Source organism: Procambarus clarkii, chromosome 45 (genome assembly GCF_040958095.1).
Source record: "Procambarus clarkii isolate CNS0578487 chromosome 45, FALCON_Pclarkii_2.0, whole genome shotgun sequence".
NCBI classification, from domain to species: domain Eukaryota; kingdom Metazoa; phylum Arthropoda; class Malacostraca; order Decapoda; family Cambaridae; genus Procambarus; species Procambarus clarkii.
The window spans coordinates 21,874,949-22,019,127 of record NC_091194.1 but is presented as its reverse complement, the minus strand read 5'-3'; the positions used below and the strand labels follow the sequence as shown (position 1 = coordinate 22,019,127).

The window sequence follows — 144,179 nt, the reverse complement described above, 5'->3', positions numbered from 1 at the left end:
TTGCAGAACAGGTGAATCTCGTCTTCCATCATTGCATCAGTCTTGATTACGCAAGCAGGTGGGTAGTGGTGATCTCGAGACAGCTACCCCGGCGTTGTATGGCACCTCCGGTGACTGCTATAATGTGGACAGCTCGCTGGCCCTGACAACCTCGTTGTCAAGGTCAAGGTACAGTTAATTTTGAGATTGATGGGGAATTGCAGCCTCACACATGTACGATCGTAGAGAACCTTGATTTTCCTGGTCACATCTTAATAAGAACTGATTTTCTGTCGCGAGTTGATTATTCCTTGTCTGCTCAAAAAGGGGCTAGGAACTGCAGGTTGCAGTTGGGACAGACTTCCTACCCAGTGGAGATGATCGACCATCCCCCAGTTGTAGCTTCAATTAAGAGGAAGCTGAAATATAATGCGCACTATCCAAAATTGATTTTTAAGTCTCTTCCAGACACAGTTAAGAGGTCATGCGCATTGCATGCATTGACCAAACAGAGTTGCCCACCACATTCTGTTAAATTTATTAAAGTAGCCGTGGGACGTTACATACAACCAGGTACCACCCTTCAGGTGGCTGGGAGATGTGATAGTTTATTAATTCCTCATCACTTAGTTGTAGTGCTCGATAAAGGTGCACTCATTCCAGTTGTCAATCTTTCACATAAGACTTTTCGCTTCAGGGCAGGTGATAGGGTATCTCAGGGAACCATGGTGGAGGACACAGAAATCTTTCACCATGAGTCAGCTGAGACGCCAGCCGTCACTGCACAATGTAGTGCACTGAACATGTTGAACACTAAAACACCATCCAAAGTACAATACGAGACGAGAAATGTTGCACAGAATGTAGAGGAAGTAGAAAAATTAATTTCAGCACTTGATTTGCAACATGTTGCACAGGCGGATAGGAAGGCACTGAGAGGAGTTTTACGAAAATTCCCGAAATTGTTTGCGACAGAGGATGACCAGATTGGTCTCCTTGATAAGATCGAGCACACCATTCCAACTGGTGACCATTTGCCTGTGTACACAAGACAGTGGAGGTTGCCAGAACAGGCAAAGAACATTATCAGGGAGGAGTGCCAGAAAATGTTGAGACAGGGCGTGATAGAGCCTAGTACGTCACCGTGGCTCTCTCCTGTTGTGCTAGTTCGGAAACCGGACGGTAGTTATCGTTTCTGTGTAGACTACCGGAAGGTGAACGAACTAACTAAGGGTGATGTGTATCCGTTGCCCCGAATACAGGAGATAATAGATCAATTTGGTGCTGCTAAGTATTTCTCAACTCTTGACGCAAAATCGGCGTATTGGGCGATTCCGGTGGCAGAACAGGATAGGGAAAAAACAGCATTCTCGGATGGTAGGCACACTTATCAATTCCGTAGGATGCCGTTTGGTTTAAAGACAGCGCCTTCGTCGTTTCAGAGGGCCATCAACTTTATCCTTAGTCCGGTACTGGGTAGGCATTCTTTAGCGTACCTGGATGATGTTGTGATATATTCCAGGACGTTTGAGGAACACCTACAGGACTTGACTGAGACTTTGAAGTTGTTAGATCAGGCAGGTTTCAGGCTGAATGTTCAGAAGTGCACCCTGGCGGCTCAGAAATTCAAATTTCTGGGGTTCCAGGTGTGCCCAGACGGTATCCGACCTGACCCAGACTCTTGCCGCGCCATTGCTGACATGCCTACTCCAAGGACAGCAAAGGACGTGCGTAGGTTTTTGGGGGCGGCCGGATATTTTCGTCGTCACATTGAAGGTTTCGCTGGCATTTCAGCACCCCTGACTGATCTGACAAAGAAAAATGCGAAGTTTGTGTGGAAATCAGAACATGACGAGGCCTATCGCAAACTGAAAGACCAACTAATCACGACACCGGTATTGGCTATTCCTGATTTTGAGAAAGAGTGGGAAGTGCACACTGACGCCAGCGGTATTGCTATTGGCGGGTGCTTAATTCAGCGAGACGCAGATAATTTACCCCATCCAGTAGCCTATTTCAGTAGGAAGGTCAAAGGACCTGAAGTTCGTTATTCAGCTACGGATCGGGAGGCACTGGCAGTAGTAGAATCAGTTAGGTATTTCGAGCCTTACCTATTTCAGCGGCATTTTGTAATCTACACAGACCATCGAGCATTAACACACATATTTAAAAAGCGAACGAAATGCCCACGAATGTCACGCTGGTCTCACGAACTTTCGGCCCACTCATTCCAGATCTTGTACAAGCCTGGTCCAGCACATGTTGTGCCAGACACGCTAAGTAGAAATATAGCGACAGTTCAGATTAATGAAAATATTGAAACCATTCCATCGGATAAAATGAGAGAATACCAGATGAACGAGCCGAGATGGAAAGTGATTATTGAGTATTTAGAGGGAGGAAAATACCCGAAAAAGAAAAAGAATTTACCTATTCATGATTTTGAAATGAAACAGGGCGTCCTGTATTATGTTAATAGCCAGAATGATAGGGCAGTATTTCAGCTAGTTATTCCGGACGCGTTGCGGTCATCAGCGTTAAAGCTTGCGCATGCTTCAAAAATTGCAGGGCATCCGGGGATCTTTAAAACGCACTTAAAAGCAGTCTCTATTTTATTTTCCAGGATTACTTTCTGAGGTAATCAATTTCGTGAAGTCGTGCCCTCGTTGCCAGAGGAGGAAAGGCACCCTTAAGGTACAAGCCCCACTTCAGGAATTTCCTGAAATTCGTGAACCGTTAGATCGTGTGGGGGCCGATCTGATTGATTTACACCACAGTCATTCAGGTAACAGTTATGTGTTGGTGCTAGTTGACCATCTGTCTAGATACACTACACTAGTTGCATTACCTCAGAAGGATTCTCGTACGGTTGCAGATGCGTTCTTGCGTAGGTTCGTTACTGTATTCGGACCTCCTAAAGTTTTAGTCTCTGACCGGGGTCAAGAATTCAATGGGAATATATTTAGAGAAGTTTGTAAGATTTTAGAGACAACTTCGGCTTTTACAACGGCCTACCACCCACAAGCAAACGGAATGACGGAACGGACTAATCGTTCAGTCAAGGATATGCTTGCAATCCTTGCTGAACATGATGCAAACACCTGGGATGAACACCTACCCTATGTTCAGTTCGCCTTGAATACTGCCATCCACCAATCAATTAACACCCAACCACTTCATTTGTTTACTGGTAATTCATGCAATTTCCCCTCAGGTCTGCTTAACAGACATAATGTTGCATACGGGGAGGACTATCCTTCAGAGGTCCTTGGTAAAATGAGAAATGCATGGAATATTGCAGCTGAAGCGTCCAAGAAGGCACGGACTCGGTATGCTCATTTTTATGACAAGAAAGTGCGCCCTCTTGAGTTGACGGAAGAAAGCCTCGTATTGAGAGTGAATGAGGCTGCGCCCGCCAATCAGAGCAGGAAACTAGCTCCGAGGTGGCGAGGACCATATAGAGTAATTAAAAGGGCGGGCCCGGTTAATCTTGTTATAAAAGGAGTGTTCGAAGACCAGGTGGAAAGGACAATTCATGTGAATAAATTGAAACATTATCATGCTAGAGAGGAATTAGAACTGCCTTCAGCGGGTCTAGTTCCTGACTCAGCAGTGCTGACTCATGGCTTCACCGACGAGTCAGAAGATGAGGATGATCCTCTGTCATCGCTCATCAGTAGTCAGGTGCAGTCTCGCCACCCTATGGTGACGAGATCTCGCGCTGTACAGTAAAGTAACTTCCTTGGTTAGTATAATTTAGTATTCATTAGATTTTCCTGTAAAGGCAATGAGATGTACTATGTCTATACTTGACTCAGGTAGCAACTTTTACCGTGCTCTTGGGTTCCACCCCCACCAAACCCAGAGTATATCTATGCTTCCGCTGTGTTGTGTCTGTCTGTTCCCAGGTCTGATTGGTACACCGACCCAGTTGTTCCAGCCACACGTGAACCCTTGTCTGTAAAGACCGAGGGGGGAGGCACGTTACACAAAGCCCTCCCCCCACCAGACCCAGTAACCCATACATCAGTTACCTTGGGGATGAGTGACTGTCCAAGAGTCACCCGGCCGACGCCTCACGTCACTAACGAGGTTGTCAGGGCCAGCGAGCTGTCCACATTATAGCAGTCACCGGAGGTGCCATACAACGCCGGGGTAGCTGTCTCGAGATCACCACTACCCACCTGCTGCGTCATCAAGACTGCAGCCATTCCAGCAGTGTTGGAGGAGAGGTCAAGAAATGGAAAGCACGTAGCAGTACTCAAGAATTTCGCCGGAAGATTAATGATTACGTCATCTGAAGTAACAAGAAAGCAGAAGTAAGGTGGTCACAGGTGGAAGGCACGATTTCCCTACAGAGTACCGGGACTCGCCAATAGAAGGTCGCAAAATTGTTTTCTTTGGCCTAAAGTCGGCGGTACGAGGGTATACACAGTTGGTGTTTACGGCCTAGTAACCTGGTGACATCAAGAAACGCCTGAGATGACGTGAGCAATGATGGAAGACGAGATTCACCTGTTCTGCAAACAAGCAACCCGCCTCTACGACCTTCTGACACCACTCCTGCTAAGAGACACCGTTGGTACATCCAGTCCTGCTCTGCTGTGGTCATCTGCGACGTCAAGTTTAACATCAAGACTGCCGTGTGAACTGTGATTGATATGAAGGCGTGTGGACTGTCGAGAGCAAGATTAATGGCCTAAGTAACAGTATTCTACAGCTGTCACTTGGCACTCAGCTCTACTACACTCTGTCGTCATTCAGGAGTACCGGATGGGAGTACAAGAGGACCAGGTATTGATGTCTACACATGGGGAGAAGCAAGATCGACACCGTCATCGTCAGCGACTACATTCAGCATCCAGCAGCATCGATTTTTTTTTTCGATTACTCAATATGAACAATTGATACAAACAACAAAGTGGCTCTGAACATCTGTGTAAAGAATATCTGGACACTTTTGTTTAAATGTTGAAAAACAGAGTTAGAATCACAATCCTTTTTAAATGTTGAAAAACAGATTTAAAATAATTCTGGTATAATATATGAAAATTTTACTCTATAAATTGGTCAGCAATCAAAATCGAAGCCCCTGTGTAATTGTCTCAGCCCAGAACAAACGGTTATGGAAAATTATGTTGTGCTATTTTTTGCAGAATGTTTGAACACAGGAGAGGCGGACCAATATAAACATTGACACTTCTAGTGAGTGAGAACACTTGGCTGTACAGTCAGCTGAAACCTGTGATATAGTATAGGAATTTTTTTTTTATATTTTTAGATACATGTAATAAACATTAGGTGTGTTCCTTAACATGTCAAGGTTGACATTGATGGGGAGTGGTTAGTACACGGATGTGTACCTGATAGTTCCGTAGTACGCTCCCGGATGACTGAAAGTTCAGTCTGAAGTTATAACTTTAATGTTTATGTTTGAGCACGGTGTGGCCGGCTCTAGAGGACACATGGACTTGGCTAGTGAAGAGCCAAGAGAGTTTAATAGCTAGTCTTTGATGGTAGAGTAGGGACATGTTATTTAGCTATGTCAGTAAGGATAGGATGTATGTTTCCTGATATTGGAGGATTGCTGTCAGTTGACAGCTGAGAAATTTATGAAATGTGAACATATTTATTATGATGTTGGACTATTATTTGTCAAATTTTATTAGTTAGGTTAGCTTTTGTTTGTGGCATGAGTTGAATTCTGGGTTTGGATACTAAACCTCGTGATTTTTTAACAAATTAACAAGGTTTACTAAGTGCTTGTGCGGGGGGGGGGGGTTGTAACAAACTAGGCTGGTTGTAAGAATTATCCAGAGTGATTTATCAACAAAAGAGAATGGGAAGCTGAGCCCGCATGGTGACCTGGGAACCTGACCCCAGGGGAATTCGCGGTGGAAATAACCGACGCCTTGTTCATAGCTGCGTATAATGAATCATCCTATAGTATTCAGTAATTTAGAGAAATTAGCCTTTATTCATTTTGTATTAAAATTGTATTGTATAATAGTACTGGGTACAATATCAAGAGTATTCTAATTATTGAGTTTAAGTCACCATCAGTGACGTCACGAATCAGATCTAACTTGTAAGGCGGAGTGACCGGCGGTCATAGGTCATCAGGGTTGACATGTCTACTATTTCTCAAAGTTCAATTAACCATTTTGGGGATCGGGAACAGCTCTGCCGTTAGATGTTTGTGTAATTTAATTTCAGTAAAATAATTCAACCAGGCTGGATCAATTAAGTACAACAGAGGTTAATTGTTATAACTTAAACCTTGCTAGTAACTGGGTAGAACTTTGACTAGGCGGAAGGATACAAGGCTCTTGTCTGGGGTAGACCAGACGAGGAAGAGATCAGTGTGGAGACAAGATCAACTGGGAGAGGCCAACCATCTTACCTCTACCCCAGGACCAGCCCAACATCTAGAGCTGGTCGCCCAAGGTATAGTTGCTATTGTTAATTATAGGGATAGTCTTCTCATTTGCCACTCAGGTCAAGTAGGGAGTGTTAAAGTGACAGGGAGTGAACATATTTAGATTTTGTTTTAGTTTTTCTTTTAATAAATTAATTAGTTAATATTTTGCATTTTATTATTTCCATGTGTTATGTGAACTTGTCCTGGTCACGTGGTCCACACGAGGTAAAGTTGGATTGGGCGCCGATTCTAACATCGAATCGGAATTCATCATTCCCGTGTAATTAATTCCACACTCAAGGTCATCGGTTATAGTGGGGATCAAGCCCCAAGGGTGATTTATTGGCATGATCGATCCAGACCTCGATCATTGCTCTTGTGTTACTGGTCTGGTGGTGGCGGCGGAGGCGACTCTAGGGTTTTGCTCAAAGCCTAGGTCACGTCATACTGGGTGTAGAATCCTAAGTCGGTCAATCGTCTTAGGACCACGTGGTGTGGGAACCGACCTGTGAGATTTATATTTATTTAATTTATATGAATTTATAATTACGTTAATTTATATACTTCGATAGCAATTTGTATAATGATAAGTGGACTGTATTTCTGCAATAATCTCATAATCTCACAAATCGATCCTCTACACATTAGGGGGGGTTATTATATTAATATATATGCAGCCAATCAAACTACAGTAATAGCTACATACATTGATGAGGTTCCTTATCTTATAGTACAGCAGGTTAGTCCACCAGGTATAACTAGGGTGTAGACACCAAATTATCCTCTTTGAGGTAGCTTCCATCACCCAGTAACTGGTGCACATAATCTTGCATCCTCGTCTTGACCTGTCAAAAGTGCGCTAGCTGTGAAGCCAGAAACCTATATATGACAAGTATTTCAGAGAAAACTGTATACAGTACATGGAACATGAAAGACCTGGCTTAATTACCTTTAGTTTGAGGCGATTTCGCGTTCTAACCGGCTAACCCTATATCCTGACATTAATGGCCATAAATGAATGATAAACGGGTTTCGGATAGACACTTAACTTGTATTTGTAGACAGCGTGTTGACAATGTTACACCTTTGGGTTCCATAACACTACGTCCAAGTAAATTTAACAGGAGCCGAATTTGCTCCCGTGTGAGCCTCTGGTCTCAATAAACAATGGCTGCCCCCTTCCTCCCTGACGCCTGGCCTACTTTGTCCACATGTCAGAAAGTGATAGAAGGGTCACATTTACTCTACTTTAATATTGATAATTAAGTTAATTTATATAAGATGTTTTTATGATGGTAAAGTCCAAAGACTAATGTATTTAAGAACAATTCCCAGCAGAATAGCTGGTGAATTATAATAGTATGTGGTGATGATATCCCGTTTTCTTTAGATGGTAATTCCACTACAAGTTACGTTTTCTATGGGTAACTTGTTTATACAACACAGCTCTTATCTGTCTGTATGATATTATTATTAAATGGTGTCGGATTTTCCGACATAATTCCCCAGGGGGCTGCTCACGGGTCGAAGTCCTATTTAGAACAGACGAACACCGATACTCCTCCTTCGAATTATTAGATTAATTTGATGTTAGTAGTTAGTAAGCACACATTTGTGCGTCTGTTCGTACAGGACGGATGTCCCGTACTAGAGTTGCAGGGGTTAGAAGTCTAATGCGATTTCATTTCCCTGTCAACTCTTGAAAGGCTAATATTCAAGCCTTATTACATATTATTTAACCCAGAAGACTGGATGTGATCAAGTACTACAGTCAAGTATGATTCAGGGACTGCAGTGAGATCAGTGACATTAGATATAACTTGAAGTTTGTTCAGGTAACTGGTCACTGATATATAAACACTGAGGCCCATGGAATACATCTTGATTAAATAATAAATGTATCAAATCAGTCATCAGATTTATTGGGGTTTAATTTAGTTAATTGATTCAGAAGATTGAATAGCTCATCATTAAAGTAAAGTATGGTTCTGAGACTGCAGTGGGTTCAGTGACATTGGTCGCAGTGACTTGTAGCTGTTTTAGGCTACTGTTCACTGATTTGCCACTGAGGCCTCATGAACTCAACTCCAGCTTTAAATGATGATACTAACATCAACCTCTGTTGGTATAGTCAACTGTAATCTCCTTAGTATAATGCTACTGGAGAAATATAATCAGCTGACAAATTTAGATTTCTACTGGTATTGTTTATCTGCAGGCATAGGTCTCCTCAGGCTTGATACTGGGCCTGAGAGTAATTTACCTCCTGCAGAGTTTAACATGGTTATACCCTGATATTTAGTAGGGCTACCGATGAATCGATGGCAATAGTCTGTCCCAACAAGGAGACCGAAGTCAGTGAGGTGATCAGACTTAATATTATCTGCCAATTTTATTCCTCCATTTCTCAGGAATTTGGCTGTTGCTCTCAGACCTTGAACTTGTAGGTCTACTGGTATTTTGTCCACCACAATGGCTTGTACTCGACAGATGTACCTGCCTAAACGTACTGATGGTTGTACCACCTGGTAGACTTGAGGTCCTGCATCTGTTACAAACCCTGAGATGTTGAATGACATCTGGGCTACAGGCCTTAATTGTAATTCATCTGCCAGCTTTTTAGTGATATATGTTCTCTGGGATCCTTGGTCAAACAACCCTCGGGTATGGACCTTGGCCCTCTTATTCAGGATGGTAATTTGGGCAGTAGGCAAAGTCGTATTACCTTTAGACTTTGCTGATTGGACACTCTTTGTTTGTTGCACCTTGCAGTACTGTACTGTGGTGGGAATGCTATCTTCCACCTTGGGGTTTGGAGACGTTGTTTTGGTGTCTCTGCACAATGCTGCATGGTGCTGACCTTTGTTACACCTATTACAAGGGTGTAATTGGGTATCACAATCCTTGATGTTATGTTTCCTGAGGCACCTCGTGCAATGTTGCAAATCTTTGAGTCGCTCAACACGGGCGTCACTATCAGGAAAATTAGAGCAGTGGTACACTGAATGTTTCTCATTGCAGAACAAACATGTTCCATAGTTTCCAGTACCCTTTGGTGTCACGTTCTTGGGTGACACAGTAACTATAGGCTTGGAGGGTCCCACTGCATATACGCCCACACTGCCACTGTTCCACTTTGGTGTTGAATTATATTGTCTAGATTGATTTGGAGTACCTTTGGTACTCTGTGGTTTACTATTATTGGTTTCTGAGGGTTTACTTGGTGGTTTTAATTTGTCATGTGTTCGTAATTGATGAACTACTGACTTTAAACCTTCAGATATTTCATTCATGGATAAGATGCTTTTATTGTAATGAGCACTCATTTGTCTCAATATGTCCCTAGGTATTTTCTCCTGGACAATTATTTTCAAGACCCACTCAGCCCCGTTTGTATCAGCTGTCAGGCTGAGGGCATTGATCAATGATTCTATCTCCAGCTTGAAGACTTGGAGTGAATCAGCTGAAGCCTCCGGTGGGGGTAAATGCAACAGCTCATGAACTAAATGTGATGTTCTTACTTCTGGATCAGCATAATTATCCTTGAGGAGTTTTACTGCCAGATCATAGCCGTCATTAGTTAATCTCAGATGGGATACTACTGTTTTAGCCTCACCTGATAATTGACCTTGCAAATAAGAGAATTTACTACTCTTTGGTAAAGATTGTTTTGAGTCTACAAGGTCAACGAATTTGTCCCAAAATTCGTCCCAATCTTCCTCATCTTTTCCTGAGAAAGTGGGTAAATTAATTGGAGGGAGTCGAGCTTCTGCTTGACTCGTATTAGATGCAACTGTTGTTGTTGTTGCTGTTGCCTTGTTCTGGGCAATTAATTTGACATAAGGCTGTAACGTGGCCTGAGTGTGATCTTCATAATTCGCAAGATCAACCATAATGTCGTCTATTTCTGTTTCTGATAAATTAGTGTTGGCAAGTTCAGCCACATATGTTGCTATTTGGCATTTGATTTGCTCAAATTTACCTGCAGCTGCTTGATAATAGCTTTCCAGGTCAGCATAATCAACTTGAGATTGTTGTGACAAATCTTCACATTTCTTGATCTGTCTTGTTAAGTGGCCTTTAAGACCTGCAAGGGTTCTTTTCATTCTCCCTGCATTATCCATACTGGCTCGTTGGTAAAGCCTTGTGGGGCTTGTACTTGGGCTGCTCATAATACTGAACAAGCACTAATGGTAGCCTAGGGTTAAATTCTGCACTCACTAGGCAATAATCCTACCTCTACTAGAGGTTAGCACTTAAAATTAATACACATTATATATATACAATCATACACACTAATGATTTGAGTGATAAACCAGTGTCACTGGAAGTACCTTTAGGTTAGCTCTTCTATATCACCCTAGGATGGTAGAGACACTAATTAATCACTCAAAGGTGTAATGATCATAAGTAAATTATTATATATACAACTCAACTCGAGTTGATAAAATTACACCCAAAATAGGTTCTGGACCATTCATTAATGGTGTTAGGTTGAATATAGTACAACTGACTATGGTAATAATGGGACTAGGATGAACAATAATAGTTCAACTAGTCAATGGTAATATCCTACCCTGTTGTGGGTTGGCAATTAGTAAATATTATACTGTGATCACTAGTGCAATATATATTAAATAATTCTCTATTTGGAGAAATAATATACACAATTATTGATAATAGCCTCTTAATTAGCCTCTATGAAACTTCTAATATTATCTAGAAGTATTAAATATTATTAGTGACCTCGCGAAATAAACTCCACAAATTCGTAGATAATCTCTCGCGAAATGTAACACCACGAAATCCGTGAACAATCTCGCGAAGACACAGTCACTAATTTGGCTGGTTTCTATATTAGCGCTGTCATTTCACGAAATAACACGCCACCAAATATCTGTGGGTGTGCATGAAACCGCTGATGGGGCAGAACTGGGCTGAGGGAGGCTCCTGAGCTCCCTCGAGGCTACGCTGCCGTCTTGACTGCTGGCTTTGTTTAAATAACACTGCACTAGTATTTAATGAATCCACTGGATAACTGGTTCATCCGGTACTAAGATGACCAAATGTGGGTTCAAAGGATCAAATAATCCGTCATCCGGTTCGAAGATGACCAAATAATGTGGGAACCGACCTGTGAGATTTATATTTATTTAATTTATATGAATTTATAATTACGTTAATTTATATACTTCGATAGCAATTTGTATAATGATAAGTGGACTGTATTTCTGCAATAATCTCATAATCTCACAAATCGATCCTCTACACATTAGGGGGGGTTATTATATTAATATATATGCAGCCAATCAAACTACAGTAATAGCTACATACATTGATGAGGTTCCTTATCTTATAGTACAGCAGGTTAGTCCACCAGGTATAACTAGGGTGTAGACACCAAATTATCCTCTTTGAGGTAGCTTCCATCACCCAGTAACTGGTGCACATAATCTTGCATCCTCGTCTTGACCTGTCAAAAGTGCGCTAGCTGTGAAGCCAGAAACCTATATATGACAAGTATTTCAGAGAAAACTGTATACAGTACATGGAACATGAAAGACCTGGCTTAATTACCTTTAGTTTGAGGCGATTTCGCGTTCTAACCGGCTAACCCTATATCCTGACATTAATGGCCATAAATGAATGATAAACGGGTTTCGGATAGACACTTAACTTGTATTTGTAGACAGCGTGTTGACAATGTTACACCTTTGGGTTCCATAACACTACGTCCAAGTAAATTTAACAGGAGCCGAATTTGCTCCCGTGTGAGCCTCTGGTCTCAATAAACAATGGCTGGCCCCTTCCTCCCTGACGCCTGGCCTACTTTGTCCACATGTCAGAAAGTGATAGAAGGGTCACATTTACTCTACTTTAATATTGATAATTAAGTTAATTTATATAAGATGTTTTTATGATGGTAAAGTCCAAAGACTAATGTATTTAAGAACAATTCCCAGCAGAATAGCTGGTGAATTATAATAGTATGTGGTGATGATATCCCGTTTTCTTTAGATGGTAATTCCACTACAAGTTACGTTTTCTATGGGTAACTTGTTTATACAACACAGCTCTTATCTGTCTGTATGATATTATTATTAAATGGTGTCGGATTTTCCGACACGTGGCGTGGAGTTGGCTTTGGTAAAAATTTTGGAGTCCCTGGTAGAGAATAAAAAGTAAGAATACGGGTAGAGAGGGCAAAGAAGGAAAGATAAGTAGAGAGGAACCCACCCCGTGTTACACTCGTCCTGGTCGTTTTCGTGGCTATTCCTTTCTCTCCCCCACCCCCCTCCCACAGCTGTTGCTGGGGCTCCTAATTCTTCTGCTCTCTCAATTCGCACTGATGTTCCCTTTGTTCCTTTACTTTTTCCTTTGCCTCTCCATTGTTCTGCTGCTCGTATCTTTGTGGGGAAATGGTACACAGTTTGTTCCATTTATCTCCCCCTAGTGTCCCGCTTTCTCTTCCTGATTTGAAACACCTCCTGGACTCCTTGCCGGAGCCTATGCTCCTGCTGGGTGACTTCAATTGTCGTCATTCTCTTTGGGGTGATGTTCTGACGAATACCCGGGGTCGCCTTCTTGAGCCGTTTCTCCTCTCTTCTTCCCTGTCTCTTCTGAATTCTGGTGAGCCCACTCATTTGGACTCTCGGACTCGCACCCTTTCTTGTCTTGATCTTTCTCTCTGCTCTTCTTCTCTTTACTCAGATTTCACGTGGCAGGTTCTTGATGACCTCCATGGCAGTGATCATTTCCCTATCCTTGTTTCCTTTTTCTCGTTTCGCCCTTCACTCTCTTTTCCTAGGTGGCGGTTTGCTAAAGCGGACTGGAACCTATTTACCCTCAGTGCTGTATTTACTCAGTATTTACCCTCTGACCTCTCCGTTCTGCCTCTCCCTCGCGCTCTCCTCCTTTTTCATGACACTGTCTTCGACACTGCCCTCCGCTCTATTCCTCGCTCTTCCTCTCGGGGTCCACGGAAGTGCGTTCCCTGGTGGAATGCGGACTGTGCTCGGGCTGTCCGTTGTAAGCGTGCAGCTTGGAAGAGGCACCGCCGTCGGCAGACGGCCGATTCCTTTCTTTTCTTTCGGAAAGCGAGTGCGGTGGCCTGTAGGGCCATCCATACGGCTAAACGTGAATGTTGGGCATCTTATGTCTCAACAATTACGTCCGAAACTCCTCTGCCCCAGATCTGGAAGCTTATCCGCAAGATAGCGGGTAAGTTCGTTCCCGATGTTTCACCGGTCCTCCACCTCCATGATACTCTTGTGGCGGACCCGTTGCAGGTCGCTTCCGAGCTGGGTTCCCACTTTTCTTCTGTTAGCTCTGGTCTTCATCTTCCCCAATCTTTCCTTCTTCGTAAACCTGTCCTTGAGTCTCCTCCTTTAGATTTCTGCACTCATCTTCAGCTTCCCTATAATGATCCCTTCTCTCTCTCTGAACTTCGTTCTGCCCTGGCCCTCTGCGGTTCTACGGCGGCAGGCTCCGATGGTATTCATTATGAGATGCTTCGCCATCTCCCTCCGTGCACGTCTCAGTATTTACTGAGTCTGTATAATCGGATCTGGGAGTCATCGTCAGTCCCTGTGGACTGGCTCGATGCCATTGTCCTCCCTGTTCGCAAACCGAGGTCTCTGGGTACTTCCCCTAAGGACTTTCGCCCTATTGCTCTCACAAGTTGTGTCTGCAAACTCTTTGAACGTATGGTTAACGTTCGTCTGATGTGGTTCCTGGAACACCATCACCTCCTCTCCCCTTCTCAATTTGGTTTCCGCAAGTGCCGCGCCACGACAGATGTCCTGGTGAACTTGGAGGTCTATATTCCTACTGCTTTTGCTGCGAAGACCTCCGTTGTTGCCGTCCTTTTTGACCTGGAAAAGGCTTACGACACCACTTGGCGATATCATATCCTATCTCAACTTCATTCTTTTGGCCTTCGTGGTCATCTCCCTCTCTTTCTCCGCAGCTTCCTCTCTCGTCGTTCCTTTCGGGTGAGGCTTGGTACCACTCTCTCTGCCTCTTTTCAGCAATACGAAGGTGTGCCCCAGGGTAGTGTTCTGAGCACTACTCTTTTTCTGGTTGCCCTCAATTGTCTTCTTTCTTCTCTTCTTTCAGGCGTCTTCTCCGCTCTCTACGTCGATGATCTTACCCTTTGCTGTCAGGGTGATGATTCGCCTCTCCTTCAACGCCGGTTTCAACTTGCAATTGATGCCGTGTCGTCTTGGGCCACCGATCATGGCTTCAAGTTCTCTACTTCTAAGACTTGTGCCATGGCTTTTACTCGGAAACGGGTCGTTCTTCGTCCCTCTTTGTCACTTTATGGTCATCCCCTTGAGTACAAAGATTCCGCGAAGCTTTTGGGGTTATTCTTTGACACTCGTTTGTCTTGGTCTCCCCATATCTCTTGCCTCCGTGTTGAGTGCTCTAAGGCCCTTACCCTCCTTCGGGTATTGTCCCATACTTCTTGGGGAGCGGATAGGCGCACTCTCCTTGCTTTACATTCCTCTCACGTCCTTTCTAAGCTCGATTATGGTTGCCCTGCTTACTCGTCTGCTTCTCCTTCTATACTCTTCACCGTCTTGATGCTTTGCACCATACTGGGTTGCGCCTCAGTTCTGGTGTTTTTCGTTCGACTCCCGTCCTCAGCCTATATGTTGACACTGGCTTCCTATCTCTCCAGGATGATCACTACTGTCTTCGCTATCTTGCGCGGTCGTTGCAACATCCTTCCTCTCGCCTCTGTCGTGCTTTAACTTTTACCCCTCCTGCTGTTCCTGTTCCTCTTCACCACCTCCCACTTTCTGTTCGGTTATCTCGCTTACAGGATTCTCTTTCCGTTCGTATTTCTAATATTTCTCCTCGTGTTGTTCCTTCTTTGTCCCCTGTGGAGGGTCCCCCTTCCGCAGTTTTGTACATCCTTGACCCACATTACTAAAGCTTTTACCCCCCCTCCTATGGTTCTAAAACGCCTTTTCCTTGAGCACTTTTCTTCTCACTCCCACTCCGTTTCCGTCTTTACCGATGGGTCTAAGTCTGCGGACGGTGTTGGCTACTCTGTCGTTTTTCCTGATCACACTTATATGTGTCGCTTACCTCCGGAGACTAGCATCTTTACAGCGGAGCTTTATGCTATTCTCTATGGTATTCGTCTCCTGCTTTCTCGTTGTCAATCTTCCTTTGTAGTTGTTGTTGACTCTCGTAGTGCCCTCATGACTCTCGGGTCCTTTAATTCGGTTCATCCAGTGGTTGTCGAGATCCAGCATTGGTTGTTTCTTGTTCACAGTAAATTTAAGTCGGTTCAGTTTTGTTGAGTTCCCAGTCATATTACTGTCTCTTTAAATGAGTGTGCAGATGCTGCCGCCAAGGAAGCTGTCCACTCTTGTCCCATCTCTCGTAACGGTATTTCTTATTCCAGCTTTTACCCGGTTATTCATTTCTCCATCTTTACCCGTTGGCAGGCTTGTTGGTCGTCTGTTACTGGTAACAAACTACGTTCTCTTAAAAGTTGTGTATCCTCGTGGCCGTCCTCCTACCACCGTAACTGGCGATGGGAAACGGCCCTGGTGAGGTTGCGTATTGGCCATATTCGCTTAACTCATGGTCACTTGATGGAGCGCTGCCCTGCTCCTTATTGTCCTAATTGCATTGTCCCTCTTACGGTCGTGCATATCCTTGTTGAATGTCCTGACTTCTGGGACGAGCGTGTGTCTTGTTTTCCGACCGTCCCCCATGGTCGCTTGTCTCTCGATAGTATTCTTGGTGACTCGGATACTTTTGATATCGTTTGCCTTATGCGTTTCTGTTCTCGTATTGGCATCCTTGGTGATATTTAGCGCCCTCTGATTATCCCGCACATTTGATGGTGCTACATAGCCTTCCCAGTTTGGTGCCTTCTTTTGATAATTACTTACTTACTTGAGCCATATTAATGCTCTCTCTCAAATCATATATACTGATGGTTCCCAACATGATGGTTCCCTACACCGCACCACGGGTGCAGCTGGAAGTGCAGTTGTTCTGACAATGGGCGATGGCTTGTACTTTAAGTGGGGAGTCCGTATAAACAACTGAACCTCTACCCTTCAGACCGAACTATTTGCCTTGATCCTTGCACTGAAATGTGTACAAGTCTCCAAATCTGATACATTGATTCTTTATCATCCTTAAATCCTCTCAATTCTTTAAGACATAACTGTAACATGTTTGTGTCCGAAGCTAAACACAAATACAACAAAATTAATAATGATGGTAACAGAGTTCATTTCATGTGGACACCATCTCATGTTGGCCTCCGAATGCATGATAGAGCTGATAAGTTAGCCAAGAATCTGCCTATAAAGGAGACGTTGAGTGTAACCTTGGAGTGTCAATGAGCAATCTGAGAGCAGTAGTACACCGAGAACTTCAACAAAATCTTGTAGATCTGAGGGAAAGTGAAATTGACACCAGTAATTCCATCTATCATCATACTAAAATGCAAGAGGAGCCACACATCTATGGTTCATCCAATAAAATTAGCAGACTTCTAGATATTACTACTGCTCGGTTTAGACTCGGTTACAAGTATCTCTGGGAATTCAAATTACCTGCCGAAGTAAACCTGACCAAATGTAAACTGTGTCAACAAAATTATTCGCACACCCTCCGTCACTATGTGATGGAGTGCGAAAAGATACGTGAATTCAGAGACAATTCTATAACCAATGTTCCAGCGATGTGTAAATATTTCATTCAAAATGATCTATTACCAGAAATTTTAGCCAAATATCCCCAGTTTGCTAACTGTAGGTAGTAACTGAGTGATTGTAACCTATCCACCGCTGCCCACTGGATGGGGGGCGGTGTGCAGGACAAACATATTTACTTTGACACTAGCTTTCCACACATGTCAGTTGCTTAATTTGAAACTGTACTTGTAGTCGATCTCAAACCCATTTATGATGTGACGACTTATACTGAATTTTGTAACTAGTTCATCAAGATTGTAACTTGCTTAGCTAAATGAATTGTGGGGTTCAGTCCCTGAGCCCATTATGTGCCTCTGTAACCCTTTCCACTACCGCCCACAAGATGGGTATGGGGTACATAATAAATTAACTAAACTAACTCTTTGAAGAACATCTCTCCTCCATTGTCTTTCCGTGTCGTGGTGAGGGGGGGGAGGGTGGAGGGGCTCTTGTACACCTCTCTGGGACCGGTGAGGGTTGCTTTTGCCCCCTCTCCTGCCTCTCTTTGGGTGTTGCACATGCGAAAAAACACAAATGTAGGGTCCTTGAGAGTCACTGGACCGCCCGCTGGAGGGGTCGCCCGTGAGGGGCTGCCCTCAGTGGATGGCTGGGTGTCCAGGCTGGGGCAAGAGGGAGAATGAGGTCTTTGCACCAGGGTAGGAGAATGGACGAAGCAGTAGGACTCCCTTGTTAAAAAAGGGGGAGCACCGTTGGGGACGACGCCTTATTCCTGCACTAGCACGCGTTCAGCCTCCCTGGCTGCCCTGGTAGGTGGGTTTTCCTTGGTTGCAGGCCCAAGACCTTTTTAAAATACATCACATATGGATATTAACATGACCGCTCTTACCCAGGCTCATAGGGTGGATGACCAGGCCACCGAGTCGGGCTGTGATGGAAGACCGGGCTGTGTAGCCCCCCCCCCCCCCCCCCCGTTACATTGTGCCCAGACCATACTGCTCCCCCTCCCCCCTCTCTGCTCCCCTCCCTCCTCTGTGGTAGGGTCGAGCCCCAAGCCCTCACTGGTGACCACCTCGTCCCCTGACGCGGCTCCGTCTTTCATTGTGACTACTGCGCCTTTTAATCCCTCTCTCTCTGGAGGTTCTCACCACCGTCCCCGCCACGGCCGCACTCGCACGATTCCTTCCCATACTAATACATACCATGCCTTGTTTGGTCCTGGTATGTGGGGCTAAATATTTTGATCTCAACCATCTAGATTCTAAACCTGATATTTTTCCCTCCATAAACACCTTGTTCATTCGGTAGATGCCTCTGTTACTTTTTACCCCAACTATCTCAGCACGCGTGTCATCGCTGCTCCTTCTCAGGATGCAGCTACCTGCTTAGTCGCATTGTCCTGCATTGGGGAGACCCCTGTTCGGGTCTCCAAAAATGGTCGGTTAAATACCACTGTTGGCACTGTTCTCCTGCACCATGTTGCAACTGGTGTTAGGGACCTAAAAGACTGTCATGAAGATATTAAATATATCCTGGAAGCCCAAGTTAGGCCATCCTGATCTCCAGGTGGACACGTTCACTCGACCCCCTCGTGGTCGTCGTCATCAACCCCTTCGGGTTGTGAAAATCACCTTTGATAGTAGGATCCTTCCGCCCTCTATAATTCTTGCTGGTGCCAGGTGCTCCGTTTAAGAGTACATTCCCTCTCCTAGACTCTGTAATAAGTACTGGAAGTTTGGGCAAGCCTGCCTGTCTGTCCAGACTGTTGTCCATCATCCTCCCAGCAATCTTCATGTTGTTCGCTCCCATTCTTCTTCACCTGTTGAGACAATTGAGTCTGTAACCCAGTACGTTGTTGCTGAACCACCTGTCTCGTTGAGCCAGACACGTAAGAATAGCTCCTTTCCTTCCCCCTACCTGGCGGGTAAGAAGTCCTCACTTTCCTCCTCGCCCCCCCCCCCCCCCCCGTCTCTGACTATCGCTAAGTCCCCTCCCATTTAGGTGGTCGGGCTCCCTGTCCCTGTTATGGAGTTTTATTTTAGCCCCCGATTCCCTCTCGGTTGCTGCCCTTGCTGAGGTGCACTCCCCGGTGTCTGCCTCCCCCCCCCCCCTCTTTCCCCTCCTGCTGTCCTTGACCGCCCCTCTAAGTTGTCTCCTTTTCCTCCTCTGGACCCTGTCCGTCCACCTCTGGTCTGTCCTCCCGCTCCCTTCACTCCATCCTTACTAAGTTTACCCTCGACTCCTAACCCTGATTTTGCTGACCTGATCCTGAGCTTATTTAATATGCTATGTTCTTCTTTAGCTTTATCAGAGTAACAAGGTTATCGCGAATAACCGAACTCAATTATGGGCTCACTATAGCCCGTGCTACACGGACACTTCGTTCTCAGTAGCTAAATCTAAAACAACAACAATATTCTTTACCTTTGTTTCTTCATTGTTCTCTGTTGCTGTCCTTTCTCTTTTTGCCGATGTCTATTCTTCAATGGAATATTCGTGGATTTTATGTCAACTACATAGATATAATTGCTATAGAGGAGCCCTACACGTCCAACATGATAAACAACCCCACCAAAGATCAGAGGGTATGCATCCTATACTAACAGTAACGCCACAGGCCTACTAACATACATCAGAAGTGATTTACCGCACATTCTTGTGAGCACGTCACACAATGTACACACACAGTACCATCATTTTCATGTACAAACTGCAGCAAGCCACTTCTCATTCCTCAACGTATATGCCAGAAGCCAGAAACTCGATGTAACATTGCTCCCAGATCTAGACAATCATGGGAGATTTTAAACTTTCATTCAGGCTACATAGTGAATCAGCTTTAGGCAATCTCTCTAATGCACTTCACAATATTAACTGGGAATCTGAATTTAATAATTCACAGGATATAAACTCATCAACTAACCTCTTACTCTCCAAAACTCTAAGCCTCTACAACACTCACTGTCCCCTCCTTACCAAACAAGTAACTGATAAAAGAAAAAATAACCCGTGGCTCACAAGTGGCATAATTAAATCAATCAACAAAAAACATGAATACGAAAAGAAATTTAGGAGTGGCCTAGTTACAAAGGAAGTAGTTAAAAGGTACTCATCAGTGCTTACCAGTATCATAAGAAAAGCAAAACTTTCATATTATGAGACTAGATTCAAAGAAGCAAAAGGCAACATGAAAAGATCATGGAATACCATCTCTAACATCCTGGGAACTAAACAACACTCCCACAACCAGATAACACTCTCTAAGGATGGCCTTACACTGTCATCTGACTTAGAAATTGCGAATGAATTTAATAGCTTCTTTTCATCGATTGGTGCTAACCTTGCAAGTAAAATCCCACAGACTCAGTCACATATCAACACATATCTCTCAGGCAGCTATCCAAACTCTCTTCTCCTCTCACCAGTCAGCCCGTCAGATGTTGTGTCCACCATACACTCACTAAAAACCAAAGCTGGGAACATCAGTGAAATCCCATCCATTGTATACAAGAGCGCCTCCCATGCCCTTGCACCACCTATAGCTCTGCTGTTCAACAAATCCCTTGAGTGTCATACCTTCCCTGATATCCTTAAAAAAGCAAGAGTAACGCCAGTTCATAAAGGAGGTAATCCGTCAGACATAAACAACTACAGACCAATATCGAACCTACCCATACTATCAAAAATATTTGAAAAAATTATCTACAAACAGCTCTACTCCTATCTCGTAAAATTCGACATTCTTAGCCCCTGTCAGTTTGGCTTCCGCTCTCAAAAAGAGTACCAACGATGCAATTATTAGTCTCCTTGATATAATTTACTCTGCCCTTGACAAAAATGAGTTTCCAATTGGACTCTTCATTGACCTGAGAAAGGCCTTTGATACTGTTAATCACGATTACCTCTTATGTAAACTCCATCATTATGGAATCCGAGGCCATGCACTGGACTATATCCAATCCTATCTTAGTGATAGACACCAATGTGTAGCCATCAATAATATAATCTCTCCCATTCTACCAATAACCGTTGGAGTGCCTCAGGGCAGCATCTTGGGACCCCTACTGTTTCTTATATACATTAATGATCTGCCTAATGTCTCTAACATTCTGAAACCTATTTTGTTTGCTGATGATACTACCCTCATTTACTCCAACCCCAACCCACATACACTAAATGGTGTTGTTAATAATGAACTAAAAAAAGTCCACTTATGGATGTCAACCAACAAACTAACACTTAACATAGAAAAGACCTACTACATCCTATTTGGAAGCAAATCTACAAATGCAATTCAGCTTCAGATTGACAATGTAAACATTAGCAATAAAAATGATTGAAAGTTTCTTGGCATATTCCTAGACAAGAGACTCAACTTCAGTACCCACATACAACACATAACTAAGAAAGTCTCTAAAACAGTTGGTATACTCTCCAAAATCAGATATTATGTTCCTAACTCTGCTCTCATCTCTCTATATTATGCACTAATCTATCCCTATCTCAACTATGGTATCTGTGCATGGGGTTCAACCACTGCAAACCACCTCAAGTCCATCATCACCCAGCAAAAATCTGCTATCAGAATAATATCAAATTCTGCTTTCAGACAACACACAGCCCCCTTGTTTAACTCCCTAAATATGTTAAACATAATCTCACTCCACAAATTCTCTTGTGTCAACTACATTTACAAAACCCTGTTCTTAAATGCAAATCCTTGTCTGAAACTCTTCCTGGACAGATGTAATAGGACCCATTATCACCACACTAGAAATAAATATCTCTTCGATATCCCCAGAGTTAAACTTAATTTGTGTAAACACTCTATGCAAATAAAGGGACCCAGTTTATGGAACTCACTCCCTACTGAATTGAAAAGCTGTCCAACTTTTACATCATTCAAAATCAATACTAAAAAGTACCTAATTTCATCTTCATAGTTTTTCTCTTTTTGCCTTAAAATTGCACTGTATCTATTGCTACCCAATCTCCCAACCTTTATGTTCCCAATTTGAACATCTTTACCATTGAGATCATTGCTGTTTTCGTATATGTGCTGCCAATCTGCTGTATGGTGTTTGTAAATCTTGTTTATCTGTATCTTTTGCTACCCAGTCTCCCAATCTTTATGTACCCATTCTGAACATCTTTACCATTGTGATCATTGCTGTCTTATATGTGCTGTCAATCTGCTGTATGGTGTCTATTAATCTTGTTTAAATTACTAATCAAGCTGTCAATGTAATCAATCAGAGCTTTAATATAACAATGTGCTTTAATATACTTACTTATCTCTCTCATCTCATTTTTCTCTTGTAATGTATCTTTCATTTATCAATTCTGATTGAAATTACCTACTTAAAATTATCTGCTAGATTAAGGACCTGCCCGAAACGCTGCGCGTACTAGTGGCTTTACAAGAATGTAAATACTGTACTATCCAATGTATTCTCTCAAACCCAATGTACCTTCTTGTATATATATAAATAAAATAAAATAAAATAAAAAATACTATACATATTACAGACAGCTGTTAGACAGAATGCTAGACAGCCCGACAGATGTTGTCTATCATACACTCACTAAAAACCAAAGCTGGGAACATCAGTGAAATCCCATCCATTATATACAAGAGCGCCTCCCATGCCCTTGCACCACCTATAGCTCTGCTGTTCAACAAATCCCTTGAGTGTCATACCTTCCCTGATATCCTTAAAAAAGCAAGAGTAACGCCAGTTTATAAAGGAGGTAATCCGGCAGACATAAACAATTACAGACCAATATCGAACCTACCCATACTATCAAAAATATTTGAAAAAATTATCTACAAACAGCTTTACTCCTACCTCGTAAAATTCGACATTCTTAGCCCCTGTCAGTTTGGCTTTCGCTCCCAAAAGAGTACCAACGATGCAATTGTTAGTCTCCTTGATATAATTTACTCGGCCCTTGACAAAAATTAGTTTCCGATTGGACTCTTCATTGACCTGAGAAAGGCCTTTGATACTATTAATCACAATTACTTCTTACGTAAACTCCATCATTATGGAATCCGAGGCCATGCACTGGACTATATCCAATCCTATCTTAGTGATAGACACCAATGTGTAGCCATCAATATATAACCTCTCCCACTCTACCAATAACCGTTGGAGTGCCACAGGGCAGCATTTTGGGGCCTCTTCTATTTCTTATATACATTAATGATCTGCCTAATGTCTCTAACATTCTGAAACCTATTTTGTTTGCTGATGATACTACCCTCATCTACTCCAACCCCAACCCACATACACTAAATGGTGTTGTTAATAATGAACTAAAAAAAAGTCCACTTATGGATGTCAACCAACAAACTAACACTTAACATTGAAAAGACCTACTACATCTTATTTGGAAGCAAATCTACAAATGCAATTCAGCTTCAGATAGACAATGTTAACATTAGCAATAAAAATGATGGAAAGTTTCTTGGCCTATTCAAATCAAATGTTTATTTAGGTAAGGTACATACATACAAGAGATTTTACAAAGAGTGATGGATTTATAGATAGGGCTAGTACATACAATGCCTAAAACCACTATTACGCAAAGCGTTTCGGGCATGATAAACTTAAATGACTAAAGCTTAATACTAATTGAGCATAAAGAATAAAATGAGTTGAGAATAAATAAAAAAAAGAGATAAAAAAGGGGGGAACATGGCTGAAAAAGCAGCACAAATACAATTCTGTTGGCAAACAGCGCCATTTAAAAAAGCAGACATTGGTTGACAATAGAAGGGTAAGGTAGGTTACAGGGAATTTATTAGGTATAGCTTCGTTTTTATCTTAAACTGGTTGAGAGGGGTACAGTTTTTAACATGGTTGGGAAGGTCATTCCACATTCTGGGTCCCTTGATTTGTAGAGCATTTCTAGTTTGATTAAGTCGTACTCTAGGAATATCAAAACTGTATTTATTTCTGGTGTGGTGCTCATGGGTTCTGTTACAACCTTCTATGAAGCTTTTGAGGTCAGGATTGGCATTACAGTTCAGCGTTTTATATATGTATAATACACATGAGAGAATGTGCAGTGACTTAATATCTAACATATTCAGAGATTTGAGTAGGGCCTATACGGAGTGATGTCTGGGACCAGAGTTGGATATTGTCCTAATAGCAGCTTTGTGTTGAGTAATTAGAGGACGTAAATGATTTTGGGTAGTAGAACCCCAAGCACAAATACCATAGTTGAGATATGGATAGATAAGGGAGTAATAGAGAGTCACCAGGGTAGAGCGGGCTACATAATATCTGATCTTAGAAAGAATGCCAACAGTTTTTGAAACTTTTTTTTTTATATATTTAGAATGTGTCCCTGGAAATTCAGCTTGTGGTCAATGAGAATGCCAAGGAATTTGCCATCTAATTTGTTACAAATTTGGGTATTGTTTATTTTGAGATTTATTTGATTAGAGGATTTATTGCCAAACAGAATATAGAAAGTTTTGTCAATGTTAAGGGTGAGTTTGTTGGCAGTTAGCCAAAGATGGACTGGTTCCTAGACAAAGATTCAAAGATTCCTAGGACAAGAGGAATTTCTTCAAAGGACAAAGATTCCTAGACAAGATAATCAACTTCAGTACTCACATACAACACATAACTAAGAAAGTTTCTAAAACAGTTGGTATACTCTCCAAAATCAGATATTATGTACCTAACTCTGCTCTCATCTCTCTATCAACCAGCCAAGTTAGCAACAGGAATAACGCGGCTGTCTCCCCCTTAGTGGCTGCCCGGGGGGGGGGGTGTACCGACCCTCCCTGCGTCAACAATAACCAACCCGTCCTCGACTCAAGTCCATTACATTCAGCGGTCAACCCCACAGACGCATTCATATATTTTAACATGCTGTTCATTCAAAACGGGAATTTTCTCAAGTATAAATTAATATTATAATATATTAACATATTGTGTATAAATAGGCATAGGTTAGGTTAGGTTAGGTGTTTAGGTTCTGTTGGTGATTATTTGTATTTGTAGTACGTGGGTGAACCATTTACAGCGTTGTGGTTCGAACAAAATTCGTCAGTGAAACACTTGTTCCGGATATGTTCGAACGTCAGCAGTTGTGAGTCGTGTGTAAACCGCTTTTCATTCATAAACAGGGGGTTTGGCGGGTGCATGGAATCACTTTTGGATCTTTGTTTGGAGGACGGGCTGCAATAACAAACCTTCCCAGCTGAGTGAAGCGTCGTCACTGACTCGAGCCATGCAACAGTTATGTAACCATATGGAGCAACTTAAACGAGCTCCCTCCCCATGTTCTGACTTTAAGCGTCTCGCTGATAATCCATGGCTCAAATTATTGACTCAGATACATGATGACCAAAAGTCTATAATCCGAGAGCAGTCGGACCTGATAATGAAGCTACAGAGTGATGCCTTGGCCATGCACAAGATTAACCAAGATCTGTCTGTCAGAGTCGACCACCTCGAACAGGAATTAAGCTCTCTTCAGATCTCGGTTACTAACTCTAAATCAGCAGAAACCTCTAAGAAGCAAGAAGAGATGTTACAAAAGTTAGAGAACCATTTTAACTCCCAACAACAGCAACACACTGCAACCCAAGACGAATCAGACCAACTTAAGCTCCTTGATTCTGTCATCATCTCATCACATGATTTTCCCCATGAAACTGACAGAGAAGACTGTACTGCCATCGTGATCCAGGAATTGCGTACTAAGTTGAATTATTTAATCGAAGCAATTGTCCACATATGTCAGTTGCTTAATTTAGAATCTGTACTTGAGGTCGATTGTTGATGTGACGACTTATATTGAATTTTGTAACTTATATTGAAATTTTGTAACAAGATTGTAACTTGCTTAGCTAAATGAATTGTGGGGTTCAGTCCCTGAGCCCATTATGTGCCTCTGTAACCCTTTCCACTACCGCCCACAAGATTGGTATGGGGTGCATAATAAATGAACTAAACTACAAACTAAACTACATCAAGTCAGCTCATAAAGTGGGTACGAAATCATCTGGTACAAATAGCAGGAAGATTCGTGTGAAATTAGATAGCTGCTCCCGCAAGTCAGACCTTATCACTGCTGCAGTCGCTAGGAAATCCAATGTTTATGTGAAGGAATGTCTTACCAGATTCAGACAAAATCTCTTATTTAAACTACGTGGAATCTGCAAAAGATCCCCTGCTATTAAACATTGTTTTGTGCGCGATGGTAAAATAATAGCTAGGAAGACTGACTCTTATTAAAGTGTGGTTGGTGGTGTTGTCGTCGTTGATCCTTCTTTACGGACAACCCAACCCACAACTCGGTAGAGTGTTTATACTTTACCAGGAGATCACACTGGGCACTTCTGGCTCTTGGAGAGGGGCTCAACGTCACACGTTTAGGGGATGCGGCTCCAACACTTAGACTCGTTGTCACGTACACACACCCACTCGAGCCGCTGTGACTCCCCACTCTCTCCTTATGTGAGATGATCTCCTCAATCCCTTTGACTTATTAGTTTTCTGTTCTACCCTGTCCACAGCAGTGGTTCTTGGTTCTTTCTCTCTCTCTCTCTCTCTCTCCTTCTTTACTACTTCCTGGGAAGCCTCACTAGGACAAGGTCAAACACCAGCAAATTGGAATACATTTACTGGACAAAGCACATACACAATACATACATACATATAATAATAATGAATCATACACTCTATACTATTACAATCAGGTTGCACTCCAACATCATGAGAACTCTATTATCAGCTTATCAAGTGGTAACCTATCTCCTGGTTCACCACCTGATACTATCAACCTCCTCAAGTAGATCAAGTATTATAATACAATGTCGCACTATCAGCAAGAGAATATATATATCTATAAACATGTACAAGGAAAATCAGCGTATGAATGCAATGACATATATATCAGTATAAATGTTCCTTGATACACAACAATGATCAGTCGATCACCCTATCAGTCCTAGAACACATACATCTGTAGGTAATCCAGCCTACGACTGTAACTCTAAACTTCAGTATAAAACTCTCCTTGACATAAGAATGCAAACAATCACTCACCTCTCACTGCGTCTTGCACGTTAATGACAACCAAACACTATCAACTCCCTACAAGTAATCCACCAGAACTTCCCTTCCACCTCTGGAAGTTCACTACCCTGATATCTTTAGGTTCTTCCGGGCTTCACTACCAGGATCCTCTGCAGCTCCTCCAGGCTGCTACCATGAAGTTTTCCTTGGTGCTTCACCCTTCTGCTAGGTTCCTCCACAGCTCTCTTGGCTGCTACACCATGAAGTTCCCTCGAGCAACTATGGTGCTTCACCACCTCTACAGAAGCACGTGACACTCCTCTTCACTGCTTCTCCTCACAGCTCGAGGTCCTCTGCTCCACTACCTTGGAGTCTCATCAACTACTCCCTCTGTGCTGGCTTCGAAGTTCTCAGCAACTTCTTCCCCAAAAACAAACCTGCAACCCATTCACACTCCAATAAAAATGTTTCCCCTTTAACACATAAACAAAAATAATTACACAATATGTTTGCCTCAAACCTCTATCTGTCCTCTACATACTGTGAGAGTGGACTCCCCCGTTGGGCGGGTCCATATTCCATCTCGCCCGGCGGGCCTCCACACTCTCCTAGCTCCGCCCCCCTCAATCAGTTGGCTTCAAGCTGTCGACGGGAGTGGACGCGCTGCTCGTCCCTCCAGCTGTCTCTCTCATCTCCGTCCTCTTATTTAGGCTTCCTGCCTTACCAAAACATTTCTAATTCATCAATAAACATTTCTACTGTCGCTGGGCACACGACCAACTACAAGCAATCACTATAAACTGGCTTAAATCGTGCTTACCACAGATTGTCTTGTCGAGGGCGCTCCTCCCTCTGACTGAGCCTGGTCAGGGCGCTTCCACAGCCCACGAAAATGTCTCTGGGCAGCTTAATAACCACTCCTTGTCGTCCAGGACTTGAGACCACACGTCTCCAGCTCAATTCCACAGCTGGGACATCTGCACAATTCTCTTCTCTTGGAGATATATCACTAGGGGTTCCTTTCTGACAGGAGCTCAATGGAGCGCGGCTTTCCCCCTGCTATGTCTGGCCTCAAGTGAGGTCAAAGCCCTCCAGAAGCGAGCCTCACGCCTCCAGCAAAATGTCCACATCTCCTAACCAGTCATTTATCTGTTTTCTTATTTACTGCCCATAATCTCAAATTGTTATTTAAATCCGACTGACTATTTTACATATGTGTTATCACCTCTATATTTCTTAGACCTTCTGGTTAGGTCAGGCTTGCTGAATAACTCTCAAGGGGGAGACTCGTTTCTCCTGCAGGCTGAGATCATAACACTCTGGAAAAACTTATGTCATAACCACTGAGGCACACCTCACTTCTTTCCTGGATGACTGTGGGATATCAGCTGAATAACCAGAACATAATTTGTAGTCTCACATACAACCAATGTGTACTTAAGCTCTGCCTTTCCTTTCCAAAGGTGTTTATTTTTATTTTTATTTTTTGTCATCTTTGCCTGTTTTTTACTCTTAATTATTTGGTCTTAGTTAATTCCCTTGTCACTAAACCTAGGGCTTTTTATTACCCTGTTATATATAAAGTAACTTGGTATTTGTTTCTTGTAATCATTTATTGGAATTAATTAATAGTATAATTGTTTATATAAGCATCTGCCTCAGTATCATAGTAAAATCTTCCACATGAATATACGCTCACCCTGTTTATTTTTACACTTAGATTAGAGTAAATTTCAAGATTTAATTAGATTTACATGTCATCTTTTTTTCTCTCTCACTCGGAATTATCTATTTGAGCTCACTTTGTTTTCTTAGGTTCATACCAATTATAGGATTTTAATTAACCATTACTAAGCTAATTATCTTCAAGATCATTTTACTTTATGATTATTATTTTTCTTATTATTTTTTATTTTACATTTATATTGTCAGTCTCTTCTGATTTTTTGTTTTTTTTTATTTTATGTAACTTCTGTGTCCTTCCTGGCTATCTATTGGATCTTTATTTTACTTCTAAATTTTTACTATTTTATTGTATTTGCTTTTATTCTTGTGTTTTGCTTTATCATGTATCTTGTATCGTGATCCCTCTGCATCTCTATGCACACTGATATTGATCCTGATCAAAATCTTCTGTCTCATATCTACACCAACCAGCACATTGATCATCATTATTGCAAGTATTTCACAGCACACCAGGCTAAAAACAAACTCCAAAATAGCACTTGTTTATCAGTTTACAACCAAAATGTTAGATCACTTGGTAAACATTTTGACGATTTAAGAACACTGTTTTTCCCCAACACGGTGGGTTTTCTGAGGGAAAAGAAAACGTATGTCTGGAAGCTGATTTTAACCGCCCAAGCTGCGCACGCAACAGGCCGAGGTTATAAAGCTCGGCCTGCAGACTGCGTGGCCCCTCTTCCCGACAAGCAAGCAGCTGCTCACTTACAAAACGGATGGAGCTCACGCTGCTCAGTGAGTCGTAAACACACAAGTTTAGCCTGCTCAACTGTTCCCCCAGCATGGACCCTACACCAGTTCCTATCGACAACGACTCAGAGCGACCCGTCAGGGGCGTCCTGCCCTTCTCAACATTTAAGGTACAGTGTTTGTGTCTGTGTTTACCCCCCCCCCCCCCACGCTTGAGCATGGGCCCCCCCCTGGGTTTATGGGTGCCCCAGTGTTTGACGTTGCCCAACGCCTTGTCCCTTGTGGTACGTGTCGTGCCCCTAGGTGTTTCCTCCCTCCCTGTCCGAGCCAGAAGGCCTAGCTGCTTCTCTCCCGGGCGCTCAGCCGTGGTTGCTCGGCAAGGTCCCTCCGTGGCTCGCCTGGCGCGCCCCTGAAGCACGCCTGTTGGTTCAGCCTTGGTGACCAAATGCAGGTGCAGTGAACCTAGAGGGGGAGGTGACCCTCGGTGTTGTTATGGGGCACTGGGTTTTCTCCAGTAGGTGGCTGTTATTTGAAGCACAATCGGGAGGAGGCCTGTCCTTCCCCCCACCCCCCACCTCCCCCATCTGCTCAGCCCTGTACCTTAAGCTCCCTCACCCAGTCGACGTGAGGTCTGCCGCTTGGGCGACTTCTTTTGTGCCGTTAATTATTATTTATTTATGTTCTTTATATAAGTGTTTCTTTACAGTCTGACTGTTAGTGTCGAACTAACTAACTAGTGACTGTGTCGAAATAGCTCTGGATCTCATAAAAGACAAATTGCAGCTCATTCTAAACAAATCTGACGTTATTGCTGCCTACAGAGTAGGCAAAAAGAATCCATCAAGTCAAAACCAACGGAAAATTCGCCTGAAGCTGTCTTCCCAGTTCACGAAATCCAATCTAGTCCGGACAGCTGTAGCCCAACGGAAGGGATTATACATCAACGAGTGCCTGACTAGGAACAGACAGCACCTCCTCTACCGCCTGCGTCAAATCCGTCAACAAAACCCAGATGCGATTCATCAGTGCTTCGTTAGAGATGGACTGATAAAGGTGAGAAAAACCGCAGAGGGCAAAATGTTCACAATTACTAAAGAAGAGAACCTCAACACTTTCCTCTCCCAATGTGGTCTGTCTCAGCTCATTATCACTCCCAGTGAATTAACTTAATTAACCCCCTGTCAACTAGTGGGGCTAGGTTTCCTAAGTCTCATTGTTTAATTTTCTGACTTAATTTTTACTTACTCTTAACTAGTCATTTACTGAAATTATTTAATTGAGTGCATAAATAGTTCTTCAGGTCTTATTAATTATACAGTCATAACTGAACTATTTATAGTTAATAATCATTAGCTTAAATTTGCCTATGCTTATTATTCAACTTTTCTTTGATTCCATTTATTACCTAGGTTGCCTAGCCTCGCCATACTCCCTTACTCCATTGTACCCCTGGCTTTGCCTGCATCTCAAATTGCAAATTGTTACTTACAGTGTACCTGAGAGTACTTGTAAGCAATCTACCTCATTTTTCATTTTTGCTCAATTTGTTTTTGTATTGCTTAGTCTTGTTTATATTTTTGTTTTGTATTTCTATATCTTGTGTTTTGTATAGTCCATGTTTATATGTTTTTTCGTTAATCTCATTTATTACCTAGGTTGCCTAGCCTAGCCATACTCCCTTACTCCATTGTACCCCTGTAAGCCCCTTTTGAGTTTGCTTTGTTCTGTATTGTGTACATCTTTTTCCCTATTTTATAGCTTATTTCTACCTTGTTATTTGCCTTTCTTCCCTTGTTTTTCCTGCAATCAGCTTTTTTTATGCAGACAAGTATAGACCCTGAACTTAACCTCTTATCCACTATCTATGACAATTATCACTTTAATGATCTAAATTGCAGATATTTTGCAGCACATGATGTAAACAATGTATTAACTCATAATCACAATATCTCTGTAATCAATTTGAACGTTAGATCCCTAGGTAAACACTTCGATGATGTTAGTGCCTTGATTGAAGCTATTGACAACAAATTCTCTTTTATTATACTTACTGAAACATGGTTGAAAGAGGATACTACTCAGCTCTTTAACATGCCTAACTACTCAGCAATTCACAACTGTCGTCAAATTCAGAGAGGTGGTGGCACTGCTCTTTACTACCACCAAGAACTAACATGCTTAAAAGAAATTAGAACCAGAGACTGCTATGGGGAGTATATCTTCGCCAGCTTCAGAGTCAAGGGTGCCGAGTCTGTCCTGACTGTGGGTGCAGTTTATAGAATTTCTAACACTGATGTGTCCGAATTCAACTCAAACCTTAGAAATCTAATACTTGATAACAGACTGAACAAAAACCACCTAATTATCGCAGGGGACTTTAATATTGACCTCTGCGAGCCTGAACACCCCACTGCTGTTAGCTTCCTCAACTGTATGAATTCCTGCTTCCTCATACCCTTAATCACTAGACCTACTAGAATCACTGATAGCACTGCCACGACGCTCGATCACATCTGGACAAACATAACCTCTCCGCTTACTTCAGGTATAATCACCGATAGCACTACAGATCATTACCCCACATTTCTCTTAACTAACATTAGCAAACCACCTCTTGAGTCAAGAGTGATACGTTTTAGACTACACAATGAAACTGCTATAGACAATTTTATAACTGCTGCTGATAATGTCAACTGGGAGTCCGAGTTAGGTAACATAGTGGACATCAACCTTGCAGTACAATCTTTTCTTCAAAAAACTCTTAGCCTTTATAATACCCACTGTCCTATGCTTACAAAACAAGTCACAACCAAAAGGCTTAACAATCCCTGGCTTACAAAGGGAATACTTAAATCTATTAATAAAAAACATGACCTTGAGAAGAAGTATAGGTTAGGAATTGTCTCCAAAGAATTCTCAAAGAATTACTCATTATTGCTGTCTAAGATAATTAGACGAGCCAAAACTAAATACTACGAAGATAAATTTACCCAAATAAAGAGCAACATTAAACAAACTTGGAGAACAATTTCTCAAATATTGGGATCAAAGAAGTCTTTAAATAACAAACCGACTCTCTTGTCTAATAACGATGGTCAGCTTTCAGCCTCTGATTCTGCTACTGAGTTCAATAGGTTCTTCTCTTCCATTGGTTCATCCCTTGCAAATGATATTCCATCTTCCAGTACTGACATTAATGACTATCTTTCAGGTAACTATCCACAGTCTCTGTACCTAAAGCCTATTAATTCCACAGACGTCAATGAGATAATCCTTTCCCTTAAAACCAAGTCTGGTGCCCTTGAGGAGATACCAACTTTAATTTACAAGAAAGCCTCCAGATCTTTAGCCCCTGCTATTGCTTTGCTCTTCAACAAGTCACTTGAACTCCAAACCTTCCCAGATATTCTAAAAAAAGCGAGAGTAACGCCTGTCCACAAATGTGGTAATCTCACAGATGTTAACAACTACAGACCTATATCTATCCTGCCAAACTTGTCAAAAATTTTTGAAAAACTAATCTATAAGCAGCTTTACTCATATCTAGCCAAACTCAATATACTTAGCCCTTGCCAATATGGCTTCAGACCCAAAAAAAGCACTAACGATGCACTTATTAGTATGCTTAACTCGATTCATACAGCTCTTGATAAAAATGAGTTCTCTGTTGGGTTGTTTGTGGACCTGCGTAAAGCTTTTGACACTGTCAACCACCAAAACCTTCTTCTTAAATTACATCATTATGGAGTCAGAGGACACTCCCTACAATACCTCAAATCCTACCTTACTGACAGGCTCCAATATGTTTCTGTGAATAATACAATTTCTCCCACCCTACCCATCAACATTGGTGTTCCCCAGGGCAGCATACTTGGCCCTCTCCTCTTTCTCATCTACATTAATGACCTTCCAAATGCCTCCCAACACCTCAAACTAATTCTATTTGCTGACGACACAACCTTCATTTACTCCAGTCCTGATCCCCTTGCTCTAAATGGCACAGTAAATACTGAGCTAAATAAAGTCCATCTGTGGCTAACTGCCAACAAACTCACCCTTAACATTGACAAAACCTTTTATATTCTGTTTGGCAATAAATCCTCTAATCAAATAAATCTCAAAATAAACAATACCCAAATTTGTAACAAATTAGATGGCAAATTCCTTGGCATTCTCATTGACCACAAGCTGAATTTCCAGGGACACATTCTAAACATATCAAAAAAAGTTTCAAAAACTGTGGGCATTCTTTCTAAGATCAGATATTATGTACCACGCCCTGCCCTGGTGACTCTCTATTACTCCCTTATCTATCCATATCTCAACTATGGTATTTGTGCTTGGGGCTCTACTACCCAAAATCACTTACGTCCTCTAATTACTCAACACAAAGCTGCTATTAGGACAATATCCAATTCTGGCCCCAGACATCACTCGGTACCCCTACTTAAATCTCTGAATATGTTAGACATTAAGTCACTGCACATTCTCTCATGTGTATTATACATATATAAAACGCTAAACTATAATGCCAATCCTGATCTCAAAAGCTTCATAGAAGGTTGTATCAGAACCCATGAGCATCACACCAGAAATAAATACAGTTTTGATATTCCTTGAGTACGACTTAATCAAACTAGAAATGCTCTATAAATCAAGGGGCCCAGAATGTGGAATGACCTTCCCAACCATGTTAAAGACTGTACCTCTCTCAACCAGATTAAGTTAAAAGCGAAGCTATACCTAATAAATTCCCTGTAACCTACCTTACCCTTCTATTGTCAACCAATGTCTGTTTTTTTCTTTAAAGAGCGCTGTTTGTCGACATAATTGTATTTGTGCTGCTTTTTCATCTATGTTTTCATTTCTTGTTTTCATTCTACTCATTATGCTCAATTAGTATTAAGCTTGTCATTTAAGTTTATCATGCCCGAAACGCTTTGCGTAATAGTGGCTTTAGGCATTGTATGTACTAGCTATACCTATAAGTTAAACAATCCTTGCAAATATTTATTGTATGTATGTACCTTACCTAAATAAAATTGTATTAGTCATGGCGTGCTTCCTCACGCTACAATATTTACTGTAATTTTACCTTTGCTTTCGCCCCATGCCTATGTTTATATATTGGGTAGTGCTGTTATTGTTGTTTCAGGACATTTAATGCTCAAGACAGTTCCTATTTAGTGCTGTTGTTTTACTCTACTCTAAACGCTGGCTATATAAATTTTTATATTATTGTCTTTCAGTTACAATGTGTTATGCCTCGCAATTTATTTTAAAAAATTTAGCATTGCTCAAGCCCTGGCTTTAAGTTTACACCCGGGACGTGCAACCACGTTTTGACTTCCCTCGGCAGCTTGTTCTGCAATTCATAATTTGTCCAGGCTTCCTGTTTCTTACTTATCCTGGGTTCTCAATTATGTAAGTTTAATTTGCTTATCGCCATTGAGTTTAGGTAAAGTCAGCTGGGTTGTCCCAGTTGCCGTGTTGCGGGTCCAAGCCTCTTCCTGTTACATTATCTTGGGCTTGCAACTACGATTTGTTTCTCTCTGCAATTTATTATTACAATTTATGCATTGCCCTCGTGCATGTTTTATTAACTTATTAAAACTCTGGCTTCTTGTATTGAGTTATTAAGTAAAGTAACCTAGGTTGTGCTAGTTCCTGAGTTACAAGCCTCATGCCTTTGACTTTAAGATTATCTTGGTATTGCGTACCATTAATTTACCTCAATTTATTACTGTAATTTATGCAGGTCAAGCTGCATGTTATTTCCTCTTACTGGTTTTGCAATTGTGATTGTTTAACTATTGTTTGCCATTAAGTTATCAAGTAACTCAGCTAGGTTGTGTAAGGCGCAGAGTACGGCCCCCCACCCCCCTTGCCTCTTGCTTTAAGATTACTGGCCTTGCATTTACGTTTAGTTACCTCAGCTAATTATTCCCGCAAATTATGCAGCGTCTTGCTGCATGTGTATTTATTTATTACTGGTTTACAATTATGTTTGTTTAACATTTTGTTTATTGCCTTTAAGTTATTAGGTAAAGTCAGCTAGGTTATGCTAGCTGCTGTGTCACAGGCCTCCGCCCTCTAGCTTTAAGTTTTCATTGACTTGTTTTTTCCATAAGTTTCCTTAATTTATTAATGAATTTTATGCAGTGTCAAGCTGCATGAATTCTTTTGCTGGTTTTACATTTATGTTTGTTTTAACTTTTGCTTATTGCCCTTAAGTTATTATGTAAAGTCAGCTAGGATGCCCTAGACGCTGTCTTCGGGCCTCATGCCTCTCCCTTTAAGTTTATCTTGGACTCGTATTATGATTAGTTCCATCAGCAATTTATTGCTAGTTATGCATTGCCTAAGTGCACGTCATTTTACTTACCGTTTTACCTTTATACTTGTTTTCTTGACTTTGTCATTAAGTTATTAAGTACTGACAGCTAGACAGTACCAGTTTCGTTTACCAGTACCAGTAAACGTTTCCAGTCGTTTTGTCTGCCCGGTGTAGCCCGAAAGAATCTGCAGCCTCCCGGCTGCTGGTTTATCCAGACATGTGTGGCCTCCCAGGCCGCTGGTTATCCGACGTGTTGTCTGCTCGGTGTAGCCCGGATGATACTGCTGCTTCCCAGGCCGCTGGTTATCCGACGTGTTGTCTGCTCGGTGTAGCCCGGATGATACTGCTGCTTCCCAGGCCGCTGGTTATCCGACGTGTTGTCTGCTCGGTGTAGCCCGGATGATACTGCTGCTTCCCAGGCCGCTGGTTTATCCTGACGTTTTGTTTGCCCAATGTAGCCAGGAAGGTTGTCATAGCCACTGCCGTCTTAGCTGACTGCGTTCAGGGGCTGCTCTCCAGATGTGATGCTCGGGTCATGGAGTGCAGTGCCAACAACGGTTCTGCCACTGTTACTAACAGTGATGAGGTATGTAAGGTTCAGGGAGGACATCGTAATCAAAGAAGATATCATGGCAAACCTAACAGTAAATTGAGCCGAGAACCACATCACAACTGGAGTCAAGGAACAAGACTCAAGCAGTCACAACGACCCACATCAGAGGGTGTCAACAATAAATGTTACAATTGTGGAGGGAACTACCCACACCAAGGTAATGTTTGTCCTGCTCAAGGTAAGAAGTGCTATGAGTGTGGAAAACTAGGTCATTTTGGTGCTATGTGTCGTTCCGCACTAAAGAAACCACAGTCAATGAATAAAAACACTGTACGAGGATCAGGTCATAGGGGTCGAGGTGGTAAACACAATATTGCAGCTCATATCCAGAATGTTAATAATGAACAAGACAACATTTCATTACAACCAGTCTCAGATGACAGTGAATGTGATTATACTCATGGAGTACAAGCAATCACAGAATGGAATGATCTTCCAAACAACCCAGAGACTATAGTATACATTGCTGGTATTTGTCTCGAAGTTCTCATTGACAATGGATCAAACATTGACACCATTGCTGAGTGCCACTATAAAAAATTTAAAAAACAGTTCCCAAAGCTAGAAAACTACAATCGTAAAGCCACTGCCTATGCTTCAAAGGTAGCCTTGCCAGTGATTGGAACTTTCACTGCAGAGATTAAGTCAAAGAATGCAATGCTCATTACTACATTCCATGTTGTTAGGAATGCAAAGGAGTCTTTACTCAGTTACAAGACTTCAACCAAATTGGGGCTACTTCAGCTTTCTAATGCTGTAGCAGGGGAATCTGCAAACAATGTTGATGCTATTGTTGCTGAATTTTCTGATCGATTTAAATCCATAGGTTGTTATACTGATAGCAAAGTACATCTGCATATCAACCCAGATGTAATTCCAGTTGCCCAACCACATTGCCGACAACCATTCCATACTCGCAAGAAAGTCGATGCCGAACTGGATAGGCTGATAGAACTAGATATCATTGAACCGGTAACAGGCCCAACACCATGGGTAAGCCCAATTGTCACTCCACCAAAGCCGAAGAATCCAGATGAGATACGCATTTGTGTGGACATGCGTGTTCCCAACAAGGCAATAATGCGTGAACGCCATCCTACACCCACTGTAGAGGATATGATCTACCGCTTGAATGGTGCAACTGTATTCAGCAAGTTAGACTTAAACAAGGGCTATCATCAGCTTGAACTTGATGATGAGAGTCGCGTCATCACAACGTTTACGACACATCGAGGTCTGTATAGGTACAAGCGCCTGAGTTTTGGTATCAACAGTGCTGCCGAGGTATTCCAGCACATCATCAGCCAGGTATTGCAAGATATACCTAGTGCTGACAACATGTCTGATGACATCATTGTTTATGGCCGTACCCAAGCTGAACACGACAAAGCTCTTCGTGCAACATTGCAACGCTTACGAGAAAAGAATTTGACGCTAAGCCGAGCAAAGTGTGAGTTCAATCAACATAAAATTGAATTCTTTGGACATGTACTTAGTGACAAAGGTCTGTCTTCAGATCCTAAGAAAGTTGCAGATATCAAGAATGCTGCACCTCCTTCAACGTCCACTGAAGTACAGTACATAGTTTTCTGGGAATGGCAAACTACTGTTCTCGCTTCATTCCGGTTTTGCTACCATTACGAAGCCTCTACGTGAGCTCCTGAAGAAAAATGCATCATGGTACTGGAGCGATATCGAGCAAAATGCATTTGATGCTGTGAAAGATGCACTAGTAGAGAATGCGACTGCTGCATACTTTGATCCATCAATGGACACTGAGTTAACAGTGGATGCTAGTCCTGTTGGTTTAGGTGCTGTTTTAGCCCAACACAAACCTGGTCAACCAGATTCCAGAGTAGTAATTGCCTACGCCAGCCGTTCTCTCACAGATGTTGAGCAACGATACAGTGAGACAGAGAAGGAAGCTCTTGCTCTTGTATGGGGCTGTGAACACTTCAATGTGTATCTGCTTGGTGCACCCTTCACCACGATAGTCACTGACCACAAACCGTTGGAGACCATCTTCAATAATCCAAAGTCCAAACCACCAGCTCGAATTGAGAGATGGGCTCTTCGTCTGCAACCATACAACTTTATGGTGAAATACAAGCCGGGTGCAGGCAATCCCGCTGATTACATCAGTCGACATCCTGCCAACAGTTTCACCATCACCAAGCATCAGCAAGTTGCCGAGGAATATGTACACTCTGTAACCTGTGATGCAGTCCCTAAGGCTCTCACTCTTGATGAAATCCGTACTGCAACCCTAGAGGACCCAACTCTGCAAGCAACAGTGGATGCATTGACTAAGAAAAAGTTTCCACGCATCCCACCCTCAGGAGTTGACCAAGATGCATTCAAAGCACTTGAACGCATCCAGACAGAATTAAGTGTTACGCAACAACGTGACACTGTGCTGCAAGGTACTCGTATCGTCATTCCAGCTGTTCTCCAGCAACGTGCTCTGAAGCTTGCACATCAAGGACACCAAGGTCTTGTTAGGACCAAACAGCTGCTACGAGAAAAGGTGTGGTTTCCTGGCATTGATCGTCAAGCAAAGGATATGCATGATGCCTGTGTCCCTTGCCAAGCTGCAGTGGATACTTCAAGACCAACACCTCTACAACCTTCACCACTACCTGCTGCACCATGGACGGAAGTATCGATGGACTTCTGCGGACCACTACCAACTGGAGAGTACTTGATGGTAGTCATTGATGATCACTCACGTTATCCAGAAGTAGAAATCATCACTTCCACATCTGCAAAGGCTGTCATCCCGAAACTCGACAAGATCTTTTCAAATTTTGGCATTCTTGAAGTTGTCAAGACGGACAATGGACCGCCATTCAATGGACAAGACTTCGTCAACTTTGCTGAGCATATTGGATTCAAACACCGCCGTGTGATGCCACTACATCCTCAAGCAAATGGAGAAGTTGAGAGATTCATGCAACCTCTCATGAAAGCGGTGCGCTGTGCTCATGCCGAAGGACGATCCTGGAAACAAGCTATGTATGCTTTTCTCAGGAACTACCGTGCAACACCGCATGGAACACTGGGCAAGTCACCTGGTGAACTTTTATTTGGACGTCCTATGAGAATCGCACTACCCGTCATGCCAGCCAAGGTAACGGATAAACGTCTTGCTCAGAAGGATGCACTAGCCAAGGGCAAAATGAAAATTGCTCATGATCAACGTGCAAAGGAACAATTCATAAAGGTTGGAGATACTGTTCTCGTTAAAAAGAAAAAAGAGGGAAAGCTAGATATGCCGTATGATACAGAACCATATAAAGTGATTAGTGTAAAAGGAACTATGGTAACAGCGAGTAATAGAGATCATAGTATAACACGCAATATGGCTTATTTCAAAGTGATTCCAACTAGTGTAGAAAATGATGAAGTGCAAAGTCGTGCAAAAGAAAAAGAAAAAATGAGTTATAACTCGATAAACAATTCATCAAGGGATATTATTGTATTTGGAGACTCTCGTCCTAAACGTCATGTTAAACGCCCTACACGATTTGATGATTAATTGTGTTCCTATGTAATGCAAAGTGTTTACTTATTATGCTAAACTAATTTTAATATTGTTTGAATAATGCAGATCTATATTTCAGATTGATCAATAGATCAGATTCAATATTTTGTAACTTTGTATTACAGTTTCTTTCATGTTTGTTTAACATTGCATATGTATTTTTAACATTGAAATCCTTTGTGGTAAAGATTAAGTTGTTTAAATTCTTTGTGTGCTTAATTAATGTTAAATGTATGCAATATCTCTTGATATGTTAATAACTTACTTTGTGTCAATAACTTTGCTTTGTGCTACAAGCATGGTAGACATCCTGTATTCATTCTTTTTAAAGAAAAGGAGGGAAGTCATGTTCACAGAAAATGGTACCATCCGTTTTCTATGTGTGGCGGAGCAGACGCCAGAGAGAAGGTAAACAGAGCGTACAGGACGCCCGCCAAGCCTGGAAGCAGCTAGTCATGTAATTGTGTATATACGTATTAAAGTCAGTAACCAAGTCATGACTTTATATCACCCTACAATCAAGACTCCCTCAGTAACACACAAACACCACAGACAGGAGTGTTGGTTTGTTATTTAAAATCTTCTTTGATCCCAATATTTGTGAAATTGTGCTCCAAGTTTTTTTTAATGTTGCTCTTTATTTGGGTAAATTTATCTTCGTAGTATTTAGTTTTGGCTCGTCTAATTATTTTAGATAGCAATAATGAGTAATTATAATAAATAAATAAATAAATAAATGTTTATTTAGGTAAGGTACATACATACAAGAATTTTTTTTACAAAGATTGGTGGACTTATAGATAGAGCTAGTACATACAATGCCTAAAGCCACTATTACGCAAAGCGTTTCAGGCATGAAAAACTTAAATGACTAAAGCTTAATACTAATCAAGCATAAAGAGTAAAATGAAAACAAGAAATGAAAACATAGCTGAAAAAGCAGCACAAATACAATTGTCGACAAACAGCGCTCTTTAAAAAAAACAGATATTGGTTGACAATAGAGGGGTAAGGTAGGTTACAGGGACGTTATTAGGTATAGCTTCGTTTTTATCTTAAACTGGTTGAGAGAGGTACAGTCTTTAACATTTAACAACAATTCTTTGAGAATTCTTTGGAGACGGTTCCTAACCTATACTTCTTCTCAAGGTCATGTTTTTTATTAATGGATTCAAGTATTCCCTTTGTAAGCCAAGGATTGTTAAGCCTTTTGGTTGTGATTTGTTTCGTAAGCATAGGACAGTGGGTGTTATAAAGGCTAAGAGTTTTTTGAAGTAAAGATTGCACTGCTAGGTTGATGTCCCCTATGTTACCTAACTCGGACTCCCAGTTGACATTAGCAGCAGCAGTTATAAAATTGTCTATAGCAGTTTCATTGTGCAGCCTAAAGCTGAACTCCCTTGTCTCTAGAGGTGGTAGGTGGTTTGTTAATTTTAGTTAAGAGAAATGTGGGGTAATGGTCTGTAGTGCTCTCAGTGATTATACCTGAAGTAAGCGGAGAGGTTATGTTGGCCCAAATGTGATCTAGAGTCGTGGCAGTACTATCAGTGATTCTAGTAGGTCTAGTGATTAAGGGTATGAGGAAGCAGGAATTCATACAGTTGAGGAAGCTAACAGCAGTAGAGTGTTCAGGCTCGCAGAGGTCAATATTAAAGTCCCCTGCGATAATTAGATGGTTTTTGTTCAGTCTGTTATCTAGTATTAGATTTCTAAGGTTTGAGTTGAATTCGGACACATCAGTGTTAGGAATTCTATAGACTACACCCACAGATAGGACAGACTCGGATATATAAAATACACATGAGAGGATGTGCAGTGACTTAATATCTAACATATTCAGAGATTTGAGTAAGAGTACCGAGTGATGTCTGGGGGCCAGAGTTGGATATTGTCCTAATAGCAGCTTTGTTTTGAGTAATTAGATGTAAATGATTTTGGGTAGTAGAACCCCAAGCACAAATACAATAGTTGAGATAAGGATAGATGAGAGAGTAATAGAATGTCACCAGGGCAGGGCAAGGTACATAATATCTGATCTTAGAAAGAATGCCAACAGTTTTTGAAACTTTTTTGATATATTTAGAATGTGTCTCTGGAAATTCAGCTTGTGGTCAATGAGAACATCAAGGAATTTGCCATCTACTTTTTTGGGTATTGTTAATCAAATTTTACAAATTTGGGTATTGTTAATCCTGAAATTTAATTGATTTGAGGATTTATTGCCAAACAAAATATAGAAAGGTTTGTCAATGTTGAGGGCGAGTTTGTTGGCAGTTAGCCAGTGATGGACTTTATTTAGCTCAATATTCACTGACATTTAGAGCAAGGGGGTCAGGACTGGAGTAAATGAAGGTTGTGTCGTCAGCAAATGAAATTGGTTTGAGATGTTGGGAGGCATTTGGAAGGTCATTAATGTAGATGAGAAAGAGGAGAGGGCCAAGTATGCTGCCCTGGGGAACACCAATGTTGATGGGTAGGGTGGGAGAAATTGAATTATTCACAGAAACATATTGGAGCCTGTCAGTACTGTAAGACTAAAGGTATTGCAGGGAGTGACCTCTGACTCCATAATGTTGTAATTTAAGAAGAAGGTTTTGGTGGTTGATAGTGTCAAAACCCTTACGCAGGTCCACAAATAACCCAATAGGGAACTCATTTTTATCAAGAGCTACATGTATCAAGTTAATCATACTAATAAGTGCATCGTTAGTGCTTTTTTGGGGTCTGAAGCCATATTGACAAGAGCTAAGTATATAAGAGTAAAGCTGCTTGTAGATAAGTTTTTCAAATATTTTAGACGAGTTTGGCAGAATTGATATATAGGTCTAAAGTTGTTAACATCAGTGGGATCACCACATTTGTGGACAGGGGCTACTGTCGCTTTTTTAGAATATCTGGAAAGGTTTGGAGTTCAAGTCACTTGTTGAAGAGAAATGCAATGGCAGGAGCTAATGGAGTTTTTTTTTATAAATAAGAGTTGGTATCTCCTCAAGGGCACTAGACTTGGTTTTAAGTAAGTAAATATCAATAAAAGGCACCAAACCGGGAAGGCTATGTAGCACCATCAAATGTGCGGGATAATCAGAGGGCGATATAAATATCACCAAGGATGTCAATATGAGAACAGAAATGCATAAGGCGAACAATATCAAAAGTATCTGAGTCGCAAAGAATTCTAACGAGGGACAAGCAACCGTGGGGGAAGGTCGAAACAACAAGACACACGCTCGTCCTGGAAGTCAGGACATTCAACAAGGATATGAACGACCGTAAGAGGGACAATGCAATGTGGAAAATAAGGAGCAGGGCGGCGCTCTATTAAGTGACCGTGAGTTAAATGGGTATGGCCAATACGTAACTGAGCCAGAGCCGTTTCCTACCGCCGGTTACAGTGGCAGGAGGAAGGCCATTGGGACACAAGACTCTTAAGAGTACACAGTTTGTTACCAATAACAGAAGACCAACTCTGCCAGAGGGCAAGGATGGAGGCATGAATAACTGGGTAAAAGTCGGAATAAGGAATACCTTTATGGGAGATGGGACAAGTGCGGATAGTGTCCTTAGCGGCAGCATCCACACGTTCATTTAAAGAGAGACCAATATGGCTGGGAACCCAGCAAAATGCAACCGACTTAAATATACCGGAGATAAGAAACAGCCAATGTTGAATCTCGATGACCACCGGATGGGCCGGATTAAAGGACCCTAAAGCCATGAGGTGCACTACGAGAGTCAACTACCACCACGAAGGAGAATTGACACCGGGAAAGCAGGAGACGAAGAGCATAGAGAATAGCATAGAGTTCTGCTGTGAAGATGCTAGCCTCCGGAGGAAGGCGACACATATAAGTGTGGTCAGGAAAAACAACAGAGTAGCCCACACCGTCAGCAGACTTAGACCCGTCGGTGAAGATGGGAACGGAGTGGGAGTGAGAAGAAAAGTGCTCAAGGAAGAGGCGTTTCAGAACTGTAGGAGAGGTAAAAGCTTTAGTGATGCGTGTCAGAGAAGTACAAAATTTGGGAAGGAGGACCCTCCACGGGGGCACGGATGGAACAATACGAGGAGAAACATTAGTAATACGAATCGAAAGAGAATCTTGTAAGCGAAACAAACGGACAGAAAGATGGAGAAGGTGAAGAGGAACAGGAACTACAGGAGGGGTAAAAGTCAAAGCACGATAGAGGCGAGAGTGAGGATGCTGTAAGGATCGCACAAGATAGCGAAGACTGTAGCGATCACGGCGATCCTGGAGAGAGAAAGCCAGTGTCAGCGTACAAGCTGAGGGCAGGAGTTGAACGAAAATCACCAGAGCTGAGGCACAACCCAGTATGGTGCAAAGCATCAAGACGGCGAAGAGTAGAAGGAGAAGCAGAAGAGTATGCAGGGCAACCATAATCAAGTTTAGACAGGACGAGAGAGGAATGCAAATAGAGGAGCGTGCGCCTATCCGCTCCCCAAGAAGTATGGGACAAAACCTTAAGTAGGTTAAAGGCCTTAGAGCACTCAACACGGAGGCAAGAGATATAGGGAGACCAAGACAAACGAGTGTCAAAGAATAACCCCAAAAGCTTCGCGGAATCTTTGTACTCAAGGGGATGACCATAAAGTGACAAAGAGGGACGAAGAACGACCCGCTTCCGAGTAAAAGTCATGGCACAAGTCTTAGTAGTAGAGAACTTGAAGCCATAATTGGTGGCCCAAGATGACACGGCATCAATCGCAAGTTGAAGACGCCGTTGAAGGAGAGGCGAATCATCACCCCGACAGCAAAGAGTAAGATCACCAACATAAAGAGCAGAGAAGATGCCAAAAGGAAGGGAGGAAAGAAGACCATTGAGGGCAACCAGAAAAAGAGAAGTACTCAAAACACTACCTTGGGGTACACCTTCATACTGCCGAAAAGAGGCAGAGAGCGACGCTATTCCTTAGGGACGGACGACGACTCCCAGACCTGGTTATACAGACTCAGTAAATACTGAGACGTGCACGGAGGGAGATGACGAAGCATCTCGTCAGGTGGGAAGGACCGTTCATCCTCTCTTCTTCCCTGTCTCTTCTGAATTCTGGCGAGCCCACTGATTTGGACTTTCGGACTCACACCCTTTCCTGTCTTGATCTCTCTGCTCGTCGTCTCTACTTGGATTTCACGTGGTAAGTTCTTGATGACCTCCATGGTAGTGACCATTTCCCCATCATTGTTATCTTTTTCTCTTTTCACCAACCCTTCTCCTTCCATAAGTGGCAGTTTGCTAAGGCAGACTGGAACCTATTTACCCTCCGTGCTACTCTCTCTGACCTCTCCCTTGCGCCCTCCTCCTTTTTCATGACACCATCTTCGACGCTGTCCTCCGCTCTATTCCTCGCTTTTCCTCTTGGGAAACATGGAAGTGCGTTCCCTGGTGGAATGTGGACTGTGCTCGGGCTATCCGCTGTAAGCGTGCAGCCTGGAAGAAATAACACTGCCGGCAGACGGCTGATTCTTTTCTTTTGTTTCGGAAAGCGAGTGCCGTAGCCCGTAGGACCATCCGTACAGCTAAGTGTGAATGTTGGAAGTCTTATGTTTCCACCATTACGTCCGAAACTCCTCTGCTGCAGATCTGGAAGCATGTCCGCAAGATAGCGGGTAAGTTCGTTCCCGATGTCTCACCGGTCCTTCACCTCCGTAGTTCTCTTGTGGCAGACCTGCTGCAGGTGATCTTGTGGTCCAGACCTTGCGACCGAACTGGGTTCCCACTTTTCTTCTGTTAGCTCTGGTTCTCATCTTCCTCAATCTTTCCTTCTTCGTAAACCTGTCCTTGAATCCCGTCCTTTAGATTTCTGCACTCATCTCGGACTTCCCTATAATGATCCCTTCTCTCTCTCTGAATTTCAGTCTGCCCTGGCCCTCTGCGGTTCTACGGTGACGGGCTCCTATGGCATTCATTATGAGATGCTTCGTCATCATCCTCTGTGCACGTTTGAGTATTTACCGAGTCTGAATAATCGGGTCTGGGAGTCATCGTCGGTCCCTGAGGACTGGCTCGATGCCGTTGTCCTCCCTGTTCGGAAACCAGGGTCTCTTAGGACATCCCCTAAGAACTTTCACCCTATTGCCCTCACGAGATGTGTCTGCGAACTCTCTGAACGTATGGTTAACGTTCGTCTGATGTTGTTCTTAGAACACTATCTCCTCCTCTCCCCTTCTCGATATGGTTTTCGCAAGTGCTGCAACACATGTGTCCTGGTGAACTTGGAGATCTATATTCGCACTGCTTTTGTTGTGAAGACCTTCATTGTTGACGTCCTTTTTTATCTAGAAAAGGCTTAGAACACCACTTGGCGATATCATATTCTGTCACAACTTCATTCTTTTGGCCTTTGTGGTAATCACCCTCTCTTTCTCCAAAGCTTCCTCTCTCGTCGTTCCTTTCGGGTGCGCCTTGGTACCACTCTCTCCGCAATACGAAGGTGTGCCCCAAGGTAGTGTTCTGAGCACTACTATTTTCCTGGTTGCCCTTAATGGACCTCTTTCCTCTCTGCCTTCTGGCGTCTTCTCCGTTATGTCGACGATCTTACCCTTTGCTATCGGGGTGATGATTCGCATCTCCTTCAACGGCGGCTTCAACTTGCGATTGATGCCGTGTCATCTTGGGGCCACCAATCACGGCTTCCAGTTCTCTATGTCTAAGACGTGCTATGATTTTTACTTGGAAGCGCGTCGTTCTTCGTCCCTCTGTAACTTTATGGTCAACCCCTTGTGTACAAGGATTCCACTAAGCTTTTTGGGTTAATCTTTGACACTCGTTTGTTTTGGTCGGCTCATATCTCTTACCTGCGAGTTGAATACTCTAAGGCCCTTACCCTCCTTAAGGTTGTCTCATACTTCTTGGGGAGCGGATAGGTGCACTCTCCTTGCTTTACATTCCTCTCTCTTCCTGTCTAAACTCGATTATGGTTGTAGGCAACGAGTCAATAATGTGGCTGAAGAAGTTTGTGGTCTCGTCAATCGATTATGGTTGCCCTGCTTACTCTTCTGCTTCTCATTCTACTCTTCGCCGTCTTGATGCTTTGCACCATACTGGGTTGCGCCTCAGCTCTGGTGCCTTTCGATCGACTCCCGTTCTCAGCTTCTATGTTGACATTGGCTTCCTATCTCTCTAGGACCGCCATGATCGCTACCGTCTTCATTATCTTGCGCGGTCCTTGCAACATCCTTCCTCTCGCCTCTGTCGTGCTTTAACTTTTTTCCCCCCCTCCTGTGGTTCCTGTTCCTCTTCACCACCTCCCTCTTTCTGTCCGGTTATCTCGCTTACAGGATTCTCTTTCAGTTCGTATTTCTAATGTATCTCCTCGTGTTGTTCCTTCCTTGTCCCCGTGTAGAGACCCGCTTCCAAAGTTTTGATACAACCTTATCCCATATCACTAAAACTTTTACCCCTCCTATGGTTCTGAAACACCTTTTCCTTGAGCATTTTTCTTCACGCTCCCACTCCGTTTCCATCTTCACCGATGAATGAAGATGTTAAGTTAAGTAGTAGATGTAGTAAGTAATTATCAAAAGAAGGCACCAAACCGGGAAGGCTATGTAGCACCATCAAATGCGCAAAATAATCAGAGGGCGCTAAATATCACCAAGGATGCCAATACGAGAACAAAAACGCATAAGGCGAACGATATCAAAAGTATCCGAGTCACCAAGAATTCTATTGAGGGACAGGTGACCGCGAGGGGCGGTCGGAAAGCAAGAGACACGCTCGTCCTGGAAGTCAGGACATTCAAGAAGGACATGCACGACCATAAGAGGGACAATGCAACTATGACAATAAGGAGCAGGGCGGCGCTCCATCAAGTGACCATGGGTTAAGCGAGTATGGCCAATACGCAACCTCGCCAGAGCTGTTTCCCACCGCCGGTTACGGTGGAAGGAGGACGGCCACGAGGAAACACAACATTTAAGAGTACGTAGCTTGTTACCAGTAACAGACAACCAAGAAGCCTGCCAACAGGTAAGGACTGAGGAATGGATAACAGGGTAAAAGTCAGAATACGAAATGCCTTTACGAGAGATGGGACAAGAGCGGACAGCTTCCTTGGCGGCAGCATCCGCACGCTCATTTAAAGACACACCAATATGGCTGGGAACCCAACAAAACTCATCCGACTAAAATTTACTGTAAACAAGAAACAGCCAATGCTGGATCTCGACAACTACTGGATGAACCAGATTAAAGGACCCGAGAGCCATGAGGGCACTACGAGAGTCAACAACAACTACAAACGAAGACTGACAACGAGAAAGCAGGAGACGAAGAGCATAGAGAATAGCATAAAGTTCCGCTGTAAAGATGCTAGTCTCCGGAGGTAAGCGACACATATAAGTGCGATCAGGAAAAACAACAAAGTAGCCAACACCGTCCGCCGACTTAGACCCATCGGTGAAGACAGAAACGGAGCGGGAATGAGAAGAAAAGTGCTCAAGGAAAAGGCGTTTTAGAACCGTAGGAGGGGTAAAAGCTTTAGTGATACGGGTCAAGGAAGTACAAAACCGCGGAAGAGGGACTCTCCACGGGGGCAAAGAAGGAACAACACGAGGAGAAACATTAGAAATACGAACGGAAAGAGAATCCTGGAGGCGAGATAACCGGACAGAAGAGGGAGGTGGTGAAGAGGAACAGGAACAGCAGGAGGGGTAAAAGTTAAAGCACGACAAAGGCGAGAGGAAGGATGTTGTAAGGACCGCGCAAGATAGCGAAGACAGTAGCGATCACGGCGGTCCTGGAGAGACAGGAAGCCAGTGTCAACATACAAGCTAAGGACGGGAGTCGAATGTAAGGCACCAGAACTGAGGCGCAACCCAGTATGGTGCAAAGCATCAAGACGGCGAAGAGTAGAAAGAGAAGCAGACGAGTAAGCAGGGCAACCATAATCGAGCTTAGACAGGACAAGAGAGGAATGTAAAGCAAGGAGAGTGCGCCTATCTGCCCCCCAAGAAGTATGGGACAAGACCCGAAGGAGGGTAAGGGCCTTAGAGCACTCAACACGGATGTAAGAGATATGGAGAGACCAAGACAAACGAGTGTCAAGGAATAACCCCAAAAGCTTCGCGGAATCTTTGTATTCAAGGAGATGACCATAAAGTGACAAAGAGGGACGAAGAACAACCCGTTTCCACGTAAAAGTCATGGCACAAGTCTGAGAAGTAGAAAACTTGAAGCCATGATCGGTGGCCCAAGACGACACGGCATCAATTGCAAGTTGAAGCCGGCGTTGAAGGAGAGGCGAATCATCACCCTGACAGCAAAGGGTAAGATCATTGACATAGAGAGCGGAGAAGACACCAGAAGGAAGGGAGGAAAGAAGACCATTGAGGGCAACCAGAAAAAGAGTAGTGCTCAGAACACTACCCTGGGGCACACCTTCGTATTGCTGAAAAGAGGCAGAGAGCGCGGTACCAAGGCGCACCCGAAAGGAACGACGGGAGAGGAAGCTGCGGAGAAAGAGAGGGAGATGACCACGAAGGCCAAAAGAATGAAGTTGAGATAGAATATGATATCGCCAAGTGGTGTCGTAAGCCATTTCCAGGTCAAAAAGGATGGCAACAACGGAGGTCTTCGCAGCAAAAGTAAGTAAGTAAGTAATTATCAAAAGAAGGCACCAAACCGGGAAGGCTATGTAGCACCATCAAATACGCAAAATAATCAGAGGGCGCTAAATATCACCAAGGATGCCAATACGAGAACAAAAACGCATAAGGCGAATGATATCAAAAGTATCCGAGTCACCAAGAATTCTATCGAGGGACAGGTGACCGCGAGGGACGGTCGGAAAGCAAGACACACGCTCGTCCTGGAAGTCAGGACATTCAAGAAGGACATGCACGACCGTAAGAGGGACAATGCAACTAGGACAATAAGGAGCAGGGCGGCGCTCCATCAAGTGACCATGGGTTAAGCGAGTATGGCCAATACGCAACCTCGCCAGAGCTGTTTCCCACCGCCAGTTACGGTGGAAGGAGGACAGCCACGAGGAAACACAACATTTAAGAGTACGTAGCTTGTTACCAGTAACAGACAACCAAGAAGCCTGCCAACGGGTAAGGACTGAGGAATGGATAACTGGGTAAAAGTCGGAATACGGAATGCCTTTACGAGAGATGGGACAAGAGCGGACAGGTTCGTTAGCGGCAGCATCCGCACGCTCATTTAAAGACACACCAATATGGCTGGGAACCCAACAAAACTCAACCGACTTAAATTTACTGTGAACGAGAAACAGCCAATGCTGGATCTCGACAACTACTGGATGAACCGGATTAAAGGACCCGAGAGCCATGAGGGCACTACGAGAGTCAACAACAACCACAAAGGAAGACTGACAACGAGAAAGCAGGAGACGAAGAGCATAGAGAATAGCATAAAGTTCTGCTGTAAAGATGCTAGTCTCCGGAGGCAAGCGACACATATAAGTGCGATCAGGAAAAACAACAGAGTAGCCAACACCGTCCGCTGACTTAGACCCATCGGTGAAGACAGAAACGGAGCGGGAGTGAGAAGAAAAGTGCTCGAGGAAAAGGCGTTTTAGAACCGTAGGAGGGGTAAAAGCTTTAGTGATACGGGTCAAGGAAGTACAAAACCGCGGAAGAGGGACCCTCCACGGGGGCAAAGAAGGAACAACACGAGGAGAAACATCAGAAATACGAACGGAAAGAGAATCCTGTAGGCGAGATAACCGGACAGAAAGAGGGAGGTGGTGAAGAGGAACAGGAACCGCAGGAGGGGTAAAAGTTAAAGCACGACAGAGGCGAGGGGAAGGATGTTGCAAGGACCGCGCAAGATAGCGAAGACAGTAGCGATCACGGCGGTCCTGGAGAGACAGGAAGCCAGTGTCAACATACAAGCTAAGGATGGGAGTCGAACGAAAGGCACCAGAACTGAGGCGCAACCCAGTATGGTGCAAAGCATCAAGACGGCGAAGAGTAGAAGGAGAAGCAGACGAGTAAGCAGGGCAACCATAATCGAGCTTAGACAGGACAAGAGAGGAATGTAAAGCAAGGAGAGTGCGCCTATCTGCCCCCCAAGAAGTATGGGACAAGACCCGAAGGAGGGTAAGGGCCTTAGAGCACTCAACACGGAGGTAAGAGATATGGGGAGACCAAGACAAACGAGTGTCAAGGAATAACCCCAAAAGCTTCGCGGAATCTTTGTATTCAAGGGGATGACCATAAAGTGACAAAGAGGGACGAAGAACAACCCGTTTCCGCGTAAAAGTCATGGCACAAGTCTTAGAAGTAGAGAACTTGAAGCCATGACCTGTGGCCCAAGACGACACGGCATCAATTGCAAGTTGAAGCCGGCGTTGAAGGAGAGGCGAATCATCACCCTGACAACAAAGGGTAAGATCATCGACATAGAGAGCGGAGAAGACACCAGAAGGAAGAGAGGAAAGAAGACCATTGGGGGCAACAAGAAAAAGAGTAGTACTCAGAACACTACCCTGGGGCACACCTTCGTATTGCTGAAAAGAGTGAGAGAGAGCGGTACCAAGGCGCACCCGAAAGGAACGACGAGAGAGGAAGCTGCGGAGAAAGAGAGGGAGATGACCACGAAGGCCAAAAGAATGAAGTTGAGATAGGATATGATAACGCCAAGTGGTGTCGTAAGCCTTTTCTAGGTCAAAAAGGACGGCAACAACGGAGGTCTTCGCAGCAAAAGCAGTACGAATATAGACCTCCAAGTTCACCAGGACATCTGTCGTGCTGCGGCACTTGCGGAAACCAAATTGAGAAGGGGAGAGGAGGTGATGGGGTTCCAGGAACCACATCAGACGAACGTTAACCATATGTTCAAAGAGTTTGCAGACACAACTTGTGAGAGCAATAGGGCGAAAGTCCTTAGGGGAAGTACCCAGAGACCCCGGTTTGCGAACAGGGAGGACAACGGCATCGAGCCAGTCCTCAGGGACTGATGACGACTCCCAGATCCGATTATACAGACTCAGTAAATACTGAGACGTGGCCGGAGGGAGATGGCGAAGCATCTCATAATGAATACCATCGGAGCCCGCCGCCGTAGAACCGCAGAGGGCCAGGGCAGAACGAAGTTCAGAGAGAGAGAAGGGATCATTATAGGGAAGCTGAAGATGAGTGCAGAAATCTAAAGGACGAGACTCAAGGACAGGTTTACGAAGAAGGAAAGATTGGGGAAGATGAAGACCAGAGCTAACAGAAGAAAAGTGGGAACCCAGTTCGGAAGCGACCTGCAACGGGTCCGCCACAAGAGTATCATGGAGGTGAAGGACCGGTGAAACATCGGGAACGAACTTACCCGCTATCTTGCGGATACGCTTCCAGATCTGGGCCAGAGGGGTCTCGGACGTAATTGTTGAGACATAAGATGCCCAACATTCACGTTTAGCCGTACGGATGGCCCTACGGGCCACCGCACTCGCTTTCCGAAAGAAAAGAAAAGAATCGGTCGTCTGCCTACGGCGGTGCCTCTTCCAGGCTGCACGCTTACAGCGGACAGCCCGAGCACAGTCCGCATTCCACCAGGGAACGCACTTCCGTGGACCCCGAGAGGAAGAGCGAGGAATAGAGCGGAGGGCAGCGTTGAAGACAGTGTCATGAAAAAGGAGGAGAGCGCGAGAGAGAGGCAGAAGGGAGAGGTCAGGGAGAGCAGCACTGAGGGTAAATAGGGTCCAGTCTGCCTTAGCAAACTGCCACCTAGGGAAAGAGAGGGAAGGGCGAAAAGAGAAAAAGGAAACAAGGATGGGGAAATGATCACTTCCATGGAGGTCATCAAGAACCTGCCACGTGAAATCTAAGTAAAGAGAAGAAGAGCAGAGAGAAAGATCAAGACAAGAAAGGGTGCGAGTCCGAGAGTCCAAATGAGTGGGCTCACCAGAATTCAGAAGAGACAGGGAAGAAGAGAGGAGAAACGGCTCAAGGAGGCGACCCCGGGTATTCGTCAGAACGTCACCCCAAAGAGAATGACGACAATTGAAGTCACCCAGCAGGAGCACAGGCTCCGGCAAGGAGTCCAGGAGGTGTCTCAAATCAGGAAGAGAGAGCGGGACACTCGGGGGGGAGATAAATGGAACAAACTGTGTACCATTTCCCCACAAAGATGCGAGCAGCAGAACAATGGCGAGGCGAAGGAAAAAGTAAAGGAACAAAGGGAACATCAGCCCGAATCAAGAGAGCAGAAGAATTAGAAGCCCCAGCAATGGCTGGGGGGGGGGAGAGAAAGGAATAGCCACGAAAACGACCAGGACGAGCACCAAGCATTGGCTCCTGGAGACAGACACAAAGGGGCGAAAACCGCGAAATCAGAAGTTGGAGTTCGAGGAAATTGACGTAATAACCTCGAACGTTCCATTGAAGAATGGACAACGACGAGAAGAGAAAGGACAAAAACAGAGAACAAGGAAGAAACAAAGGAGAAAGAGTAACAGAGCACGTTAAAGAATATCAGGGTCGGGATCAGGGTCAGCAAAGTCAGGGTTAGGGGGCATGGGTAAACTGAGCAAAGACGGAGGGAAGGAAACGGGAGAACAGATCAGAGGTGGGCGGGCAGGGTCCGGAGGAGGAGGAAGAGGAGGAGACAACGGAGAGGAGCCGTCAAGGACAGCAGCAGGAGGAGGGGGAGTAGAAAGAGGGGAGCGCACCCCAGCAAGAGCAGCAACCGAAAGGGAAGCAGGGGCCAAAGAAACCTCCATAGCAGGAACAGGGGGCGCAAGCACTGAAACGGGAGGGGAAGGAGCAACAGAGCCAGGAGGAGGAGCTGAGGAAGAAAGCGAAGCCTTCTTACCCGCCGGGGAAGAGGAAGGAGAGGAGCCAGGCTTACGCTTCTGACTTAAAGAGACCGGTGTCCCAGCAACTACGTACCGGGCAACGGATTCCAGTGTCTCAACAGGAGAAGCCGAACGAGAGCACACACGACGGCCGTTAGGAGAGCGATGGACATCCGCCCGCACCGACAGGCGGCGGGGAGAGCCGATAGATGGAGGAAGAGGATGGGAAGGAGGATCGGAGGGGGACGAGGAAGAAGACACAGAAGACACGACAGACCGGGTAGAAGGAAGGGGAACCCCAGACAGAGGACCAGGAGGAGGATCCTTCGGGAGAGAACCCAAAGGAACAGAGGAGGGGGCAGTGGGCGCATCAGGGTCCAAGGCCCGGAAACGGTTGTGAGTCTGAGGAAGGCGGGAAGGACGAGGAGAGGAAGAGCGCAACACGCGAGCATAAGAGATATTAGCATAAGGCGGGAGCCGGCGAACCTGGCGCCTCGCCTCAGGAAAAGATAAACGCTCCCGGTGCTTCAGGTTGAGGACGGCTGCCTCAAGCTTGTAATGGACACACGCACGGGAGAAGGTAGGATGGGCCTCACCGCAGTTGAGGCAACGAGCCTGGGGAGAAGTGCACTCCGACTTAGAGTGACCTTCGCCACCACACAAAGGACAGAGAGAGACAGTCCCGGAGCAGCGGAGGGCACCATGCCCAAACCTCCAGCACTTGTTGCAGAGCCGAGGAGAAGGAATGTACTCCTGGACAGAGCACCTGGCACCAGCAAGAATGACAGAGGGTGGAAGGGTCCTACCATCAAAGGTAATCTTCACAAACCGGAGGGGTTGACGGCGACTACCACGAGGGGGACGAGTAAACGTGTCCACCTGGAGAATAGAATGGCCCTGGGCAGCGAGGATATGTCGAATATCGTCGTGGCAGTCACACAGGTCCCGAACACCGGTTGCAACATGGGCCGGGATCAAAATAGTGCCAACACTGGCATTCAACTGAGCATTCTTCGAGACCCGAACGGGGGTCTCGCCAAGGCAGGATAAGGCAGCCAAGCGGGAAGCAGCATCCTGAGAAGGAGCAGCAACGACACGTGTACCGAGACGAGTGGGGTTGAAAGTAATGGAGGCATCCACGGAATCAATGAGATGTCGATGAAGGGAGAAATCGTCAGGAGGCGCAGAATCAAGAGGGAGGAGATCAAAATATTTGGCCCACGAAGCGGGACCAAACAAGGCTTGATAGGTAGCAGAACTGGAAGGAATCGAGCGAGGGCGGCCGTGACGAGGACGGCGGTGAGAACCCCCAGAGAGAGAGGGGTTAAAAGGCGCAGTAGTTACAACTAGAGAAGGAGCCGCGCCAGGGACGAGGTAGTCACCACTGGGGGCTTGGGGCTCGACCCAAACACAGAGGAGGGAGGGGAGCCAGGGGAAGGAGTCAGAGAGGCCAAAGGAGGAGCAAGGTCGGGGCCCAATGCAGCGGAGGCTACAGAGCCCGGTCTTCCAATACGGACCGACTCGGGGGCTTGGTCGCCCACCCCACGAGCCTGAGAAGGTAAGCCAGAAGCAGCTGAAACAGGGGTTATCATCTTGACGAAAAGAAGAATTCACTCACGAATGTGCCCCCCACACCCACCACGGAGCCACAATTAGAGGCAGGACACCCAACAAGAAGCTATCGCCGATCTTGTCGGGGCCTCCTAGGGGTGCGTCGTGAGTATACGCCCCACAAACGCCACCTTAAGAAACCGACAGTCCGTCGAGATCGGGTTCAGTGACGAAGTGGGGATTGACAATAAAAGGTTCCCCTCGCTCTCGACGTCGGGTACTGCAGTTCTACGGGTGCATGAGTATGCCTCCTCAAGCACCCGGGCGTCAAAATAGAAGAAGTCCATGGAAGAACCAGAACGAGCAAAAGGTCGGCAGGAAACGGCAAGCAGATAGGAGAAGAGGGGGGAGAAAAACGAAACAGAAGGAAAAGGAAAAGGTGCCCAGCAGAATTGGAGAGGACGGCAGCAGGAGCACAAGGCTAGAGAAGGACAGAGGACTGTCCTAAGGAGCATCACACTCCGGCAGCCGCCCACGAAGCCCCCACACGGCGACAACGAGCTGAGCGGGGAGGGGGTGTACTCTCATAAACCCAATGTAACTTCTTAATAAATAAATAAATAAATAAATAAATAAATAAATAAATAAATAAATAAAAATAAATAAAAATAAATAAATAAAATAAATAAAATAAATAAAATAAATAAAATAAATAAATTAAACCCGAACAGGGGTCTCTTCAATGCAGGACAATGCGGCTAAGCAGGTAGCTGCATCCAGAGGAGAAGCAGTGACGACACATGTTAAAGAGGTTAAAGGTTAAAGGAGGAAGTGGTTAAAAGACGATACTACTCAACTCTTCAACATACCTAACTACTCAGCTATTCACAACTGTCGTCCTGTACAAAGAGGTTGTAGTATTTCTCTTTACTACTACCAAGAACTGACTTGCTTAAAATTATTTAATAGCTTCTTTTCATCAGTTGGTGCTAACCTTGCCAGAAAAATTCCACAAACTCTCACACATATCAACACATCTCTCAGGCAGCTATCCAAACTCTCTTCTCCTTTCACCAGTCAGCCCGACAGATGTTGTGTCCACCTTACCTTGAGGTTACCTTGAGGTGCTTCCGGGGCTTAGCTTCCCCGCGGCCCGGTCGTCGACCAGGCCTCCTGGTTGCCGGACTGATCAACCAGGCTGTTGGACGCGGCTGCTCACAGCCTGACGTATGAGTCACAGCCTGGTTGACCAGGTATCCTTTGGAGGTGCTTATCCAGTTCTCTCTTGAACACTGTGAGGGGTCGGCCAGTTATGCCCCTTATGTGTAGTGGAAGCATGTTGAACAGTCTCGGACCTCTGATGTTGATAGAGTTCTCTCTCAGAGTACCAGTTGTACCTCTGTTTTTCAACGGGGGTATTCTGCACATCCTGCCATGTCTTCTGGTCTCATGTGATATTATTTCTGTGTGCAGGTTTGGGACCAGCCCCTCTAATATTTTCCACGTGTAAATTATTATGTACCTCTCCCGCCTGCGCTCAAGGGAGTACAGTTTTAGGCTCTTTAGTCGGTCCCAATAGTTTAGATGTTTTACTGAGTGGATTCTAGCAGTAAAGGATCTCTGCACGCTCTCCAGGTCAGCAATTTCTCCAGCTTTGAAAGGTGCTGTCATTGTGCAGCAATACTCTACTCTAGAGAGCACAAGCGTTTTGAAAAGTATCATCATCGGTATAGCATCTCTAGTGTGAAAAGTTCTTGTTATCCAACCTGTCATTTTTCTTGCAGTTGTGACGGCTACTTTATTGTGTTCTTTAAAGGTAAGGTCTTTCGACATGAGTACACCCAGATCCTTTACATTGCCTTTTCGTTCTATGTTATGATTTGCCTGAGTTTTGTACGTGGTTTCCGTTTTTATATTTTCATTTTTTCCATAGCGCATGAGCTGGAACTTATCTTCGTTAAACACCATATTATTTTCTGTAGCCCATAGAAAGACCTGATCTACATCTGACTGGAGGTTCGCCGTGTCCTCTATGTTGCCTACTCTCATGAAGATCCTAGTGTCATCTGCAAAGGATGATACAGTGCTATAGGTTGTGTTCTTGTCTATGTCCGAAATGAGGATGAGAAAAAGTACTGGAGCAAGCACAGTACCCTGGGGGACTGAGCTCTTCACGGTTGCATGGGCTGGATTTTATTTTGTTGACTATTACACATTGGGTTCTGTTGGTCAGGAAATTGTAGATCCATCTGCCTATTTTTCCGGTAATTCCTTTTGAACGCATTTTATGTGCAATAACACCATGGTCACATTTATCAAAAGCTTTTGCGAAATCTGTGTAAATTACATCCGCGTTTTGTTTGTCTTCCATAGCATCTAATGCCATACCATAGTGGTCCAGCAACTGCGACAGGCAAGAGCGCCCTGTTCTGAAACCATGTTGTCCGGGGTTATGGAGTTGCTGTGATTCCATGTATTTTGTGATTTTACTTCTTAGCACTCTCTCAAAAATTTTTATGATGTGCGATGTTAGTGCTATCGGTCTGTAATTTTTTGCCTCTGCCTTATTTCCTCCTTTATGAAGTGGTGCTATCTCTGCTGTTTTTAGTATATCAGGAATAACGTACGCCAGTATCTAGGCTTTGTCTCCACAGAATGTGGAGGGCCTGCGATAGTGGTTTTTTACAGTTCTTTATGAATATGGAGTTCCAAGAATCCGGGCCTGGTGCAGAGTGCATAGGCATACTGTTTATGGCTTCTTCAAAATCCAGTGGGGATAGGGTGACGTCTGATATATGATTTGATGTTGGTATCGTATCCATGAAAAATTCATTTGGGTTATCAATCTTTAGTGTGTTTAATGACTCGCTGAAAACAGAGTCGTACTGCGTCCTCAGTAGCTCGCTCATTTCTTTGTTGTCATCGGTAAAAGTTCCATCTCCTTTTCGCAGGGGCCCGATACTAGATGTGGTTTTTGATCTTGATTTTGCATAGGAGAAAAAATATTTCGGATTTCTTTCTATTTCACTGATGGCCTTTTGCTCTCTTTGCCTCTCCTGGGTTTTGTATGATTCTTGTAGCTTCCGTTCAATTGTTTCTATTTCTCTACCTAACCTTCTTCGCCGTTCTTGAGATAGGGTGCGACTCTCAAGTTGTTCCGCGATTCGTTTTCTTCGCCTATATAGGGAATGACGTTCCCGTTCCAATCTGCATCTCTTCCTCTTTTTTTTCTTAGAGGTATGCGGTTTGAACATATTTCTAGTGCTACTGAGCTTATTTTTTCCAGGCACTGGTTCAGGTTTGCATTTTCTAGCTGTTCTTCCCAGTTTATTTCTGTGAAGTCCTGGTTTATTTGCTCCCAGTTTATCTGTTTATTATTGAAGTTGAATTTGCTGAAATCTCCTCCACCGGGAATCTGGACTGGTTTTGAAGGTCTACTCCCCATGGTTGTCATAACTTCAATTAAGTTGTGATCTGAGTAACAGGTATTTGTAATCATTATGTTCCTGATCAATTCATCATTATTAGTGAAAATGAGGTCCAGCGTGTTCTCCTTCCTAGTTGGTTCTACTATTTACTGGTTTAAGGCAAACCTGTCGCACATCCGTAGCAGGTCATTTGCATGTGCCTGTTCATTTAGGCTACTCCCGTGTATTCTTTCTGATATTACTGTATTAGCCAGGTGCTTCCATTTCAGGTGCCGTAGGCTGAAGTCCCCAAGCAGGATGATGTTCGGAGCTGGATTTGTGAGGTTTTCCAAGCAGTGTTCTATTTTCATTAATTGGTCTTTAAACTGCTGAGGGTTTGCCTCCGGTGACTTATATACAAGGACAATAACTACATTTAAAATCTCTATTTTGATTATCAGCACTTCCACCATATCATTTGAGGTGTTTAGCAGCTCAGTACAGATGAGTGTGTCTTTGATGTAGAGGCTGACCCCACCCTGAAGCCGGTGTTTCCTATCACATCTGAAAAGGTTGTACTCTGAGATCCATATTTCACCATCATGGTAGTCCTTTGTGTGGGTTTCTGTTAGGGCTGCAAACACTGCATTTGCCTCATGTAGGAGACCATCTATAAATTGAACTTTGTTGCATTTGCGTGTTTTTATACCCTGGATGTTGGCAAATATAAATGATGTTATCGTGTTAGTGGAAGTGCTGGAAGCCTTACTTGGTGTTAATATCTGAGGCTCTGGTAAGGAGGCCACTGTGTTTGCGTCCAGGGTGTGTCGTTTTGGAAGTGATTCGTCCAGTTTTGGTAGTAGGACGGGTGTTGTCTGGTGTAGTACCTGTGTGCTTGTTGATAATTTGAATTCCAGTCTTGTGGGTATCTCCGTTCCCCTCTGTAATCCTGTAGTGGTTCCATCTGACTGTTCCTCTCTCTTATATTTACTGCTCTGTTTCTGCCTTCCTCTAAAAAATTTCCAGTAGTTTCATATTGATCTTCCCGTCTATAACGCTCTGTACCTCTCACATGGAATTCCGGACACTGATGATTGTAGCATTTTTGTCCCTAATTGAAAATTGACATAATTTATGGTGGAATTATCTACACCCTGTTCCAAAACGGCATGTACCCCTCTCCAACATGTTCCTGCATTTTCGAGGATGCAGAAAATGGCATTTTGCTCCTAATTTTCCATATTTGCATATTCCTTTAGCGTAGAATTTGCAAATGTGTTCCGGTTTTGCTTTTTTCAAGGTATTTATATCTGTGACTGTCTTGTCTACCTCTTTATTGGAGCCATCTCCGTTTTTCGTCCCAATTCCTTCATCTATGCACTCTGTCTCACTGTTGCTCTCATCGTTTAAATTATCTGGCTCTGCAATATTGCTGTTATTTTGTACCACAATAGTCTCCTCCTCCACACTACTGCTGCGGCTCTCTAAACTATCTGTTCCTGAGTTTTAGTCGTTATCCAATGTTGACTTTTCCCAGTCCGCATATATCACTGGTAGCCTGTCTGTGAATGATAATCTCTGACTCGTGAATGTTTTTCATCAGTTTAGTTATGTTCTCTAACATTAATCTGTCATCTTTGCAAACCCAGTAAATTCCTTGCCTTTTTATGCATCCTGGAGCTAATTCTGTACAGCCCAGGTGAAATCTTATGCTACAAATGCAGCACGTTACGCCTGCATTTCGTTTTCCCAGTACTCCCGAACACTCGCCACACCTCTCCATTGTCAGATTCAGATTCAGATTCAGATGTTTATTCAGGTAAGGTATATACATACAAGTGATGTTACATTAATGGATTGATATATAGATAGAGCTAGTACATACAATGCCTAAAGCCACTATTACGCAATGCGTTTCGGGCAAGAAAAACATTAATATCTAGAACTTAATACTAATTGAGCATAAAGAATAAAAAGTGTTGAGAACAAATACAAATAAAGATAAAAAAAGGGGGAACATGACTGAAAAAGCAGCACAAATACAATAGGTTGACAAACAGTGTTGATTAAAAAAAAAAAAAAAAAATAACAGACATGGGTTGACAATAGAGGAGTGAGGTAGATTACAGGGAATTTATTAGGTAGTGTTTAGTTTTTATCTTAAACTGGTTGAGAGAGGTACAGTCTTTAACATGGTTGGGAAGGTCATTCCACATTCTGGGCCCCTTGATTTGCAGAGCATTTCTAGTTTGATTAAGACGTACTCTAGGAATATCAAAACTGTATTTATTTCTGGTGTGGTGCTCATGGGTTCTGTTACAACCTTCTATGAAGCTTTTAAGATCAGGATTGGCATTATAGTTTAGCGTTTTATATATGTATAATACACATGAGAGAATGTGCAGAGACTTAATATCTAACATATTCAGAGATTTGAGTAGGGGTACCGAGTGATGTCTGGGGCCAGAGTTGGATATTGTTCTAATAGCAGCTTTGTGTTGGGTAATTAGAGGACGTAAGTGATTTTGGGTAGTAGAACCCCAAGCACAAATACCATAGTTGAGATAAGGATAGATAAGGGAGTAATAATTGTCTAATAATTGTAGAAATTGTCTGGTGTATTGTGTTGTATTTGAGAGTCACTGTATGGATCACTTGTTGATGTCAGTCCTTTTAACTCTCTATAAAATTATATGTATATATATTTATATGTTTAATATTTATAATATTATATGTATACCGTATATTTGTAATATTATGTATGTTATTTTGTTCAAACTTTACGGCAGGTACTTAGCGTAGGGTAGCGAAGCTGGTCCCCGGTCGGTACAGGTGACCTCTTGTGGCCCAGGTTGATGTCACCAGTTTCCAGTTACCCGATTTATAACCACTGATGCCGCCTCTTGCCACTATTCTATATTTCTAGTATTCTATATTTATAATATTCTATGCACGATTTTCCTTCACTTCCAACTTATATGTTGTTGTGATACCCGTTCCACATCACTGTTCCACGAATCACTGTTCACTATTTTTTTTCCTAATACACGCATGTACACAAAGCCTCGTTCACTGGCTCACACGTGTCTCCCGTTTATTCTCTATGTAACACAAAGTTCTATTGTTAATGTAAGTAATTCAGTATTCAGTAATCTATTTATTTATTTATTTATGCATATACAAGAATGTACATAAGGAATGTGAGGATACAAATATGGTAATTACAGTCTTGTAAAGCCTCTAGCACGCGCAGCGTTTCGGGCAGGTCCTTAATCTAAGAAAATTTTAAGGAGGTAAATACTTGCAAAATTTATAGACAAAAAATGATAACAGATTACATGGAATGAAAAAAAAGATGAGAGAAAATTATAGGTACAGTATATTAAAGCACATAGGTAGCTATGATTGATTGCAATGACAGCTTAAAATGGTAGTTGACAACAAATTGGTAGGCACAATACAGCAGAAACAATATAAGATTGATTGCAATGACAGCTTGAATGGTAGTTGACAAAAAATTGGTAGTCACAATACAGCATATGGCTAGCACATAAAAGAAGACAGCAATGAACACAATGATAAGGTTGTTTGATATTACATAAAAATTAGGAGATTGGGTAACACTAGGTACAGAGCAAATTTAAAGCTCAGTGTAGGAAACTAAATAGATGAAGTTAGGTACTTTTTGGTTTTGCTTTTAAATAAGGCAAAAGATTTACAGTTTTTCAATTCACTAGGGAGTGAGTTCCATAGACTAGGACCTTAATTTGCATAGAGTGTTTACACAGATTAAGTTTGACCCTGGGGATATCAAAGAGATATTTATTTCTGGTGTGGTGATAATGGGTCCTATTACATCTGTCCAGGGAGAGTTTCAGAGCATGGTTTGCATTTAAGAACAGGGTTTTGTAAATGTAGTTGACACAAGAGAATGTGTGGAGGGAGTTAATATTTAGCAAGTTTAGGGATTTAAACAAGGGAGCTGAGTGTTGTCTGAAAGCAGAGTTAGTTATTATTCTGATAGCAGATTTTTGCTGTGTGATGATGGGCTTAAGGTGGTTTGCAGTGGTAGACCCCCATGCACAGATACCATAATTAAGATAGGGGTAGATTAGTGCATAATATAGTGAGAGGAGAGCAGAGTTAGGAACATAATATCTGATTTTGGAGAGTATACCAACTGTCTTAGAGACTTTCTTAGTTATGTGTTGAATGTGGGTGCTGAAGTTGAGTCTCTTGTCTCGGAATAGGCCAAGAAACTTGCCATCATTTTTATTACTAATGTTGTCTATCTGTAGCTGAATTGCATTTGATGATTTGCTTCCAAATAAGATGTAGTAAGTCTTTTCGATGTTTAATGTTAGTTTGTTCGTTGACATCCATAGGTGGATAATCCATGGCAGTAGTCCTAAGAATCCCAGTTAATGACACGATTTTAACGGAGCGCGCATGGTACGTCTTCCCCCTCCCTCGACCTGCTACACCTCACCTACTACTCCATCATACACTCGCCAAAAACCAAAGCTGGGAACATCAGTGAAATCCCATCCATTGCATACAAGAGCGCCTCCCACGCCCTTGCGCCACCTATAGCCCTACTGTTCAACAAATCTCTCGAGTGTCATATCTTCCCTGATATCCTTAAAAACTGGAAGAGTAACGCCAGTTCATAAAGGAGGCAATCCAGCAGACAAACAATTATAGACCAATTTCAAACCTACCCATACTATCAAAAATATTTGAAAAAATTATCTACTAACAGCTTACTTACCTCATAAAATTCGACATACTCAGCCCCTGTCAGTTTGGTTTCCACTCCCAAAGAGTACCAACGATGCAATTATTAGTCTCCTTGATATAATTTACTCAGCCCTTGACAAAAATGAGTTTCCAATTGGACTCTTCATTGACCTGAGAAAAGCCTTTGATACTGTTAATCACAACTACCTCTTACGTAAACTCAATCACTATGGAATCCGAGGCCATGCCCTGGACTATATCCAATCCCATCTTAGTGATAGACACCAATGTGTAGCCATCAATGATATAACCTCTCCCACTCTACCAATAATCGTTGGAGTGCCACAGAGCAGCATCTCGGGACCACTCCTATTTTTTATATACATCAATGATCTGCCTAATGTCTCTAACATTCTTCCGTGGCTCACAAATGATGTGATGCTGGGTGATGATGGATCATCACCCAGCAAAAATCTGCTATCAGAATAATAACAAATTCTGCTTTCAGACAACACTCGGCCCCCTTGTTTAAATCCCTAAACATGCTAAACAAACTCGCTCCACACATTCTCGTGTCAATTACATTTACAAAACCCTGTTCTTAAATGCAAACCATGCTCTGAAACTCTCCCTGGACAGATGTAATAGGACCCATTATCACCAAACCAGAAATAAATATCTCTTTGATATCCCCAGGGTCAAACTTAATCTGTGTAAACTCACGATGCAAATAAAGGGACCCAGTCTATGGAACTCACTCCCTAATGAATTAAAAACCTGTCAAACGTTTTCGTCATTCAAAATCAAAACTAAAAAGTACCTAATTTCATCTGCATAGTTTCCTACCTTGTTGCTTTAAAATTGCACTGTATCTAGTGCTACTCAATCTCCCAATCTTTATGTACCTATTCCAAACAACTTTACCATTGTGATCATTGCTGTCTTCTTATATGCGCTATCAATATACTGTATGGTGCCTATTAATCTTTGTTTAAATTACCAATCAAGCTGTCAATGCAATCAGAGCTACCAATGTGCTTTAATATACTGTACCTACTAATCTCTCATCTCATTTTTTTCCTTGCAATGTATCTTATTTTATTAGTTCTGCTAGAATTTACCTACTTAAAATTATCTGTCATATTCGTATGTAGATTTCCAACAGACATTCTTGCATCAGGTTTCACAAATTTCAATGTCCCATGATAATAGAACATGTCCCAGGACATGTGAAGGCACAAAGACATGCACAGGTCTCTATACATGCCCAACATAGAGATGTATTTCATTTCTGCACTGCCACAGCAAGCAAGAGCTATCATCTCCTATCAGCAGGTGGCATACAAGAGCCCCCCTCACCATGTCTAGGTACCGTCCACTGAGGGGGAATCGCCAATAAAGCCAAAGTGGTTGAGCCACGACCCTGTACATCTCACCTTATATCCCAATCCTTGTTCAAGATTTCTTACATCTTTACTATACTCCTTCCATCTAATGCTATAGAATTATATTGCTATAGAATAGCAGGAGATGGAAGGAATATTGTAAAATAGGAGTAAAGTTGAATATATATCCCTCCCTCCCTCTCTCTCTCTCTCTGGCTCTCTCTCTCTCTCTCTCTCTCTCTCTCTCTCTCTGGCTCTCTCTCTCTCTCTGGCTCTGTCTCTCTCTCTCTGGCTCTCTCGCTCTCTCTGGCTCTTTCGCTCTCTCTGGCTCTCTTTCTCTCTGGCTCTCGCTCTCTCTGGCTCTCTCTCTCTCTCTCTGGCTCTCTCTCTCTCTCCCTCCCTCTCTCTCTCTCTCTCTCTCTGGCTCTCTCTCTCTCTGTCTCTCTCTCTCTCTCTCTCTCTCTCTCTCTCTTTCTGGCTCTCTCTCTCTCTCTGGCTCTGTCTCTCTCTCTCTCTCTGGCTCTTTCGCTCTCTCTGGCTCTCTTTCTCTCTGGCTCTCTCTGGCTCTCGCTCTCTCTGGCTCTCTCTCTCTCTCTGGCTCTCTCTCTCTCTCTGGCTCTCTCTCTCTCACTCTCTGGCTCTCTCTCTCTCTCTGGCTCTCTCTCTCTCTCTGACTCTCTCTCTGGCTCACGCTCTCTCTCTCTGGCTCTGTGGCGCTCTCTCTCTGGCTCTCGCTCTCTCTCTCTGGCTCTGGGTCTCTCTCTCTGGCTCTCATATTTCATTTGATTTAAAAATGTCTGAGATTTTTTACTTAATCTAAGTTATATTGCATGGTGCTAATATGAATATTATACATGACTGTTTTTTCTTTTCTTTCTCTTTCTCCCTTTCTTTCTTTCTCTTTCTTTCCTTCTCTTTTTCTCTCTCTTTCTACATGAATATTATACTTGACTGTGTTTACATTCACTTGTAGATTTTTATTTTTAGTTAATTAGTCCTAAACTTTTGATTAATAGATTTTTATTATTAGTCATAGAAAAACTATAGTGTTATATGTATACTCGGAAAATTTTACTTGTTTTAGTTTTAAGTAACAATAACTGCTTATAACGTCAGACTGATCTCAGCATGACATGCATCACAGGCTGCTTGATCACAAAATCTATTGTGTTCACATATTGCATATATAGATTTTTAAATTTTTACTTTTATATTCTGTTATAGATATAGTCTATATATTTCGAGCTATTACATATATTTTGTTGTATTACTCATTCTTAATTAAATAAATATAATATTTTAATTCTCTTTTTGTACCCTATTTATTTGTAATTTACACATACATATATAGGATGTCCATTTCTTTCTCAGATATGTCTTCTTTCTTTCTCTCCCTTTCTATTTCAGATATGAATTACAAAATTATTATACCCTAATTTACCCTAAACGTTTTAATGTAGGTAATTAAAAGATCATAAAAAAGTTTTTAGAAATGTTAATTATATACGTTCTAAGGTTGTATATAAAAGTTCTCAAAAAACCTTTTCTAAACGTAATTATAAACGTGCTGAAAACAATGAAATGTCGTTTTTAGGATGTTTTAAAAACATGAAAATGTTTGCTGGGTAGTAGGAGGAGGAGGAAATGTGATGGATTTAAAGTCTCCCATAAAGAAGTATACAATTTATTTTCAGTTACATATAAATAAAGAATGGTAATCATTGTAAACATTTTGAGGGTGTATCACTATACACGCACACACAAAATTTAAGAGATCTAAACAAACTAAACCATAAGCATTTTTGCACTTTGTAATCAAATTTTAAAGCACTCCCAATAGAAAAGTGGCAAAGCCAAATCAATGTTTTACTTCTTGAAATTATTATACAGTGGAACCTCAACTTACAAATTTTTCGAGTTACGACCCCAATTTCATTGGAAAATTCTACTTAAATTACGACCTTTGCCTCATCTTGCGACTTTGTTGAATCAAGTAAAGTGCATGGTGCCACCCAGTGCATGGTTCCTGGTGGCAGGGGCGACCACGCTTCAGATTACTAGTGTCACCTGCTTAGTGATGATCACACTTGAATATTGTATTTGGGAGGACAACAGCATGGATGGATAATGAGGGGGACTGGATGGGTGGATGGATGGATAATGAGTGGGACTGGATGGGTGGATGGATGGATAATGAGGGGGACTGGATGGGTGGATGGATGGATAATGAGGGGGACTGGATGGATGGATAATGAGGGGGACTGGATGGATGGATAATGAGGGGGACTGGATGGATGGATAATGAGGGGGACTGGATGGGTGGATGGATGGATAATGAGGGGGACTGGATGGGTGGGTGGATGGATGGATGAGGGGGACTGGATGGGTGGATGGATAATGAGGGGGATTGGATGGGTGCATAATGAGGGGAGTGGATGGATGGATGGATAATGAGGGGACTGGATAGATGAATGGAGAGGGGACTGGATGGATGAATGGATGGTAGACAGGTGGTCAGTGTGGGTGGGTGGGTAGCAGGATGTGTGGTCAGTGTGGGTGGGTGGGTAGCAGGATGTGTGGTCAGTGTGGGTGGGTGGGTAGCAGGATGTGTGGTCAGTGTGGGTGGGTGGGTAGCAGGATGTGTGGTCAGTGTGGGTGGGTGGGAAGCAGGATGTGTGGTCAGTGTGGGTGGGTGGGTAGTAGGATGTGTGGTCAGTGTGGGTGGGTGGGTAGCAGGATGTGTGGTCAGTGTGGGTGGGTGGGTAGCAGGATGTGTGGTCAGTGTGGGTGGGTGGGTAGCAGGATGTGTGGTCAGTGTGGGTGGGTGGGTGGGTAGCAGGATGTGTGGTCAGTGTGGGTGGGTGGGTAGCAGGATGTGTGGTCAGTGTGGGTGGGTGGGTAGCAGGATGTGTGGTCAGTGTGGGTGGGTGGGTAGCAGTGGGTGGTGGCATGAGTGGCCACCTCCAGTGGCCAGTGAGTAGACCAGCTTCCGGATAACACAGGAGCTGGTCACCCCCGTCCCTCCCCACTACATCCATCCCCTTCATTCTTCACCCGTGTATCCCTCCCAATCATATGGACGGTATTAATATGGTGGGCTTTCTTGCTACCAGCTGATAGATCAGGATGCAGACTCCCTGAGTACCTGACATTAAACATTGTTTGCCAACTGACTGGTTGCGACTGTGAATGCCTGACTGACCATAAATGCTTAACTGGTTGCTATCACAACAGTGAATGCTTGACTGCCTGTGATTGGTCTTGACTGAATGTTTGACTGTCATGTTCTGACTGGCTGCAACATAACAGAGGCAGTGAAATATGTGAAAGGAAAATCTAGAACCAGTGAGACAGATATGACAGCATTTAAGGCGAGCAGGGGATGGTCTCATCACCACTACCTCCTCACCTCTTCCCATACATCAACACTACTCCCCCCCCCTACCTCCTCCCTCCTCACTGGCTCCCATGCGTCAACAAGCATCCTCAGTAAAGGTAAAGTGCAGTTAAATGTTCACTAATTTTATTTATGGTTTATATTTATACTTTATTGTTTTGTGTATGAAAAATATGTTTGGTATTCTGCATAAAATGTATTTTTAAGTTAATATTTTAGGGTGTGTGGAATGGATTAATTCAATTTACATTATTTCTTATGGGAAAATTAGTTTCGAGTTATGAATTAACTAGTTACGACCCGTCTCTAGGAACGGATTAAATTCGTAAATGGAGGTACCACTGTATAATGTAAATAACCACATGTATAAATGTATTAATCAGTAGTAATTATTTGTGGGCCTAAGTGCGCGACGGTCATACACTCGGCACTAAAAATCAAAATATTTTTTACGACGAAAAAAGATGTTTGCTGCTCAGAATGAAGCCAACATTATGCTGTTATTGCCCAAAGTGTCGTTACAGGATGAGAACTATACTCAAGGTCTCTCACTCTGCCATACATCATATGGCATATACTCTTGCCATACTTCATATGATGGTTTTTGTGTTGCTCCCCCTGCATGTGTGACTATGTGTGCTTGCATGTGTCTGTATCCATACTTTATGTGCATGCATACTGATGCACATGTTTGTGTTGGTATGAATAAACATAAAAAGGGATCCCTTAATGCAATCAAACAAACAAAAATATGCAACACACTACAGTATTAGCCACAGTAGGAAGGAGAAAAGTCCACAAAACCAGTTAAATGTGCAGGAGAAGCAACACATTGCACTCTTTGTACTTCTCGGCTGTCCCAGGACTCTGAGAAAGTAAAATGGAAGTTAAACACTTGTTATATAGGCAAATAACTTAATATATCAATATTTATATATGTGGAAAAACCACATTTGAAAAAATTTTGATAGCTGAATGCATTTTTGGCTCAATTCACCTTTATCAGAGCAAGATATAGAGTGGAGAGGAAAGATTTGCTGGACAAATCTTATAGTCAGCCCCCAGGGGGAGACAGGTCACATGACCACAAGGAATTAGGGATGAAACCATACTTTAAGGAGAAAGGGGGGGGCAGGGGGGGCAGGGGAAGGGGCAGGGGGGGGGGGGAAGGAACAGGGGATAAGAAACAGGAGGGAAGAAAAAAAGAGATGGGAGGATTAAAGTGAAAAAATTTTCTTTTGAACAAAAACACAGGAGAATAGCATTTAAACTAGCTACATGGTTGCTACACTGTATTGACATGTTATATTGAAACTTACATGGGGGGGTCTAATTTGTACATGCCAGGGCTATCAATAAGGTATTGTAACCTTAACACTATCACGCTCCTGGCAGTACCCTGTGTAACTTTCCCTTAGTGTGCCATTCGTTTTGGGCGACCGCGCGGCGAGACTGAAATGTGTATACTCTTTTCGGTCTTCTCACCTTAATTTTCCATGTATGTATTTAATTTTGGTATCAATTTGTTCGGGAGAGAATGTTCTAGAGGAATATACAGTGGCACCTAGAATTACGATTGCCCCTACTTACGATAATTTCGAGTCATGATGTAAATTTCATCACAAAATGCAACTCGACATCCGATATTTGTTGGTACACGTTCGGGTCGACCGAGCGCGTGGTCCCCGGTCACGCAGCCGACCTGCCTCAGTTTACTACAGCTACCCGCTTAGTGACGATCGCGCCTATAAGAAATTCTGCGTTTGTGGTGATTTTTTTGCATTTTGAACATTAATTATTATATATATCACGTAATGAGTCCCAGGAAAGTCAGTGGTAAGGCTCAACATATGAAAACCCATGTAAGGATGACCATAGAGCAGAAACAAGAGTACAGAATGTCTCTTCCTCAACAATTTATTAAGAAAATATGTGCAGCATGGGGGTGCCAGTCGGCCGAGCGGACAGCACGCGGGACTTGTGATCCTGTGGTCCTGGGTTCGATCCCAGGCGCTGGTGAGAAACAATGGGCAGAGTTTCTTTCACCGTATGCCCCTGTTACCTAGCAGTAAAATAGGTACCTGGGTGTTAGTCAGCTGTCACGGGCTGCTTCCTGGGGGTGGAGGCCTGGACGAGGACCGGGCCGCGGGGACACTAAAAGCCCCGAAATCATCTCAAGATAACCTCAAGATGGGAAGAACTGCAAACCTTTGCTGAAACGACTCACCCAAATCAAGGTGCAGTAGGCCGTTGCCTTAACCTATTCAATGACACTGATGCATCATTACAGACAAATGTTAAAACAAAGGGGAAAACAAATGTCTCTTGACAAATTTGTAGTGAGACAAACAAGCACTGAACCACAACCAGGTCCTAGTGGTATTCAGGTAAAACGTAGGAGAGAGTGTGTACCCCAGAGAAAACATCACTGCCTGATGTGATAATGGAAGGGGACTCTCCTTCCAAACAGTAACAACTCTCCTCCTCCCCCTCATCACCATCTTCCATACGCCATCAAGAGCCCTCCATAAAGGTAAGATCAACTTGGGTACTGTATTGTAGTTAAAAAAAAAAACATTGTACTCAGTATAAAATGTATTTGTATGTTAATATTTTAGAGGGTGGGGAACGGATTAATTCAATTCCCTTTATTTTTTATGGGAAAAATCGCTGCGACTTACTATCCCTCTCTGGGAACGGATTAGTATCTTACGTCGAGGCCCCATTGTATCTATCAAATTTCACCAAAGCCGACAAGAGACCCGCACCCAATAAAAAACTATGGCGATCGTTAGCCTCGAGCACCAAACAGCGATGAAATGTTTATGCTCTTTTCAGGTTTGTCAACTCCAGAATTGTTCTACATCGTTAATTTTGGTATCACTGTGATTGCAATAAAATTCCCTACATGGACATATGCATATAAAGTACAAATCATTGGCGCGCCCCACCCGCAAGACTGGGAAGTTGCCCAAGGGTTACCCGCTACCGTACGCCCAACGGTACATCGGCTACACCCCTACTGAACAGTTTGTACTCTTTCATGTTTCTGACCTTAATTTTCGATGTATGTGTTTCATTTTGGTATCAATGTGTTCTCAATAAAAGTTCTAGAGGAACATATGTATAATATGTCACCAAAGCTAGTGTGATGCCGGGACCAAATAAAAAACTAAGTCGATTGTTAGCCATGCGAGCTAAACAGCACGAACAAGTTGCTATTCTTTTCAGGTTTATCAAGTCCAAACTTGTTCGACATCGTTCAATTTTGTATCACTGTGATCACAATAAAATTCCCTACACGGACATATGCATATAAAGTAGACAACATGGGCGCGCATCACTTGCAACGACCCCTAAATTCGCTGAAGCCTTACCCGCTAGAGCACACTCATTGCCACACCCGCTACACCCAGTACACCAGACACACACAGTTTGCTAACAGAAGTTTTTGTGCTACATTGTTCATTGTAGTATCAAATTATTCAAAATAAAATGCTCTAAATGGAAATACGAATACAAGCAATAACAACCGCAATATATATAAGCAATACCAATAACAAAGTCTAAAGCGTAATATATTTATAAGAACTTGTACAGTGTTTGTACTTATCCCACGGAATGATACCTGGTTGATACCTGGTTGATGGGGTTCTGGGAGTTCTTCTACTCCCCAAGCCCGGCCCGAGGCCAGACTTGACTTGTAAGAGTTTGGTCCACCAGGCTGTTGCTTGGAGCGGCCCGCAGGCCCACATACCCACCACAGCCCGGTTGGTCCGGCACTCCTTGAAGGAAACAATCTAGTTTCCTCTTGAAGATGTCCACGGTTGTTCCTGTAATATTTCTGATGCTCACTGGTAGGACGTTGAACAATCGTGGACCTCTGATGTTCATAGTGTTCTCTGATTGTGCCCATGGCACCTCTGCTCTCCACTGGTTCTATTCTGTATTTTCTTCCATGTCGTTTACTCTAGTACAGTATGTTGTTATTTTACTGTGCAGATTTGGGACCTGTCCCTTCAGTATTTTCCATGTGTATATTATTTGGTATCTCTCTCGTCTCCTTTCTAGTGAGTACATTTGGAGAGCTTTGAGACGATCCCAATAATTTAGGCACTATCTCGTCTATGCGTGCCGTATATGTTCTCTGTATTCCCTCAATTTCAGCAATCTCTCCTGCTCTGAAGGGGGAAGTGAGTACTGAGCAGTACTCAAGACGGGACAACACAAGTGATTTGCAGAGTACAACCATTATGATGGGATCTCTGGACTTGAAGGTTCTCGTAATCCATCCTATCATTTTTCTGGCTGACGCAATACTTGCTTGGTTATGATCCCTAAACGTTAGGTCGTCGGACATCATTATTTACAAATCCTTGACATGCTGTTTTCCTACTATGGGCAAATCCGATTGTGTTTTGTACCCTGTATTATGTTTAAGATCCTCATTTTTGCCGTATCCGAGTACCTGGAATTTATCACCGTTAAACATGTTATTTTCTGCTGCCCAATCGAAAACTTTGTTAATATCTGTTTGTAGTTTATCAATGTCTTCAGCAGAGGTAATTTTCATGCTGATTTTTGTATGATCTGCAAAGGATGACACGAAGCTGTGACTTGTGTTTTTGTCTATAACTGATATGAGAATAAGGAACAGCAGTGGTGCAAGGACTGTACCTTAAGGTTCAGAGCTTTTAACTGCGCTTGGACTCGATTTTACTTGATTGACTGTTACTCTTTGTGTTCTGTTCGACAGGAAATTGAGTATCCAGCGTCCTACCTTACCAGTTATACCCATTGACCTCATTTTGTGTGCAATCACTCCATGGTCACATTTGTCGAATGCCTTTGCAAAATCTGTGTATACGACATCTGCATTATGTTTTTCCTCTAATGCCTCAGTGATTTTGTCATAGTGGTCAAGTAGCTGTGAGAGGCATGATCTTCCTGCTCTAAATCCACGTTGGCCTGGATTGTGGAGGTCATTGGTTTCCATGAAACTAGTGACCTGACTCCTGATCACTCTCTCAAATACTTTTATTATGTGGGACGTTAGTGCAACTGGTCTATAATTCTTTGCCAATGCTTTGCTACCACCCTTGTGTAGAGGGGCAATGTCTGCTGCTTTAAGCGCATCTGGTATCTCCCCTGTGTCCAAGCTCTTCCTCCACACTATACTGAGTGCCTGTGCTACTGGCACTTTGCATTTCTTTATAAATATTGAATTCCATGAGTCTGGACCCGGGACTGAGTGCATGGGCATATTGTCAATTTCTTTCAAAATCTGCCACACTTGTGTTGATATCAGTTATATTTACAGGTGTTTGAGTATCATTCATAAAAGAAATTGTCCGAATCTTCCACTTTCATGCTGAGTATCGGAGTGCTAAACATTTCCTCACTGCTTTTTTAGGATTTCCCTAATTTCTTTGTCATCCTCAAATATGAACCTTCACTAATGCGAATAGGTCCAATACTGGCAGTGGTTTTCGCTTTTGATTTAGCGTATGTGACGAAATATTTTGGGTTTTTCTTTATTTCTTGAATTGCTTTCTGTTCTAGTTGCCTTTCTTCAGTCTGATAGGAATGCTTCAGTCTCTGTTCAATTTCTTCAATCTCCCTGTTTAAATTATTTCTTCTCTGTATGGAGAGTCGTGTCTGCTTAAGCATTTCCGTTAATTTCTTCCTCCTTTTGTAATGTTGTCTGCGTTCTCTTTTCTACATTGGACCTCTTTCTGGCTTTTCTCAAAGTAAGTAATTATCAATAGAAGGCACCAAACCGGGAAGGCTATGTAGTACCATCAGAGGGCGCTAAATATCACCAAGGATGTCAATACGAGAACAAAAACGCATAAGGCGAACGATATCAAAAGTTTCAGAGTCGCCAAGAATTCTATCAAGGGACAAGCGACCGCGGGGGGACAGTCGAAAAACAAGACACACGCTCATCCTGGAAGTCGGGACATTCAACAAGGATATGTATGACCGTAAGAAGGACAATGCAATTCGGACAATAAGGAGCAGGGCGGCGCTCCATTAAGTGACCGAGTTAAACGGGTATGGCCAATACGTAACCTAGCCAGAGCCGTTTCCCACCGCCGGTTACGGTGGCAGGAGGAAGGCCACTGGGACACACAACTCTTAAGAGTACGCAGTTTGTTACCAAGAACAGAAGACCAACAACTCTGCCATCGGGCAAGGATGGAGGCATGAATAACTGGGTAAAAGTCAGAATAAGGAGCACCTTTAAGGGAGATAGGACAAGTGCGGATAGTGTCCTTAGCGGCAGCATCCGCACGCTCATTTAAAGAGACACCAACATGGCTGGGAACCCAGCAAAATGCAACCGACTTAAATATACTGGAGATAAGAAACAGCCAATGTTGAATCTCGATGACCACAGGGTGGACTGGATTAAAGGACCCTAAAGCCATGAGGACACTACGAGAGTCAACTACTACCACGAAGGAGGATTGCCTCAAGGAAAGCAGGAGACGAAGAGCATAGAGAATAGCATAGAATTCTGCTGTGAAGATGCTAGCCTCCGGAGGAAGGCGACACATATAAGTGTGGTCAGGAAAAACAACAGAGTAGCCCACACCTTCAGCAGACTTAGACCCTTCGGTGAAGATGGGAACGGAGTGGGAGTGAGAAGAAAAGTGCTCAAGGAAGAGGCGTTTCAGAACTGTAGGAGGGGTAAAAGCTTTAGTGATGCGGGTCAGAGAAGTACAAAATTTGGGAAGGGGGACCCTCCACGGGGGCAAGGATGGAACAATACGAGGAGAAACATTGGTAATACGAACCGAAAGAGAATCTTGTAAGCGAGACAAACGGACAAATAGAGGAAGGTGGTGAAGAGGAACAAGAACTACAGGAGGGGTAAAAGTCAAAGCACGGTAGAGGCGAGAGTGAGGATGCTGTAAGGATTGTGCAAGATAGCAAAGACATTAGTGATCATGGCGATCCAAGAGAGACAAAGCCAGTGTCAACGAACAAGCTGAGGGTAGGAGTTGAACGAAAAGCACCAGAGCTGAGGCGCAACCCAGTATAGTGCAAAGGATCAAGACGGCAAAGAGTAGGAGAAGAAGTAGAAGAGTATGCAGGGCAACCATAATCGAGTTTAAACAGGACGAGAGAGGAATGCAAATAGAGGAACGTGCACCTGTTCGCTCCCCAAGAAGTATGGGGCAAAACCTTAAGTAGTTTAAGGGCCTTAGAGCATTCAACACGGAGGTAAGAGATATGGGGCAACCAAGACAAACGAGTGTCAAAGAATAAACCCAAAAGCTTAGTTTAGTTTAGTTCATTTATTATGCACCCCATACCCATCTTGTGGGCGGTAGTGGAAAGGGTTACAGAGGCACATAATGGGCTCAGGGACTGAACCCCACAATTCATTTAGCTAAGCAAGCTACGATCTTGATGAGCTAGTTACAAAATTCAGTACAAGTCGTCACATCAACAATGGGTTCGAGATCGACCACAAGTACAGTTTCTAAATTAAGCAACTGACATATGTGGAGAGCTAGTGTTACAATTGATATGTTAGTCCTGCACACCGCCCCCATCCAGTGGGCGGTGTGCAGTGGATGGGGGGCGGTGTGCAGTGGATGGGGGGCGGTGTGCAGCTTCATGGAATCTTTGTACTCAAGGGGATGACCATAAAGTGACAGAGGGACGGAGAACGACCCACTTCCGAGTAAAAGTCATGGCACAAGTCTTTGTAGTAGAGAACTTGAAGCCATGATTGGTGGCCCAAGATGACACGGCATCAATCGCAAGTTGAAGCCGCCGTTGAAGGAGAGGCGAATCATCACTCCGACAGCCAAGAGTAAGATCAACATAAAGAGCAGAGAAGATGCCAGAAGGAAGGGAGGAAAGAAGACCATTGAGGGCAACCAGAAAAAGAGTAGTACTCAGAACACTACCTTGGGGCACACCTTCATACTGCCGAAAAGAGGCAGAGAGAGTGGCACAAAGCCTGACTTGAAAGGTACGACAAAAGAGAAAGCTTTGAAGCAAGAGAGGGAGATTACCACGAAGGCCAAAAGAACAAAGTTGGGACAGAATATGGTATCTCCAAGTCATGTCATAAGCCTTTTCCAGGTCAAAAAGGACGGCAACAACGGAGGTCTTCGCAGCAAAAGCAGTACGAATATAGACCTCCAAGTTCACCAGGACATCAGTCGTGCTGCGGCACTTGCGAAAACCAAATTGAGAAGGAGAGAGGTGATGACGGTGTTCCAAGAACCACATCAGACGGACATTTACCATACGCTCAAACAGCTTGCAAACAATTCGTGAGAGAAATAGGGCGGAAATCCTTAAGACGTACCGAGAGACCCTGGTTTCCGAATAGGGAGTACAACGGCGTCGAGCCAGTCCTCAGGGACGGACGACGACTCCTAGACCTGGTTATACAGACTCGGTAAATACCGAGACGTGCACGGAGGGAGATGGCGAAGCATCTCATAATGAACGTCATTCGAGCCCACTGCTGTAGATCCGCAGAGGGTCAGGGCAGACTGAAGTTCAGAAAGAGAGAAAGGATCGTTATAGGGAAGGCGGAGAGGAGTGTGGAAATCTAAAGGATAAGATTCAAGAACAGGCTTATGAAAAAGGAAGGATTGAGGAAGATGAGAACCAGAGCTAACAAAAAAGAGAGTGGGAACCCAGTTCAGTCGCGACCTTCACTGGATCCGCCACAAGAGTTCCATGGAGGTGGAGTACTGGTGAGACATCTGGAACGAACTTGCCCACAATCTTGCGGATCTTCTTCCATATCTGCAGTAGAGGAGTATCGGACGAAATGGTGGAAACACAAGATTTCCAACTCTCACGTTTAGCTGTACGGATGGTCCTACGGGCCACCGCACTTGCCTTCTGAAACAGAATAAAAGAATCAGCCGTCTGCCGGCTGCGGTGTCTCTTCCAGGCTGCACGCTTACAGTGGACAGCCCAAGCACAGTCCGCATTCCACCAGGGAACGCACTTTCGTGTGCCCCGGGAGGAAGAGCGAGGAATAGAGTGGATGGCAGCGTTGAAGACTGTCATGAAAAAGGAGGGCATGAGGAAAAGGCCGAGGTCAGAGAGAGTAGCACGGAGGGTGAATAGGCACCAGTAAGCCTTGGCAAACTGCCACCTAGGGAAGGAGAGGGGAGGGTGGAAAGAGAAAAAGGAAACGAGGATAGGGAAATGATCACTGTTATGGAGGTCATCAAGAACCTGCCATGTGAAATCTAAGTAAAGGGACGACGAGCAAAGATAAGAGAAAGATCAAGACAGGAAAGGGTGAGAGTTCGAGAGTCCACATGAGTGGGCTCACCAGAATCAGAAGAGAGAGAAGGATCGAGGACAAACAGTTCGAGAAGACGGCCTTGGGTGTTTATCAGAACATCAGCCCAGAAGGAATGTCGACAGTTGAAATCACCCAAAAGGAGCACCGGCTCTGGCAAGGAGTTCAGGAGGTGCTTAAGATCAGGAAGGAAAAGAGGGACATTTGGAGGAAGATAAACGAAACAGACTGTATACCATTTATCCACAAAAACACGGGCAGCAGAACAATGGAGAGGTGACGGAAGAACTAGAGGGACGAAGGGAATATTGGAACAAATTAGGAGAGCAGTAGAGTTATGAGCCCCAGCAAGAGCAGGGGGGAAGAAAGAAAGGAATGACCAGGACGAGCACCAAGCAAGGGTTCCTGGAGACAAACACAAAGTGGTGAAAACTGTGTAATTAGAAGTTGGAGTTCATGGAAGTTAGCATAAAATCCACGAATATTCCACTGAGGAATAGACATTATCAAAGAGAAAGGACAGTAACAGAGAACAAGAAAGAAATAAAGGTAAAGAAGAACACAGTTTATTAAAGAATCTCAGGATCAGGGTCAGGGTCTGCAAAAATCAGGGTTAGGGGGCATGGGTAAACTTAGTAAGGATAGAGGGGAGGGAGCGAGAGAACAGACCAGAGGCGGACTGATGGGATCCGGAGGAGGAGGAGACAACTGAGAGGGGCAGGCAAGCACAGCGGGAGGAAGGGGGGGGGGGGGGCAGAAATCAGGAAGTGCACCTCAGCAAGGGCAGCAACCGAGAGGGAATCGGGGGTGGAAGAAACCCCCATATCTGGGACAGGGGGTCTGACCACTGAAATGGGAGGGGACGTAGTGACAGTCAGAGGGAGGCGGAAGAGAGGGAAACTTTCTTACCCGCTGGAGGAAGAAGAAGGAGAGGAGCCAGGCTTACGTTTCTGACTCGAAGAGACAGGCGTTCAAGTAACAACGTACCGGGCGAGAGACTCAATGGTCTCAGCAGGAGAAGAGGAAGGGAAGCGAACAACACGAAGATTGCTGGGAGGATGATGGATATCAGCCTGGACAGACAGGTGGCGTGGAGGGTCAAGAGACTGGGGGGAGGGTCGGGAAGAAAGAGTGGGGAAGATGGGGAAGAAGACAAAGGAGATATGGTGGACTGGGTAGGAAGAGGGGAAACCCCAGGCGGAGAACCTATCGGGACAGGAGGCAAAGGAATAGAAGAGAAGGTGGTGAGTGTGGTTGGGTTTAAGGCTCGGAAACGGTTGTGAGACTGAGGAAGACGGGAAGGACGAGGAGAGGTCGAACGTAACACGCGAGCGTAGGATACGCCTGCGTAAGGGTTGAGACGACAAACTTAGTGTCTTGCTTCAGGGAAAGACAGACGATCATGGTGCTTCAAGTTGAGGATGGCTTCCTCGAGTTTGTAGTGTATACACGAGCGTGAGAAGGTAGGGTGGGCCTCACCGCAATTGAGGTAGTGAGCCTGGGGAGAAGTGCACTCGGACTTAGAACAACTATCATCCACACACATGGGGCATAGATACACAGTACTGGTGCATTTGAGGACACCGTGCCCAAACTTCCAACACTTATTGCAAAGTTCAGGGGAGGGAATGTACTCCTGAATGGAGAGCATCTGGCACCAGCAAGAATAATAGAGGGCGGAAGGGCCCTACTATCAAAGGTGATTTTTACAACTCAAAGGGGTTGACGGCGACGACCACAAGGGGGTCGAGTAAACGTGTCCACATGGAGGACAGAATGGCCTTGGGCTTCGAGGATATGTTTAATATCCTCATGGCAATCTTTGAAATCTCGAACACCTGTTGCAACATGGTGTGGGAAGAGAACTGTGCCAACACTGGCATTTAACCGTGTGTTTTTGGAGACCCGAACAGGTGTCTCTCCAATGCAGGACAAAGCGGCTAAGCGAGTAGTAGCATCCTGAGAAGGAGCAGCGACGACACACGTCCCATAACTGGTGAAGTTAAAGTAACAGAGGCATCTACTGAATCAAGGTGTTTATGGAGGGAGAAATCATCAGGAGTAGAATCCAGATGGTGGAGATCAAAGTATTTAGCCCACGTAGCGGGACCAAACAAGGCGTTGTAAGTATTATTACGGGAAGGGATCGTGCGAGTGCGGCCGAGGCGGGGACGGCGTTGAGAACCCCCAGAGAGAGGGGGTAAAAGGTGCAGTAGTCACAATGAGAGATGAAGCCGTGCCAGGGGACGAGGGGGGTCACCACTGGGGGCTGGGAACTCGACCCTACTGCAGAGAAGGGAGGGGAGTTGAAGGGAGTAGTCAGGGGGTTGAGGCCCAATGCAGCAGGGAGCTACAGGGCCTGGACTTCCAACACAGTCCGACTCTGGGGCTTGGTCACCCACCCGACGAGTCTGAGAAGGTACAAGGGAAACATTATCTGCCATGAAAACGAGGAAAACTTTCATTCACGAATGTGCCCCCACACCCACCATGGCACCACAATTAGAGGCAGGACACCCAACAAGAAGCTATCGCCGATCTTGCCGGGGCCTTCCAGGGGTACCTCATGAGTATACGCCCCACAAACGCCACCTTAAGAACCGTGAGTCCGTCGAGAGCGGGTTCAGTGACGAAAGGAGGATTGACAATAAAAGGTTCCCCTCCCTCGGGACGTCGGGTACTACAGTTCTACGGGTGCAAGAGTATGCCTCCTCAAGCACCCGGGCGTCAAAATAGAAGAAGTCCAAAGGAATAACCAAAACAAGCAAAAGGTCGGCAGGAAACAACAAGCAGATAGGAGAAGAGGGAGGAGAAAAACGAAACATAAGGAAAAGGAAAAGGCGTCCAGCAAAATTCGTGAGAGCAGCAGCAGGAGCACAAGGCTACAAAAGGACAGGGGACCGCCCTAAGGAGCATCACACTCCGGCAGCCGCCCACCAAGCCCCTCCACGGCAGCAACTAGCTGGACAGGGAGGGGATTTAGTATTAAAACACACTGTCTATTCGGAGGAGGGGGTGCTCTTTCACTTGGTTTGCAGCAGCAGTCAAGAGAAGTCAGTCGTCATTTGTGTAGGGTGTTACGGTCTCCTACAATAACGACAAGTACATTGTATCTTGAGATCTTGAGATGATTTCGGGGCTTTAGTGTCCCCGCGGCCCGGTCCTCGACCAGGCCTCCACCCCCAGGAAGCAGCCCGTGACAGCTGACTAACACCCAGGTACCTATTTTACTACTAGGTAACAGGGGCATAGGGTGAAAAACTCTGCCCATTGTTTCTTGCCGGCGCCTGGGATCGAACCCAGGACCACAGGATCACAAGTCCAGCGTGCTGTCCACTCGGCCGACCGGCTCCCTTGAAAACGACCGGCTCCCTCATACATGCTATAGCGGTGCTCCTCCTCTGCGTTAGTGATAGGCAGTTTTTAACTAATGTTTGTTTATAGAACCCAATGTGTATGTAGGTGGCGGTTTGTTTTATCTTAATTCATTCACACGGATTTCTGTGACAAGTGGTCTATACCCCATCAATATTAGTCCCTATTTGTAAAGTGTTAACACTTTCGCGCTCTCGGCACTCAAAAAAAAAACAATACCCCAGATGCTTTCGGCACTTCGCGCGCCTACGCGGTAAGACCGAAAAAGTGTACACACTTTTGACTGTCCTGACAATAATTGAAGGAGCACGTATTTAAATTTGGTATCACTGTGTTCGCTATGAAATTGTCTATAAGAGCATACCTATAAAATGCCGCCCAAGCATAAGGAGTATCAACACCAAATAAAAAACTATGCAAATCACTCGCCGAGAGCGCCAAACAGCAACAAAATGTTTCCACTCTCTTAATGGTTGCGAAGCCTACAGTTGTCCTACATCGCTAATTTTGGTATCATTGGAATCGCAATAAAATTCTCTACACGGACATATGCATATGAATGTTTAATATGGGTAATTGCCCACCCGCAAGAGTGTGTGAAGTGGAGAGTAGTTAGCCGCGAGCGCACTGGCGAAAACAAAGGGGGGAAATCATGCTTGGAAAGTTTATACATTTATACGTTTCCTGACCCTACTTTTCTATGTACGTATTTCTTTTTTATACCAATGTGTTCGCAATAAAATTTTCTATAAGATGAAATGTATAACAATTGTACAAAGCATGTGTAAGAGAAGCGCCAAATATAGAACCACGTCGCTCAGTATGCGTTCGCGGCAGAAACGAACACATTGTTTTCGTTCGTTTGATGTTTGTCATGTTTATACTTATTGAAACATTATATAATTTGTATGACAGTGATCGCAGTAAAATTCCCTACACAGACATATACATAACACATACAAATATTTCCCACGTGTTGGATATATCAACGGCTAAAGGGAACCCACTGCCACACGGCCGCCACACCCAGAGCCACACCCACCCGCCACACCTCCAAACATACTTTGTGTTTTTTTTTTCACTCATAGAAGTTTATGTGATATAATATTCATTCTGGTACCAAAAAATTCGCAAATAAATTCTCTACAAAACGTATATAATATAACTTCTTATAGATGATAAAAAATTCCAAATAGGTGTACTTACCCTGTCTATGTTGATTGAAGATCAACAGTTGAGCATTTTTTCTTCACTCCACCATCTTCAGGCTTCTGATCCTGAAGTTGCTCATCTGATGTTTCTTAGGTGGAGTGAAGCTGTTGCCGGTGGTTATTTTTTCTCCACCCAAAATATCTTTCTTCGGTGGTACCTTGTGTAGCAAGGCGCAGCGCACAGTGCCACATCACAAGTTTTACATCCATATATCACGTCCCTCCTTTTGCCAGACTTGAAACAAACACGGCATCATCTTTTTTTTAGCCAAGTGCACGAGTTCATGCGTCAACTTGTAGTCGAGATGTTGTTCTGAATCTATAATTCTTCTATTTCTTGGATGCACTGGAGGAATATTGTCTTCTACAGGAACCACCAAACTTGTAGTAGAATCTTCTATGAAATCAGAAACATCAAGTGGTTCTATGTCCTCAATGTCCATTTCAGAATTTGTGGTTGATGAGTGGGCTTGAGGTGTTGAGGTGAACAGAGGACGCCTCGCACCAGATGGGCCGGGTGTTGAAACTGCCGCGTCAGCAGGAGGAGCTGCGCTGGCATCTATGTCGGGAACATGTGGTATGCTTGTTGTTGTTGGCCATTCCTCGCTGTTCCACGCCAATAAGGCTTTTTGAATGCGTGAAACTCTAATAGCGTTAGCTTTTTTGTATCTGTTGAGTAGTGGTTATACAATGCGTATGCATTGTGCATGGCCATTTGCAGAAAATAGAAAGTGATCTTCTTGGTCCATTTGTGGGTTTTTCTTGCAAACTCATAATATTTGACCATTTGATCAAAATGATCAACACCTTTCATGACCTTATTGTAATCCACTATGGCCTTTGGTTTGTTCATTTTCACAATTTCTACTCCAGTTCTCCTGTCACGTTTACAAACGCGTTTCCTGCGCTGTGCTTGAGTAGTGTCGGCATTGTGGATATTGGTGATGACAGAGACGGGGCGCTTGTCCTTCCAAACTATAACATGATTTCTATTTCCATGAAAACTCCATGAATGAAACTCCATGAAAACTATTTCATGGAGAAAAATCTGAGAGTATCCCCATCCATTTCGGTTAGAAAATGGAATTTATAGAAATATTTTTTCGATGGACTACAAAAGTAGTCTGTTATGCGGAATCGTAAGAAAAAACGGTGACGAGCTATCTCTAATCTAAAGCGCGAAAGTGTTAAGTGCCAGGATTTTGTGTGTTGTTAAAACCCATGTTACCTTTATAGCTCAGCAAGGACATGTAGAATAGTGTGGTGACCCAAAGTCCCAGTTTGTGTGGGTTCAATAGTCGATGCATCCCTAAGGTTGACGTTCGCTGAAAAGTATCCCTCAATCTCAACAATCCTATATATAGCATAACAGAGCGCCCCATATTCAGTGTAAAATAATCCTGTGTTGCTCAATAAAACTCGGTTGTGAAATTGTACTCCAAGGTGTATTTCTTGTCCCTTGTAGAATAAGATTTATTGTTACAGGTATTGGCTTAAAAGTGTTTTTGTGAAGTAAATGTATATATCCATCCCTTTATTTATAAGAAAGAACAGGTCGTTAGTTTTTCTATAAGTATGGCTACCAATCTCATGCCCTTACAACATGATGCACCTCTGGCTGAACCAACCAAGCATCCCCCCCACTAAAGGACATCTTTGAAAGCCAACTTACTTATTCTTTCCCAGAAAAGGAGGGGCCAGCAGCAAACAAAACTACCCTAAGGGCCAAAAAAAAACACAGAACCCAGCACCTAAGGAGAGAATGAAGCTCACCCACATGACAACTAGAGGCAAAAGTGAGAGCAAAAAACAGAACCTTACACACGCAATCATAGACCAAAGGGGACACCTTTAACCCCTGCACTGCACACCTGTTTTTGGCAAAAACTTAATAGTGCAATTGTTAAGGACATATTTATGTTTTTATAAATATTCAGGTAAAATTAATGTCAAAATGTTTCCAAAATGTTTCATTTCAAAACACAGAGTGATGAAAACATTAAAATATAGCCTAATTAGTAAAAAAAAATGGTACAGCTCTCAGAACAAGATTTTTCGGTTAGCACATCACAGTGGTTAATCAATCAGAATAAAGCAAGAAAAGAACAGGGACCAAAGACCAAGCAGGCTCAAGCGACATGTCGAGGTGAAACAGTACCTGAGAAAACTTACGAAACAGGGCAGAGGAAGTATCAACCCCGAACACAAGCTAAAGCAGATCTGCCAGTTCCGGATGATATGAAGCTAAAGTACTTGGCAAATGATGCCAAACCAGAAAAACAAGTGACACAGATGAGGAACGATGAAGGTAGAGAAAATGCCAGGAGACTTCATTCTGTTGCAGAGAGGAGGACTGCAGGTGGAACACTAACAAACCAGCCACTTGATCATCTTAGAGATGCCCGGAAATACATGTCAGAGACTCTTAACGAGAAGATCGGAAAAGAGCAGAACCAGTAAGGTAAATCACTTGACTAATCTTTGCAAAGAGACGAAGCACCAGGAAAACGGCTCGGAGCAAGAGCTAGACCAGGGGAAGAAGTCCAACTGAAAGGCCTCCACCATGAGCGCGCAATGGTCTGTAATGGAGCCACAGAAGAGGAAAGTGCCACGGACCAATCCGGCGTGAAGAGGTTCACATCCAGGCACCCAAGTGTTTGGCAAAGCCAAAGGAAGGGGTCGATGTCTATGATCCACCCCCTGTGGAGATGGAAAAGAACCGAGAAAGATTGTCGGACAGAACGTTGGACACTACCTGGGCATGTATGGCCAAGAAGACAAACTATATGTATATTCCAGCTCCAAAGAGATAGGGACAACAGAGAACCCATCCATCCCAGTTGAGACAAGGAACCACAGGGAGACAGCCTGAATGAAGCCAGACCACAGAGCCTAGAGGGACCTGAACCCTCGCCAGCGCATATTAAAAGGTCACAAACCCCCACATTGGGCTAGGATACTAGACGTATTAAAGTACTAGGTGCCCAATGAAGACGAGGGGGGCCATGGCCCCTGACTAGCGTGGTGAACACTGGTCACGTAGATCCAACTGAAATCGGAGACATCCACGAAGATGTCGAGTGAGGGGTGGAAGAAGATGCCAGGGAACCAAACCCCGGAAAACCCGAAGAGGAAGGGCTTTCAGAGGCCACATCTAGTGTTCTAGGGCCACTAGATGTGGCCTCTGAAAGCCCTTCCTCTTCGGGTTTTCTGGGGTTTGGTTCCCTGGCATCGTCCACTGCAAAAGATCCAACTCTGAAGAAACCAAAACAGACTGAAGCAAAACCCTGTCCAAGAAAATCAGAAGAGCAAAGTAAACACTCGTGCATAACTACTAAACTAACCACCGAGTCACCTAGCACCCGCTCAGAGCCAACACACAATGCGAGCCTCATCCTGGTAAGATCGTTGAAGGCAGGGCCAGCAAGCAGACTTGAGAATCCCAACGAGGCCCAGCTAAGCTCAAACCTGGGCAGGAACCAATAGGACTTCTGCCAGTCCATCAGGAATCCAATAAGAACCTGAACCCTAACCAACAGACATATGAACCGGCTGGGAGCCCACACCAGCCAAGGCTTGTGTGGGTCAGCCTTGACCACCACAAGTGATGAAACCCTCTAAGGGAACAAACTCCAAACACTCCAGGGAAGAGATCCCTAGAAGCACACGGTGGGGGGGGGGGACCTGTGCACATGCAGCGCCAAATGTCCTATACTCCTGCTTGCACAGCACAAACATGTGTTGGAACGGCTACAGAAGAGGTGGGAATAAATGAGCAAGTACAGTGGAACATCTTACAGTGAAATATATGATAAAGGCACAAAAAAATTTATACCAAAACAGAGATGCAGAACTAGGAAACAGGATTAGTTTAACAGAAGTTGCAAAAGGGCCAGAGACCAGAAGACACAAAAGTAGAATCAATACAGGAAGAGGCCAAACCCCCAAACATACCAGAGATACAAAGATGCGAGAAACAACTACACGGCAGCGAGGAGAGAGGCAGAAAGAAATTTTGAAAAAGGGATCGCAGAAAAATGTAAAACAGAATCAGGTCTATTCTATAAATTCACAAACAACAAATTGCAGGTAAAGGATAATATTCAGAGATTGAAAATGGGAAATAGATTCACGGAAAATGAAAAGGAAATGTGTGAAACATTAAATGAAAAGTTCAAAAGTGTGCTTGTACAAAATGAAATCTTCAGAGACCCAGACAACAAGAATTCCAGAGAACAACAGAGCACATAGAGGTGTCTAGAGACGAAGTGGGAAAAAATGCTCAAGGAGCCAAGTAAGAACAAAGCAGTTGGTCCAGATGGAATTTCACCATGGGTTCTGAGAGAATGTGCACCTGAGCTCAGCATTCCACTTCAACTGATTTTTCAGGCATCCCTGTTTACAAGAGTTGTAGCTGATGTGTGGAAAAAGGCTAACATAGTTCCAATCTACAAAAGTGGAAGCAGGGAAGACCCCCTTAATTAGAGACCTGTATCATTGACAAGTGTAATAGTCAAAATATTGGGGGGAAAAAAAAAAAAAAAAAAAAAAAAAAAAAAGTTAAAACTAAATGGGTAGAACACCTGGAGAAAAACGATGTAATATCAAACACACAGTATGGTTTTCGATCTGGAAGATCCTGTGTAACGAATTTACTCAGTTTTTATGATCGAGCCACAGAGATTTTACAGGAGAGAGATGGTTGGGTTGACTGCATCTATCTGGACCTAAAAAAGGCTTGACAGAGTACCCCTTAACACTTTCGCTCACCCCGCGCGCCACCCCTCGACAGGGCGATATGGGCCCCAGCGTGTCACGGAAGCGCGCGTTAATTTCGAAAAGTGTATACTCTCTTCAACTTTGTCACCTCAATTCTCCTTCTACGAGATTAAATTTGGTATCATTGTGTTCGCAATAAAATTCTCTACAACACTAAATGCATATAAACTCCAAAAGCCCAGCTAATTACCCGCAGCAAACAGAGAAAGTGCGAACGAGTTACCCGGGAGCGCGCAAACGTGATAAAATGTTTTCACTATTTTCACTCTGGTCACCTCAATTTTTGTCCTAGGTCTTTCAATTTGGTCTCAATGGGTTCGTAATAAAATTCTCTAGAGGAACATTAGCATATAAAAAAAAAAACCTGGTCATGCTCCAACCGCCGACGAGTTGAAGACGGGCCACGCGTTAGCCGTGAGTGAGTGCTCAGAGGCCTTCCTGCTACACTCCCAATTCCCACCCTTTTCAAGCCTTTCTTTTGCAATTTTCTTCCTGGAAGGGCCTTGTTCATGATTACTATCCATCGTGGAGTAAGCGTAGATAGTTTCTAAAGCCGCAGTAAGAAATATAGCCACGGGAAATAGCCGAAATGTTCACACGTTTGAGATGCGAGGGGAGGCGACATTGGTCACAACAGTGGAGCAAAGACAATGGGCCCACGGCATGTGCCAAGCCGCCTGAGGGCAAAGGGGCTCAACAAAGAAAATGGGAAGACATCGGCGCACATTTTAAAACCAGTCCCAAAAAAATCGGATAAAAACCTGATTTTTGGCGAATTTTTAAAGTGGATGACGCAATGCTGCGTCATCCCCGGCATTACCGCCAGTAAACGGATGACGCAATGCTGCGTCATCCCCGAGCGAAAGTGTTAAGAGGTTGTTCTGGAAACTGGAACATATTGGAGGGGTGACAGGTAAGCTAACATGGATGAAAAATTTCCTAACCGACAGAAAAATTAGGGCCATAATCAGAGGCAAGGTATCGGATTGGAGGAATGTCACGAGTGGAGTACCACAGGGTTCAGTTCTTGCACCGAGAATGTTCATTATCTACATAAACGATCTACCAGTGGGAATACAGAATTATATGAACATGTTTGCTGATGATGCTAAGATAATAGGGAAGATAAGAAACCTAGATAATTGTCATGCCCTTCAAGAAGACCTGGACAAAATAACTATATTTGGGAACACATGGCAAATGGAATTTAATGTGAATAAATGCCATGTTATGGAATGTGGAATTGGAGAGCAGACCCCACACAACCTATAAATTATGTGAGAAATCTTTAAAGAATTCTGGCAAAGAAAGGGATCTAGGGGTGGTTCTAGATAGAAAACTGTCACCTGAGGACCACATTAAGAACATTGTGCGAGGAGCCTATGATACACTTTCTAACTTCAGAATTGCTTTTAAATACATGGATGGAGAAATACTAAAGAAATTGTTCACGACTTTTATTAGACCAACGCTGGAATATGCAGCGGTTGTATGGTGCCCATATCTTAAACACATTAACAAACTGGAAAAGGTGTAACGACATGCCACTATGTGGCTCCCAGAACTGAAGGACAAGAGCTACGAAGAGAGGTTAGAGGCATTAAATATGCAAAAACTAGAAGATAGAAGAAAAAAAGAGGAGATATGATCACTATGTTGAAAATTTATTTATTTATTTATTTATTTATTTATGCATATACAAGAATGTACATAAGGAATGAGAGGATACAAATATGGTAATTACAGTCTTGTAAAGCCACTAGCACGCGCAGCGTTTCGGGCAGGTCCTTAATCTAAGAAAATTTTAAGGAGGTAAATACTTGCAAAAATTATAGACAAAAAAATGATAACAGATTACATGAAATGAAAAAAAGATGAGAGAAAATTGTAGGTACAGTATATTAAAGCACATAGGTAGCTGAGATTGATTGCAATGACAGCTTGAATGGTAGTTGACAAAAATTGGTAGTCACAATACAGCATATGGCTAGCACATAGAAGAAGACAGCAATGAACACAATGATAAGGTTGTTTGATATTACATAAAAATTAGGAGATTGGGTAACACTAGGTACAGAGCAAATTTAAAGCTCAGTGTAGGAAACTAAGAAGATGAAGTTAGGTACTTTTTGGTTTTGCTTTTAAATAAGGCAAAAGTTTTACAGTTTTTCAATTCACTAGGGAGTGAGTTCCATAGACTAGGTCCCTTAATTTGCATAGTGTGTTTACACAGATTAAGTTTGACCCTGGGAATATCAAAGAGATATTTATTTCTGGTGTGGGGATAATGGGTCTGGTGTGGGAAAATAGTAACAGGAATCGATAAAATTGATAGGGAAGAATTCCCGAGACCCGGAACTTCAAGAACAAGAGGTCATAGATTTAAACTAACGAAACAAAGCTGCCGGAGAAATATAAGAAAATTCACTTTTGTAAACAGAGTGGTACACGGTTGGAACAAGTTAGGCGAGAAGGTGGAGGAGGCCAAAACCGTCAGTAATTTCAAAGCATTATATGACAGTGTGCGGGTAAGACAGGACACCACGAGCGTAGCTCTCATCTTGTAACTACACTTTAGGTAATTATCTGTTTTCATATGCCCGTTTTTTAATTTTTCAGAACTCAAACCTTAGAAATCTAATACTTGATAACAGACTGAACAAAAACCACCTAATTATCGCAGGGGACTTTAATATTGACCTCTGCGAGCCTGAACACCCTACTGCTGTTAGCTTCCTCAACTGTATGAATTCCTGCCTCCTCATACCCTTAATCACTAGACCTACTAGAATCACTGATAGCACTGCCACGACTCTAGATCACATCTGGACCAACATAACCTCTCCGCTTACTTCAGGTATAATCACCGATAGCACTACAGACCACTACCCCACATTTCTCTTAACTAACATTAGCAAACCACCTCTAGAAACAAGGGAGTTAAGCTTTAGGCTGCACAATGAAACTGCTATAAACAATTTTATAACTGCTGCTGATAATGTCAACTGGGAGTCCGAGTTAGGTAACATAGGGGACATCAACCTAGCAGTGCAATCTTTTCTACAAACAACTCTTAGCCTTTATAACACCCACTGTCCTAGGCTTACAAAACAAGTCACAAGCAAAAGGCTTAACAATCCTTGGCTTACAAAGGGAATACTGAAATCCATTAACAAAAAACACGACCTTGAGAAGAAGTATAGGTTAGGAATTGTCTCCAAAGAATTCTCAAAGAATTACTCATTATTGCTAACTAAGATAATTAGACGAGCCAAAACTAATTACTACGAAGATAAATTTACTCAAATAAAGAGCAACATTAAACAAACTTGGAGCACAATTTCACAAATATTGGGATCAAAGAAATCTTTAAATAACAAACCGACTCTCCTGTCTAATAACGATGGTCAGCTTTCAGCCTCTGATTCTGCTATTGAGTTCAATAGGTTCTTCTCTTCCATTGGTTCATCCCTTGCAAATGATATTCCATCTTCCAGTACTGACATTAAGGACTATCTTACAGGTAACTATCCACAGTCTCTGTACCTAAAGCCTATTAACTCCACTGACGTCAATGAGATAATCCTTTCCCTTAAAACCAAGTCTGGTGCCCTTGAGGAGATACCAACTTTAATTTACAAAAAAGCCTCCAGATCTTTAGCCCCTGCTATTGCTTTGCTCTTCAACAAGTCACTTGAACTCCAAACCTTTCCAGATATTCTAAAAAAAGCGAGAGTAACGCCTGTCCACAAATGTGGTGACCCCACAGATGTTAACAACTACAGACCTATATCAATCCTGCCAAACTTGTCAAAAATTTTTGAAAAACTTATATACAAGCAGCTTTACTCATATCTAGCCAAACTCAATATACTTAGCCCTTGCCAATATGGCTTCAGACCCAAAAAAAGCACTAACGATGCACTTATTAGTATGCTTAACTCGATTCATACAGCTCTTGATAAAAAGGAGTTCCCTGTTGGGTTATTTGTGGACCTGCGTAAAGCTTTTGATACTGTCAACCACCATAACCTTCTTCTTAAATTACATCATTATGGAGTCAGAGGACACTCCCTACAATACCTCGAGTCCTACCTTACTGACAGGCTCCAATATGTTTCTGTGAATAATACAATTTCTCCCACCCTACCCATCAACATTGGTGTTCCTCAGGGCAGCATACTTGGCCCTCTCCTCTTTCTCATCTACATTAATGACCTTCCAAATGCCTCCCAACACCTCAAACCAATTCTATTTGCTGACGACACAACCTTCATTTACTCCAGTCCTGACCCTCTTGCTCTAAATGCCACAGTAAATACTGAGCTAAATAAAGTCCATCTTTGGCTAACTGCCAACAAACTCACCCTTAACATTGACAAAACCTTCTATATTCTGTTTGGCAATAAATCCTCTAGTCTTATAAATCTCAAAATAAACAATACCCAAATTTGTAACAAATTAGATGGCAAATTCCTTGGCATTCTCATTGACCACAAGCTGAATTTCCAGGGACACATTCTAAATATATCAAAAAAAGTTTCAAAAACTTTGGGCATTCTTTCTAAGATCAGATATTATGTACCACGCCCTGCTCTGGTGACTCTCTATTACTCCCTTATCTATCCTTATCTCAACTATGGTATTTGTGCTTGGGGTTCTACTAGCCAAAATCACTTACGTCCTCTAATTACCCAACACAAAGCCGCTATTAGAACAATATCCAACTCTGGCCCCAGACATCACTCGGTACCCCTACTCAAATCTCTTAATATGTTAGATATTAAGTCACTGCACATTCTCTCATGTGTATTATACATATATAAAACGCTAAACTATAATGCCAATCCTGATCTTAAAAGCTTCATAGAAGGTTGTAACAGAACCCATGAGCACCACACCAGAAATAAATACAGTTTTGATATTCCTAGAGTACGTCTTAATCAAACTAGAAATGCTCTGCAAATCAAGGGGCCCAGAATGTGGAATGACCTTCCCAACCATGTTAAAGACTGTACCTCTCTCAACCAGTTTAAGATAAAAACTAAACACTACCTAATAAATTCCCTGTAATCTACCTCACTCCTCTATTGTCAACCCATGTCTGTTATTTTCTTTTTATTTTCTTTTTTTTTTCTTTTTTTTTAATCAACACTGTTTGTCAACCTATTGTATTTGTGCTGCTTTTTCAGTCATGTTCCCCCTTTTTTTTTTATCTTTATTTGTATTTGTTCTCAACATCTTTTATTCTTTATGCTCAATTAGTATTAAGTTCTTGATATTAATGTTTTTCTTGCCCGAAACGCATTGCGTAATAGTGGCTTTAGGCATTGTATGTACTAGCTCTATCTATATATCAATCCATTAATGTAGCATCACTTGTATGTATATACCTTACCTGAATAAACATCTGAATCTGAATCTGAATCTGAATCTTGATCTCAATTTCTTCAAAAATTTTGATTCAGTACTTCTTGTTTGCCTTGGTTTTCGAAGTTTGTTTATACACGTACGGGTCCACCGAGCACATGGCACGCTTCAGTTTACCAGTGTAAGGCCTAGTGATGATTGCAATTAAATTCTTTGTGAAGAATTTCATTGTTTTTTGTGCTTTTTTGGTTTCTAAACATAAAAGTTCTTCTTATATATCACAGCAAGGGGGTTCCAAGAAAGATGGTGGTAATGTACAACCTAAGAAAATAGTTGTGAGCATGACAAGAGAGGAAAAACAAGATCATTCATAGTGAGAATGTGATGTCTCACTACAGACAAGTGTTAAAACGTAGGGAAAAACAAGTGTCTATAGACATTAATAAGACAAGCAAGCAGTGAGCCACAACCAGGTCCTAGTGGTATGCCTGCAAAATGGGGGAGAGAATACACCAAAAATGTCATCAGTGCTGTTATAATGGAATGTTTGGAAGGGGAGTGGGGACTCCCCTCCCAAACACTATCACCTCTCATCCTCTCCCCCTTCACTGTCTTCCCTACACCAACAAGAGTCCTCAAAAAAGGCAAGAAAAGCTACTTACGAGTATTATTCTGAATAAAATGTATTTTTTAGTTATTGTATCTGGGGGTGTGGAAGAGATTAATTCAATTTACATTATTTCTTTTGGGAAAGTTTGTTTCAGTTTTCGTATTTTCAGTTATCAAACGGTCTCTGGGAACGGATTAAATTCGAAAACTGAGGTACCACTGTACTAGTTCCATGAATTTTCGATCATTTGTTTACATTTTGGGGAAGTTCTTTTGGCAATTTTGAGGTCTTGGTATTTTTTATAACCAGCAATGGTCTGTTTTGTTTCGTCGACTTTGTGGGTACCTTCCCGGTAAAGGCAGACATGATTAACACTTTCACTCTCCGGTAACGCCACTGGCGTTGCCAGTTTTTCTCTTGTGCCCGAGTCGGTGACGCGAGCGGTGTCCACATTTTTAAAATATTTATTAAAAATGTAAATTTTATCCAATCATTCTGAGAGTGGTTTTAAAATGAGCGCCTTTAGATTGCCCACAATGTGATACTCAAATGAAAGATGGAATACAAAAATTGATGTCAGAACACTGGAAAGATTATAAATACATTTTTGGTCCAAATTTTAAAATGTTAAAATTCTATTTATTGTGCTATTATTATTATGGGACTAATTTTATAATGCGCGCCTTTAAATTGCAAACAATTTGATACTAAAATGAATGATGTAAAACGAAAATTGATGTCAGAAAACTGGAAGAAATAATTGTCATGTGCATCCAGATACAGAGCACCACTTGGTTTCCGAACCCCTTGGGGACGAGACCCGTCGGTTAACATGTAAGTTCGTATACGAGAAATAGAGGGGAAAAAATAAACTAGAAATGTAAAAAGAAATTTTTCCGAAAAATTTATGAAAAAAACTCTAGGGAAAAAAATCGTCAGGTTCATGGCGTAAATGCGACCGTGTTTTGTTTGTACTCATCAATAAGTGAAGTCCTGATCCGCTTTATAAAAGTCCTTAATTGTTCCTAACTGATTATTAAGACGACTGGCAAACATCCTCTGGATGTTTCCTGCCAGCCTGCAGGCACATCCTGCCTAAAATATACGATGATGTACTGTACATTTAAGAAACAAATCTGGGTCACAGGTCTGTGGAGTGTGGTTAGGCTTACGGAGTCAGCCGGTCCCTCCCCCACCACCAACACACCTCCCCCTCTCCCCCCACCACCGACACACCTCCCCCTCTCCCCCCACCACCGACACACCTCCCCCTCTCCCCCCACCACCGACACACCTCCCCCTCTCCCCCCACCACCGACACACCTCCCCCTCTCCCCCCACCACCGACACACCACCCCCACCCCCCACCCCAAACCCATACACACACACACACACACTCTCAAAGGTCACGTGGTTCACAGTTCACTTCAACACCCATATATCGCTTCCTGCCTGCCTGCCTCCTTCCCACCCTGCCAGCCTGCCTCCTTCCCAGCCTGCCTGCCTGCCTCCTTCCCAGCCTGCCTCCTTCCCAGCCTGCCTCCTTCCCAGCCTGCCAGCCTGCCTCCTTCCCAGCCTGCCAGCCTGCCTCCTTCCCAGCCTGCCAGCCTGCCTCCTTCCCAGCCTGCCAGCCTGCCTCCTTCCCAGCCTGCCAGCCTGCCTCCTTCCCAGCCTGCCTCCTTCCCAGCCTGCCAGCCTGCCTCCTTCCCAGCCTGCCAGCCTGCCTCCTTGCCAGCCTGCCTCCTTCCCAGCCTGCCAGCCTGCCTCCTTCCCAGCATGCCAGCCTGCCTCCTTCCCAGCCTGCCTCCTTCCCAGCCTGCCTCCTTCCCAGCCTGCCTCCTTCCCAGCCTGCCTCCTTCCCAGCCTGCCAGCCTGCTTCCTTCCCAGCCTGCCTCCTTCCCAGCCTGCCAGCCTGCTTCCTTCCCAGCCTGCCTCCTTCCCAGCCTGCCAGCCTGCTTCCTTCCCAGCCTGCCTCCTTCCCAGCCTGCCTTCTTCCCAGCCTGCCTCCTTCCCAGCCTGCCTCCTTCCCAGCCTGCCAGCCTGCCAGCCAGCCTGCCTGCCAGCCTGCTTGCTTCCCAGCCTGCCTCCTTCCCAGCCTGCCTGCCTGCCTCCTTCCCAGCCTGCCTGCCTGCCTCCTTCCCAGCCTGCCTGCCTGCCTCCTTCCCAGCCTGCCTCCTTCCCAGCCTGCCAGCCTGCCAGCCAGCCTGCCTGCCAGCCTGCCTGCCTGCCAGCCTGCTTCCTTTCCTGCCAGCCTGCTTCCTTTCCAGCCAGCCTGCCTCCCCCCCTGCCATCATGCTAACGGGTAGTGTGTGTTAGGCTTATCTTCGGGAATGAGCCGGTCTCACCCCTACCACCAACAAACCACCCGCCCCCCTACATCCCATCTCTCAAGGTCACGCGGTTCAACCGCGTGACTACCACTCACTCCCTGCCTGCAAGCTAGCCTGCCTGCCTGCCTGTGCCTGCCTGCCTGTGCCTGCCAGCCTGCCTTTCCCTCCCTAATTCTCACTACTTCCATCCCTTCCTGCCTACCTCCTAGCATCTCTCCCTACCTCCCCCTCCCTCTTAGCATCTCTCCCTACCTCCTAACATCTCTCCCTACCTCCCCCTCCCTCCTAGCATCTCTCTCCCCCCCTCTCTCACTGATTCTCCCCCCCCCCCTCATTCATACTGCCTCCCACCTAAGCTCCATCGTCCATCCACCCACCAGTTAGCCATCACTGACGCAATGCTGCATTTGGAGCCGACATGATGCACAGATGTTTCTTGATTGTGCAGATATGTAAAACAAAAGCACAGAATGAACATTCCAGCCTTATGGCAATTCAAAATAATAGGAATAATAGGCCGTGAATCTGTGAAGTCACAGTGGGCAAACTGGACCATCGCCCACCCACCACCACAAGCCGGCGTGACGCTTGGCGGACCCCTTCCTACCCGAACTTTGTTCGGGTAGCATGACTCCCCAACCCCAATCGGGAAACTGGAAGTTTCGGATAACTAAAGTTCGGAAACCAAGTGGTGCTCTGTATTAAAATGTTAAAATTACATTTATTGCTCTATTATTATGGGACTAGTTTTAAAATATGCGCTTTTATATTGCGAACAATTTGATACTAAAACGAGCGACGTAACACAAAAATTGATGTTATCAAACTGAACGAGTATACACATTAGGTTACGGGTCTGCCAATTGGTGCTCGTTCACGGGTAACTAAGCTGTGCTAAGGGAAGTCACGCCAGGCTTTTGGACAATATATGCATATACATCTGCAGGGAATTTAATTGCAAACACAATGATACCAAAATGAAAGACGTAGCATAAGAATTAAGGTGAGAAAACTGAAACAAGTATAAACATTTTACTTATTTTGTGCATTCACAGAACTTTTGCAGACTTTAGGCTTCGCTATGGGGAGTCACACCAGGCTTTTGGATATGCATATACGCCTGTAGGGAATTCTATTGTGAACACAATGGTACCAAAACGATTGACATAGCACGAGAATTAAGGTGAGAAAACTGAAACGCGTACACACATTTCGCTGTCGCCGCAGGCTCGCCCACACCGCCAGTAGTAGTTTGGCATAAAACGGAGCGCACGCCCAGAGCGCGTCTTAAAAATCAGAATTTTATCCTAGTGGCACTACTTTCTATGCCTTTTTAGATGGGACCGCTTCCTGACACATGGTCTCCAGTAGGCCTAAAAAAAATCCATGACTGATAGCGCCTAGTAGTTTGGCACTGTATCAGCATTATAGCTTCAGGAACCGACAAGGAGCTCGCCCCAGAAAATTAGTATTGACTGTTAATGTCAATGAGAAAAATATAATGAAATGCCATTTTCTGGGTGGAGCCCTGGAGCTATAGAACTGATATTAGCTAATATTAGTACTGGGCTTCAGTCATAGGGAGTTGTCATGCCTACCAGGGACCACTAGCCAGAACATGGTCCCCTCAGAGAGGTGCAGGAGAAATGGCTTATGAAACTCATATGTATGAAAGTATTCATGTCTGCCATCAATTGGGGGCGAACACCCAGAATGGTAGGCGCTTCAAAACAGACCCCACCTGGTAGAAATATAGCAACCTAACACTGAACAGAGGCTAGAAACTCCCCCAAAGAAAAAAGCTAACAAGCAACATATCACACCGTGTGCCACTTGTTCGCACCAAACCCCCTTCCCACCCCAGGAGGGGCCCCAGCCCCCCCGAGATGGCAGCCGGATCGTCAGTTTGGAGGCTGAAAATGGAAACAAAACCTGCCAATCATGGGGGGGGGGGGGGTTTAGGTTGCCTCCGGGGATCTACCCAGAAAAGGGCATTTCATTAAATTTGATGCTGGTTTTCTGTGGAGGAGCCCCATTGGATCCCTGGAGCTAACTACCCAAAGAGGAATGATAAGGGGACTTAACCGGGAGGCAGCTGCACTGCACAACTCATACCAAAGATGAGACAACTGGCTGAAATTGCCGATCCAAGGTGACAAGACCACTGAGGGCCCGGCACATTTACAAGATATCGGGCAGTCAGGACTCTGGTCAATCTTGAAAAACCTCCGTGCCCGAGTATCCGCCCAAGACATATTGCCAAACACAGCAGGTGGGAACACCAGCAGGGTGAAGCCAATCAAGCAATCAAAACCGGAGCAGATTTCCACCCAGTACTGCTTCACAACTGACATACTGACGATCTGGCTGGCAGCTCGGTGGGCTGGAACCCCTCCCCTCCTCTTGGTTGGGGAAGGAGGCGGTTAGTCAGTGCGAACAACGGTGGCACACGGTGTGATGATGTGTTGCTTGTTTTGTTTGGGGGAGTTTCTCACCTCTGTTCAGTGTTTGGTTGCAATGTTTCTACCAGGTGGGGTCTGTTTTGAAGTGCTTACCTTTCTGGGTGCTCACCCCCAATTGATGGCAGACATGAATACTTTCATACATGTGAGTTTCATAAGCCATTGCTCCTGCACCTCTCTGAGGGGACCATGTTCTGGCTAGTGGTCCCTGGTAGGTATGACAACTCCCTATGACTGAAGCTCCATTCTAATATTAGCTAATATCAGTCCAATATCTCCAGGGAGCCAAAGGGGCTCCCTTCACACAAGGCACTACAATTTTTTTTTTTTAACTGTCTGAACTCCCAAAGTCAACCAGCTTCTACATACTACTACTATCATGTCTTTTCAAATATGTAGTTCCGTTAATTTTATTATAATCTTCACCTTGTTCCATTATAAACAAACTTGTAACTTATGACCTAGAAAAATACAGCACTCATTAAAAACTTAAAATGTTATAACACTCACTAAAAATTTGCATTACATTAGTACTCATGACAATATAAAAATATTCTCAAACCTGCTTAAAACTGGAAGCACTTTTCATTAAAAATTTATTGGGAACATTGTTTGTTTTCAAAAATGTTGGCAGCAATTCTACAACGGGATTCAGCAATCTTGGGACGACGTAGTAGCCCATCAGCATGCATCAGTTTTGCACAGTTTTCAACTGCCTGGCCTGTAAAATGGAATATTTCAGAATTTGTGTACATCTGGAAGTCAAAGAAAGGAAAGGATCAAAACTCAGACAAAACAATGATACTGTACTTGATCTCACCTCAAAGCCACCATGCATCTAGTGCTCTCAATGGGATCAGGAAGTCAGCAGCTTGTCAAATATTTTCCACGTTTGCCCGAAGATTTTTTCAACTGGATTTTGAACTGCAGTAATGTCTTGGCATTTACAGCTTCAGATGATGCTTGGCAGTTTTACCCTAAATACAACTTGGGATACAACTCCCACGTAACATATATGTGGGAGGCCCCACGTGTTTGTTACATCTGATCTTTTACACAACTGGTCTAGATTAATATCCTCCCAACTTGTTCAGTATATTAAAAGGTTTGATGAGATTAGCCCAATCATATCTGGTTTGTAGTGTTAGTCCTATGGCCCCCAACATTCCTGGTATGAGGACTATTTTGTTCTGGTATGATTTTTGTTACATAATGATGAACTCTCTCCAAAACAGATATGTCCTCCTCTGAAGAAGTAATTATCAAAATGAATGCATCCTGCCAGGAAGACTATGTAGCACTATCTGTGTTACTGGATATTCAAAGCATGCTAAATATCAATCAGCATGCCGATACAAGAACAAAAGGATGTAAGGATTCTATCAAAGGACAAACGACCCCAAGGGGTATTAGAATAGCAAAAGTGGGACAATGAAGTTTGTACAATAAGGAGAAGGGCAGTATTCCACTTAAATTAATTAATGCCCAAAAGTTAAATGTGTGGCTAATATGTAGTTGAGGAAAAGGCATTTCATGACAGTAGGAAGGGTGTAAGCCATCAGCATGTGGGTCAAGGCCTTGCAAAACTTTGCAAGTGGGTCTCTCCATGGTGGGCAAAAATAGATCGAGACAGTGATACTGCATACGCGAGATGAGAGGGAATCGTGTAAGTGAGAATTCCATACAGAAAAAGGAAGGTGATGAAAGGTAACAGGGCTCACCTGAAGGGCTAACAGTCAAAGCATGACATAAGTGAGAGTGAGGGTGTTGCAGGGACCATGCAAGGTAGCAAAGGCCGTAACGATCCGAAAGAGACAGGATGCCGGCCTACCATCACAAGCTGCTGTGGACAGTCAAACTTGGAAAGGAGCACCGCAAGTTCGAGCCCCTGCTGAAGGAAGGTGTGAACAGACCTTACTTAACGGTAGGTTCTATGGAGGCAGTTGTGTTTCTTACCCAGCAAGAATATGAAGGAATTCTTATGCAAATACCGGAGAAGAACGAGAAGCTGACGAAGGTAATTATCTACAAATACCCTCAGTTTCTAGACCCCGAATTCATCCTCGACGACCAACGATTTGTGTGGGCCAAGCGTCACCGTATTAACCACTTAGCTGCGCCAACCGAGTTTTCTCGGTCGGCGGGAAACTGCGCCAACCGAGAAAACTCGTTTTGATTTTTCGTAACCAATTCTAAATGTGTACGAGGTTGGTTGTGTACGAAATGGACTCTTAGGACCTCCAGTGAGAGGCAGCCATCTTGGAAAAAATTCCCAGAATGCCTTAGGGCTGCTGGCTGGGTTAGTACTGAATGAGCAACCATGGCTACCAAACACCTGTCCGACGCGGTATTGAAAGATAATGCTCTGTCGGTGAAATTCAAACCTTATCGTTTGAAGAACATAAGGGTCATAATATTGGGGAAGCCAGGCGCAATAAGGACCTAACACAAAGGTCGGATGCAAGTGATACAACACCTATGGAGGACAATATAGCGAGCGTATCCAGTTGTAGCTCTGAGCGTCACCCTTGCAATCCTATGCTATTTATTTAGATGATACTTAGATGAATCGTTTTCTGCGTTCAGTGATGATGCATCCGATACAAATAGCATAGATGCTATGGTGTTAGCGGCTTCCATAGTGGTGTTTTCCATAGATATTTTATAGAATACCTGAATCTCTTCCCAACTGACGGACACTCGAGGTAAGCTGAATCTCTTCCTGTGTGGGACCATACAAAGTGATCTTTTTCAAGACTATCTTACAAATTGATCTTTTCCTATAATCTTTTCAATACTACCTTATGCTTTACAAGCTTGGTTACATACAACCTACAAGTACTAAAGCCAAGGGTGTACGTGAGTGCATTATTTGCAAGCACACAGAATGAAGAAACAGGAAGCGAAAATTTATCTGTACCTGGTGCAACGAGAGCAAAGTCGCGCTGTGCACCATGGGCTACTTCGTTGATTATTACTCACTTCCGAAGTACTGTGTGTAATACAGTGTGTTACTGTGTAAATAGTGTGTGAAACTGTACATATTGTAATTTTAGTGAATTTTTAACAAGTAATATTGCGACAATAAACATTTATTGTGGACACATTACTGACACATGTATCACAGTTCTATGGAACATTATGAACGTTCTACTGTATACATATTGTAAAGGACACAAATATGCATCATATACGATAAAAAAGCAAATAAAACTGCATTGGAAATACACAAAACAAATAATTGAAAATATGTTTGTGGCAACACCTGGTGCTTGAATGACCCGCGCGACCGTGTCTGGGCGTGTCACGCACGGGCGACCAGGCCCTGATAACATCACAGCGCATCTTGTCCACGCCCCTACAGCCAAAGTAAGTGGAATTTGGTATTTATTTTTACATAGACATGTTCAGGGAAGGGAATTTATCATTTTACAAAGAAAAAATAATTTTTTGGTCACACTTCATTTCATGTGCACTGGGGGAATGTCTCAAACTCCGCGCAGCACGGTGGTTAAGGAAAGTCACAAAACAGTGAAGGAAAGTCAGGAAATAGTGGTTGAGGACAGTAATACAACAATGAGTGATGAAATGAAGGAAAGTGAAGTGTGTGTAATTGATGGTAGTCGTAGTGAAAGGAAGAACTCTAATTAAATATAACATGAAGTAATCATTTGGGCCAATAATGGACGTCATGGAACTGAAAAAATCTCGAGAAACACAATGTTGCTTTTACCGGTGAAGTTGGGAGGAGGTGGGAGATGTTATACACGGTATGGCTATCATTTAGTGAACTTATTGGGGATGACTTAGAAAGTGAATTGATTAATAATGGATCACCCTAGACTGAAATGTTGTCATGGAATGTTAATGGTTAAAGAAACAGGGTTATAGATGTTCATTGAGTTGAGAACAATACATAACAATCAACAAGAAACATGAATATGAAAAGAAACTTAGGATTGGCCTAGTCTCAAAGGAAGTAGCTAAAAGGTACTCATCAATGCTTACCAGTATCATAAAGGCAAAACTTGCATATTATGTAAATAGATTCACTGAAGCAAAAAGCAACATGAAAAGCACTTGGAAAACAATCTCTAGTATCCTAGGAACTAAACAACACTCACATAACCAAATAAAACTCTACAAGGATGGGGATATACCGTCAACTGATTTAGAAATGGCAAATGAATTTAATAGTTTCTTTTCATCGGTTGGTGCTAATCTTGCCAGTAAAATCCCACATACTCAGACACATATTAACACATATCTCTCAGGCAGCTATCCAAACTCTCTTCTCCTTTCACCAGTCAGCCCGTCAGATGTTGTGTCCATCATACACTCACTAATAACCAAGGCAGGGAACACCAGTGAAATTCCGTCCATTGTATACAAGAGAGCCTCCCATGCCCTTGCCACAACCATAGCTCTACTGTTCAACAAATCTATAGTGTCACACCTTCCCTGATATCCTCAAGAAAGCAAGAGTAACGCCAGTCCATAAAGGCGGCAATCTGGTGGACAAACAATTATAGACCAATATCAAATCTACCCATTCTATCAAAAATATTTGAAAAAATTATTTACAAACAGCTCTATTCCTACCTCATAAAATTCGACATACTCAGCCCCTGCCAGTTTGGCTTTCGGTCCCAAAGGAGCACCAATGATGCAATCATTAGTCTCCTTGACGTAATCTACTCGGCCCTTGACAAAAATGAGTTTCCGATTGGACTCTTCATTGACCTAAGAAAAGCTAATCACAACTACCTCTTGCTTAATCACAACAACCTGTTAATCACAACGACCTCTTGCTTAAACTCCAGCATTATGGTATCCGAGGCCTTGCCCTTGACTACATCCGATCCTATCTTAGTGACAGACACCAATGTATAACAATCAATGATACAATTTCTTCCACTCTGCCACAGGGCAGCATCTTAGGACCTCTTCTATTTCTTATATATATCAATGATCTACCTAATGTCTCTAATATTCTTAAACCTATATTGTTTGCTGACGATACTACCCTTATCTATTCAGACCCCAACCCACATACACTAAATAATGTTGTGAATAATGAATTAAAAAAAGTCCACTTATGGATGTCAACTAACAAACATTAAACATAGAAAAGACTTACTACATCTTATTTGGAAGCAAATCAAATGCAATTCAGCTACAGATAGACAACATTAACATCAGTAATAAAAATGATGGCAAGTTTCTTGGCCTATTCCTAGACAAGAGACTCAACTTCAGCACCCACATTCAACACATAACTAAGAAAGTCTCTAAAACAGTTGGTATACTCTCTAAAATAAGATATGTTCCTAACTCTGCTCTCCTCTCACTATATTATGCACTAATCTACCCCTATCTTAATTACGGTATCTGTGCATGGGGGTCTACCACTGCAAACCACCCATCATCACCCAGCAAAAATCTGCTATCAGAATAATAACTAACTCTGCTTTCAGACAACACTCGGCTCCCTTGTTTAAATCCCTAAACTTGCTAAATATTAACTCCCTCCACACATTCTCTTGTGTCAACTACATTTTCTTAAATGCAAACCATGCTCTGAAACTCTCCCTGGACAGATGTAATAGGACCCATTATCACCACACCAGAAATAAATATCTGATATCCCCAGGGTCAAACTTAATCTGTGTAAACACTATGCAAATTAAAGGACCTAGTCTATGGAACTCACTCCCTAGTGAATTGAAAAGCTGTCAAACTTTTGCCTTATTTAACACTTTCGCGCTCTCCGCAAAGGTCACTCAGCCAACCGAATGTGCGCGCTGCGTTTTTATCGCTTAAGCGTAAAAACAAAAATGTGTATACTCTTTTTACTCTTCTGACCTTAGTTCTCATGCTACGTATTTCATTTTGGTACCAACGTGTTCGCAATAAAATTCTCTAGAAGAACATTAGTAAAATAAGTCACGAAACATATAGGGATACCAGCACCAAATAAATAACTACGTAGATGACTCGCCGTGAGCGCCCATCAGCAACAAAATGTTTTTACTCTTGGGATTGTAATCACCTCCACTTGTTCTACAGCGTTAATTTTGGTATCAATGGACTCGCAATGAAATTCCCAACACGGTGATATGAATAGAAGCGTAGAATAATGATGCAGCCCGCCCGCAAGAGTGTGGGAAGTGGTGAAATTGTTACCCGGTATCGGTGACGGGACGACGCACGGCGCTTTGAAAGTTTATACTTATTTCACTCTCATGACATTAATTTTCTATGTACGTCATTCATTTTTATGTCAATGTGTTCACAATAGAATGTTCTATGTGCCCATAGGTAAAAAATATCAACAAAGCGTAAGTTAGAATAGCGACAAATATAAAACAACGCTGGAACATATCAGTGAGCGTCAAACACACACGAAATATTTTTACTTTTGTTATGTTTGTCAAGATTATACTTGTTGCACACAGTTATTTTTGGTTGTATATTGATCGGAATAAAATTCCCTAAACAGACATATGCATATAATACATGATATGGGGGAAGAATTACCAGTATAAACGGCTAAAGTCACCCACCTGCAACCCGTTTGGGACAAAATACCATTTGATCGAAGTTATCCACACCTTTCATGAACTTATTGTACCATGCAGCCTAGTGGTGAGAAAGAGAGCCTCATAGCGCGCAGTTTGAAACAAACCCAAAGTAAATCGGATAAAAATTGAATTTTATACAAATATTTTAAAAGTTGACATAACTATGTCCACTATGCGTTTGCGTTAGACGAAACCGAACGCGCCGGCGCGTCCAGATAGCGCGAAAGTGTTAAAAGCAAAACCAAAAAGTACCTAATTTCATCATCTTAGTTTCCTACACTGAGCTTTAAATTTGCTCTGTACCTAGTGTTACCCAATCTCCCAATTTTTATGTACATACTTAACCCAAACAACCTTATTTATCATTGTGTTCATTGCTGTCTTCTATGTGCTAGCCATATGCTGTATTGTGCCTACCAATTTTTGTCAACTACCATTCAAGCTGTCATTGCAATCAATCTGAGCTACCTATGTACTTTAATATACCTACAATTTTCTCTTTCCCCTTGCCTTGTAACTTATCACTTTTTATAAATTTTGCAAGTATTTACCTACTTAAAATTTTCTTAGATTAAGGACCTGCCCGAAACACTGCGTGTACTAGTGGCTTTACAAGATTTTAATTACCATATTATGTATCCTCACAATCCCAATGTACCTTTTTGTATATATAAATAAATAAATAAATAAATAAATATTCTGGAGAGATTTAAAAATTTTGCACCAAGACTGTAATCGTTTGTTGAATTATCTGCATGTCTCTTGCAAATTGTCTATAAAGTATACCCAAGTCATAAAAGTGTGTGTGTATGTATGTCTGATACCATACTACTTGTGTAAAGGAAGAAATGTACATGTTTATTTCTCAGAATGTTTGGTAATATGTTTATTGTTTGTGATGTGTGTCTATATATGTATGAACACGTTGTACTGAACGGGGTGAGAATAGCTTGAGCTACCTCATCCCTTTATGTGTATTTTACCTCAATAAACTTATTTCAATTTCAATTTCAAAGGGTGTAATAGTCAAGACAGTAAAATCCAGACCATCAACCATGGACAGCTCAGCCACTCAGGGTACTGTGCCTGCTCCAGTATCATTTCTCATTCTCATATCGGACAGACACGAACACATACTATAGTACCGTATACTTTGCACTGCAGAACACACAGATTTTTGTAAGAGTAGACAACATGAAGGCCACAGTAAACCTCCAAATTAATGTAAATCAGGTCTTTCAATGGGCTAGAGAAAATATGGTATTTAATGCCTGCACTGCACACCTGTTTTGGGCAAAAATTTCATGGTGCAGTTGTTAAGGACATATTTTTGTGGTTTGTATAAATGTTCAGCTAGTGTTAATGTCAAAATGTTTCCAAACTAAATCATTTTCATTTTAAATCACAGAGATAAAAACATTAAAAACCTTAAAATATGGCCTAATTAAAAAACCAGCGTTGAATGTAATGAAACGCCATTTTCTGGGCGAGTCCCGGAGGCTCCCTGGAGCTTACTAGGCTGATATGCTCATGTCAGACTTTGGCATCAGTCATGTATATGGAGTTCTTATGGGCCTACCGGGAACCACGAGCCAGAACCTGCCCCCCTCTAGAGGGGCAAGGGGAGCAATGGCCTATAGAAACCCCAGTGTAATTGGAAGCATTCTATGTCTGCCATCGACCATGTTAGGCACACAGAAAGGTAGGTGTCCCAAAACAAACCCCCTATTCTGGTGAAAATTGCAACCAGAAGTCGAATGAGTGGATAGAACTCCCCAAACAAAAACAAGCAAACTAGTATGACGTCACCCGTCGTCGCGCCGCTGTCTGTGCAGCCCCCCCTCCCTGGGAGGGGGAAGGGGGTAGGCCCAGACCTACCACGCCGCGATCCACACCCCAGTTCTGAGGCTGGATGTCAAAACACGCGAAATAAACGTCGACCGGAGGGGAGGGAGGGAGGGATGCCGGGAAGCCTCCGGGACTCGCCCAGAAAATGGCGTTTCATTACATTCAATGCTGGTTTTCTGGGGGGAGCCCCTACAGCTCCCCGGAGCTAACTACCCACAGGAAAAGAATAGGGACTTACCCGGGAGGCGGTTGCTGCTCATTCCTCAACCCGAAGTAGAGACAACTGGCTGCATCCACCGACCCAAAGTGACACAGGCCCGACTGGGCCCAGGAACGTTTAATAGGTAACAAGCAGCCAGGACCCTGTTCGACCACCAAAATCCCCGCGCCCAAATGTCAGCCCAGGACATATTGCCAAAGACGGCGGCAAGAGCCGTGAACTTGCGGACGTCATGGGCACGGGGATAGACTGCAGGCTGGCTAGCCTTAATAACCCTGCAGACGACCTGGGAAACTCGCACTCTCGAACAGGGAAGAAGGGAAACCGGATCAACCCAAAGCATAGTCCACGGACACAGAAGCCGTGGCGCACAAATAACAGTGGAGAGCCGCAACCGGACACAAAACACGATGCACCCCGGGCCGAACCAACCAAGCATCAACAACCCAGGAACCCCTCCGGAAAGCAGCAGTCTCATTCTTCGCCAGAAAAGGAGGAGGAGGCTGCAGAAAAACAAATCAATCACACCGACCGAAGGGGCAGAAACCTCTGCGCCGGAGGAGAGCATGAAGCTCACCTACCCGACCCCCAGAGCCCAATGCCAACAGGAAGAGCGCCTTCGAAAAAGAATTCGGAACTGAAGGGGCCATAACAAAACGAGGAGAAGAAAGAAAAGAGAGCACTCTGTTCAATGACCAGGACAGCTCAGGCGGTGCATGAGCAGGCCGAAGGTGAAACAACGCCCAAGACAACTTGCGAAACGGCGCAAATGTGACATCAATTCCGAAAGTAAACTGAAGCGGCTCTGCCAGCGCCGCACGATACGAGGCGACAGTGTTAGGCATAAGGAGACAGTCCCGGAACAACCAAGAGAGAAAGGACAACACCACCCTAACAGAAAGCGAAGTACAACGATGAAGACTTAAGAAGAACCGGAAGGACAGCCAGAAAACTTCATACTGCCGTCGAGACGAAGCCCGCAGGTGGAACACTAATAAGGAAGACACCATAGAGATGATGATAAACTATAGTAAAAAAAATACCATATGTGAAGACTTGAGGAGAAGATTGAACCATCCACGTGACGTACCGGTCCGATCTGCTGGAAGAGGCGGAGCCGCGGAAAAACCTCCGGGTTCAGACACCAAGCAAGCAGCGCCTGAAACCATGGATGGGCCGGCCACCAAGGGGCCAAGAGGACAGCTCTCACCTTGTAAGTCTCCAAGCGAATCAGGACCTGGAACAACAGCTGAATCGAGGGAAAGAGGAACAGGAACCCCCAACTTGACCAGTCATGCCGAAAGGCGTTGACCCTGAAGGCCTCGCAGTCGGGAAAGGGCACCACATACAGTATCCACTTGATTTAACGGGCTATATGGGGCTGTTCCCTGGTCGTTATTTCCGGAGCTCTGGAATTTCCGAAGTTAGGTGTCGGGAATTTTTCCAAGTAACATTCAGGTAAGATATATTTTATACAGACAGCCACTGGGTCCACTACTCTATTGCCTTCTACCCTGTGACATCACAGATTCACGGAACATTGTTTTGGATTTGTCATGAGGCTGGAGTATTCATTCCGTGACTTTGTTGGACATATCTGCACAATCAAGGAACATCAGTGCAACATGTTGGCTCCAAAGCACTCATTGTGTCAGTGATGGCTGACTGGTGGGTGGATGGGCAGGCAGGCAGGGATGGAGAGGCTGAAATGTAGGCAGGCAGGAAGAGGCTGGGAGGTAGGCTGGGAGGTAGGCAGGGAGGGAGAGGCAAGGAGGAAGGGAGGCAGGCAGAGGCTGGGTGGTAGACAGGGAGGCAGGCAGGCAGAGCTTGGGAGGGAGGCAGGTAGGCAGAGCTTGGGAGGCAGGCAGAGGCTGGGTGGTAGGCAGGGAGGGAGAGGATGGAGATGGATGGTAGGATGGAGATGAATGGAGGGATGGTTTGATGGAAGGAGAGAGGAATGGAGCAATGGATGTTGCGGTGAAGCAGAGAGCGTGTGTATGGGAAGAATGAGGGAGGGGGGGGGGGGAGGTGTGTCAGTGGTGGGAAGGGACCGGCTCACTGATCAGCCTAACACACTTGACCCAGTGAACCAGATGTTTCGATGAAAGGAAGGAAAGAGGGAGGAGAGGGAAGAAAGGAGGGAGGAGAGGGAAGAAAGGAGGGAGGGGAGGGAAGAAAGGAGGGAGGGGAGGGAAGAAAGGAGGGAGGGGAGGGAAGAAAGGAGGGAGGGGAGGGAAGAAAGGAGGGAGGGGAGGGAAGAAAGGAGGGAGGGGGGGGAAGAAAGGAGGGAGGGGAGGGAGGGAGGGAAGAAAGGAGGGAGGGGAGGGAGGGAGGGAAGAAAGGAGGGAGGGGAGGGAGGGAGGGAAGAAAGGAGGGAGGGGAGGGAGGGAGGGAAGAAAGGAGGGAGGGGAGGGAGGGAGGGAAGAAAGGAGGGAGGGGAGGGAGGGAGGGAAGAAAGGAGGGAGGGGAGGGAGGGAGGGAGGGAAGAAAGGAGGGAGGGAAGAAAGGAGGGAGGGAAGAAAGGAGGGAGGGGAGGGAGGGAAGAAAGGAGGGAGGGGAGGGAGGGAAGAAAGGAGGGAGGGGAGGGAGGGAAGAAAGGAGGGAGGGGAGGGAGGGGAGAGAAGAAAGGAGGGAGGGGAGAGAAGAAAGGAGGGAGGGGAGAGAAGAAAGGAGGGAGGGGAGGGAAGGAGCTCCAGCTGGCTCCAAGGGTGAGGCAAATGCCGAGCAGCAAGAACCTCTACGGGAAAGGTTCCCCGAACGCCCCAAGGAAGATAACCCTGTCACGCAGGGGCAGTACTCACAGGGCGCTTAGGGAAGGAAGCCCCCTACGCGCATGCAGCCCCGGCACTGATGAGGTACTCCTGACCACCGCACAACACACGGCAATGAATGCCACACAAGGCAAACTCCGCCTAGGAAACCGAGGCCAGAGAAGCGTCTATCCTGGTTGACATTAACTTACGAACTGATGCTAGGCAGCCAGCACGGTAGGTCCGGGGCTCCCCCCTCCCCCTCTCAGAGCGGGGAGGGCTGCGCAGACGATCGGCGTGGCAGTAAAGTGTGATATTTGCTCGTTTCCTTGGGATTGTAGGGAGTTTCTACCTCTCTGTTCGGTTTTTTTAATTTAAGTTTTTTACCATGTGGGGTTTGTTTTGTTATGCCTAACCTTTCTGGGTGCCTAACCCTGGTCGATGGCAGATAAGGAAAATCCCAACCACAAGGGGGTTTTCCAGGGCCATTGCTTCCTGAAACCTCTCTTTTCATAGATTTTGATTTATTTTAATTTTGATTTAGTAATTTTGTGTGACTGTGTTGGAATTGAGCTGTGTTGTTTTCCATACCGTTCATTTCGTAAGTATAAGTACTGATGCCACACCTGTGACAGGTAAGAGCATTCTTTTTTTATGAAACAGCGCCATCTGTTGCACGTAAGAGCAACTCCCGCTATACTAAATATGTTATGATTCCATTTCAATGTTTCCAATTTCATTGTTAAATTGAATTTTCATTGATTTCAAATTATTTTAATTTGATTTATTTATTGTGTGTGTGTGACATTGTGTTGGAATTGAGCTTTGTTGCTTACCATACTGTTCATTTCGTGAGTATAGTTTATTTTTTATTTTTTTCATTTCGTTGTTTAATGGTTTCTTATATTTCAGTGATGGGAACATCAGATCACTTGATGTTCCCATCTGAAAATTGGGAACATCAGATCATTTGGGAATGCATCAGGCAAGGGAGTGGGGAATGGTGGGGAGAATGAGAGGAGGGCGGCAGTGGCTGAGCGGACAGAACACTGGACGCATGATCATGTGGTCCCGGGTTCGATCCCGGGCACCGGCAAGAAACAATGGGCAGAGTTTCTTTCACCCTGATGCTCCTGTTACCTAGTAGTAAATAGGTACCTGGGAGTTAGTCAGCTACCACGGGCTGCTTCCTTGGTGTGGAAGCCTGGTCGAGGACCAGGCCGCGGGGACACTAAGCCCCAAAATCATCTCTAGAAGGGGTTTGGGTAATGGTAGGGAGGACGAGGGGACAAGGGAGGGGGGTAATGGTGGGGAGAACGTGGGGATGGGGGAATTGGGGATGGTGGGGACGAGGGGACAGAAGAATGGAGAATGGTGGGAAGGACAACGGGACAGGAGTGGGTGATAATAGGGAGGACGAGGGGACAGGGGAGTCAGAAATGGTGGAGAGGATGAGGGGACAGTGGAGTGGGGAATGGTTAGGATGACAAGATGACTGTGGAGTGGGGGATGGTGGGAAGGACATAGGGCTGGGGGAGTGAGGAAATAATGGAACGGGGGTGGGGGGGAACAGTTGGGAGGACGAGGGGGATGGGGGAGTGAGGAATGGTTGGGAGGATGAGGAGACGGGGAAGGGAGGAATGGTGGGGAGGACTGGGCAACCCGTTCTCGCACTTGCTGACTGTCAATATTGGCTTATTTAATAAGTGCATATTTGACATACTAATCGATTGTGAATATTTTAGTTTACCTTAAAAAGCTTCATAGAAAACACCGACCTCACCTAACCTTCTTAGTACGTTAAGATAAGCATCTTATTGCTTCTTATTTACAATTATTACTTAACCTATCAACGGTATAGGTTAAGTAATAATTGTAATTAAGAAGCAATAAGATGCTTATCTTAACATACTAAGGTGGTTAGGTGAGGTCGGTATTTTCTATGAAACTTTTCAAGGTAAACTAAAATATTCACAATCAATTAGTATGTCACATATGCACTTATTAAGTAAGCCAATATTGACTGCAAGCAAGTGCGAGAACGGGTTGGACTGGGAGACGGGAAAAGTTGCTTTGGCTCGGCAACGCACATGCGTTGCCGAGCCACAGCAACGCGTGGCCAGGTACAGCTAGTAGTATAATGAGAGAGCAGAGTTTGGAACATTATATCTGATTGTAGAAAGTATACTGACCATTTTTGAGACTTTCTTGGTTATGTGTTGTATGTGGGTGCTGAAGTTGAGTCTCTTGTTGAGACTCGACAAGACAGAGTTAAGTATAGGCCAAGGAACTTTCCATCCATTTAACCCTCAAACCGCAAGGGGTCCAAATGACTTCAATATCCACAGGCGCCAAAAAAAAAAAAAAAATATATATATATATCTTTCGTCTTATAAAAGTGTTCATTTGTGTTCCCTGATCACGTTAAAAATAACAAAAAAATCGTAGGTGGCATATTTTAGTTGCAATTGGGTAGGGAAGTCTGGCAAAAAATTGGCATTGACAAGAGCCTTCGCCAGGCGAGGTCTACTCCGCATGAGCTGTCAGGCGGCAGTTGCCACAAATATATTATTACCTAATTATTTCAATGTCCAATTGATTTTTTTCTTAGTTTTTTTTTTTGCAGTAATAATATTCAATAGTGTGTATTGTGATATATTTATATAATAAAATGTGTGAACCATCGCTGTACTCAAAATTATGGTGTGCATATTAGTGATTTAATTATTATGTTCATAAAACAATAAACAAATAGTTTTGCTGTTATTACACTATATACACAGGTTATATATAAGTATCTGCATGTTTTGCTCACCATAACAAACCACTAAGTTAGTATTGCGAGTCAAAATGCAACAAGGAGTGATCGCCACACACCAGCCAGTCACTCGCTGCCACTCCCTCCCTCAACACCTCACGCGCCCTCATTCTCCTCCCACAATACTGTTTTTGCATTTATTCACTATACACAGATGTTATATATAAGTAATTACACGTTTTATCTTGAGGTTATCTTGAGATGATTTCGGGGCTTTAGTGTCCCCGCGGCCCGGTCCTCGACCAGGCTTCCACCTCCAGGAAGCAGCCCGTGACAGCTGACTAACACCCAGGTACCTATTTTACTGCTAGGTAACAGGGGCATAGGGTGAAAGAAACTCTGCCCATTGTTTCTCACCGGCGCCTGGGATTGAACCCAGGACCACAGGATCACAAGTCCAGCGTGCTGTCAGCTCGGCCGACCGGCTTTGTTCACCATAACTGTACATCTAAGCTTGTATGGTGAGTAAAGGCAATAAGACGTAACTACTCACACAGTCAGCTGGTGGCAGCCGCGCTCAAGGCCAGAAGCACTAGTATTTCTCCTCCAACAATATTGTTTGTCGTGTTATTACGCTATATACACACACATTATATATAAGTACCTGTTTTATTCACCATACTTGTACAAATAAGCTGGTATGGTGCCCAAAGACCATAGTGGCCACCAGTAAACATGACAAGTCGTGCAGACAACGCACCTTCCTCACCAAAATGGCAGCTCCCAACCTACTCCTATTGCTCTTATTACACTCTATACACACGTTATATATAAGTATCTACATTTGTGTTCACCATAGCGAACCACTAAGCTGGTATGGTGAGTAGTCAATAAAAGCTGGCCACACACAGTCAGAAAACGACGCCATCACCCTCCCTCCCACAGCATTACTCCTCCCTCCATGGAGCACAGTGCTAAATATTACCATAATCCTGCTATCAGAATCCTGGTCAGTTTTATCACAGTCTGGAGTCTTCTGTAATACTATCATCACTAAATAATGGCATGAACATATATATATTTTAACATTTTTAGGCGATGCTGTGGTCACAAGCTGAACAGCAGTGCTGTGCGCTCATGGTGCGTGCGTCAGCCTTGGTAGCTCGCTCAATACTGACACTCGCACACCTAAGAATGTTGGCCACGATTTTTTTTCTAGGTGGTGTCTGCCAACTATCGGTCGTGGCTGCACTATAGCTGCCCTTATCCCATGTGGGGCATTTAAATTAAGGCGCTAGACACTAAAACAGCTATTAATGTATTGCGCAATTTCGGTTTTGTTACCGAAATCATCTATGTGTGTTGTGTGGTTTAACCCTTAAATGGCGCATGGCTATATACTGATTGACACCCACAGGCGCAAAAAAAAAAAAAAAAAAAAAAAATTCTTCCTAACCTGTTAACACTTTCGCGCACTCGGCGCTCAAAAAAAAACAATACCCCAGATGCTTTCGGCACTTCGCGCGCCTACGCGGTAAGACCGAAAAGTGTACACTCTTTTGACTGTCCTGACAATAATTGAAGGCGCACGTATTTAAATTTGGTATCACTGTGTTCGCAATGAAATTGTCTATAAGAGCATACCTATAAAATGCCGCCCAAGCATAAGGAGTATCAACACCAAATAAAAAACTATGCAGATCACTCGCCGAGAGCGCCAAACAGCAACAAAATGTTTCCACTCTCTTAATGGTTGCGAAGCCTACAGATGTCCTACATCGATAATTTTGGTAACATTGGAATCGCAATAAAATTCTCTACACGGACATATGCATATGAATGTTTAATATAGGTAATTGCCCACCCGCAAGAGTGTGTGAAGTGGAGAGTAGTTAGCCGCGAGCGCACTGGCGAAAACACAGGGGGGAAATCATGCTTGGAAAGTTTATACGTTTCCTGACCCTACTTTTCTATGTACGTATTTCTTTTTTATACCAATGTGTTCGCAATAAAATTTTCTATAAGATGAACTGTATAACATTTGTACAAAGCATGTGTAAGAGAAGCGCCAAATATAGAACCACGTCGCTCAGTATGCGTTCGCGGCAGAAACGAACGCATTGTTTTCGTTCGTTTGATGTTTGTCATGTTTATACTTGTTGAAACATTTTATAATTTGTATGACAGTGATCGCAGTAAAATTCCCTACACAGACATATACATAACACATACAAATATTTCCCACGTGTTGGATATATTAACGGCTAAAGGGAACCCACTGCCACACACTCGCCACACCCCCAAACATACTTTGTGTATTTTTTTTTTTACTCATAGAAGTTTGTGATATAATATTCATTCTGGTACCAAAACATTCGCAAATAAATTCCCTACAAAACAAAAGTATCCCCATCCATTTCGGTTAAAAAATGGAATTTATAGAAATATTTTTTCGATGGACGAGAAAAGTCGGCTGTTATGCGGAATCGTAAGAGAAAACGGCGACGAGTTATCTCTAATCTAAAGCGCGAAAGTGTTAAGTCGTGTTCCCTGATCACGGGAAAAAAAAAAAAAATTCTATTGTACTTACCGGCGATGTAATTGAGCCGAGAAGATGGGTGATGACGTCACAGTTTGCATGTTCGCTCATGCACTGTGCGTCCCGGAGGCAACACGCGCGGTCTTCAAGCAGCCACAGTTGCCACGAATTTATTTTCGTGTCATTATTTACAGTGTTTACGCATGTATTCTTTGCAATGTTAGTCACTAATTATGTTGCACATAATGTCACTTGACAGTTATTGTCAATATATGTTGCACACATCGAGTATACACATGCGCGCACAAACGTTTTCCATTATGGCATTATATTATGTACAGTAATCACAATGTTCATTATTTTATATGTACACACTAGCACGCACTATGTACAGGTTTTTGCACCATTATTGGACATTTAGAAGTCTTGGAGTGTGTGGTAGTCGTTGAAGCAGTCGACAGCACACAATGCAACTCCACACCCTTCACACCATGTTTGCACCATTTTACGTTTTTGCTTTCTTCGTTTTGTTGTTTTACATACTAGGCATGCACGTTGGCCTATTGCATGCTTTCCACCTGCTGGCAAATTCTTTAGTCTGTGTTGCTGAAAGGCATCTATGTGAGCGAGCCTGTGTGTTGCATCATGCTGCAACACTGGGTTCATGATTGGTCTTTGTATGCCAGGGACTTCTTGACCAAACTTTGCTAATAACTGTGTTGCAAGTGTAAAAGCAAATGTACGGAACACAGATTTACGTCCAGTTTTCACCAGGTACAAATTATAGCAGTTCAACATGCTCATGTCAACAATGTGGAAAAACACTTTTTTTGTCCACTTCAATGTTTTCCGCACACACTCGATAGTGCCAATCATGTCAGCCTTATCAAACGCATGTTGATATTGTAGTCAAGAACACAATCTGGCTTATATACTGGTTCTCTCATTACACGGTGCACCTTGCCACTGTTCAACATTGTACCATCATGAACGGTTGACAGCAGGTTCACTTCTCTCTTGTCTTTCCACCGTACTGAATGTCATCACATTTTCGTACCTGGCACTCACCAACTGCAAGTCCACCGACAAACACTGGCATTTCCCTTCTTCGTGGCTTTACTGTTCCAACCAACCCGGTTCTATTTTCAATCAAGAACTTAGCTAGCAATGGACTTGTATAGTAATTATCTGTGTATAGGATGTGGCCCTTGTTCATCCATGGTGCCATCAGTGACTTCACCACACAACCTGAGAATCCATGTTCGTCGTTACCGGGAATGTCTACATCGCTAGCTGAATACAGAATCATGTGTAACACGTATCCTGTTTCACAGTCACACAGTACAAAGAATTTCAAGCCAAATCTGTTTCATTTTGAGGGAATATACTGTTTGAATGAAACACGTCCTTTGAATAGTATAAGGGATTCGTCAATCACCAGCTTCTGTGCTGGTACGTAAAAATCTCTGAATTTTCCCAATCGCCTCATTCATATAGTGCCTCACTCGTCAAAGTCTATCCTCCTCAGTCCGGTCCTCATTAGTTGCAAAATGCACACACTTGTGGAGTATCTGAAATCTGTCTCTGGACATATATTTCCCGAAGAAAGGTGTTGGAATAGTCAGATCTTTGCTCCAGTAATCTGTGATAGCGTGTTTGACACAGTTTCAACATACATATTGCAAGAAACACATACATTTCCCCTATATTGGTGTCTTTCCAACGTTGCAAGCGTGAAAATTCTGATATATCTTTTCTAATGAGATGAGCCGCATGAAGGTTCGTTTGGTGTACAATATATTCCATGAGGGGCTCATCATAGAATGCGGTAAAATAATCACATTCACTCATATCATCACCATTATCAGGGAAAAGATCTGTAATCCCAACGTCTTTATCGTCAATGGCAGGAATTTGGGGAATAAAACCAGCACCATCACTCCACACTTGTACACCTGGTGTCCTGCGAGACGCAGGGGACGCAACAGGGGACGCAGCAGAGGCACTACGGCGAGGAAGCGATGCACCCCGTGGACCAGGAGCTGAAGCCCGTCTACGCACAGTACGGCCGCTACCTGCACGTGGTGCAGAGGCACCTGCACGTGAGGCAGAGGCACCTGCACGTGAGGCAGAGGCACCTGCACGTGAGGCAGAGGCACCTGCACGTGAGGCAGAGGCACCTGCACGTGAGGCAGAGGCACCTGCACGTGAGGCAGAGGCACGTGCACGTGAGGCAGAGGCACGTGCACGTGAGGCAGAGGCACCTGCACGTGAGGCAGAGGCACGTGCACGTGAGGCAGAGGCACGTGCACGTGAGGCAGAGGCACGTGCACGTGAGGCAGAGGCACGTGCACGTGAGGCAGAGGCACGTGCACGTGAGGCAGAGGCACGTGCACGTGAGGCAGAGGCACGTGCACGTGAGGCAGAGGCACGTGCACGTGAGGCAGAGGCACGTGCACGTGAGGCAGAGGCACGTGCACGTGAGGCAGAGGCACGTGCACGTGAGGCAGAGGCACGTGCACGTGAGGCAGAGGCACGTGCACGTGAGGCAGAGGCACGTGCACGTGAGGCAGAGGCACGTGCACGTGAGGCAGAGGCACGTGCACGTGAGGCAGAGGCACGTGCACGTGAGGCAGAGGCACGTGCACGTGAGGCAGAGGCACGTGCACGTGAGGCAGAGGCACGTGCACGTGAGGCAGAGGCACGTGCACGTGAGGCAGAGGCACGTGCACGTGAGGCAGAGGCACGTGCACGTGAGGCAGAGGCACGTGCACGTGAGGCAGAGGCACGTGCACGTGAGGCAGAGGCACGTGCACGTGAGGCAGAGGCACGTGCACGTGAGGCAGAGGCACGTGCACGTGAGGCAGAGGCACGTGCACGTGAGGCAGAGGCACGTGCACGTGAGGCAGAGGCACGTGCACGTGAGGCAGAGGCACGTGCACGTGAGGCAGAGGCACGTGCACGTGAGGCAGAGGCACGTGCACGTGAGGCAGAGGCACGTGCACGTGAGGCAGAGGCACGTGCACGTGAGGCAGAGGCACGTGCACGTGAGGCAGAGGCACGTGCACGTGAGGCAGAGGCACGTGCACGTGAGGCAGAGGCACGTGCACGTGAGGCAGAGGCACGTGCACGTGAGGCAGAGGCACGTGCACGTGAGGCAGAGGCACGTGCACGTGAGGCAGAGGCACGTGCACGTGAGGCAGAGGCACGTGCACGTGAGGCAGAGGCACGTGCACGTGAGGCAGAGGCACGTGCACGTGAGGCAGAGGCACGTGCACGTGAGGCAGAGGCACGTGCACGTGAGGCAGAGGCACGTGCACGTGAGGCAGAGGCACGTGCACGTGAGGCAGAGGCACGTGCACGTGAGGCAGAGGCACGTGCACGTGAGGCAGAGGCACGTGCACGTGAGGCAGAGGCACGTGCACGTGAGGCAGAGGCACGTGCACGTGAGGCAGAGGCACGTGCACGTGAGGCAGAGGCACGTGCACGTGAGGCAGAGGCACGTGCACGTGAGGCAGAGGCACGTGCACGTGAGGCAGAGGCACGTGCACGTGAGGCAGAGGCACGTGCACGTGAGGCAGAGGCACGTGCACGTGAGGCAGAGGCACGTGCACGTGAGGCAGAGGCACGTGCACGTGAGGCAGAGGCACGTGCACGTGAGGCAGAGGCACGTGCACGTGAGGCAGAGGCACGTGCACGTGAGGCAGAGGCACGTGCACGTGAGGCAGAGGCACGTGCACGTGAGGCAGAGGCACGTGCACGTGAGGCAGAGGCACGTGCACGTGAGGCAGAGGCACGTGCACGTGAGGCAGAGGCACGTGCACGTGAGGCAGAGGCACGTGCACGTGAGGCAGAGGCACGTGCGGCAGAGGCACGTGCACGTGAGGCAGAGGCACGTGCGGCAGAGGCACGTGCACGTGAGGCAGAGGCACGTGCACGTGAGGCAGAGGCACGTGCACGTGAGGCAGAGGCACGTGAGGCAGAGGCACGTGCACGTGAGGCAGAGGCACGTGAGGCAGAGGCATGTGCACGTGAGGCAGAGGCACGTGCACGTGAGGCAGAGGCACGTGCACGTGAGGCAGAGGCACGTGCACGTGAGGCAGAGGCACGTGCACGTGAGGCAGAGGCACGTGCACGTGAGGCAGAGGCACGTGCGGCAGAGGCAGAGGCACGTGCGGCAGAGGCACGTGCACGTGAGGCAGAGGCACGTGCACCTGAGGCAGAGGCACGTGCACGTGAGGCAGAGGCACGTGCACGTGAGGCAGAGGCACGTGCACGTGAGGCAGAGGCACGTGCACGTGAGGCAGAGGCACGTGCACGTGAGGCAGAGGCACGTGCACGTGAGGCAGAGGCACATGCACATGAGGCAGAGGCACGTGCACATGAGGCAGAGGCACTAGAACATGAGGCTCTTGGTGCCTCATGTTGTTCCATGCGGTGGCGCTTGGCTGGGCAAGACGCTGCTGACGCGACAAAATCTCGCCCAGTAACACCACTGGTACTGGCACCAGGCTCGGTAACACTATGTTCTGATTCCACTTCACTAAAACCAGAAAAAGAGTCACCTTCCTCTGACTCGTCACCGAAAGTATCCTCAGACTCTAAATAATCACAGGAACTGTGTGGCCGAGGGAATGTTGGGGTCGACGCTGGCCGAGGCGGCATGGGTGAGGGTATAGGCCTCGCCATAGGAGGCGGCTGTATCTCATATTCACTGTCCGTGCTATCAACATCGGTCAATTGGGTGTAGTCTTTATCAATATCAGAGTCATCAAAGTCACTTTCCTCACCATCGGAAAATAATTCACTGGTTATTTGCTCTTGGGGCGAGTGATTGCGTGGGGCGTGCCCGAGAAGCGTTTGGCCGTGCGCTCGACATGGTGGCTGCCGGGTAACTGAGGCCTCCCAAGCGATAGTAGCATGAGCTGGATTTTTTTTCAAAATGGCGGCTGTTTACTATAGCCCCTGGGCAGCGTATGGGGACCCCCTCTACCCCGCGGGCCTTTCAAATCGTGCTCGGTACGCCCGCGCATCATATGATGCGATGCGCAATTTACTGCAAGTCGGGCAAAGCATCATATGATGCGATGCGCAATTGAAGGGTTAAGGGTTAATTGTCGATGATAGCATTGTCTATCTGCAGCTGAATTGCATTTGTTGATATGCTTCCAAATAAGATGTAGTAGATCTTTTCTATGTTTAGTGTTAGTTTGTTGGTTGACATCCATAAGTGAATTTTTTAATTCATAGAATATGGTGATAAGAGATTCACCAAATCCTGAAATGTGCACCAAGAGAAGATAAATCATCTCCGAGTGAATGTCAACCGAGCCTGCGACCATAGAACTGCAGTGTGGACAGGAAAGACTGCAGTTCTAATTGAGATAAATCATTGTAGGGTTGAGTAGGCAAGTGTGGAAGTCCAAGAAGGAAGATGAGTACAGGAACTAATGACTGAAAAATGTGAACCCAATTCACCATCCACGTGATGCCAGTCAGCTGATCACTCAGGCCAGACCAGAGTTGTGTTGGATATGTGTGTACTCACCACTTACACCACCTGCCTTTCCTGACACCTCACCACTAACCCAACCTGCCTCTTCTGATAACTTCACCATTGACACCACCTGCCTTTAGTGACATTCACTACTAACACCACCTGTCTACCCTGACAACTTCCACCACTGACACCACCTGCCTACCCTGACAACTTCCACCATTAACACCACCTGTCTACCCTGACAACTTCCACCATTAACACCACCTGCCTACCCTGACAACTTCCACCATTAACACCACCTGCCTACCCTGACAACTTCCACCATTAACACCACCTGCCTACCCTGACAACTTCCACCATTAACACCACCTGCCTACCCTGACAACTTCCACCATTAACACCACCTGTCTACCCTGACAACTTCCACCATTAACACCACCTGTCTACCCTGACAACTTCCACCATTAACACCACCTGCCTACCCTGACAACTTCCACCATTAACACCACCTGCCTACCCTGACACCATTTTATCATCCTTCAACCCCTTCTCCCTGTAAACAATCATCCTTCAACCCCTTCTCCCTGGAAACAATCATCCTTCAACCCCTTCTCCCTGGAAACAATCATCCATCAACCCCTTCTCCCTGGAAACAATCATCCATCAACCCCTTCTCCCTGGAAACAATCATCCATCAACCCCTTCTCCCTGGAAACAATCATCCATCAACCCCTTCTCCCTGGAAACAATGGGTAAGTATAATAAACCACTTTATAACTGTTTACACTTTGGTGAACCATAGTTGACAGCAACCTCTCGCCGCTCGGTCTCGGTGACCGCTTGGAAAAACAATCCTCGCTTAATCGAACATTTGTATGTTCCACTGAAGATTTAGTACCAAATTCAATTTGTTCAGACCATCTGGGAATTTGTTGGAAAGGGGTTTGTTAGAGTGAGGATGCACTGTAGTTCCATCGTCATAGAACTGAGGGCAGGGCAAACAAGCTAGTGCTAGTTTTATAATTTTTTATCGTTTACATTGTTGGAGTTCTTTGCTGAATTTCTGGGTGCTTCCCATAGTAATTTTACCATAGTGCCACCCCTCCCTGCACTTCTTTAGAAGGGGGTGGGGGGGTATGGCTTGATTACAGCAACTGATGGCACCCGAGAGTATGGTACTATCCGAGATAGTAGCTTCAGGGAACCAAACGGAGCTCCCCCAAGAGACCCCAATGGAATTTACCTACCTACTGAAGTCTTAAATGCAAAGACAGTTTGTCTTTGGTTGACAAGAGTTTGACAAGCTGCTGGCTTCCTGTTCCTATTGAGATAGCTAGATATAATGGCCCTCTAAGCAATACGCTTATTTTTCCTACATCCTATAGGTGAAGTTCCATTTCAACCTGTCAAATACTACTAGGAGTAACTTGGTTGTAGAGAGATTGTGCCAACAACTAGATTTTCCAGACCCCCACTACACCATACTTTTCAAAGGTAGCACCATGACCCTTTAAACTCTGTAAATGAACCAGGCCTGCATACTTTGCAAACCCAAAATTCTTTTTGTTCAAGATTTTACATGACATAGTAACCCAATCCAATTAGAGAAATACGGTCTTGACCTTTGTCAGAGTAGCATTTCTGACGTCTTCGCTGAAGAAAACTCGCCACTTGCAAAATGTACAAGCATACAATTTCTTCCAAAACAACAAGACTGATTTTCCCACAGTTCAACCTGCTGCTTTTGCTCAAGATTTTCTTTACAGTTTATATGTAAATTTTTAACCCTATCAAATCAGTATTTAAAAATATGGATAAATATTCAGTCTCGATCCAACAAAACTCTGCTCTTATAATGGACACTAGCAATATGATCTTTTTCAAACCAACCCTACCAAGTTTCCCCACCCACAACTATTAGGCTAAAAGGTGAATGAAATATTAGGCTAAACATTGACATTGTTGAAACATGTTCCAATAAATAATAATATAAATAATTATATGGTCTAATAACCATTTTCAAAACACTCTGGAAATCTTTTCCATGATGATTGTGAAATACAGAGTGGTCTATTGCTTATGCTTTAGAGGGCTCAACAGGGGTTCAGAGTTCAGAGTGTAGCGAGTAGATTATCCCAATAATATACTCGCTCCAAATGCTTTGTTAATATTCCTGTCAACCTTTGAAGATGAATGAGGTGAGGCGTTGCCCGGGCAACACGGTGAGGTGTTGCCCGAGCATATAAGCAGCAGAATAGCAAACATTCACCAGAGTCTACTTTCAAGTGTGGTCTAGAGCAGACACTTGCGAGATACTGTACCGACGCTCAGTGTGCCCAACTCACACCAAAGTATCACCTGTGTACTTCTGTATATTCGACCAAATATATATATAGTATCTTAGTGTCTGTGTTTGTCACCATACTTTACGTAACAATAGAACCGTTACAAGAGAATCCGCTGTACATGAGAGGGCAGGAAGTGTGTTTAAAGAGCTTCAAAGAGTGAAAGATTTGTATGGTGACAAGTGTCCAGGAGAACCATCTGTAGTGGCCAACCTGTCATAATGAGCACCTGGTAGTGAGAAAAGCATCAGGGCTGTACACAATACACATGAAAGTAATACATTAAATTATTGTGTAATCACCAACCCTTTACAGTGATCAAGGATGACATTACAGTAAGACAGCCCATTAACTAAATTATTTAGAATTGCAAATGAATAATAGTAACTAAAGCAGGGAGGAATTGTAGCCTTTTTCTCTGTAAGATCACTTGCTTCTCCAAAGTTTATAATGATCAATAAATAATGATACATAAACCCTTTGAACTCTTACCCATATCTGCTACAGAACTGCAGCGGACACCAGGTGTGCTGCTCTCAAAGAGTCCCCCAACTGCCCCCTTTGTTGCGTCATCTTTATTGAAATTCTCTGGTCTTTCATCAATTAAAATGTCATCAATGGGCCTGCAATGAAAGCAATAAGCAATGAAAAAAGAATTAATGCTGTATAATTCATAGTTTATAATATAGTTGCTGGTAAATATCTACCTGAATAACCTGAGAGCCACTTACCCTAGTGGCCTCGACGAGACAGGAAGCCAGTGGCTTGTCTTGTGGGTGGTTATAAATAGCTGCTGCCTTGTATGGGCCAATAGGCCTTCTGCAGTTACCTTTATTCTTATGTTCCGATGTTCTTGTCGAAGGTCCCCCTCCCCATTTGCCTTTTTTTTTTTTTTTAATATTCCTAGAAAAGATAAACACAGTTTTGGCAGTTATGGCTTCGGCGGGTAGGCAGTTCCATGGGGTTTATAACCCTGTGGGTGAAAAAGCCTCTTTTGTTCTCAGTCCTATATTGTGGCTCATTGAGCTTGAAACCGTTGCTCCTTGTTTGTGTTACATCTAACCTTCTGAAGAAAATAACCGGATAAACATTCTCTAACTTGTTCAGAATTTTAAAAGTTTCAATGAATGACTGGTTTGTCATGTGTTAGCCCTGTGGCCCTCAACAGTTCCTGATACGAGAGATGACTTAGCTCTTGAATGACTTTTGTTGCCCGATGTTGCATTCTCTAAAACAACTATGTCCTTCTGAAAATGACGTCTCCATGCTTGGATACTATAATCCAAATAGGGGCACAATAGTGTTTTATACAGTTAAACCATTACCTTCTTTTCCTTATAGTCAAAAGTACACTTGATTATATCGAGAGTTTGATTAGCTTTCTGACTGCTGCACCTACTTGTTGTGCAACTTTTAATGAGTGGTGGATCTTGACTCCAAGGTCCCCTTTTCTTTATCAATCTACTGTATTGTAATGCTATTAATTTGGTAGTCATGGTGTGGGTGGTTAATGCAAAACGTGGCATAGTCTTTCCCACTTATGGCAAAATGGGAAAAGATGATATTAAAAAGCATTTTGCCAGCCTTCTGACCATTTGTGGAGTTCATGTAGATCTCTTTGTAAGGCTTCTATATCATCATTTGCCACTTTACCATAAATCTGTCGTCTGCAAATTTTATGATGTGGTTTGTAATATTCTTATCTATGTCACTGATGCTTATGACAAAATGGGTAAATCCCAAAATCGCTTGTGTCACCCAACTTATCACATTTCTCCATTCAAATTAGTTTCCACTTAGCACAACCGTTTATTTTCCTTCTTTCAACCATTGTTTTATCCATTCTAATATCTTGCCATTTATTCCATGGGCCTGCAATTTTCTTGCCAGTCTTTTGGGTGTCAAGTTTACCCAAATTACCATCAATACAGATGTTCATAAAAGTATTGATATTGATGAAGCTAGGCACAACAAGGACCCAACACAAAGGTTGGATGCAAGTAATACAGCAGCGATGAGGATGATACAGCAAGTGTATCCAGTAGTAGCCGAGCACCACCCCATGCTCATCCATGTTATCTCCCATTTTTATATTTTTATAGATTATATAGATTAATTATGTCAAAAGCCATACAGTAGATGAATAGTTTTTTGGGTTCAGTGATGATGCATCTGATACAAGTAGAATAGAGGAACAGTGTTAGTGGCTGCCATGGTAGTGTTTTCCATAGATCTTCTCATGAATAGCTGAATCTCTTCCAGAATACCAGAATCTCTTCCAGGATACCTTACATAGCAATCTTTTCAAGACTACCTTACAAATTGATCTTTTCATATAATCTTTTCAAGACTACCTTACACTTCACAAGCTTGGCTACATACGGCAGACACGCGATTATCCAGAATCCGACCATCTGGAAAACGACCTTATCCGACTAAAATCATGGCCGGATAAATTTATCTCTATCCGGCCAAAATGTCCACGAGAGCTGGAAAAGTGAGTATTTGGCCGGAACAGTGGCCTAACACTAATTGTACACCACCATCAGGAAGGTAATCACCCCTCACTGCTGCTCACTTCCTCTGTCCTGCCCACATTCACTTTCCCTCCTTCCCTCCCCAAGAGATCCTTCTGTACCTTGAGGTTACCTTGAGGTGCTTCCGGGGCTTAGCGTCCCCGCGGCCCGGTCGTCGACCAGGCCTCCTGGTTGCCGGACTGATCAACCAGGCTGTTGGACGCGGCTGCTCGCAGCCTGACGTACGAGTCAGAGCCTGGTTGATCAGGTATCCTTTGGAGGTGCTTATCCAGTTCTCTCTTGAACACTGTGAGGGGTCGGCCAGTTATGCCCCTTATGTGTAGTGGAAGCGTGTTGAACAGTCTCGGACCTCTGATGTTGATAGAGTTCTCTCTCAGAGTACCAGTTGCAAACTGTAGGTGGCAGTAGATTGCCAGCCTGGAGAATTTCCATCTAATACAATAAAGCATTCATGAAAAGTATTTTTATAACTTTTTATTATCCTAATAATATTGCTAAACAAAATCTGTAACCAAAAGTATATGATATTGTACTGTACATCTAGAATTTAAGAAACAATTCTGGCTACCGGTGGTGAGTGTACCTGGTTGATGAGATTCAGGGAGTTCTTCTACTCCCCAAGCCCGGCCCGAGGCCAGGCTTCACTTGAGTTTAGTCCACTAGGCTGTTGATTGCAGCAGCCTGCAGGCCCACATACCCACCAGAACCCGGTTGATCCGACACTCCTTGGAGGAAACTATCTAGTCGGGAGATAGTCGAGGGTCGGAAGATGTCCACTGTTGTTCTGGCAATATTTTTTATGCTCGCTGGGAGTATGTTGAACAGATGTGGACCTCTGATGTTTATTCAGTTCCCTCTAATTGTGCCTATGGCACCCCTGCTCTTTACTGGTTCTATTCTGCATTTTCTTCCATATCGTTCAGTCCAATATGTTATTTTACTGTGCAGATTTGGGACCTGGCCCTCCAGTATTTTCCAAGCGTATATCATGTGATATATAGCCCGTCGTCTTTCTAGCGAGTACATACGGAGAGCTTTGAGATGATCCCAATAATTTAGACGCTTTATCTCGTTTATGTATCCCGTATATATTCTCTGTACTCCCTCTATTTCAGCAATCTCTCCTGCTCTGAATGGGGAAGCGAGTACTGAGCAGTACTCAAGATAGGACAGCACAAATGATTTGAAGAGTACAACCATTGTGATGGGATCTCTGGACTTGAAGGTTCTTGTAATCCATAATATTTTCCTGGCTGCCACAATATTTGCTTGGTTATGCTCCCTAAAATTTAGGTCGTCAGACATCATTATTCCCAAATCCTTTACATGTTGCTTTCCAACTATGGACAAATTTGATTGCCTTTTGTACCCTGCATTATGTTTAACCCTTAAAGTGCGCATCACTTCATATGAAGTGTAAATCGTTTTACCAGTCAACTGCGCTTCACTTCATATGAAGTGTATGGGTACCGCGCACGATTTGAATGGCCCGCGGTGTAGCTGGGGGTCCCATACGCTGCCCAGGGGCTCTAGTAAACAGCGGCCATTTTGAAAAAAAATCCAGCTCACGATTCGATGGCATGGGAGGCCTCAGTTTAGCGAGAGTCACCATGGCGAGCGCACGGTCAAACGCCTCACGGGCACGCACCACTCAGTCCCTCACCCCAGAGCAAATAGCCCACGAATTATTCTCTGAAGGTGAAGAAAGTGTGTTTGACGATTCAGACAACGATGAAGATTATACACAGTTGTCGGGAGATAGTAGCAGCAGCAGTGAAAGTGAGAATGACCGCCATGCCATGGCGAGGCCTATACGCTCTCCCATACCTCCTCGCCCATTTTCTACCCCAATTCTACCACGACCTCACAGTTCCTGTGGATATTTTCTGTTTGAGGGTGACGAGTCAGAGGGAGGTGACTCCTTTTCTGGGTTTAGTAACTCAGATCAAAGTTTTATTGAGCCTGTGGCTGGTACCAGTGGTGTAACTGGGCGAGAAATTGTCGCGTCAGCAGCATCTCGCCCGGCCAAGCGCCACCGCATGGCACCACATGAGGGACCAAGACCCTCGTGTTCACGTGCATCCACCTCACGTGCATCCACCTCACGTGCATCCACCTCACGTGCATCCACCTCAAGTGCATCCACCTCAAGTGCATCCACCTCACGTGCACCCACCTCACGTGCACCCACCTCACGTGCACCCACCTCACGTGCACCCACCTCACGTGCACGTAGCCGCCGTGCTTCTCGCAGACGGTATTCAGCTCCTGGTCACCGGTATGCATCGCTTCCTTGCCGTCTTTCCTCTGCATCTCGCAGGACGCCTGGTATACTTGAGTGGAGTGATGGTGACGATTTTATTCCTAATATTCCTCACTTTGACGATAAAGATGTAGGGATTACAAACCTTTTCCCTAATCAAGGTGAGGACATGGCTGAGATGGAATATTTTACAGCATTCTATGATGAACCACTCATGGAATACATTGTACACCAAACGAACCTGCATGCTGCTTACCTGATTGAGAGGGAAATCACAGAATTTTCACGACTGCAGCGTTGGAAAAATTCCACAGTGGCGGAAATGTATGTGTTTTTGGCACTCTGTTTGTTGATGAAGCACTGTCACAAACATGCAATAAATGACTACTGGAGCAAGGACAAGACAATACCAACACCTTTATTCGGGAAATATATGTCACGAGACAGGTTTCAGATACTCCTCAGGTGTCTACATTTTGGAAGTGTTCAGGACCGAACACCTGATGATAGACTGTGGCGAGTGAGGCACTACATGAACGATGTTATTGGAAAATTCAGAGATTTTTACGTACCAGCACAGAAGCTGGTGGTTGATGAATCTCTCATACTTTTCAAGGGACGTGTTCCATTCAAACAGTACATTCCCTCAAAACGAAACCGATTTGGCCTGAAATTTTTTGTTCTTTGTGATTGTGAGACAGGATACGTGTTACACATGATTCTGTACTCGGCTAGTGATGTAGACATTCCCGGTAACGACGAACATGGATTCTCGGGGAGTGTAGTGAAGACCATCATGGCTCCGTGGATGAACAAGGGACACATTTTATACACAGATAATTACTATACAAGTCCCTTGCTAGCTCGGTTCTTGCTAGAAAATAGAACCGGATTGGTTGGTACAGTAAAGCCACAACGAAGGGAAATGCCTGTGTTTGACAACGACATTGCAGTTGGTGAGTGTCAGAGAAGGAAAAGTGATAACATTCTGTCAGTTCGGTGGAAAGACAAAAGAGAGGTGAACTTGTTGACAACAATTCATGATGGAACAATGGTGAACAGTGGGAAAGTGAGCCATAAAACAAACGCACCACTATATAAGCCAGACTGTGTTTTAGACTATAATATCAACATGCGGTTGATTGATAAATCAGACATGATGATTGGCACTGCAGAGTGTGTGCGGAAGACATGTAGGTGGACGAAAAAAGTGTTCTTCCATCTTGTGGACATGAGCATGCTGAACTGTTTCAACATGTACCTTGTGAGAACTGGACGTAAGCCCACTTTCCGTGACTTTGTATTTGATGCTGCAATACAGTTATTAGGAAAGTTTGCAAAAGATGTCCCAGGTATTCAGCGGCCCATCATAAACCCACTGTTGCAGCATGCTGGTACTCCACGCCTCGCTCACACTGAAGGCTTCCTAGCACACAAACTTAAGTATTTGCCACCTGGTGTGAAGCGTGCAATAGCCCAACGTGATTGCTTGGTGTGTAAAACAACGACACGTAGAGACAAGAAACGGAAGCTTGTGCAAACATGGTGTGAAACGTGTGGTATCCCATTATGTGCTGTCGACTGCTTCAATGACTACCACAGTCTAGAAATCTTCTAAGTGTGCTTCAAAGTGTGTATAGCGTGTGCGAGTGTGTAAATATGTAAACATATAAGCAGATAGCGTGTGCGTGTGTGTAAATATATACAAATATAAGCAGAACATACAATATAATAGACTGTAATGACATATTATATTGCCGTAATTGAAAACATTTGTGTGCGCCTGTGTATACTCAAATATGCAACAATTATTGATACAAAATATGTTCAAACAGTATTTGAAACACAATTAGTGATAAAAAATTAGATAAAATGCGCTTAGACATTGTAAATAAATAGCGCGAAAATATATTTGTGGCAACTCTGGCTGTTTGAGGACCGCGCCCAACATCTCCCGGGCGTGTACTGCATGAGTGAACATGCAGATTGTGACGTCATCACCGAGCTTCTCGGCTCTATTGCAACAAAAGTAAGTACAATAGAATTTTTTTTTATTTTTCCCGTGATCAGTGAACAGAACTTAACAGATTAGCATAAAATTTTTTTTTTTTTTTTTTTCAAAATGACATGCGCCTGTGTGGATAGCAGGATATTAGACCCCGAGCATGTTAAGGGTTAAGGTTCTCATTTTTACTGTATCCGAGTACCTGGAATTTATGGCTATTAAACATCAGCGAAACAACAATAAAACAACAAACACTCAGAGTTCTCCGAGTGAGCCCGTCCCTCCCCCCACCACCGACACACCTCCCTCACCGGCCCCCACATCCTATACACAAACTCCTTAAACGTCACAGTTCAACTGTCCATAATTCCCTCCCTAAGGAAAGGAGGGAGTCGGTGAGGGAGTGGGTGAGTCGGTCAGAAAGGGAGGGAGTCGGTCAGAAAGGGAGGGAGTCGGTCGGGGAGGGAGTCGGTCGGGGAGGGAGTCGGTCGGGGAGGGAGTCGGTCGGGGAGGGAGGGGAGGGGAGGGGAGGGAGTCGGTCGGGGAGGGAGGGAGTCGGTCGGGGAGGGAAGGGAGGGGGTCGGTCAGGAAGGGAGGGGAGGGGAGGGAGTCGGTCGGGGAGGGAGTCGGTCGGGGAGGGAGGGAGTCGGTCAGGAAGGGAGGGGAGGGGAGGGAGTCGGTCGGGGAGGGAGTCGGTCGGGGAGGGAGGGAGTCGGTCAGGAAGGGAGGGGAGGGGGTCGGTCAGGAAGGGAGGGGAGGGGAGGGAGTCGGTCAGGAAGGGAGGGGAGGGGGAGGGAGTCGGTCAGGAAGGGAGGGGAGGGAGTCGGTCAGGAAGGGAGGGGAGGGAGTCGGTCAGGAAGGGAGGGAGTCGGTCAGGAAGGGAGGGGAGGGAGGGAGTCGGTCAGGAAGGGAGGGGAGGGAGTCGGTCAGGAAGGGAGGGGAGGGAGGGAGTCGGTCAGGAAGGGAGGGGAGGGAGTCGGTCAGGAAGGGAGGGGAGGGAGTCGGTCAGGAAGGGAGGGGAGGGAGTCGGTCAGGAAGGGAGGGAGTCGGTCAGGAAGGGAGGGGAGGGAGTCGGTCAGGAAGGGAGGGGAGGGAGTCGGTCAGGAAGGGAGGGAGTAGGTCAGGAAGGGAGGGGAGGGAGGGGAGGGAGGGGAGGGAGGGAGGGGAGGGAGGGAGGGGAGGAAGGGAGTCGGTCAGGAAGGGAGGGAGTAGGTCAGGAAGGGAGGGGAGGGAGGGAGGGGAGGGAGTCGGTCAGGAAGGGAGGGAAGGGAGTCGGGGAGGGAGTCGGTCAGGGAGGGAGTCGGTCGGGGAGGGAGTCGGTCGGGAAGGGAGGGGAGGGGAGGGGAGGGAGTCGGTCAGGAAGGGAGGGGAGGGAGTCGGTCAGGAAGGGAGGGGAGGTATGGGAGTCGGTCAGGGAGGAGAGGGGAGGGAGGAGAGGGGAGGGAATCGGTCAGGAAGGGAAGGGGAGGGGAGGGAGTCGGTCGGGGAGGGAGGGAGTCGGTCGGGGAGGGGAGGGAGGGAGTCGGTCAGGAAGGGAGGGGAGGGAGGAGAGGGGAGGGAATCGGTCAGGAAGGGAGGGGAGTGAGTCGGTCAGGAAGGGAGGGGAAGGAGGAGAGGGGAGGGAATCGGTCAGGAAGGGAGGGGAGTGAGTCGGTCAGGGAGGGGAGGGAGGAGAGGGGAGGGAATCGGTCAGGAAGGGAGGGGAGTGAGTCGGTCAGGAAGGGAGGGGAGGGGAGAGAGGGAGTCGGTCAGGAAGGGAGGGAGTAGGTCAGGAAGGGAGGGGAGGGAGTCGGTCGGGGAGGGAGTCGGTCGGGGAGGGAGGGAGTCGGTCAGGAAGGGAGGGGAGGGGAGGGGGTCGGTCAGGAAGGGAGGGGAGGGGAGGGAGTCGGTCAGGAAGGGAGGGGAGGGGGAGGGAGTCGGTCAGGAAGGGAGGGGAGGGGAGGGAGTCGGTCAGGAAGGGAGGGAGTAGGTCAGGAAGGGAGGGGAGGGAGGGAGTCGGTCAGGAAGGGAGGGGAGGGAGGGAGTCGGTCAGGAAGGGAGGGGAGGGAGGGAGTCGGTCAGGAAGGGAGGGGAGGGAGGGAGTCGGTCAGGAAGGGAGGGGAGGGAGTCGGTCAGGAAGGGAGGGGAGGGAGTCGGTCAGGAAGGGAGGGGAGGGAGTCGGTCAGGAAGGGAGGGGAGGGAGTCGGTCAGGAAGGGAGGGGAGGGAGTCGGTCAGGAAGGGAGGGGAGGGAGGGGAGGGAGGGGAGGGAGGGAGGGGAGGGAGGGAGGGGAGGAAGGGAGTCGGTCAGGAAGGGAGGGAGTAGGTCAGGAAGGGAGGGGAGGGAGTCGGTCAGGAAGGGAGGGGAGGGAGGGAGTCGGTCAGGAAGGGAGGGGAGGGAGGGAGTCGGTCAGGAAGGGAGGGGAGGGAGGGAGTCGGTCAGGAAGGGAGGGGAGGGAGGGAGTCGGTCAGGAATTGAGGGAGGGGAGGGAGGGAGTCGGTCAGGAAGGGAGGGGAGGGAGGGAGTCGGTCAGGAAGGGAGGGGAGGGAGGGAGTCGGTCAGGAAGGGAGGGAGGGAGGGAGTCGGTCAGGAAGGGAGGGGAGGGAGGGAGTCGGTCAGGAAGGGAGGGGAGGGAGGGAGTCGGTCAGGAAGGGAGGGGAGGGAGTCGGTCAGGAAGGGAAGGGGAGGGAGTCGGTCAGGAAGGGAAGGGGAGGGGAGGGAGTCGGTCGGGGAGGGAGGGAGTCGGTCGGGGAGGGGAGGGAGGGAGTCGGTCAGGAAGGGAGGGAGGGGAGGGAGGAGAGGGGAGGGAATCGGTCAGGAAGGGAGGGGAGTGAGTCGGTCAGGAAGGGAGGGGAGGGAGGAGAGGGGAGTGAGTCGGTCAGGGAGGGGAGGGAGGAGAGGGGAGGGAATCGGTCAGGAAGGGAGGGGAGTGAGTCGGTCAGGAAGGGAGGGGAGGGGAGAGAGGGAGTCGGTCAGGAAGGGAGGGAGTAGGTCAGGAAGGGAGGGGAGGGGAGGGGAGGGAGTCGGTCAGGAAGGGAGGGGAGGGAGGGAGTCGGTCAGGAAGGGAGGGGAAGGAGGGGAGGGAGGGGAGGGGAGGGAGTCGGTCAGGAAGGGAGGGGAGGGAGGGGAGGGGAGGGAGTCGGTCAGGAAGGGAGGGGAGGGAGGGGAGGGGAGGGAGGGAGTCGGTCAGGAATTGAGGGGAGGGGAGGGAGGGAGTCGGTCAGGAATTGAGGGAGGGGAGGGAGGGAGTCGGTCAGGAATTGAGGGAGGGGAGGGAGGGAGTCGGTCAGGAATTGAGGGAGGGGAGGGAGGGAGTCGGTCAGGAATTGAGGGAGGGGAGGGAGGGAGTCGGTCAGGAATTGAGGGAGGGGAGGGAGGGAGTCGGTCAGGAATTGAGGGAGGGGAGGGAGGGAGTCCGGTCAGGAATTGAGGGAGGGGAGGGAGGGAGTCGGTCAGGAATTGAGGGAGGGGAGGGAGGGAGTCGGTCAGGAATTGAGGGAGGGGAGGGAGGGAGTCGGTCAGGAATTGAGGGAGGGGAGGGAGGGAGTCGGTCAGGAATTGAGGGAGGGGAGGGAGGGAGTCGGTCAGGAATTGAGGGAGGGGAGGGAGGGAGTCGGTCAGGAATTGAGGGAGGGGAGGGAGGGAGTCGGTCAGGAAGGGAGGGGAGGGAGTCGGTCAGGAAGGGAGGGAGGGGAGGGGAGGGAGTCGGTCAGGGAGGAAGGGGAGGGAGGGGAGGGGAGGGAGTCGGTCAGGGAGGAAGGGGAGGGAGGGAGTCGGTCAGGAAGGGAGTCGGTCAGGAAGGGAGGGGAGGGAGGGAGTCGGTCAGGAAGGGAGGGGAGGGAGGGGAGGGGAGGGAGGGAGTCGGTCAGGAATTGAGGGAGGGGAGGGAGGGGAGGGGAGGGAGGGAGTCGGTCAGGAATTGAGGGAGGGGAGGGAGGGGAGGGGAGGGAGGGAGTCGGTCAGGAATTGAGGGAGGGGAGGGAGGGAGGGAGGGAGGGAGTCGGTCAGGAATTGAGGGAGGGGAGGGAGGGAGGGAGTCGGTCAGGAATTGAGGGAGGGGAGGGAGGGAGTCGGTCAGGAATTGAGGGAGGGGAGGGAGGGAGTCGGTCAGGAAGGGAGGGAGGGGAGGGAGGGAGTCGGTCAGGAAGGGAGGGAGGGAGGGGAGGGAGTCGGTCAGGAAGGGAGGGAGGGGAGGGAGGGAGTCGGTCAGGAAGGGAGGGAGGGAGGGGAGGGAGGGAGTCGGTCAGGAAGGGAGGGAGGGGAGGGAGGGAGTCGGTCAGGAAGGGAGGGAGGGGAGGGAGGGAGTCGGTCAGGAAGGGAGGGGAGGGAGGGAGTCGGTCAGGAAGGGAGGGAGGGAGGGAGGGGAGGGAGGGAGTCGGTCAGGAAGGGAGGGAGGGAGGGAGGGGAGGGAGGGAGTCGGTCAGGAAGGGAGGGAGGGAGGGAGGGGAGGGAGGGAGTCGGTCAGGAAGGGAGGGAGGGGAGGGAGGGAGTCGGTCAGGAAGGGAGGGAGGGAGAAGTGTTGAGTGTCAAATCAAATCAAATATTTATTCAGGTAAACTACATACATACAAGGTGAGATACAAAACATTGATGGATTTATAGATAGAGCTAGTACATACAATGCCTAAAGCCACTATTACGCGAAGCGTTTTGGGCAGGAAAAACACCGAGACTAAAACTTAATACAGTACTAATTGAGATTTAAGTATAAATTGTGTAGAGAAAAAAAAAAGGGGGGGGGGGGAACATGGCAGAAAAAATAGCAAAAATACAATTTGGTCAACAAACAGCAATGATTAAAATAGTAGACATGGGTTGACATTTTGGGGGTGAGGTAGGTTACATGGAGTTAATAAGGTAGTACTTAATTTTTATCTTAAACTGGTTGAGAGGGGTACAGTCTTGAACATGATTGGGAAGGTCATTCCACATTCTGGGTCCCTTGATTTGTAAAGCATGTCTAGTTTGATTAACCCTTTAACTGCGCAATGCACCTGCATGCCAACGTCTGGGGTGCACTATGCTCCCCAGATATTTTTATTTTTCACGTTCCATTCAAAACTCCCGCAGCTACATCGGGTTCACATCAGCTTCCTCAGGTCTTTCGCAAACAGACACCATCTTTAAAAAAAATCGTGGTCCACAGTTCATGAAAACTATTGTACACTAGAATTACTGCAACTTTAATTTTAACACTATGTACACACTTAAATTTAACACTTATTCTAATTGTTCACTTCACACACTATGTTTTTAGATGTTTGCATCAGCTTTGCTGGTGCTGGTGCTGGGTACGGCTGTGCTGGTGCTGGGTACGGCTGTGCTGGTGCTGGGTACGGCTGTGCTGGTGCTGGGTACGGCTGTGCTGGTGCTGGGTACGGCTGTGCTGGTGCTGGGTACGGCTGTGCTGGTGCTGGGTACGGCTGTGCTGGTGCTGGGTACGGCTGTGCTGGTGCTGGGTACGGCTGTGCTGGTGCTGGGTACGGCTGTGCTGGTGCTGGGTACGGCTGTGCTGGTGCTGGGTACGGCTGTGCTGGTGCTGGGAACGGCTGTGCTGGTGCTGGGTACGGCTGTGCTGGTGCTGGGTACGGCTGTGCTGGTGGATTTTCTGCTAGTTTGTGAAAAATATTGACTCATTTTCATTTGTTTCCTTCTTTTTGTCATGTCCTTGAGACAAACATCTTTAATCGTCCTAGGTGTTGATAAAAGCCTGGTAGCTCTGGATTGTCAGTTTGTGAAACAATATCAAGGAGTTTTTCAACATAGAACAATGCGTCGGCACACACAGCAGATTGTAAACTGCTATCATTCTCATCCTCATCTTTCTCTCTGTCGTCATCAACAGTGCCAGTAACATTTTGTATAATCTCATCATCTGTTAAATGACCAATGGGTGGATCGACTGCATCAATATCTAACCACTCCATTCAGCGTCAACTCCACCTCACCAGCGGCACGCAGTTCTTGATAAATATCATTTGAAAATCCTTCAAAATCCCTTTCTCCCTCAGTCACTTCTTCAGCATAATCAAGCAACAGGAGTTTTTTTCCAACAATTTCTTAATGTTGACTCTTGAACTTCATCCCAAACTTTAGCCCAGTTGTAAATGGCTTCCTTAATCGAGTATTTTTTGTAACGTTCCAGTGTTGCTTGACCTCGCGAATCGGTTCCTTGTCTTTTGTCTTCATCTGACTCAAACACCACCATGATTTCTTTATTCATTGCTCGTTTGTAGAGCCTTTTCATTGCATATATAACACCCATATCCATTGGCTGGATCAGAGAGGTGGTATTGGGAGGCAAGGCCATACATTTGATGCGTCCATCATGTGACGTTAATGTGTCGAGCCCTACATGAGCTGGTGCATTGTCAACCAAGAGTAATGCCTTGACATCATTCCGTCTCACTCCACACTTCTTTATCTGAAAATCTCTTACTTCTTTGCAAAAATGATTTTTGAACCAGTCTACAAAAATATCTCCAGTAAACCAAGCTGTTTTAGAGCTGTAGTAGACCACAGGTAGCTTGTTCATTAAATTTTTCAAAGCACGTGGGTTTTTTGACTTCCCCACAATGGCGGACTTTGTTCTGTGACTTTCGTCTGCATTTGCACACAGCATGGCAAACTTTTTCTTTGTTTACCTTACGGCCAGGAACACACTCATCTAGCCTAGATGCCAAAGTGTTGCTCTGCAAGCATTTCCAATTAAAGCCTGTTTCATCGGCATTGTATACCTGAAAACGCCTAGATCATTTGTTATTATGTAATCATTTAATTTACGCTTAAATGGCTCGACTGAATCTGTATCTGCACTTAATGATTCTCCACAAACTTTCCTGTTCTTAATATTATGTCTATTCTTAAATCTTTGCAACCATCCTTCACTTGCTCGAAAATCTGGAATGTTCATCTTTTGTGCAAATTTATCGGCTGCTGTCTTAATGGCGTCGCCGCCAAGTGGCATCCCCACAGAGCGTTCCTGGTTAAACCATTTATACACAGCTTCGTCCAAATTTGTATTTGCAGAACCTTTTATTGTTTTCCTTTTATTTAATGCACCACTATCACTCGAAGCAAGAAACTTCCTAATATCATCTTTCTGTCTCTTGATATCTCACACCGTACTTTTCCCGACATTAAATTCTGCTGCCAGCCGAGTAACAGAGTAGCCACGTTCATGTTTTTCTATCATGTCTAATTTCTGCTCAATGGATAAAAAACTTCTCTTCCTCTTTGTAGATACAGCACGATTAGCAAGCCCTTGAGACATCTTGTATATTAATAAAGCTGTAGTCAAAAAAATGGTAAATTCCACGATTATTCTTTCACCGGCGGACAAACACGTCACTCGCACACAGACAAAGCTAATGGCACTGGGTGCCTACTGTATGAATGCAGACTAGGTCTATACACCCTCCAGTAGGCTGGTGTTTAAGCCAGATCCAGTAACAAATTTATCTCAAATATTGGATTTACATCATATTATATATTTTTAGGTTATATATTTAGATTAGTAACATTATTAAGATAATAAGAGATAAAAAAACTTATTTTAGAACCGATTTATTAATTTTATTATTTCGAAGTCATAGTCACTGAACTGTGGTGACGAAATGAAACAAGAAACGCATGGTGCTGTATGTACAGGGATTAGACCCGTCCACTCGCTCACGCTGGAGTTGTTCCAATAACAAATAATTTCTCAAATAGCAGATGTCTATCATATTACAGTATATTTTCGGTTTTATTTAGGTTTTTATTCAGGTTTCATCCTAAACCTGCTTCCAGCACTAGTAGCACTGTACTATGCCTTCCCTTCATATCTGAACTCAAAACTTTTACCAATACCTTTCGTCCTCTTGACATTAAGCTCGCCTTTCGTCAAACTAACACACTTCGTAGCAATCTAGTTCACACTGCTCCTCCTGCTTCTAATGCTGCTGGTGTCTACTCTATTTCCTGTTCATCTTGTCCTCTCCAATACTTTGGCGAAACTGGCCGCACACTGAATGACAGACTTGAACACAAGAGAAGTGTTAAGTCTGCAGACACTAACAATGCTCTCTTCTGCCATGTGAGGGATTCTAATCATCCCATTGATTGGTCTTCCTCCAAAATAATCTTTCCTGCCTCTACTCTACACAGACGCCATCTTGTTGAATCGGCTCTAATACCCAATGTACCCAACATGAACTCGAGTCCTGGCTTTGTTGCTGTGGACTCTTCCCTTTCACAGTATATAATCAAATGCTCTAATCTTTCTAACAAATGTGACCTTACATAAGCTTACCCTTTCCATTTACCTTTCTTTCTCTTTCCTTTCTCTTTTTTCTGTTCATTGTCTTCTCCTACGTTCCCTCTTCTCATTATTTTCTCCTTCTCTTTCGGTGGTTATAATAGGAACTGCCTCATATGGGCCAATAGGCCCTCTGCAGTTCCTACTACTAGCCCCTCTACTACACCTTGCTTCGCTCCTCATCTCTTGTGCCTATTTATTGCCTACTTACTCATCACAATCAACTTGAGAATGGTCCAGGACGGACCGAAATGTCGTCGTCCCTTCACATTCTAGTGTGTGGTCTGGTCTTCAAACTTTCCATCATTTTTATTACTTATGTTAATGTTGTCTATCTGTAGCTGAACTGTCTATCTGTAACTGGATACACAAACCACAGTGCATATCCCCCCCAGACAAACACTCAACACTCCCAACTCAAGGAAACAGTCAAAGACCACCGGTTTACCCAAAGGACAAGAACCACCCCCTGAAGGGAGTGTCCCAAACACTCCAGGGAAGAAAACCTGGGGTGTGAGGGGTGACTGGGTTAGGCACTACACTTAACCCTTAAACTGCGCATGGCGTATATATACGCCATGAGTAACATATCCCACGGTGCGCATGGCGTATATATACGCCATAGTGTGCCAGGCACGATTCAAATGGCCTGCGGCTACACGGGGTTCACATTAGCTTCCTCAGGGCTCTTGTAAACAGACGCCATTTTTTTTTTAAATCGTGGGCAATATTCTCAGGTGTGAGAGCCACAGTACTGTTGGAGCAACCAAGGCTGGCACACGCAGCATGAGCGAACAGCATTGCTGTTCAGCTTGTGACCACAGCATCGCCGAAAAATGTCAATAAATATATAACTGCTATTATTTAGCGCTGACAATATTACAGATGATCCCTGAATGTGATAAAAATGACCAGGATTGTGGTAATAGCAGCATTGTTGACGTAATTAGCGTTTAGGGAGGAGTGATGCTGAGGAACGGAGGGAGATAGCATTGTTTACTGACTGCGTGGCCACCTGTTATTGTCTGCATTCACCATACCAGCTCAGTGGTTCTCTGTGGTGAACACACATGAAGATACTTATATATAATGTGTGTATTAGTGTAATAACAGCAAAAGGATTATGTTGGGAGGAGCCATTTGGGTGACAGAGGAGACGTCGTCTGCATGATTTGTCTGGCTGTGTAGAGGGTGGCCACTATGAACTTTGGGCACTCTACAAGCTTAGGTGTTCAGTTACAGTGCATACAACATGTAGATACTTAGATTCAGATGATTCAGATGTTTATTCAGGTAAGGTATATACATACAAGTGATGTTACATTAATGGATTGATATATAGATAGAGCTAGTACATACAATGCCTAAAGCCACTATTACGCAATGCGTTTCGGGCAAGAAAAACATTAATATCTAGAACTTAATACTAATTGAGCATAAAGAATAAAAAGTGTTGAGAACAAATACAAATAAAGATAAAAAAAAGGGGGAACATGACTGAAAAAGCAGCACAAATACAATAGGTTGACAAACAGTGTTGATTAAAAAAAAAAAGAAAATAACAGACATGGGTTGACAATAGAGGAGTGAGGTAGGTTACAGGGAATTTATTAGGTAGTGTTTAGTTTTTATCTTAAACTGGTTGAGAGAGGTACTGTCTTTAACATGGTTGGGAAGGTCATTCCACATTCTGGGCCCCTTGATTTGTAGAGCATTTCTGGTTTGATTAAGTCGTACTCTAGGAATATCAAAACTGTATTTATTTCTGGTGTGGTGCTCATGGGTTCTGTTACAACCTTCTATGAAGCTTTTGAGATCAGGATTGGCATTACAATTTAGCGTTTTGTATATGTATAGTACACATGAGAGAATGTGCAGTGACTTAATGTCTAACATATTCAGGGATTTGAATAGGGGTACCGAGTGATGTCTGGGGCCAGAATTGGATATTGTCCTAATAGCAGCTTTGTGTTGAGTAATTAGAGGACGTAAATGATTTTGGGTAGTAGAGCCCCAAGCACAAATACCATAGTTGAGATATGGATAGATAAGGGAGTAATAGAGTCACCAGGGCAGGGCGTGGTACATAATATCTGATCTTAGAAAGAATGCCCACAGTTTTTGAAACTTTTTTAGGTATGTTTAGAATGTGTCCCTGGAAATTCAGCTTGTGGTCAATGAGAATGCCAAGGAATTTGCCATCTAATTTGTTACAAATTTGGGTATTGTTTATTTTGAGATTTATTTGATTAGAGGATTTATTGCCAAACACATACTACTTATATATAGTATGTGTATATAGTGTAACAACACTGCAACAGTATTGTTGGGAGAAAAAGTTTAGTGCGTGTGACCTTGAATGAGTGAGGGAGCTGCCAGCTGTGTGTGTAGCGATGACTCTTAGTGCCTGAACTAACTATATCAGCTTAGTTGTACAGTTGTGGTGAACAAAACATGTAGATACTTGTATATAAAGTCTGTATATTGTGAATAAAATATAAAACAGGATGGTGGGAGGTGAAAGTGGGCGAGTGAGGCGTTGTTGAGGGAGTGGCAATGAGTGGCTGGCTGGTGTGTGGCGGTCGATCCTCGTTACTTTTTGACTCGCGATACCAACTTAGTGGTTTGTTATGGTGAACAAAACATGCAGATACTTATATATAACGTATGTATAGAGTGTAATAACAGCAAAACTATTTGTTTATTGTTTTATGAACATAATTGAATCACTAATATGCACACCATACTTTTGAGTATAGCGATTATTCACCCCTTCTTATATAAATATATCATCACACACTATTGAATAATATAACTTCAAAAAAAAAAAAAAAAATAAGAAAAAATCAGACACATTGAAATAATTAAGTGATAATATCTTTGTGGCAACTCCCAGCTGTCAGCGCGGGTGACGCTGATAGGCTCTGACGACAGCTCTGTTAATGCCCACTTTTTGCCAGACTTCCTCGGTCAATTGCGCCCAAAATATGTTGCCTGTGAATTTTTTTTTTCCCTGTGCTCAGGGAACACAAATTATCATTTTTAGAAGACTAAATCATTTTTTATAATTTTTTTTTCTTGCGCACAGGGGTGTAAATCTCCTCAGGACCCCCTAGCAGCTTAAGGGTTAATCTCCCATTCTAGGTTCCCAAGACCTGGCATATGGCTGTGTGGTGGTGTTGGAAGTCACTGGACAATGGGACAAGTGTGGATAGCCTTCTTAGCAGCAGCATCTGCATGCTCATTTAAGTTAACACCAATATGGCTGGGAACACAGCTAAACTACTGTCTTAAATGTGTTGGAGATAAGATATTGAGAGAAAAGTTCCACTGATGTCTGATTAAGACTTTGTGCCCCTCTTTAATTATTTTTGCACTTCCACTCACAAGATGAGTATGAGGTGCACAATAAACTAGCCTAGTCTGGTGACAATAAAAACCTTCTTTCCAGGTAACCACTGTGCTGCTCAGCCTCTAAATATGGCACCCCCCCCCCCCACGTGTGCAGGAAATAAATTCTCAGGAATTTTTATTTAGTGATAAATACCCCTCCGTGATGACGAGTGTGTAAAGAGAAACTTGAAATTGGACTTACATTGGCCGCAATGGGGTCCAGAAAATGTGCTGTGATGTCACGATTCGGTGGTCGCCCGTGGCATAGACACCCAGGGACAGTTCAAGATGTGCGAGTTGCCACAAATAATTTTGTTTTTTTCATACACTTCCAAATGCATTTTTTTGTTTTGTTTTTTCTTACCAATCCTATGTATAATGAACACGTACACAATATTATAGCAGTAGAACATCCGTACTGTCCAAAGTCACTGTTACATGCATCACAAATGTCTCCACATATACTGCTCATATTTCCAATGTTTCATGTTGAATCATGTATATTTACAAAATATTTACACACTACAGTACCACACATTATATACATTCACCAACACAGTCAGAACTCCGCGAGTGAGCAATGTGCTGCGAAAGAGCCGACAGGGCACAGTGGCACTTTGCACTCAACGCACCAGGTGAAAATGTATCTTCGCTTGTGTTCTCGATGTTGAGTGTTCTTGCAAACAACACAGGCACGTTTACACTTGTCCCGTAATGCTGTGCCTGGCATATACTCGAGCATGTGTACACAAAAATTATTAGTTACCCCTCAGTCTGTCTGGACCTCTGCGTGGCATTGTTGCTGGCACCCCGTTCGTTGCAACAGAGCCCGGCTTCCCATACTTGACGAGCAGTCGGGACACTAGAGCAACACTGAATGTTCGTGTTGGGGGTCTCTCGCTTGATTTTACTAGATACATGTTGAAGCAGTTCAGCACTGCAACATCAATGAGGTGGAAAAAGGATTTTTTCATCCACTTCACAAATTTACTCACACATTCGACAGTACTAAGCATTATGTCACATTTGTCTACTAGGAGCATGTTGACGTAGTCTATGACACAACCGGGTTTATATAATGGGAAGCGTGTTTGAAAGTGCACTTTGCCACTGTCCAACATGGCACCGGTGTCAATTGTCAACATTCACCTCGCGTCTGTTCCTCCACGACATTGATAACATCTTGTCACACTTGCGCAGCTGGCAATCACCCACTGCAATACCTATGCCAAACACTGGCATTTCCCTCCTGTGGGGCTTCACAGTGCCACATACGCCTGCGTTGTGGTCCAGGAGGTATCTGGTCAACATGGGACTGGTATAGTAGATGCCGGTGAACAGTACGTGTCTTGTTCAGCAATGGTCCACGAGGGGTTTGATGACACTGCCGGAGAACCTGTGTGGATCTTGAGCTGGTATGTCGACGTCTGTACCCGAATACAGTATCATGTCTTGTTTTGTGCTAGAGCCGTGTATAGGTATGGCAGGAGATGAGGCTGTTCTGCATATCGTAGGCCTACCATGAACACCTGATGTCGAGGGAACACTGTCATCATTGTCCTCTGGGCGCGTGACACGCTGCCGCTTGCCTCGGCTTGCCGAGGCAGCAAAACCCCGTCTAGTAACACCCTCGCTACTTGTACTTGGGTCATCAACACTACTTGTATCGGAGCCTATGTCACTGAAGCCAGAGAATGATTCACACAGTGGTGGTGGTGACTAACAGTGTTGACCCAGGGCGGCAAGGTAGGCCGGGGCGAGGCGCGTGTACTGTACACACTCCCGACATCATCCACCTCAGTCTCTCCCTCACTCTTACCACACCTCTGTGTAAGGCCTTTCTCTGGATCGTAGACTAAGTTATCATCCATGGCACCACCATCATACCAAAAGTCGCGTATTTCCTCAGAGACGTTTTGCATGATCGTGGCTGACCGTGGAGCGGGAGCTCATGGACGATGCGTTAGACATGGTCGCTTCCTTGAAACTTGAGGCTCCCCACGGCCCTGGGTCATGCTGGGATTTTTTGTTCAAAATGGCAGACGATCACTGGGGCCCTTAGGCATCCATTTTGTATTCGTATCACCGTGTGCCAGTTTTGAATGGTACACTATACCTACAAGATCCCTGAGGCGCGTTGCACACCACCCGTCGACCGCCTGCAGGCGCGGTGCGCAGTTGCACAGTGCAGTGGTTAATAACAAAATCAGAGATAATAAAACATTAAATGATTAGACAATAATAATAATAATAATAATAGAATGAATGAATGGTTGTTTGCATAATTCAGCGCTTATTTCAATAGCAGTTTATACCTCCCGCATTACTTATCTCTCTAAACATAAATTTATAATATTTTTTTAAACTGTAGATGGTATAGGCTTCTTCTCTTCTCTTCCTTCAACACATTACACTTGGAAAGAACCTGGACAGGAAATGATGCCATCTTGACCTACATTCTTTTAATGTAAATAGGCTTCTTTTGTCCACATTGTGTGTTCCCAAATGGTACCCCTACTTAACAAATGTACATTACAAAATGACTAATTACTGTGACCACTTACAGTCCACTCTTTAATCGCTGTACCCTTTCAAGGTCTCGTTCTCTAAATTTACGCCGTTCCGTTTTACTCATACCAGAGGGTGGATGTCTGAAATAATAACACACATTAGTTTAATACTTACTTTATACATTTTTTACTTAACCTAGTTTCTGCATTTATAATAAAATACGATAGAAGGATAACCTCAGTTCTCCAATAGTCCCCAGGCTGGATGGATAACACCAACTATTCAGTACTACCAGGCTGGATGGATAACCAAAGTTATCCAGTACTGTAATATAGTAGCCATGTATATCCAACCACCCTGGATGGATGAACAGTACAGTATAATTTATTACCTTTGCACACAAATCACTTTTTGAGGATTGAACAAAGTTACATTAACTGATAAATTAAAGCTATACAGTCTGCTCATATGTTAATAGCTGACAGCCCCTAGGTACTAAATAAAAATAATAATAATAATAATTATAATAATAAAATCCTTCTATCATTAAAATACGTTCCCTAATCATGGGGAAAAAGAAGAACATTCGTTGAATGTATTTAAATTGCAATTTCTTGGTAACTTCAGGGTGCCACCAGGGCTTACCATCTCTGATGAAGGTGCCATCAGTCACAGTTCGCTGGGAGATCCAGCACCACGCATAGAGTCTTGGCATTTATATATGAAGTTATTCATTTATGCTACCATTGAGAAAACTGCCAGTAAGTCAGCAAGTCAAAACAAACCACAGCTGGCTGCCTCCAACACCTGCAGGTTCAAAAAACCAGCGTTGAATGTAATGAAACGCCATTTTCTGGGTGAGCCTCGGAGGCTTCTTGAAGCTATCCAGACTGATATGTGCCATA

The 144,179-nt window shown here is 44.6% G+C and overlaps 1 protein-coding gene across 1 annotated transcript; it reads right to left on the bottom strand.

Moving 5' to 3' along the window:
* Positions 1-66,583: 66,583 nt before the first annotated feature.
* Positions 66,584-143,418, bottom strand: LOC138350479 (uncharacterized). Its single transcript, XM_069301497.1, has 4 exons — positions 143,328-143,418; positions 122,781-122,911; positions 98,307-98,465; positions 66,584-69,179 (listed from the first exon to the last, which is right to left on the bottom strand). The coding sequence occupies exons 1-3, from the start codon at positions 143,396-143,398 to the stop codon at positions 98,341-98,343; spliced, it is 327 nt and encodes a 108-aa protein (XP_069157598.1). The 5' UTR covers positions 143,399-143,418; the 3' UTR covers positions 66,584-69,179; positions 98,307-98,340.
* Between the last annotated feature and the right edge of the window lie 761 nt (positions 143,419-144,179).

What these genes read in the sequence shown, in the direction of transcription:
- LOC138350479 (XM_069301497.1), bottom strand. Translation starts at nt 143,398, where the DNA reads ATGAGTAAAACGGAACGGCGTAAATTTAGAGAACGAGACCTTGAAAGG. An exon ending in CAGCGATTAAAGAGTGGACT is followed by an intron (nt 122,912 to 143,327) that starts GTAAGTGGTCAC and finishes CTTTCATTGCAG; the next exon opens with GCCCATTGATGACATTTTAA. An exon ending in CAGTTCTGTAGCAGATATGG is followed by an intron (nt 98,466 to 122,780) that starts GTAAGAGTTCAA and finishes TCCATTTTACAG; the next exon opens with GCCAGGCAGTTGAAAACTGT.